The 144,179-nt window shown below is 40.1% G+C and overlaps 4 protein-coding genes across 7 annotated transcripts in view; 3 read left to right on the forward strand and 1 right to left on the reverse strand.

Annotated features, from left to right (window-relative positions):
- The first annotated feature begins 341 nt into the window (after positions 1-341).
- Positions 342-69,682, forward strand: arvcfa (ARVCF delta catenin family member a). Its single transcript, XM_057819204.1, has 15 exons — positions 342-534; positions 17,652-17,837; positions 22,102-22,646; positions 39,249-39,727; positions 41,115-41,298; positions 41,391-41,508; positions 46,476-46,644; positions 51,839-51,856; positions 55,920-56,047; positions 56,123-56,273; positions 56,452-56,644; positions 61,532-61,643; positions 63,418-63,505; positions 67,586-67,665; positions 68,003-69,682. The coding sequence occupies exons 1-15, from the start codon at positions 514-516 to the stop codon at positions 68,093-68,095; spliced, it is 2,565 nt and encodes an 854-aa protein (XP_057675187.1). The 5' UTR covers positions 342-513; the 3' UTR covers positions 68,096-69,682.
- A 7,471-nt stretch (positions 69,683-77,153) lies between these two features.
- Positions 77,154-85,102, forward strand: LOC130905070 (bone morphogenetic protein 10-like). Its single transcript, XM_057818084.1, has 2 exons — positions 77,154-79,055; positions 81,283-85,102. Exons 1-2 carry the CDS (start codon positions 78,752-78,754, stop codon positions 82,173-82,175), a joined length of 1,197 nt encoding a protein of 398 aa, XP_057674067.1. The 5' UTR covers positions 77,154-78,751; the 3' UTR covers positions 82,176-85,102.
- Positions 85,103-92,194: 7,092 nt separating this feature from the next.
- On the forward strand, positions 92,195-100,507 carry smad4a (SMAD family member 4a). The gene is made up of 11 exons (XM_057819544.1): positions 92,195-92,397; positions 92,897-93,386; positions 93,459-93,633; positions 94,183-94,212; positions 95,291-95,494; positions 95,571-95,678; positions 95,770-95,820; positions 95,903-96,086; positions 98,156-98,324; positions 98,402-98,540; positions 99,916-100,507. Exons 2-11 carry the CDS (start codon positions 93,147-93,149, stop codon positions 100,125-100,127), a joined length of 1,512 nt encoding a protein of 503 aa, XP_057675527.1. The 5' UTR covers positions 92,195-92,397; positions 92,897-93,146; the 3' UTR covers positions 100,128-100,507.
- Positions 100,508-110,195: 9,688 nt separating this feature from the next.
- The window catches only part of rfx3 (regulatory factor X, 3 (influences HLA class II expression)), a 35,480-nt gene continuing 1,496 nt past the window's right edge, over positions 110,196-144,179 (reverse strand). Inside the window, exons 2-18 of one of the 4 annotated variants that reach the window (XM_057819779.1) lie at positions 133,900-133,961; positions 126,989-127,101; positions 126,817-126,905; positions 124,839-125,097; positions 121,944-122,018; positions 121,347-121,528; positions 121,150-121,269; positions 119,206-119,330; positions 118,998-119,113; positions 118,133-118,248; positions 117,904-118,058; positions 117,716-117,813; positions 116,452-116,601; positions 116,171-116,379; positions 115,943-116,096; positions 115,815-115,857; positions 110,196-111,813 (exon numbers count right to left, since the gene is read on the reverse strand). In XM_057819779.1, coding sequence (XP_057675762.1) covers positions 111,533-111,813; positions 115,815-115,857; positions 115,943-116,096; positions 116,171-116,379; positions 116,452-116,601; positions 117,716-117,813; positions 117,904-118,058; positions 118,133-118,248; positions 118,998-119,113; positions 119,206-119,330; positions 121,150-121,269; positions 121,347-121,528; positions 121,944-122,018; positions 124,839-125,097; positions 126,817-126,905; positions 126,989-127,096 — 2,280 coding nt within the window. In that variant the 5' untranslated portion in view covers positions 127,097-127,101; positions 133,900-133,961 and the 3' untranslated portion in view covers positions 110,196-111,532. Of the gene's footprint in view, positions 111,814-115,814; positions 115,858-115,942; positions 116,097-116,170; positions 116,380-116,451; positions 116,602-117,715; positions 117,814-117,903; positions 118,059-118,132; positions 118,249-118,997; positions 119,114-119,205; positions 119,331-121,149; positions 121,270-121,346; positions 121,529-121,943; positions 122,019-124,838; positions 125,098-126,816; positions 126,906-126,988; positions 127,102-133,894; positions 133,962-144,179 lie in introns of all 4 variants that reach the window. The other 3 variants (XM_057819780.1, XM_057819781.1, XM_057819778.1) reach the window with 3 other exon arrangements.

The raw sequence follows: 144,179 nt of genomic DNA on the forward strand, positions 1-144,179 counted from the left end.
CCTTGCAATCAAACTAGAGCGGGCATCTCTAGGGCGCCAGCTGCATCTGCTTGCGAGCCCTTCAGGGCCCTTGTACTTGTATTTGTGTGTGTGTGTTTGTGCAGATTGCTGGGCATTTTTTTTTTGACGGTGTGGATTCAGCACCTTGCTAATAGTGCAAACATTAACTGCAGCTCACATCAAGAGGGCGGGGGTAGTGTTGGTGTGTGTGTGTTGGGGGCTCCCGTAATGGGGAGAGGGACCTCCAACAACTACCTACCGCCCCCTCCACGTCTGTGTTGGACAAAATGCGTGCATGCCTCTGCGCCTGCCTGCAAAGTGTGTGTGCTGCTGAGGGTGAGGAAGGGTGCAGCAGAGAGGGAGGGTATGCGTGTATGTGTGCGCTGGATGGCTGGATGATGTCTGAACTGCCTCACATGCTCACAGGCAGGAATTAAGCAGAGGAGCGAGGGAGGAAGAGGAGAGGACGCACCTCGTGCATCAATCTAGGGGAGAGCTGAAGGAGCTTCCACCATGCCTGCACAAGTCAAGGAGGTAAGTACACATGTGTGTGGGGGGGTTCTCCTCTTCCTCTCCTTGCAGAGATTATGCCGCTGTCATGCAGAAGGCGCCAACTGCCTACTGTTTAGTGCGGTCTCCTTGCGTTGCATGAGGAGAAGGAGCGCATGATGCTCACATCATCAAGTGTGTGCGCTCGTGCATGCGTGCGCGTGCGTGTACGTGTGAAGGTATAAAGACTATAGGCTGGTAAGGGTGCTGATTTTTGATTGTGTAATGATGAGATGTTGCCCCAATGGGAAGGGATGGAAAGGAGAAATCAAATAGTGCATACACACGCGTGCACGCGTATTTCACTGTGTGGTGAGTGTGCTGCCATCATGTATCATGGTAAAGCTGACCATGCAGCATTTAACTATTTGAGGGGGAGTACAAAGTGGCTGCAATTGGAACTCATAAAGAAGTAAAGATTTAATTTTGCTCATGGGAGGGCAGAAAAAGAATTAATAGTAAGCATAGAGCGGGCTCATCCCCAACTTTCACTGTGATAGCAGTTAGTAAGACATTCAGGAAATTTCAACTATTAGGTGCATTTTTTCCGAAAATTTTGATTCAATTGAAGGGATGTGATTTTCTTTTTCAATTGGAGTAAAAAATGGCCATGGTTTTCAAAATGGCAGATTTTGTGCATTAACATTGTACTGAATTCGTTTAGTTCATTTTATCAGACTTTTAAATTCAATTCTATAGATTTATGACTCTCCATTTTCATCATTCTTTTTTAATTTAAATTTTTAGTTTTCCTTAACCCTCTGGTGCATAGTGGTCAATAGACACTGGACAGCTGCTGAAACATATCTTTCTCTATAAAGCCTTGGTTTCTATGGTTTAACTGCATGGAGTCCACTGGATTGGACATGTCTGTAACTTCATGAAAAAAATCCTATTTTGTAAAAATAAGAATAAAAACACATCAGATAAAAATCTTGACCAAGGATTTCATAATTCATGCATCAGACAGTTAAATTAATATTTTTCCAGTGTTTTGTAATTAATTTTATTTTTACTTTAACATTCACTGCCAGATCTTCCCAGTTAAAATGGATTGGACATCTATCACTGTCAATGGCAGACAGTGACTTAATAATAAGTGTAATAATTGTTCAGACACTTACATGCAAATCAACTGAGAGGTAGAAAAAGAATAAACAAACACATCTACTTACCTACTGTACATACTAACCTACCTCTCCCATCCATCAATCCATGGGAACAGGAATTCAAACATTTAAAGCCAATATTTATTTTATTTAATATTCTCATATTTTTTTCATATTTCTCCTTTAATTCTTTGAATGTGAATTATGTTTACTGCCCCGTGAGGCCTTCAGGGTCAGAGGGTTTTTGTCTCCGAATTGATTGCATAATTGTGTCCGAGGCCCATGTCGGTTGGTCAACGAAAATGAATGGACATAGAGCAGAGCAGGGAACAACTTGTCACGCTTGAGTGAGATGAAGAATGACACGACGAGTGCCTCTTAAAGCTAATATTCAGAATTTTTCTTCAGGATTTATTTTGACTTCTGACTTTTAATGAGTTTGCAGTGCGCTTCACTTGGACAGTAAAAATCTATCTAATAGACTCTGCTGCTTTTCTGAACAAGAATCCTCTCACGGGAGGATCACATACTGTATACCAGGGGTCTCAAACATGCGGCCCAGTGGACAATATTTTGCGGACCCCTATTCAGACTTCAGTCTAGTCTGTGTATTAAAAAAATTTTTTTTTTTGCTGAGCTGATGTTTTGGGAGTTTTCTTTTATTCATTGAATCCCTCCAGGAACAGTGGTCACTACAGTGGACAGCTATTTAAAAATTTGACACTTAACAAATTTAACCCTTTATAGGGCAATTGACTATTTTTTTGTAATAAAAAAATATGAAAAAAATTTATGTATCGTTCTAATTATTAAAAATTTTGTTTTTAAATTATCATTGTAAAATAAATACATTTATAAATTAATGCAATGTTAATAGAAGCAAAATTAATGAAACTGAATAAATTAAATAATACAAAAAAAAAACACTCTGGTTACATCCCCAAGCAGTGTTGTTAATCTTACTTTCAAAAAGTAATTAGTTACAGTTTCAAATTACTTCTACTAAGTTACTATATTGTAAAAGTAATTAGTTACTCAGCAGAGTAACTAACATTACTTTTCATGTTCTACACGCCATTACATTATACATTCTATAGCATCTTTCACATCAAAGATGTTCATATTAACTGATTGACTTGAACTGATTTTTTCATTTAAAAAAACTTTGGTCACACTTAAAAAATTTTTTTTCTTCGAATTTTCACCTATATAAGAGTGTAACAGTATACAACTTTAACTTTCAAATGCTGTGAGAAAAAAAAGCCTTTTTGTTTTTTCTGTTTACTGAACTCGCACTGAACCGTGACACCTGTACTGAGGTACGTACTGAACCGTGACTTGTGTGTATCGCCATACCTCTAATATACAGTCTTGGACGAAATTATTGGCATCCCTGGGGTTTTTCCAGACAGTACATACAATACACAGTTTCTCCCAGACATGAACGCAATTAGAAATGTTTTCAGTATGAATGTATTTATTTTTTGGATTTGCATTGGAAAAACACAAAAAAGCTGAAGAGAAAAGCCAAAATGTACACAATTTTACACAGAATGCAAAAAATGGGCTGGGCAAAATTGTTGGCACCCTCAACTCAATATTTGGTTGCGTATCCTTTAGAAGGAATAACAGAAAGCAATCGTTTCCTATCACATCAATAAGTTTCGAGCACCTCTCAGATGGAATTTTGGAACACTCTTCTTTTGCGAACTCCAGGTCTTTGAGATTTGAAAGGTGTCTTCTTGCAACAGCAATTTTGAGATCTCTCTATAGGTGTTCAATGGGATTTACTGTAGATCCGGACACATCGATGGCCACTGCAGAGTTCTCCAGCGCTTTGTCTTCAACGATTTCTTGGTGCTATTTGAGGTATGTTTTGGGTCATTGTCCTGTTGGATCACCCATGACCTCTGACGCAGACCCAGTTTTCTGACACTACAGTGGTATGAAAAAGTATCCGAACCTTTTGGAATTTCTCACATTTCTGCATAAAATCACCATCAAATGCGATCTTTTCTTTGTCAAAATCACACAGATGAAAATACAGTGTCTGCTTTAACGAAAGCAACCCAAACATTTAGAGGTTTTCATATTATTATGAGGATAGCATGCAAACAATGACAGAAGGGGGAAGAAAAAAAAGTAAGTGAACCCTCTGCCTATGGAGACCTAAAGAGCTATTGAAACCAATTTTTACCAAACAATTTAAGTCAGATGTGTGCCCATTTACTGATGAGTGGTTTAAAGTTGCCCTACCCACTATAAAACACACACCTGGTAAGAAATGTCTTGATGAGAAGCATTGCCTGATGTGTGTCGTGGCTCAGTCAAAAGAGCTGTTTGAAGACCTGCGATCAAGGATTGTTGATTTGTATAAAGCTGGGAAATGGAACAAAACCATCTTTAAAAGTTGGGATGTTCATCAATCGACAGTCAGAGAAGTTGTCTACAAGTGGAGAGAGTTAGGCACTGTTGCTTCTCTCCCAAGGAGTGGCTGTCCACCAAAGATGACGCCAAGAGTTCAGCGTAGAATACTCAGAGAGTTAAAAAAGAACCCTAGTGTTTCTGCTAAAGATTTACATATATCACTGGCACAGTCCAATATCTCTGTGCACACATCAACTATATGTAAAACTATGGGCACAAAATATTAAATGTGATGGTTCACTTACTTATTTTTCCCCCTTCCGTCATTGTTTGTATGCTATCCTCATTAAAATATGAAAACCTATTCATGTTTTGGTGGTTTTAGTTAAAGCAGACACTTTTTTCATCTGTGTGATTTTGACAAAGATCAGATTGCATTTGATGGTGACTTTATGCAGAAATGTGAGAAATTCCTAAAGGTTCAGATACTTTTTCATACCACTGTACATCCTACATTGCGGTCCAAAACATTTTAATTGTCTCCAGATTTCACCCAGTGCCAGAGGCAGTAAAAATACCCCAAAACATCATTGGACCTCCATAATGTTTGACTATAGGCACTACGTCCTTTTCTTTGTAGGCCTCATTCTTTTTTCTGCCACTGGGTGCCTTGACAATGTGCAAGAAGTCGTGAAATATGGAGACTATCAAAATGTTTTGGGACAGGTCTGTAGGGTGTAGTGTCAGAAAACTGGGTCTGCGTCAGAGGTCATGGGTGTTCCAACAGGAAACTGACCTGAAACATACCTCAGATAGCACCAAGAAATGGTTGGAGACCAGGTGCACGAAACTTGTTGATGGTTATAGGAAGCGATTGCTTTCTGTTATTTCTTCCAAATGATGTGCAACCAGATATTAGGGTGAGGATGCCAACAATTTTGTCTAGACAATTTTTTTTAGTTTTGTCTAAAATTGTGTCAGTTTGACTTTTTTCCGCAGCTGTTTTGTGTTCTTCCAATGAACATCCATTTAATATACACATTCACACTGAAAACATTTGTAATTGCATTAATTTCTGTGGGAAATGCTGTATTTCCTGGAAAAGTTCCAGAGGTGCCAATAATTTTGTCCATGACTGTATAGATATACTTTTCAATATGCAGGCGAGGCTCTGAATCTCCTGCCTCTTCTGTCTTTGCTCTAGTTGTTTTAATTAAAAAACATCACACAAGGTTCATGAATACATCATTCAAGAAAAGTTTGGGGCAAGCGACTATTTTTAGTAATAAAAAAACAAAACAAATTATGATTATATTGTAGCATCTACAAGGACAGTGCCAACTTGGTGACGATAATGCACACTCAGCAGGAAAACAGTAGATTATTTTAAATTAATTATAACCACTTGGATGCCACAAACTACATGTGAAAAAAAGTTGCCCGAGAGTTTGAGATGACGCTCACCACGCTAAGTGCTAATGCTAAACAGAACGCGAATGCTATGCTTAATGCTCTGAGCCACCTAGCCAAACATTATTGCATTTGCAACGGTGTCACCTCCTCCTTTCCTGCTCTGCCCTCCCGCTTTGCTCACTCCCAGACAGCAGTGACAAAATCAGACAACTTGCACTTCATTCAACCAAATTGTGGTAACACGCCCCTTCACATCCTCAGTAACGGTAACGGCGTTGCAAAGATGGGAAAAAGTAATTTATTAGATTACTCACTACTGAAAAAAATAACACCATTCAAAATGCTATTACAGTGCTGGCTAAAAGTATTGGCACCCCTGCAATTTTGTCAGCTGAAGCTCAATTGACTGGAAGGGGCGAATAAACGTTTGTCATGTCATGTCCTAGCCACTCCTTCCAGTTTAAATGAATTGGACATCTACAGTATATCTGTCAATAGCAAGCAATGAGTTAAATACTATGTAAAAAGTGTTACTTTGGGACAGTGTTTTACACAAAACTCCAAAAATGGGCCGGACAAAAGTATTGGCACCCTTTGAAAAATCTTGTGCAATGTTTGTGTAATTAACAGCACCTGTTACTTACCTGTGGCACATAACAGGTGGTGGTAATAACTAAATCACACTTGCAGTCAGTTAAAATGGATTAAAGTTGACTCAACCTCTGTCTTGTGTCCTTGTGTGTACCACATTGAGCATGGAGAAAAGAAAGACGACCAAAGAACTGTATGAGGACTTGAGAAGCAAAATTGTGAGGAAGCATGGGCAATCTCAAGGCTACAAGTCCATCTCCAAAGACATAAATGTTTCTGTGTCTACCGTGCGCGGTGTCATCAAGAAGTGTAAAGCCCATGGCACTGTGGCTAACCACTCTAGGTGTGTCAGAAAAGAAGTATTGACGAGAGATTTCAATGAAAGATTGTGCAGATGGTGGATAAAGAACCTCGACTAACATCCAAGCAAGTTCAAGCTGTCCTGCAGTCCGAGGGTACAACATTGTCAACCCATACTATCTGATGCCGTCTGAATGAAAAGGGACTCTATGGTAGGATACCCAGGAGGACCCCGCTTCTGATCCAGAGACATAAAAAAGCCAGGCTGGAGTTTGCCAAAACTTACCTGAGGAAGCCCCAAATTTTTTGGAAGAATGTTCTCGGGTCAGATGATGAGCTTTTTGGGAAAAGGCATGGAAGAGGCCTTCAAAGAAAAGAACACGGTCCCCACAGTCAAACATGGCGGTGGCCCCTGATGTTTTGGGGTTGCTTTGCTGCCTCTGGCACTGGACGGCTTGACTGTGTGCATGGCACTATGAAGTCTGAGGACTACCAACAATTTTTGCAACATAATGTAGGGTAATGTAGTGTGAGAAATCTGGGTCTCCCTCAGAGGTCATGGGTCTTCCAGCAGGACAATGAACCAAAACACACTACAAAAAGCACTGGAAAATGGTTTGAGAGAAAGCACTGAAGACTTCTAAAGTGGCCAGCAATGAGTCCAGACCTGAATCGCATAGAACACCTGTGGAGAGATCTAAAAAAGGCACTTTGGAGAAGGCACCATTCAAATCTCAGAGACCTGGAGCAGTTGGCCAAAGAAGAACGGTCAAAAATTCCAGCAGAGCATTGTAAGAAACTCATTGATGGATACCGGAAGTGATTGTTGGCTGTTATTAAGTTATCTAAAGGTTGCGCTACCAAGTGTTAGGCTGTGGGTGCCAATACTTTTATCTGGCCTATTTTTGGAGTTTTGTGTAAAATAATAATGATTTAATTTTTCCCCCCATTCTCTTTTGTGTTTTTTTTTTCATTGCAAGCAAAATGAATGAAGATATTACTACCAAAGCATTTGTAATTACAATCATTTTCTGGGAGAAATTGAGCATCATCTGACAAAATTTCAGCGGTGCCAATACTTTTGGCCAGCACTGTATACTCTAATGCCGTTAATAAGAACACTGTCCCAAAGTAGCCCTTTTTACATAGTATTTACCGTACTTTTCGGACTATAAGTCGCACCTGAGTATAAGTCCCACCAGCCCAAAAAATGCGCAATAAAGAAAAAAACAAACAAACATATAAGTCGCACTGGAGTATAAGTCACATTTTTGGGGGAAAAATTATCTTGATGAACTCCAACACACAGAACAGATATGTCATCTTGAAAGGCAATTAAAAAAAATACAGTGCAGGTACAACATGCTGAATAAGTGTGCTGAATAAGCTGTGTAAGTGTATGATAATGTTTAGGGTTGGGCATCGTTTGAAATTGAATGATTCCTGTTCCGATTCCGATTCCACATTTCGATTCCCAATGATTCTCAATTCCGATTCTTTTAAGAGACAGGGTAAAAAAAAAAAAAAAGGCAGGGAAAAAAAACATTGCATGGTTCATTTTAAAGTCTTAACTGATTTTAACATGATTTAAAAAAAATATATGGACTTCTCACAGGGCTAATTTTAACTTGTATATAAATAGCAGTCTTGGAACTCGAGCAATTTTTTCCTGTTCGGCGGTCAGGGCATCGAAACATAGAATCAAAATTTCAAAATTTGAACGATTCCGGGAGCATCGGAGTGTTAGAATCGCTTCCCATCGATGCTCGATGCCCAACCCTAATAATGTAACATAATGCATGAACAACGAAATGCGAACATGGCCGGTATGTTAACGTAACATAGCTCTTAAGAGTTATTCAGCTAATTATAGCATAAAGAACTTGCTAACAAGTTTAACAAACCATCAGTGTCATTCCAAAACACCAAAATACCATGTGAAATGATATAATAATGCGTCAATAATTTCACACATAAGTCACTCCAGTGTATAAGTCGCACCCCCAGCCAAACTATGAAAAAAAAACTGCGACTTATATTCCAAAAAATACAGTAACTCATTGCTTGCCAGTGACAGAGATAGATGGTTTTTTAATTTTAATTTTTAACCTGTCCGGTTTAGCTGGTTATACACGGAGAGTATGTGTGTCCTCAGTGTCCTCATGGTCTCAACAGTTTTAATGTATCACGTGGGAGTTCCATATACATACTCCTATTTTGGTTGTTTATTATGTTTTATTCATGAGGACAAAGCAGCGAAGGGCTTATTGGGTGACAGAAAGGAAGGAAGCAGATAGAAGAGGGGAAAAACAAACAACAAGGCAAGGCAAGGCAAGGCAAATTTATTTATATAGCACAATTCAACACAAGGCAATTCAAAGTGCTTTACATCACATGAAGATCATAAAAATCACATTTAAATCAACACAACGTAAAAACCAAGACAAAAGATCGCATTTAATCACAGAATAAAAATAAATAAATAAAAATAAAACAAAAATAAAAATAAAACAAAAACTACTACTACTACTAATAATTGAAATCAGCAATGGTGATAAGCACAAGAGGAATAGAATGGGGTAGATTGAAATACATACTGTATTTACATGCCTATGCTACCTATGAACATAATGATGCAATCTTTAGCTTATTATATTCACCAGTAAACACCATGTACAGAGTTGTTTGTTGACGAGTGAACCAAAGTGAATTGGCAAGACGAGTCAACTGATTGCCGAAAATAAAAAGGTTGCCGACCTTCACAGGCAATTTCAGGAAAACTAAGACCGGAAGTTTATTTTTTTTAAAGCACAGGGGTTTTCTGATGTTTTTTTTAATGTATAAAGCACAGTACTTACTGTCACTAGACATTCTGAAGAGTGTGCAAAATACCAGGTTGGTTAGAGAGAACCCGGTCACTTATCTTATTCCTTTTCTGAACAGCTGTTAATTTTCTGAACTGGATTCGGTATGCTTTTTTTGAATACTTGAAAAACCTTTTGGGGCCCAGAATCTCCAGCGGCCCCGTAAGATAAGATGAGTTTGAGCCCTCCCTGATAATTGGGTCAATTTAAGAAATTTTCACTTCCTTGAGATCAAAGTTAGCACAAGGCTGAGCAATTATTCCGTGGTCCGAGCGACTTTTACGTTACGAGTAAAAAGATACAGAAATATGGGAGGGAAAATGTCTCTTTGGAGAATAATCGCTCGGAACAATCTTTTAGATACAGTGAAGAAAAAAAGTATTTGAATACCCTGCTATTTTGCTAGTTCTCCCACTTAGAAATCCTGGAGAGGTCTCAAATTTTCATCGTAGGTGCATGTCCACTGTGAGAGAGGTAATCTAAAAAGAAAATTTCAGAAATCTCAATGCATGATTTTTAACAATTTATTTGTGTAATACAAATAGCAAATAAGTATCTGAACACCTGTCTATCAGCTAGAATTCTGACCCTGAAAGACCTGTTAGTCCGCCTATTGAAGGTCTATCTCCAGATATGTGCTTGTTTGAGGTTGATAGCAGCATTGAGACACCTGTCCACCACATACAATCAGTAAGACTCAAACTTGTAACATGGTCAAAACCAAAGAGCTGTCCAAAAACACCAGAAGAAAAATTGTTCGCCTCCACAAGGCTGGAAACGGCTACGGAGCAATTTTTAAGCAGCTTGGTGAAAGAAGGTCCATTGTTGGAGAAATCATTCGAAAATGGAAGAAGCGAAACATGACGGTCCATCTCAATCGGAGTGAAGCTCCATGTAGGTTATCACCTTGTGGGTGAGAAAGGTGAGGAATCAGCCGAGAACTACACGACAGGAGTTGGTCAATGACATGAAAAGAGCTGGGACCACCATTTCCAAGGTTACTAATGGTAATACACCAAGACGTCATGGTTTGAAATCGTGAATGTTCCCCTGCTTAAACCAGCACATGTCAAGGCCCGTCTTAAGTTTTCCTACGACCATTTGGATGATGCAGAGAAGTCATGGGAGCAGGTTTTGTGGTGAGATAAGACTAAAATAGAACTTTTTGTTCATAATTCCACGAACCGAGTTTGGAGGAAAAATAATGACTATCTCAAGAACACCATCCCTACTGTGAAACATTGGGGTGGTAGCATCATGCTTTGGAGGTGTTTTTCTGCGCATGGAACAGGATGAGTGCACTGTATTAAAGAGAGGATGACTGGGGCCCTGTATTGTGAGATTTTGGGGAACAACCTCCTTCGTTCAATCAGAATATTGAAGATGGGTCATACCTGGGTCTTCCAACATGACAATGACCCGAAGCACAAAGCCAGGAAAACCCAGCAGTGGCTCCGTAAGAAGCATAACAAGGTTCTAGCATGGCCTAGCTGATCTCCAGACCTAAACCCAATTGAAAACCTTTGGAAGGAGCTCAACTCTGTGTTTCTCAGCGACAGCCCAGAAACCTGACTGATGGGTGGGCCAAGATCCCTCCTCCATTGTGTGCAAACCTTGTAAAAAACTACAGGAAACGTTTGACCTCTATAATTACAAACAAAGGTTACTGTACCAAATATTAACATTTGTTTTCTCAGGTGTTGAAATACTTATTTGCAGCTGTATTACACAAATAAATGGTTAAAAAAAATCATGCTTTGTGATTTCTGGATATTTCTTTTTAGATTATCCCTCTCACCTACGATGAAAATTTCAGCCCCCTCCATGATTTCTAAGGGGGACAACTTGCAAAAAGCAGTGTGTTCAAATACTTATTTTCTTCACTGGGTATCTGACATTCGGGATTTTGCTGAAATACAGTTTTTAGAGGGCTAAAGACATTGCTCTCATAATACATGCAGTATGGTTAATGCAAGCAAAATCAAGAAAATTTGCATATTGTAGACATTTACAACTTATTCATTCATTCAGTCAATCATTCATCTTTCGTTCCGCTTATCCTCAAGAAGGTCACGGGGTTACTGGAGCGTATCCAAGCGAACTATAGGTCAGGTGTGTCCAACCTGTGGCCCGCGGCCCAATTGCAGCCCGCTCGCTGAAATGATGAAAATACAGAGTGATCCCCAAAAAACAGGGAACTTTTTAACAAACCAATAAAACCTAGAGTGATGTGAGAAAAAATATTTTATTTATAGTAACTGAAAACGATGGCATGGATGATGGAATTTTAATTCTTAAAAATGACCTTCTTTAATTGCCATCCTGCTGTACGAATGCGTTCTTGAAATCTGCTTTAAAATGAAAATTCCATCATTGTTTCTTAAATGACATCTTTTAAGGTTTCAATTATTATAATTTTTTTTTTTTTCAATCACTCTTGGTTTTATTGGATTGTTAAAAAGTTCCCGTTTTTTGGGTATGGCCCACATGAAAAGCTTAAATTCTGCCTACATTCTGTTGCACTTCTCAGCTTTGACACTAGATACAGCTAGTCACTTAAACAGTGCCTCTCCATTAGTTTAGGAGTAAAAAACTGACATCTGGAAATCAATGTAGGAAACTATGTAGAGTATATTCAGTACAGTATTTTGTTTTTACATTATATAATGTATACAGTGGCACCGGAAGTGAGGTGCTGAGGGTGCTGCAGCACCCCCTGGTGTTGGGGAGGAAAAAAGTGTTTTTGGTAGAATATATATATTTTTTGTTAAGAATAAATTAATAATGAAAACATATTGAAACAATAGTGTATTTAACTTTGGGGATTAAATAACATGGCACCTAACTTGCTACCAGGTCAAGTTGGATAAGGCGCTATTGGAACAGAAAAGTCAACTGCTGACAGAGGAGGCGTTAATGTGGCGCAAAACAGCAAAATTTTCTAAAATTGAATTAAAGGTTGAAAATGAAGATGATTATGATAGTTTATAATTGTGCCCATCGAGGAAATGTTTGCTGCAGATTTAGACTGTGGAGAACTTGTGAAAAGTGGGCGTTGAACTGAAGCTAATTGGACCTTTTAGTTTTCAAATGTGTTTGTGTGTCTAGCTGCGGGGATTTGCATTACAATACAAGGGCGCTTTTATTTCCAATACAAAAACTCCAACACACACAGTAGGTGAAATAGCACGCTGTCTTTGCAGTAGCCTAGTAGTTAGATGTAAACTATCCAGCATGTGTGCGTACTGACATGGTGCACGTCTTGTATGGAGAAAAAGCACGAGCATGACAAATTTTGACTGAAGCGGCTGTTTTTGGATAGGAAGAACAAAATAAGATCCTCAAAACCCCCTGCTGTGAGTGACTTCCAGCGTCTGTGCTATATCCTTGTACCTCTAGATTATTTTGTTGCCCGGAGCCCATAACTCATTCCCTGCTATTGACAGTTATAGACATGAAATCCATTTCAACTGGGAAGGCTAGCATTGAGTGATCATGTTGAGCCAAACAACCAATCACACTCATACCTTAGGACAATGTGAAGGGGTCAGTCAGCCAATCCTTGCTTGTTTTTTGGGATGTGGGAGGAAACTGTAGAACCCCGGAGAAAACCCACGCAGGCACAGGGAGAACAAGCAAACTCCACACAGAAATGGCTGGTATTGAACTCTTGAGCTCCGAACAGCGAGGCAGACATGCTAACCACTCAACACTGTGCTGCCCACACATTTACCAATCCCTAGAGATTGTGGAAAATGTGTACTTCCGTTTAATATGATATGTAAGACATGTGAGAAAATGAATGGGTGGTAATTTGGTCGTCCCCTGACCTGCTGATGGCCACTATGTCCTGGTTTCTTGTCCGTGGATCAGCTCCCTAGTGTTCTCCTGGCTGTCGCTGACAATCTTGTGAATGATATTGAGGGGTGACTTCACTGTGTCCCCTTCCAGATTCTTGGCCGCATAGGAGCTCGTCCATCAGGTCCCTCAGAGCGTAGCTGCCTGGAATGAAATCCAAAAACGGTGACCAGTGTTCTCCGAGATTTTTGCAGACACATTCTCACGCTCACTTTAACCATTGAAAATATCATGACGAAAATGTTTCATTTGTCCTAGCCATGTATGTTCTCCATTTGTTGTTTTTTCCGAGTCAGATTGCGAGCGATCATTTCGACCTATTTGGCGAGCGGGCGCGTGTGCTTTTTAGTGACGCTGCAGTGACTTCTTTGAATAAGCTTTGACTCAGAGCTGGCCTGGCGTCCCCTCTGGAGCTTGACTCATCAGACTGAGGGGACAACAAGCGGGGCCCTTGTCTGTCCCGACGCTATCGGCCTCCCAATCCTTCATCAAGCTGTCTGCAGAAGATGCAGCTAAGTCCCCTCACTACCCCAATCAAACACACCCGGAAGTTATTTTGCAATCATTGTTATGTGACCCTTCCATCTCCACATTTGGGATGAGTAGATGAAAGCCTATTGTGTAAGAAGAAGCCAGAGCTCCCGTATCCAATTTTTGTCATGCAGCAGAGTCGAGTCGACCACTTGAGAGCTGCAGAGCGATGGCGAGAGAAAGAGATGCTGCAGGATTGCTGGAGTTGATTAGTGTTTTCATTTTATCTGAACGCTAGTGCACACTTTATCGTGCCTCCATCCATATAAGTGATGCATAAAACCGCATGTGTCCGATGGCTTTTTAAAATTTGTTTATTTCTATGACCAGCTCCTGGCTGGTTGGTTTCCCCTGCAGCTGCCTAACTCACATACATTATGACCGTTATCAGGCTTCCACATCCACACTGAAAATAGTAAAACACAGCAGTTACTGTCATTTTAATTCAAATTTAAGACAGGGGTGCCCATTGCATCTAACACGATCGACCAGTTGATTGCAACACTAGTGTGGGTAGCTCACGGCATCAAAAAAATAATGTTTTTTTTTAAAAAAAATGTACATGCCGTAATTTTCGGACTATCAGACACACCTGACTATAAGCCGCCAGCCACCAAATTTGACTCAAAGACTGTCATAAGACCAAATGAAACGCCATGAAGCTTTGAACCAATTGGTTGCAAAGCTATCATTGCTTCAAGAAGCTTCATTTGGCCATCACTGCTCCCTTCAAGGAGACAGTAAACCTCTGCTGCCACCTGCTGTAAACATTTGTTGTCCAACATGCCTCCAAGCATGCATTGCAGCGATACAGATATACTGTAAATAACAATTAAAATTCAGGTTCCGTGCAAATTATTTCTTCAGTTACTGTTCCAGTTGTTTCATTAATTGCTAGTGATTGTATTTGGTAACACTTTATTTGACAGCGGCGTCATAAGACTGTCATATACGGTGGTCGAGAGGTGTCAGGCGAAATGCAAAGTCCAAACACTTTGCAAATAGAAAAAGCACGAACCCCAATTGCAAACGTTTTGCAAAAGAAAAAAAGGCACGAATGCAAACTGCCAGAACACGATCTCCAATTCCTAAAGCGGGATCGCAAATTGGCAAAAGCACGAACCCCAATTGCCACAACACGGCAGCAAATGGCTCGCAGCAGGAATGCAAATTGCCACAACACAATCCCCAATTCCTAAAGCGCGATTGCAAATTGGCAAAAGCACGAACGCCAATTGCCACAACACGACAGCAAATGGCTCGCAGCACGACCGCAAAAGGCTCGCAAGACAATTGCAAAGAAGATGACCCAGAAGTTAAAAAAAAAAAAAAAAAAAAGAATAAAAAAGGCGACACTTTGTAAATTGCTATATGTGCTTTGTGACTATCTCTACGGGCCTCCGTAAAGTTGCCTCCCCCCCATCAGACGCAAATTTATATAAAAATGATGTTAATCGTTTGTGCAGCAACGGTTTTGTAGATAAAGTATTATGCTTTTATTGAGATATTAATTTCCAGTGGGGACGTCACGCGTAGCTTTTTCTTCGTTTAGCTCCCGCAGCTAATGGAGCGTACCAACTCTCTCAATAACAGAGGGGTGTCCTAACAACTAGCACTAACAGAGCACAAAAAAAATTCGGGTCCATTTTGCGGTAAATCGGGGGGCTTGAGATATTAATTTCAAGTGATAACGTCCCTCTAAGCCCCTCATGTACTGCAAAATGTTTCCGAATTTGTGCCATTCGTTTGTGCTACTTGTTAGGACACCCCTCTGTTATGTTATGTTAATGGATTGTACCAACTCTCTCCCTCTGTTATTTTAATGAAGCGTACCAACTCTCTCAATAACAGAGGGATGTCCTAACAAGTAGCACAAACGAATGGCACCAATTTGGAACCATTTTGCAGTAAATGAGGGGCTAAGAGGGACGTCATCACTCGAAATTAATATCTCAAGCCCCTCAATTTACCGCAAAATGGACCCGAATTTTTTTGTGCTCTGTTCCTGCTAGTTGTTAGGACACCCCTATGTTATTGAGAGAGCTGGTACGCTCCATTTGCGGCAGGAGCTAAGTTAAGAAAAAGCTACGAGTGACGTCCCCACTCGAAAATGATATCTCAATAAAAGCATAATCATGTATCTACAAAACTGTTGCAGCACAAACGAATAACATCATTTTTATATAAATTTGCGTCTGATGGGGGGGGGGGGGGCAACTTTACGGAGGCCCGTCGAGATGGTCACAAAGCACATATAGCAATATACAAAGTGACGTCTTTTTTATTGTTATTATTATTATTTTTTTTTTCAACTTCTGGGTCATCGTCTTTGCAATTGTCTTGCGAGCCTTTTGCGGTCGTGCTGCGAGCCATTTGCTGTCGTGTTGTGGCAATTGTCGTTCGTGCTTTTGCCAATTTGCAATCGCGCTTTAGAAATTGGGGATTGTGTTGTGGCAATTTGCATTCCTGCTGTGAACCATTTGCTGTCGTGTTGTGGCAACTGGGGTTCGTGCTTTTGCCAAATTGCGATCGCGCTTTAGGAATTGGGGATTGTGTCGTGGCAGTATGCATTCGTGCTTTTTTTTCTTTTGCAAAGCGTTTGCAATTGGGGTTCGTGCTTTTTCTATTTGCAAAGTGTTTGGACTTTGCATTTCGCCAGACACCTCTCGGCCACCGTAGTCATAAGAGTCTCATAATTATGACGTGATTATGAGCTTTAATGAATGCTCATGGCAGATTTCATTTTGTGTCATCCGGCAAATGATCTTAATTTTGAATGGATGTAAAAGATCCGAGTTGGACATAAATGGAGTTAGTGGCATAATTTGGCAGATGACACTAAATGACATCGGTCATAAGCATTCATTAATGTCCATGATAGTGTCATATCATAATTATGAAAGTCTTATGGCATTCTTATGATGCCGCTGTCAAATAAAGTGTTACCTATTAACCCAATAAACCAACAAATGAGCCGCACTGGACTATACGTTGCAGGATTCAAAATGAGGGAAAAAAGTACCGGCTTATAGTCGGAAAATTACGGTAGGTTATTATAATTTTATATTACAACCCGTTGTGTTGGCATCTGCCGGAATCCTTGCCCTTGACCACGTCATTGGTTTCAGCGATGCAGAGACAAACTGCTACAAACTGCTTTTTATTGCACAATTTCAATAGTTATGGATCGGTGTATCTCTTGATAATTGATTTTTGAATACTCTTAGACAATTAGTGTGTAAAAATCTGTGAAGGGGGACTTTAAGTACAACCAACAGAGGAGTCCTTTTGCTTTTATGTCACATGTGTGCTTCTATGATTGGTCCTCTTAGATTCAGTTTTTTGAAATCCAGCCCAAACCAAAGAAGACCAGACTGGCTTGCCAGATACCGTATCTCGTACATGGCGATAGTCAGGCTGACTTGCCAGGCTACTACATTTACTCAGACCCCATAATGGTGTGATGGACGGCCCTTTCATCATGAATTACCAATGAATGCAATCAAAAGACTGACAAGATTGGGAATAAGTGTAATAGATAAATAGATAGTGATTGAGTGGAAATTTATGAACATTAGTATTAGTGTAATTTTCAACATTACATTATACTAGCACATCTTAATTGGCATAAAAACTGAAAATTATTTTACTTTATGTATGTGTCTTAAAAAACAAAAACGTACTGAACCCCCTAAAATGAGGACAATTCAAGACAAACGGCACGAATTGTTTTCCAGTTGTTTGCCAAGTTTTTTATTTTATTTTATTATATTATTATTGTTGCTTTTGCACAGCCCTGCAAGACATTGCCTGTCATTTTGAGTTGCTATCAAAAGAACTGTGCGTAGTCAAATAACCGCACAAAGTTTGACAAAGTGCAGAGAAAGGACACAGTATACGCCTCGGTATGAAAGTTCAGCAAATGCACGTTATGCTTCTAAAAGGAAGAACACCACTTTCCCAATGTTTATCGGTCCAATTGCAAAATGTGTTTGTGCTGACAGGGAATGTTTCAAATGCTGCTGAGCTGTCATCACTGAACTGTCCGTGCGTGCATGTTGTGTTTTAGGAGCAGAGCTCCGAGGGGCCTCCTGCATTGTCGCACTCACAGGAGGTGAAACAAGCAAAGGTGGATCCACTGCCATCAACCAACACCACCAACAACAACAACGACGAAGTAGACACGTCCATCGCCTCTGCCATGACCAACGACAGTTCCACTGAGGCTGACACGCCCCTACAAACTGACACAGAGGTGTGACACTCACTCACTCACTCACTCACTCACTCACTCACTCACTCACTCACTCACTCACTCACTCACTCACTCACTCACTCACTCACTCACTCACTCACTCACTCACTCACTCACTCACTCACTGTCAGCTGCTGTTAAACAACCAAATCTGGTTTAGTTCAATTCAATTCATTCTCGTTGTATTCACTCTTCATTATATTTTCCACTCGAGCCACTTTAGTAACAAATCAACGTACAGTGTATCACAAAAGTGAGTACACCCCTCGCATTTCTGCACATATTTAAGTATATCTTTTCACGGGACAACACTGACAAAATGACACTTTGACACAAGTAAAAATAGTCTGTGTGCAGCTTATATACGTAATAGAGTTAATTTATTTTTCCCTCAAAATTACTCAAAATATAGCCATTAATAGCTAAACCCCTGGCAACAAAAGTGAGTACACCCCTATGCAAAAACGTACGTCCCTAAATGTCCAAATTGAGTACTGCTTGTCATTTTTTATATCATTTTATATCATCATTTGCCCGTCTCATCAGACCATAGGACATGGTTCCAGTAACCCATGTGCTTTGCTGACATGTCTTCAACAAACTGTTTGCGGGCTTTCTTGTGTACCGTCTTCAGAAGAGGCTTCCTCCTGGCATGACAGCCATGCACACCAATTTGATGTACAGTGCGGCGTATGGTCTGAGCACTAACAGGCTGACCCCCCACCTCTTCAATCTTTGCAGCAATGCTGACAGCACTCCTGTAATGAATCACATGACATTTTGGAGAGAAAATGACAAGCAGTACCCAATTTGCGTGTTTAGGGATGCATATGTTTTCATACGGGTGTATTTACTTTTGTTGCCAGGAATTTAGATATTAATGGCTATATTTTGAGTTATTTTGAGGGGAAAATAAATGAACTCTACAGTCCCTGACAAAAGTCTTGTCGCTTATCCATTTTGTAGAAACAATTGCTAATAACCTGAATTTTTATTCAATTGGTTTCATAAATGGCTCATATGAAAGCTAAGACCCTCCCCAATGATGTTGAATGTACAAAAATATATTTGTTTCACTGAAAAAAGATTTATAATTTAATGAAGTCAAATTTTGGCCACAACAAAAGTTTTGTCGACTACAGGAAGTAGTGTGAAAATTCAACAAAAAATGTACTTCAAATACAAAAATTTGTTATATAACATAAGCGAATTAAGTAGTGGTGCTGTGAGATCCAAATTTCATATTTTTTATGACTTCCATGGGCTTGAAGAACTGCATCCATGCAGTTCGGCAAGCAATTTATTGATGAAGTCATCAGGAGCATCAAAGAAAGCAGTCTTGCATGCCTCCCAGAGTTCATCAACATTCTTGGGTTTCGTCATCCATGCTTCCTCTTTCATCCTACCCCAGACATGCTCAATGATGTTCATGTCTGGTGACTGGGCTGGCCAGTCCTGGAGGATGTTAATCTTCTTTGCGTTGAGGAACTTTGAGGTAGAGATTGAAGTATTCCATGGAGCACCATCCGGCTGCAGAATTTGTCCCTTTTTATGGTTAGGAATGTAAGAGGCAGCTAAGATTTGTTGATTTTTCAGACTATTTATGTTGCCTTCCACTCTGCAGATTTCTGGCACACCCCCATACTGGATGTAACTCAGACCATGATTTTGCCCCCACCAAAATTCACTGTTTTCTGAGTGAATCTCAGATCGATGCGGGCTCCAGTAGGTCTCCTGCAATATTTGTGGCGACTGTGGTGTAATTCAATGGAGGATTCATCTGAAAAATCCACCTTTTGCCACTTTTCCAGCGTCCATCCTTTTGACAGGCTGTCAAAAGGCCGTCCGTTCGTCTATCCATCCGTTTGTTCGTTTGTTCATTGATTGATTGATTGATTCATTCTCTGCACTACTTCATCGTGATGAGGGTCTCAGGAGATCTAGAGCACCTTGAACTGGTTCCCAGCCAATCACAGGGCACAAGGAGACTAACAACCATTCACGTTCACATACATACCCAGAGACAATTTGGTGTGTTCAATTGTCCCTGCATGCATGTTTTGGAAATTTGGAATGAAACCGTGGTACCCAGAGAAAACCCTCACAGGCAAGGAAGAAATGCAAACTGCACACAGGAAGGTCAGTGCTGGTTTCAAACCCTTCATCTTCAAATTGAGAGGCATGATGTTAACCAGCCACCTCCCAATTCAATTAATTCAATCAAAATAAAAACAGGCATCTGTCCATTTTCATCCTCTTTGGAACGTCGTCTGGACTATGACATTTTCGCGACTCAAACAAAATCTTCTTTCCAATTACGACGGGGTCGTAACTTGTTGGCAAAGACATTCTCATTGATTAACGGTAGCACACGTGAAAGGGAAGATGATCAGGTGTGATTGTCTCCATGGAAAATAAATAGGGGCTCAGTGTACAGTTCACATGTAACATTGTAAGTTCCCATGTTGCCTCTAAAGTTGATTTTGGGGGTGACTTCAGGAGTGATTTTAGAGAAGTCAGATGTGCCAGATCAGTCTTAAATCAATCAAATGTGAATGAAAACACTAGAGGTGGGTAGTAACGTACAAGGGCGTAGGTTTGGACTTAACATTGGTAGGGACGATATAACAGAATAACCTGCATGTAGACATTTTCTGGGGATGGACATGAATAAGACCAAACAGAAGAAATAATGCTTCCTTTCTGTAGATTTTTTTGTCTCTTGCCAATATTCAATGATTTTTTTGGGGGGGTATTTCTTTGACTTAATGTGGCTATGCAACAGGTTATAGTATCGATCGGGTCCGATCACGTCATTTTCAAAGTATCGGAATCGGCAAAAAAATATCGGCTATGCCTTTTTTTAATATATATATATATATATATATATATATATATATATATATATATATATATATATATATATATATATTTTAATTAAATTGTTTTCTAATTGTATTTAACGTTACAAACATAATATGTTACACTCATCCAGAGTCTTTAGTTTAGGCTTAAGGTAGGGTTATCAAATTTATTCCGACAACGGCGGTAATTAATTATTTTAAAAATGTATAACGTTAAAATATTTGACGCAATTAATGCATGCGCTGCACGACCCACTCACGCATTGTCGCGCTCAATCGGTAATGGCGCCGTTTTACCTATATAGAGAGATAAAAGGCAGCGTTAAATGAGTAGAGTGAATTTTGGCAGCCTTTGAGGCATTTTTTTAATTGGCTAAAGCCTTACAATCCCTCTCCCTACGATTAGAAATATCATGGGAAGCAATGTGGGGAAGCAAGGTAGCAATTGATCTTTTTCTTAACGCCTTATTTTATTTCCCAACGCAGAGAAGATATATCAATTCGTAGCACTACGCACAGTCATGGGTCCACTTCCCATCATGCATTTGGGCATGGCTACAGTATCATTTACTGAAAGCTCAACAAATACACAAGATGGCAATATTTAGTCACAATATACAAAGTCACAAGTCTTTCTATCCGTGGATCCCTCTCACAGAAAGAATGTTAATAATGTAAATGCCGTCTTGAGGATTTATTGTCCTAATAAACAAATACAGTATTTATGTACTGTATGTTGAATGTATATATTCGTCCGACTTTTATTCATTTTTTTCTTAATGCATTGCCAAAATGTATATGATCGGGAAAAATTATTGGGAATGATTGGAATTGAATCGGGAGCAAAAAAAAGCAATCGGATCCGGAAATATCGGGATCGGCAGATACTCAAACTAAAACGATCGGGATCGGATCGGGAGCAAAAAAACATGATCGGAACAACTCTAGTACAGTATAATAATAACAGTTCATATAGATGACTTGCTGAGGAAAAAAACATCGTTTGACAAATAAAAATAAAGCAGATGTAGGCAGTTACTCACAATGTTACTAATTACTTGAGTATTCTTCTGACCAAATATATTTTTTAAACTTGTACTTGAGTACATATTTTGGATGACTACTTTTACTTTAGTAATATTATGTTGAAGTAACGCTACTCTTACTTGAGTACAATTTTTGGCTACTCTACCCATCTCTGGAAAAAAAACAAGACTCTTGAAAATTGGATTAATTGACTGCCAACACTCTCAGGTAAATATATTTGATGCCTATCACTGTCAATGGCAGCGTGTGAGTTAAGAAACGGAGAGGGCCGAATGTACTAAAGTGTGCCCATCATTCCTGTAAACACACACGTAATATGATAATATTCAGTGATGACATTTGTGTATTTCAAGGAGTTAAAGGTTGTGGATCAGGATGTGGACCCAACACCAGTTGAGTTGCAGCAAGAGAACCTTCAGCCGCCAGATGCTTCAGCAGAAGATCAAGCTACTGCAGAGGAACCAATTCCTGAAACTGAAAGTTCTCACACACCCACAGCTACAACAGCTCAGCTGGTTCATCAGCCTAGTGATCCTCAGACAGTCAACCCGGACAATCACAGCCGGGTTTACACCCTCCCTGAAAATTACAGAGCCCTTGGCGGAGATTTACGTGCTGGATACGGCAGCCTGTCTCGTGGAAGTACAGCCCTGCACGGCTACTGGCCAAGCAAAAACTTCCAGCCTGGGGCACACTTCACGTTGCCCTTCCTGAGGGACAGCTACACTTCGGCAGGATTCAGCAGCCCGGCAGGTGACGAAGGCCTTGGGGACCGGACGGAAAACGCAGTGGATGTGAGAAACGATCATCCGGCAGCGACTTATGCCACTTTGGGTGGGATTCACAACTTCAGGCCCATTACGACCATGGAGCTCCTTAGGGAGCCTTCCAGAACCAGGTAAGGAAAGATTGAGTATTCTAGGAGACAGATATAAAAACTGCAGCAGAATGTGAATGCTATCTGACTAAATCACAATGATAAGTAAAAAAATACACCTTTCCTCTATTTATTGTTAGACAAAGATTTTTTTAACAAAATAAGTTTTTGGTTTTTAGGCTTGCATAGAGCACATTGCATTAGCCCTGAATCCTTCATAAGCTCAACAGGCCCAAAAAGTTCTCTTTACTGAAGCCATGGATGAGTTGGAGTATCTGCTGCATCAACTACGTAATTGTTGACATAAAGAAGTGCCTTTACTTATGAATGACTTACGAGATTTTCATGATACTCAGATATTAGGGCAATTTTTTGCTATGATTTACAAGAATAACTTCAATTTGAATGACAATTAGCCTTATTTTTGTAATGTGGGGCTTAGACTTCACTATCAGTTGACGGAACACAGGGCTGGGGGCCTATTTTCAAAAACTTAAAATTCAAATAGTTTCAAAACCAAAGCCGCTAGCGACCTAAAACCAAAACAGGCACCTCCCTTAGGCATATATGAGTTTCCATGAGCAGCGACATCATAAAATGCAAAGTCATTCCCTAATAGAATCCTGATTCATTATTTTTATATACAACTGTAACAAAACTTAAAATGGCTATAAAATTCTCAAATTTTAAGATAAGTGCACAAAAATAACCAAATGCAGAGATAATCACCTATATTTCCATATTTTCAGGATCAATATTAACATATCATATAAGTGTGTAAGTAAAATATTATCCTGAAATGCAAACAAGACAGATCCTATTTCATTTCATTCAGAAAAAAAAGAATCACTTATAATTTAATGTAGATGGAAATGGGTTGACAAAAGTCAGGTCATAGACTTCACTATCAGTTGACGAGACACGGTGCTTGGGCCGATCTGTAGGGGGCCTATTTTCAAAAACTTAAAATTCAAATATTTTCGAACCCAAAGCCGCTAGCGACCTAAAACTAAAACAGGCACCTCCCTCAGGCATATATGAGTCACCATGAGCAGGGACATAAAAAAAATTCAAAGTCGTTCCCTAATAAAATTCCAATCATTTCTCTATATAGTATAACAAAACTTAAAATGGCTATAAAATTCTCAAATTTTACGTTAGATGCACAAAAACCACCAAAGGCAGAGAGAATCCCCAATATTTTCAGGATCAATAGCAATATTTAACATATCATATATGTTTTTGCCCAAAATAGCAACCTAATTTTTTTTGTTTGTTTAGTGCGTAAGTTTTCAACAGCTAATAAATCACTCAATTTTATATAAGAAACTTTATACTTGAGGAAAACATGCAGAATCACCTTAACTAAACTCACCAAAAGCAAAATTTGCATTTTTCTATCTACAGTCACAACTTATTTAGGTTTATTTCCGATGTTACTATTGCCTCTGCACGTCTTGCAGGCTATCTGGCCATCCTCATTTTTATATTGAAATGTTACATAAAAAAAAAAAAAAAAAAAAAAAAAAAAACACGTATAAGGCGATTTAATTTTTTTTTTTTTTTAATATGGACGCAGAAATGTCTAAGTTACCACTTTTTTGCCCCCCCCCAAAAAAAAAAAAAAAAAAAACGGGCAGTTGGCCGAAAATTACCCGGTCGTTTGGAATGTAAACTTACGCTACTGTGTATGGACACAACATGGCGGCCATCACAAAACCAAGAGCTTTTGAAGTTGATAATTCTTGTAAATAAATGCATAATTTCTATACATATGAGCACAGAACAGTATAGATTCTTGGTTAAAAGCAAAAAAAAAAAACGGGCAGTTATCATTCATTTTACACAAATATTTCAAGCTAAAATTACGCTATTGTGTAAACCTAACGTGGCGGCCATCACAAAACAAAAAGCTTTTTAAATTGAAAATTCTTGCAAATGAATGCGTACATCCTGGAATTTCTATAGATGTGAACATAGAACAGTCTAGATCAGGGGTGCCCAACTTTTATTGCACCACGGACCTGTGTGATTTGAGTCTTTTTTTTCATGGACCGGTGTTCTGTCAAATTTTGCACCCTTATAAAATTTGAAAAATATAAAACTCCCAAAGCTTTTGTGGCGGTGAAAAAGCCCTCTTTTATATTCAATTGGACTCTCAATGTTATCCAACAGTGCTAAAAAACTACTTACATCATAAACATACATGTGCAACACGAAAATTGCATGTGTTAAGCGCAGGGAAAATATAACTCACCCGCTAAGTCAGGGGGAGGCCTGAGCTTGTTTCATTGAAACGAGATGGTCCCATCAATGTGTGATGGGAGATTGAGAGAAGCCCGCTTCACAAAGATAAGATGTTGGAAATTGTAGCACGGTTTTCAATGCTCTCCTAGCGATGTCAGGATATTCCGGAATTACTTTAATCCAGAACCTCGGTACAGTTGTTGTCTCAAATGTACGTTTAAGGTCGGCGTCATTTGTGATCTTTACAAATTGATCCTCCTGTTGCACAGACATGCTCGAAACACTCGGTTTATTCACAAACTGGTCACGAATCCATCGCAGTTCGTCTATCTTTAGTGATTGGGAAGTAGCGTAGATTTTGTTTTCCTTGAGGTTCTAGGCTCATCTTCTCGCTCGTCAGGTGCCCGTTTCCCCGTAAAAAATCTGTCCAAAGACGTCTGTTTTTCACTCATTCTAGTGTGAGGCCAGGGCCGGCCCAGCCTATACGCAGACTATGCAGCTGCTTAGGGCCCCTGACCACTAGGGGGCCCCCAATCTGGCAATTGTTTAATTTATATTCTATTTTGTTTACTACAGTTTGCTTTATTTGACTTTTGTGAGTTTTGATACTTGTTTACAAGCTTAAAAAAATATGAGTTCCTTAATTTCTTTCTTTCCTCTTTTAGAAAAAGGTTTGGCGCTATCTACTGTAAGTATTGACAATCATTTGGGGTGAGAAGTTTGAAGTATGCAGTGCAACAAAATCTGATTAATATACAAAATATGGACGTATGGATTGGATTGCATGTACGGGTTTCACAGTACACTGTGACGAAATGGTGGGCCAAAAATATGGGCCCCTTTGCATTATTTTGCTTAGGGCCCCCAAATGGCCTGGGTCGGCCCTGTGTGGGGTTAATTATTTCCGGGAGCACATTATTATCGAGGACAAGCGCACATATATATACAAAACAAGATGTACTGCTAGCAGTCCAATCAATGGATATCTATGATGACCTTCCATCCTGTAGTATTATATCTAGAGTAGACAGGGATACTGGTGTGTTAAGGGGCATAGGAAAGTTAATTTGGCCATTATGCAGTCGTTAATAAATTATTATTACTTTTGTGGCCCGGTACCAAATGCGCCACAGACCGGTACCGGTCCACGGCCCGGCGGTTGGGGAGCTCTGGTCTAGATTCTTGGTTAAGAGCAAAAACAAACAAACAAACAAACAAACAAACAAAAAAAACAGGCAGTTATCATTGATTTTACGTAAATATTTCGACTGAAATAATAATAATAATAAGTTTTTTCCATGCATTTTTTTCCACAAAGTGCATGCATGGGGCTTTTTTATATAATAATTACCTTATATTCTCGACCAAATATCTCTTGAGACACTCCTGCCTGCATGTATGCAGTAAAACTTCCATCCTTTTTCAACCTTAATCCAGCGTTTGAACGCAGCGTGTGTTTGAGTTTATCACAGTGAATGCCAAATGTTCTGCCTGGGTCGGCCCCCAACTGGAAGGCGTGATGCAATGTTTGTGGGAGCTGCCTTGTCAACTGATGGTGAAGTCTATGTGTGGGGACATGCACAGTGGTGCAAAATGCAATGCAGGTGTAAGGTATTTTTGTGCCAGCACAGGCCACTCTGCACATGCTTTAGAATTTAGAAGACTGCTCTGCGTCAATGTAGATGTAGTGGTGCAGCGAGGGTGTCCTTGCAGCTACGTCAGGAGCAAGTGACGGGTTCGTTTACAAAAGACGCACTTTTCACATTGTCACATTGTCACATTGCAAGTTAGACTGCTTAGACACACGAAACAAAGATAAGCAGCTCATCTCGACATCAGTGTGTTGCATTCAAAACTATGTGAAAGGTGTGCGTGGAACCTTCTGAATTAGAAGGGTTAAAAATGAAACTAAGGCTCTTTGAATCCTAAGTGACATGCCAGATAGCAGTGCTGAAAGCACTGACTTATTCCCTTTGCACATGCGGTTTATGTATGGATTTCCCAAAAGTCTCTTGTGACCCCTGGCTTGACTCCGGGACAAGTACAGGTAGTCCCCGGTTTACGAACTAGTTCCGCTCCTGCGCTGGTGAAGTAACCCAGATTTTTGCGTAAATTGGAAGTAACTCTTTAAATACCTCCTACACCCTCTAAATTAAAAATCCTAAAACATGTATTATACGTCATTGTACTGTCCTCGCCAAGACGTTGGAGCTAAATCCTAGCTAGACAGCGAGCTAAGCCCAGAAATGATGAAGTCAGACGTCCGTGTGGTTTGCTGACTTCATTCAGCTGCTCATGACATCAACACTTGCAGAATGAAACTAAAATAAAATGAGATTAAATCAGTCTCATCTTCAATAAAAGCAATTCAAATTTGCGTTTACAAGTAGCTGCTGATACAACAATAACAAACGATTTGTATGTATCGGTTAGCATCCGCACATCATCAAAAACAATCACATAAACTCGCCCCAAGTATTCGACCACAATTAAAAACGCACAATAATCAAAAACAAGCACATAAACTCGTCCCAAGTATTCGACCACAATTAAAAACGCACAATAAACAGTACAACAGGGGTTACAGTATATACAGCCGTCGCCTCTGGATGCTTCACTTAGCTGCTTCCTCATGTGTGCGTGTGCAGTGTGTGCGGTGGGCGGGTGTGTACATGCTCTCGCGTGCGGAATTACAACCTGCTCTACGCTTCCTGAGCCAAAATAAAAGCATGGGCCTACACCACAACACAAAAGTCAACATTAAAAAAAAAAAAAAAAAAAAGACGACGAGACTCAGACGTCATAAAGTCAAAGTCATCTAAGTACGTGTACGTGTACATCGTAACCCGAGACGACCTGTATAGTTTAGTCCGATTTGAGTTTCGACAGTGAGACAAAAAAATTATGTGCATGTTTTTGTACAGTGTATGTATGCAAATCTCCATGCACAACTGTATATTTTAATGAGGCTTTGTATCACCATTCCCTCTGTTCTTCCTTTTTATCTCAATCCCTTTCCTGTCTAGTTGCATTCTTTGAATAAACAACACAGGATAAAAAAAAATACAATAGGAGTACACCAAACTCCCGTGTGCATATTAAGACTGTTACAGTCTTTAACACTCATATTTACCATTCTCCATGTCTACATAGCTGAACAGAACAGGTTAAAAATATACAGTGGTACCTCGACATACGATCCCTTTGACACACGTTCTTTTCGACATCCGACGTTAAGTTAACGATTTATGACAGCGCCGCAGTTTCTTTTGTTTTTCCGCAAGACGGACGCGCGATGTATTTTCTTGGGAGAGAAATCAGCATTGGTCCCAAGGTTAGTGCATGTAGTGAAAAAAGGAAAAAAGTGACGATTACCATTGAAATGAAGATGAAAATGATAGAAAAATATGAGCAAGGTGTGCGCGTCCTTCAACTGGCTCGACAATACTATGGTCTCGATGGTCCTCCTCCGACCTCCGTTTGCCAGTCTTTATACAGTGGGGCAAATATGAATTTAGTCAACCACTAATTGTGCAAGTTCTCCACTTGAAAATATTCGAGAAGCCTGTAATTGTCAACATTGGTAAACCTAAACCATGAGAGACAGAATGTGGAAAAAAAACAGAAAATCACATTGTTTGATTTTTAAAGAATTTATTTGCAAATAATGGTGGAAAATATGTATTGGGTCAATACCAAAAGTTCATCTCAATACTTTGTTATGTACCTTTTGTTGGCAATAACGGAGGCCAAACGTTTTTGGTAACTCTTCACAAGCTTTTCACACACTGTTGCTGCTATTTTGGCCCATTCCTCCATGCAGATCTAGAGCAGTGATGTTTTGGGGCTGTCGTTGGGCAACACGGACTTTCAACTCCCTCCACAGATTTTCTATGGGGTTGAGATCTGGAGACTGGCTAGGTCACTCCAGAACCATGAAATGCTTCTTACGAAGCCACTCCTTTGTTGCCCTGGCTGTGTGTTTGGGATCATTGTCATGCTGAAAGACCCAGCCACGTCTCATCTTCAATGCCCTTGCTGATGGAAGATTTTCACTCAAAATCTCTCGATACATGGCCCCGTTCATTCTTTCCTTTACACAGATCAGTTATCCTGGTCCCTTTGCAGAAAAACAGCCCCAAAGCATGATGTTTCCACCCCCATGCTTCACAGTGGGTATGGTGCAATTCAGTATTCTTTTTCATCCAAACACGAGAACCTGTGTTTCTACCAAAAAGTTCTATTTTGGTTTCACCTGACCACAACACATTCTCCCAGTCTCTTCTGGATCATCCAAATGCTCTCTAGTGAACCACAGACGGGCCTGGATGTGTACTTTCTTCAGCAGGGGGACACGTCTGGCAGTGCAGGATTTGAGTCCCTGGCAGCGCATTGTTTTAATGATAATAGCCTTTGTTACTGTGGTCCCAGCTCTCTGTAGGTCATTCACTAGCTCCCTTGTGTGGTTCTGGGATTTTTGCTCACCGCTCTTGTTATCATTTTGATGCCACGGGGTGAGATCTTGCATGAAGCCCCAGATCGAGGGAGATTATCAGTGGTCTTGTATGTCTTCCATTTTCCAATAATTGCTCCCACAGTTGATTTCTTTACACCAAGCGTTTACATATTGCAGATTCAGTCTTCCCAGCCAGGTGCAGGTCTACAATTTTGTCTCTGGTGTCCTTCGACAGCTCTTTAGTCTTGGCCATAGTGGAGTTTGGAGTGTGACTGTCTGAGGTTGTGGACAGGTGTCTTTTATACCAATAATGAGTTAAAACAGATGCCATTAATACAGGTAACGAATGGAGCCTTGTTAGACCTCGTTACAAGAAGTTAGACCTCTTTGACAGCCAGAAATCTTGCTTGTTTGTAGGTGACCAAATACTTATTTTCCACTCTAATTTGGAAATAAATTCTTTAAAAATCAAACAATGTGATTTTCTGTTTTTTTCCCCAATTGTGTCTCTCATGGTTGAGGTTTACCCATGTTGACAATTACAGGCCTCTCTAATCTTTTCAGGTAGGAGAACTTTTGGTGGTTGAATAAATACTTATTTGCCCCACTGTAAGTTAAGGTGACAATTTTTATTGTGGTAACATCGTCAAAGAAATCGCCAGCTTCGTCAGGTCTTTAACACTAGAATTACCATAGGTGTCCCATTTTGGGACAACCTAGGATCATCCCCAAGGGTGTCCCATTTTGGGACAGCCTTATAAGGAGATCCTCCACCAAGCCCATCTCATTTCTACCCCTTGGCCCACCTCCTGGCCCACCCCTTGGCCCGCCCCTTGGCCCACCCCTTGGCCCACCCCTCGGCCCACCCACCCCTCGGCCCACCCCTCTGCCCACCCCTTGGCCCTTCAAACGAAGCAATAAGGAGGGCTTGAAACCATCAGCCCTAAGAATTGGGACTAGAGCCTAGTTCGGGCCTAAAAAATCCAGCCCGACCCGACCCGACCCGACCCGACACGGCCCGCTGGTATTGAGGCCCGACCCGGCCCGAGCTCGATCACTTAAACTAGATTTGCAGGCCCGAGCCCGAAAAACCCGACTTTTTTTTTTTTTTTTTTTTTTTTTTGAGTGACGCGGAAAAAACGCAGCAGCAGCAATTTATTTTCATTTCTTCGAGTTGGCAGAAAAAAACGCAAGTTTTCTTAATGTTTAAATAATCTACATATCTTTTTTAGAATTATCAAAGCATTCACACAACGAAATAACGCTGGGAAAGTTTGTTAAACATATTTCTCAGTGTGTGGGATATTGTTTTCACATGGACGCGCCTCTCTGACAAGGAAATGAAAATGAGGGCGGCGGCTCGGCCATGCGCAAACGGCCGCGGGAGGACAAGAATAAAGAGCGGCCGGCGCCACGGCGTTCATGCACACGCACAAGCAGAAGCGCAATACAGAGATCCTGCTCTCCATTTTTTTTTTTTTTTTTTTTTTTAATAATTTATTAGTCCGGCATGGCGGCCCGACCCGAACTGACCCGAACGTGAATGCTTAAAATGTGGGCCCGACCCGACCCGACATTCGGGTCGGGTTCGGGTTCGGGCACAAAATCTAACCTCTAGTTTGAAAGTAGCATGGCGCCCATCCCCCATTCACTGATAATGGCCGAACATTTCCCTCCCACCCCCTTCCACAGCGAACGGCTGAATTGCTAGTAAAGAAAAAGTAGCCTGACTTGGGAAGGTTTTGCCCTTACTTTTGCATTCAAACACATTTTGCTTTGTTTTCAAGTGACTTTTTCTCGATTGAAAATATATATTTTGATTGAAGGAATTTTTGGGGGGGGCGCTTGACCAAGAAATAAACAAATCTAGCTACTAATTTATCAACCTCAAAGCTGTGAGTGATTCTAAAAAAATATAAAAACATATCAAAAGCAAAATAAAGATTCCAACACAAGAATATTTTTGTCTGTCTTTATTTTGGGGCAACGTTTGCATTCAAACCAATTTTGCTTTAACTACTGTTAAAAAATCCTCAGAAGTTTAGCAGTTTATTGTCAAGTAAGAAGTAACAGTGTCTGAAAGTAGCATGACGCCCATCCCCAATTCACTGACAATGGCTGAACATTTCCCCCCAACCCCCATCCACAGCGAACGGCTGAATTGCAAGGTAAAGAAAAAGCAGCCTGACTTGCAAAGGTTTCGCTCTTACTTTTGCATTCCAAAAACATTTTGCTTTGCTTTCAAGTGATTTTTTTTTCTCGATTGAAAATATATATTTTGATTGAAGGAACTTTTTTTTTGGCTTGACCAAGAAATAAACAAATCTAGCTACAAATGTATCAACCTCAAAGCTGTGAGTGATTCTAATAAAATATAAAAACATATCAAAAACAAAATAAAGATACCCACACAAGAATTTTTTTGTCTGTCTTTATTTTGAGGCAACGTTTGCATTCAAACCAATTTTGCTTTAACTACTGTTAAAAAATCCTCAGAAGTTTAGCAGTTTATTGTCAAGTAAGAAGTAACAGTGTTTGAAAGTAGCATGGCGCCCATCCCCCATTCACTGACAATGGCTGGACATTTCCCACCAACCCCCATCCACAGCGAACGGCTGAATTGCAAGTAAAGAAACAGCAGCCTGACTTGCAAAGGTTTCGCTCTTACTTTTGCATTCCAAAAACATTTTGCTTTGCTTTCAAGTGATTTTTTTTTTTCTCGATTGAAAATATATATTTTGATTGAAGGAACTTTTTTTTTTGGATTGACCAAGAAATAAACAAATCTAGCTACAAATGTATCAACCTCAAAGCTGTGAGTGATTCTAATAAAATATAAAAACATATCAAAAGCAAAATAAAGATACCCACACAAGAATTTTTTTGTCTGTCTTTATTTTGAGGCAACGTTTGCATTCAAACCAATTTTGCTTTAACTACTGTTAAAAAATCCTCAGAAGTTTAGCAGTTTATTGTCAAGTAAGAAGTAACAGTGTTTGAAAGTAGCATGGCGCCCATCCCCCATTCACTGACAATGGCTGGACATTTCCCACCAACCCCCATCCACAGCGAACGGCTGAATTGCAAGTAAAGAAACAGCAGCCTGACTTGCAAAGGTTTCGCTCTTACTTTTGCATTCCAAAAACATTTTGCTTTGCTTTCAAGTGATTTTTTTTTTTCTCGATTGAAAATATATATTTTGATTGAAGGAACTTTTTTTTTTGGATTGACCAAGAAATAAACAAATCTAGCTACAAATGTATCAACCTCAAAGCTGTGAGTGATTCTAATAAAATATAAAAACATATCAAAAGCAAAACAAAGATACCCACACGAGAATTTTTTTGTCTGTATTTTGAGGCAACGTTTGCATTCAAACCAATTTTGTTTTCATTCAAGTGACTTTTGTTGTTTCATTATAGTCATCGTGCAAAATACATGTCTCAGCGGTGGTGGTGGCGTATTCTGTCTGGGCTGTCATAACAGGGTTGGCACTCCGTTGCTGTCTCCTTCTTGCATTTGCCACAGGTGTACCTGTAGCAGTGAACACATCTGCTTGGTTGCAGAGTTCCGTGAGCATTCAGCTCTAACTTGACACTTGGCTCTTTTGCTGGGACTGGGCGTGAGGGGCTCCCGGCGCTTCTCATGATTCTCATGAAAGACTTATCAAAAGCAAAAGAAATGTAGCAAACACAACAATTTAGTTTTTGGTCTATCTCTATTTTGAGGCAACTCTAGCATTCAAACTCATTTTGCTTACATTCCAGTGACTTTTTTATTTCAATTGAAAACATTTATTTTGCTTGAAGCAATTTGTTTCTGGATTGAACAAAAAAGACTGAAAACCTCATACAACTTTATCAAACTAAAGTAAGCTCTGAAAGCTGGGAATGATTCTCATGAAAGACTTATCAAAAGCAAAAGAAATGTAGCAAACACAACAATTTAGTTTTGTCCATCCCTATTTTGAAGCAACTCTAGCATTCAAACTCATTTTGCTTACATTCCAGTGACTTTTTTTATTTCAATTGAAAATATTTATTTTGCTTGAAGCAATTTGTTTCTGGATTGAACAAAAAAGAATGAAAACCTCATACAACTTTATCAAACTAAAGTAAGCTCTAGAGAGCTGAGATTGATTCTCATGAAAGACTTATCAAAAGCAAAAAAATGTAGCAAACACAACAATTTAGTTTTATCCATCCCTATTTTGAAGCAACTCTAGCATTCAAACTCATTTTGCTTACATTCCAGTGACTTTTTTATTTCAATTGAAAATATTTATTTTGCTTGAAGCAATTTGTTTCTGGATTGAACAAAAAAGACTGAAAACCTCATACAACTTTATCAAACTAAAGCAAGCTCTGAAAGCTGGGAATGATTCTCATGAAAGACTTATCAAAAGCAAAAGAAATGTAGCAAACACAACAATTTAGTTTTGTCCATCCCTATTTTGAAGCAACTCTAGCATTCAAACTCATTTTGCTTACATTCCAGTGACTTTTTTATTTCAATTGAAAATATTTATTTTGCTTGAAGCAATTTGTTTCTGGATTGAACAAAAAAGAATGAAAACCTCATACAACTTTATCAAACTAAAGTAAGCTCTGAAAGCTGGGAATGATTCTCATGAAAGACTTATCAAAAGCAAAAGAAATGTAGCAAACACAACAATTTAGTTTTTGGTCTATCTCTATTTTGAGGCAACTCTAGCATTCAAACTCATTTTGCTTACATTCCAGTGATTTTTTTATTTCTTTGAGGTTGATACATTTGTAGCTAGATTTGTTTATTTCTTGGTCAATCAAAAAAAAAAAAGTTCCTTCAATGAAAATATATATTTTCAATCGAGAAAAAAAAAAATCACTTGAAAGCAAAGCAAAATGTTTTTGGAATGCAAAAGTAAGAGCGAAACCTTTGCAAGTCAGGCTGCTGTTTCTTTACTTGCAATTCAGCCGTTCGCTGTGGATGGGGGTTGGTGGGAAATGTTCAGCCATTGTCAGTGAATGGGGGATGGGCACCATGCTACTTTCAAACACTGTTACTTCTTACTTGACAATAAACTGCTAAACTTCTGAGGATTTTTTAACAGTAGTTAAAGCAAAATTGGTTTGAATGCAAACGTTGCCTCAAAATAAAGACAGACAAAAAAATTCTTGTGTGGGTATCTTTATTTTGTTTTTGATATGTTTTTATATTTTATTAGAATCACTCACAGCTTTGAGGTTGATACATTTGTAGCTAGATTTGTTTATTTCTTGGTCAAGCCAAAAAAAAAAGTTCCTTCAATCAAAATATATATTTTCAATCGAGAAAAAAAAATCACTTGAAAGCAAAGCAAAATGTTTTTGGAATGCAAAAGTAAGAGCGAAACCTTTGCAAGTCAGGCTGCTTTTTCTTTACCTTGCAATTCAGCCGTTCGCTGTGGATGGGGGTTGGGGGGAAATGTTCAGCCATTGTCAGTGAATTGGGGATGGGCGTCATGCTACTTTCAGACACTGTTACTTCTTACTTGACAATAAACTGCTAAACTTCTGAGGATTTTTTAACAGTAGTTAAAGCAAAATTGGTTTGAATGCAAACGTTGCCCCAAAATAAAGACAGACAAAAATATTCTTGTGTTGGAATCTTTATTTTGCTTTTGATATGTTTTTATATTTTTTTAGAATCACTCACAGCTTTGAGGTTGATAAATTAGTAGCTAGATTTGTTTATTTCTTGGTCAAGCGCCCCCCCAAAAATTCCTTCAATCAAAATATATATTTTCAATCGAGAAAAAGTCACTTGAAAACAAAGCAAAATGTGTTTGAATGCAAAAGTAAGGGCAAAACCTTCCCAAGTCAGGCTACTTTTTCTTTACTAGCAATTCAGCCGTTCGCTGTGGAAGGGGGTGGGAGGGAAATGTTCGGCCATTATCAGTGAATGGGGGATGGGCGCCATGCTACTTTCAAACTAGAGGTTAGATTTTGTGCCCGAACCCGAACCCGACCCGAATGTCGGGTCGGGTCGGGCCCACATTTTAAGCATTCACGTTCGGGTCAGTTCGGGTCGGGCCGCCATGCCGGACTAATAAATTATTAAAAAAAAAAAAAAAAAAAAAAAAAATGGAGAGCAGGATCTCTGTATTGCGCTTCTGCTTGTGCGTGTGCATGAACGCCGTGGCGCCGGCCGCTTTTTATTCTTGTCCTCACGCTGTACCGTTTGTGCATGGCCGAGCCGCCGCCCTCATTTTCATTTCCTTGTCAGAGAGGCGCGTCCATGTGAGAACAATATCCCACACACTCACAAACTTTCCCAGCGTTATTTCGTTGTGTGAATGCTTTGATAATTCTAAAAAAAATATGTAGATTATTTAAACATTAAGAAAACTTGCGTTTTTTTCTGCCAACTCGAAGAAATGAAAATAAATTGCTGCTGCTGCGTTTTTTCCGCGTCACTCAAAAAAAAAAAAAAAAAGTCGGGTTTTTCGGGCTCGGGCCTGCAAATCTAGTTAAGTGATCGAGCTCGGGCCGGGTCGGGCCTCAATACCAGCGGGCCGTGTCGGGTCGGGTCGGGCTGGATTTTTTAGGCCCGAACTAGGCTCTATTTCAAACACTGTTACTTCTTACTTGACAATAAACTGCTAAAGTTCTGAGGATTTTTTAACAGTAGTATAATAATTCTAATTCATTCGGATGTATTTGTTTGAATACCCTCTACATGTTAAAAAACATTTTTGAAAAGATCAGTTACCAATTTGCTGTGGATATACATTTATATCCATAGATATTCAGAAATACTACAACAAAGCACACTAAGCAACAGTGGTAACAAGAAAAGCACATCACATGAAATGGCTGGATAAAATATGCAGGACTAGTAAATACCACTCTTGGTTCAGAAACTAACTATCATTCAGGTTTCATACAATGGTGTAAATATTACATTGAATTTGAAACCAAACTAAATTAAACTGAACTAGTGCTCCACATCTATGTGCATGTGTTGTGGACCCTTACGTTTGTTACAAGTGTTTGTTTTGTTTGCTTTGCCTTGCTTTGCTTAATATAATATAATATAATATAATATAATATAATATAATATAATATAATATAATATAATATAATATAATATAATAGATAATAACCAAATAACCCTCTCTGGGTTCTTCACAGAAAAAAAGCCAGGAAATAAATAATACTATTGGGAAAAAAAAAATATATATATATATATATATACATATATATACTTTATATATATATATATATATATATATATATATATATATATATATATATATATATATATATATTTTTTTTTACAAATTTTTTTATTTATTTATTTATTTATTTATTTTTGTTCAGGGGGCTGGACCAAATGTGGCCCGTGGGCCGTAGTTTGGGGGACCCCTGAGTTAGTGCTTTGAATGACACCAGGGCTTTCTCTTTTTTTTTTTTACACACAATAGCAGCCTTTCACACAGTGCAACATTTGCGTGACAAAAGTCACTTGAAGGAAAGCAAAATGTTTGAATGCAAAAGTTGCCTCAAAATAAAAACTGCCAAAGAAATTGTTGTATTTGTTTGGCTTTTGATATGTTTTTATATTTTGTTAAAATCAATCACAGCTTTCAAAGCCTACTGTTGAATGATACATTTGTTGGTAGATTTGTTTATTTCTTAGTCAGTCCCCCCCAAAAAGTTCCTTCAATCAAAATATATATTTTCAATCAAAAATAAAAGTCACTTGAGCGAAAGCAAAATCTGTTTGAATGCAAAAGTAAGGGCAAATCCTTCCAGAGTGAGGCTGCTTTGTATGGAGTTTTATTTGCTGCTTTGCTGCCTTGTCTTTGCTCGTAAATTGAGCCATTAGCAGAGGAGGTGGTTGGGGGAAAACTTTCTTGAGTAGGCTGCTTTCTCTTTACTTGCAAAAGAGGTGTCCCAATTCTTAGGGCTGATGGTTTCAAGCCCTCCTTATTGCTTCGTTTGAAGGGCCAAGGGGTGGGCCGAGGGGTGGGCAGAGGGGTGGGCCGAGGGGTGGGTGGGCCGAGGGGTGGGCCAAGGGGTGGGCCAAGGGGTGGGCCAAGGGGTGGGCCAGGAGGTGGGCCAAGGGGTAGAAATGAGATGGGCTCGGCTTGGGGGCGGATCCCAGGGTGTCCCAAAATGGGACACCCTTGGTAATTTTAGGAAGTTCCAAAACCCCTGGTAGTTTTTAATCATTCATTTCAGAACTTGTGCAACACAATACGCCTACTGTCTGTCGCGGTTGACGCCACCATCAACAGGACATTAAAAGAGAAAGTAAAATCTCTACTGCACTCTCTATCTCACTTGTCACGTCAGCCATGTGGTGTGTTCAGGTACAGCACGAAAAACACAGCCGCCACATTAGAACCTGATTCGTAACATTATTACAAGAATTATTACCGTATCAGCCCGAATATAAGATGGTGTTTTTTGCATTGAAATAAGATTGAAAAGAGGGGGTCGTCTTATATTCGCGGTCTAGACATTACACCCAGTCACGACGCTAGGTGACACAGTGTATCATTGAAGCGATGTTCTGTTATGACAGATCTCGGCTACTCTCCCCAATCACGACGCTAGATGGCGCCAGATATCATTGAAGCGATGTTCTGTCATGACAGATCTCAGCTACTCTCAAGTTTAACCAGTTTGCATTATTTTATCGCAGTTTTTTTCCTTATTCAGATATGTTTCAAGACTACAGTTACAGTTAGACTTCACTTTGATGGTTAATGCAGTGATTGCAATTTTGTTGTTTTATCACAATAGATTGGTTTATTTACATTTCAAAATCCAGAAGCCATTCATTTACGATTGTGATTGCACTTTAGTTTACATATTTAAATGTTCAGATATTAAGATTTGAATGAGGCAAAATAACAAGCTTTTTCTCTCAAATATATTGTTATAATCATTTGTTTCAGATGTACTGCAATTATTTTCTGTATAAAAATTAATTTGGTGTTCAAAAAGTCTTTTTTCAAACTTGAGTCTTGAAAAAGAGGGGGTCGTCTTATAATCGGGCCAATACGGTATTGTATTATTATTCCAATTTTTATTTATAATTTATTTGTTTTGGTATGTGTATTTGCCATTTGTAATGGTACCAGCAGTATTTATTAAATATTTAGTGTAGGTTTTCGATCTGTGGAACGAATTAACGGAATTATAATGTATTCTTAAGGGAAAATCCTGCTCGACATACAACCAGTTCGACTTACAAACAAGGTCCTGGAATGAATTAACTTCATATGTAGAGGTACTACTGTATATATACTGTATACAATGAAAATTGTGCACCGCTACCTTAATGCTAAAATATGATGGAAAAAGCCATTGCTATGCAATGGTTGTCAAAGTTTACGAGCTTTTTAAGAAATGCATATTTGAAGGTTAACAGCTGACCATCACATGCTGATGACCTAGCAAAATACTCACACTCCTTTAGTCTTTATCCTCTATGACTAATGAAACATCTTCAGTCAGTTGCAGTAATAGTCGTAATAGTAGTAGCAATAGTATTGTTATTCTTCTTTTTTCAAGTTTGCGTGACTGTATTATACTACAGGCACTGCAGAGGGAGCAGCACAATATTTTACAGTACAATATTATGGATGGATATTTCCTCTTAAAAGAAATATATATTTTTTTTGGGGGGGGGTCTGGAACAGGTTAATTGCATTTCCATTCTGAAGTAGGATTTTTTATTATGAGCATTTTGAGTCACAAATGTGATCACAGAGCAAACTAAACTCATATCTCAAGGCACCATTGTATCTATTCTCAAACCTAAATCTACATTAGTATTTGTACTTTATTTCGCATCACTGGTTAAAAAGACAACAACCCATCGCTCTGCCAATGGATACTGCTATCAACTTGTTGTTTTCTGCATATATTGTTCTGTTTCTGAAGAAGTGGCTACGACGATGCCTTCATGGCACAGCTGGAGGGCAGCCTGAACCCTTTCTTCCAGGCCATGTGCCGAGCACAGACCTTGCAGTTCCCTCACAAGCGCAGCAGCATGGTGAGCCTGGACAGCATTCGCAGAGACCCCCGCTGGAGGGACCCCAATCTGCAAGAAGTCATCTCAATGCTGGGCCACCCAATGGACCCGGTCAAGTCCAACGCCGCCGCCTACCTGCAACACCTGTGCTACGAGAATGACCGGATCAAACAGGAAGTGCGACAACTGAACGGCGTGCCCATGCTGGTGGACCTGCTGGACCACCCAAAACCTGAAGTCCACCGCAAGGCCTGCGGAGCCTTACGGAACATATCCTATGGGAAGGACCACAACAACAAAATGGCTATCAAGAACTGCGACGGCATCCAGGCTTTGGTCCGACTGCTGAGGAAGACGAGTAGCATGGAGGTCAAAGAGTTAGTCACAGGTACAGTACTCCATCGTAAACTAGTGTGTTTTCTCTGCTCTTATACTGTATATTGTACTCCAGATTAGATCAATACACACCACACGCATAGAACATCTCCACAATAAATCGTGTCTCCTCCCTTGAAACGATGTCAGTCATAATGTCACCAAAGCCCTTTTCACACGCATATCCAGGGAAATTCCAGTGTACTGAGATGCGGGATTTACTCGCATCCTTGCTTTCACGCATGGAGAGATGTCCGGAGAATGACGAGGGTTGGACACTTTCACAGACTGGTCCTGTGTTACCCACTGCTGCTCTCTGTGCGGGGAGGGCTGCTGGCACGATTTTATAACCCGGACATTACATCATTTTTGGTCGGCATTGGCTGTCACAGTGTTGGTCAAATCGTGTTTTGTTCCAGAGGGAGCGTTCCCGACGTTGTAACTGCAGCCAATTCAAGATCATGAAGCCTTATTTAAACCCAGTCGATCCAAGAGAAGGGTGTTGTGATATTACCTGGCTGGGCGCCATTCGACACCTCTGCTGCACTTGTTTTGAAATCCCCTACGTTGTGCTGGTATTTCATACAGTGGCTTCTAACCGCTGGAGAGCCAGCCCGAAAACCGCACCCTTTTCCGCGATCGCGTGTATTTTTGTTTGTATTTAATAACCCTTGAACGTATCCCTCCATTGTTTTCTGCTTTGAAGTACAACATTTTTCCGCAGTAGCGGACCCTAACATCGGCAACAAAATAAACCACACATTTCCAAAGATGGACGATGGACTTACTTCCTCGGCTCTACGATCCCATAGTAATTTAATTTAGTTATGTTTTCAGTTTAATTGAGCTATTTCCAGCTTGCATTGTTGATAACTGCGATGTTTGTTTACTGCTTTTCATCTTACTGCAAAGAAAGAGGAAGTGACGATCTGTCCACTATGATATTTAGGTCATCAGCCATCGTGTTGAGACCCTGAATCCCGGGAAAGTCCCGGACATTATACTAAGACGCGACCTGGGAAATGTCCTCGTAATCTTCGTGTCAGTCGACCCTGGAAATTAGTTTCACACATAAGGGCTACCTGTTTAAATTCCGCTATTTTCACGGTATTTCGGTGTGTGTGAAAGGGGCTCAAGACTGACCTGTGAAAGGCAGTGTGGTTCCACAGGGCATCCAGACTGCTGGGAAAATCCAAACAAGAAGACAGACACATCAATGGTGTTTTGCTGACTTTAATTTATACGCTGCAATTAACGAACATCAGTTCAATGAGTTGCTGTAATAATAGTCATTTTCCCAAGAGACTATAACAAAACAATGACCAAATGGCAATCAGATCACTCATATCTCAAGGTACCACCGTACTCCGTCACATTGTCTCCTTGGTTGGCCCCTCCAGGCACCATGTGGAACCTCTCATCACACGAGCCCTTGAAGATGACGGTCATCAACCACGGCCTTCAAACGCTCAACGAAGAAATCATCATCCCACACTCAGGCTGGAGGAGAGAGCCGTGCGACCCTTCGAAGCTGCACAGCGCCCAGTGGACCACTGTCTTTAAGAACACATCGGGATGTCTGCGGTAACCTTGGTCGCCTTCTGCCGATAAATGATAGGCGGCTTTCTGTGGGTTTGGGGTGTTTTTTTTAATAGAAGACGATGTCGTTACCGTAGGAATGTCAGCTCAGACGGAGCCGAGGCCCGACAGCGACTGAGGGAGTGCGAAGGGCTTGTGGATGCCCTCCTGCATGCCCTTCACTCGGCCGTGGTCAACAAGGACACGGACAATAAGGTTGGTTGTCAAAATCCAGTGGTGGACAGTGGATTTCGTACCTGGGCATGACTTTAAACCAAATTCCAATATACATTAATACCACATCATGATTGTAGAAAGTGTACAAGTGATACAATAGCTTGCAGCTTTGCTATGTGCTGAATATTTTCCAAAAAGGTCCATGATTAATATCTTTCTAATATGACCAACGACATTTTTTTATTTATTCAACAGGGATATTGCAGAACAAATGTGTTACACAGACCAGAAATACCTACAAGCTAAATGTCATATGTAGTCCCCAGGGAGAAGCAGTGACAGCAGGTTTATAGCGTAAAGTGATCAAAATCCCTATGCAAAAATGAAGATAAAACATCCCAAAAGCACTCGTGAAAACAACCCGTCAATAATAGTCTAAAAACAGTGGGGCAAATAAGTATTTAGTCAACCACCAATTGTGCAAGTTCTCCTACTTGAAAAGATTAGAGAGGCCTGTAATTGTCAACATTGGTAAACCTCAACCATGAGAGACAGAATGTGGAAAAAAAACAGAAAATCACATTGTTTGATTTTTAAAGAATTTATTTCCAAATTAGAGTGGAAAATAAGTATTTGGTCACCTACAAACAAGCAAGATTTCTGGCTGTCAAAGAGGTCTAACTTCTTCTAACGAGGGCTAATGAGGTCTAACGAGGCTCCACTCGTTACCTGTATTAAAGGCACCTGTTTTAACTCATTATCGGTATAAAAGACACCTGTCCACAAATTCAGTCAGTCACACTCCAAACTCCACTATGGCCAAGACCAAAGAGCTGTCGAAGGACACCAGAGAAAAAATTGGAGACCTGCACCAGGCTGGGAAGACTGAATCTGCAATAAGTAAAATACTTAGTGTAAAGAAATCAACTGTGGGAGCAATTATTAGAAAATGGAAGACATACAAGACCACTGATAATCTCCCTCCATCTGGGGCTCCATTCAAGATCTCGTCCCGTGGCGTCAAAATGATAACAAGAACGTTGAGCAAAAATCCCAGAACCACACGGGGGGACCTAGTGAATGACCTACAGAAAGCTGGGACCCCAGTAACAAAGGCTACTATCAGTAACACTGAAGAAAGTACACTCCCAGGCCTGTCTGCAGTTCGCTAGAGAGTATTTGGATGATCAAGAAGAGGACTGGGGGAATGTGTTATGGTCAGATGAGACCAAAACAGAACTTTTTGGTAGAAACACAGGTTCTCGTGTTTGGAGGAAAAAGAATACTGAATTACACCATACCCACTGTGAAGCATGGGGGGCATTTTTCTGCAAAGGGACCAGGACGACTGATCTGTGTAAAGGAAAGAATGAATGGGGCCATGTACCAAGAGATTTTGAGTGAAAATCTCCTTCCATCAGCAAGGGCATTGAAGATGAGACATGGCTGGGTCTTTCAGCATGACAATGATCCCAAACACACAGCCAGGGCAACAAAGGAGTGGCTTCGTAAGAAGCATTTCAAGGTCCTGGAATGGCCTAGCCAGTCTCCAGATCTCAACCCCATAGAAAATCTGTGGAGGGAGTTGAAAGTCTGTGTTGCCCAACGACAGCCCCAAAATATCACTGCTCTAGAGGAGATCTGCATGGAGGAATGGGCCAAAATGCCAGCAACAGTGTGTGAAAAGCTTGTGAAGAGTTACAGAAAACGTTTGGCCTCCGTTACTGCCAACAAAGGGTACATAACAAAGTATTGAGATGAACTTTTGGTATTGACCAAAAACCTATTTTCCACCATGATTTGCAAATAAATTCTTTAAAAATCAAACAATGTGATTTTCAGTTTTTTTCCCCCCACATTCTGTCTCTCATGGTTGAGGTTTACCCATGTTGACAATTACAGGCCTCTAATATTTCCAAGTGGGAGAACTTGCACAATTAGTGGTTGACTAAATACTTATTTGTCCCACTGTACATCCACAGAGATACACATAATTATTTTTATATTTGAAAACATTCACCATCAGTCCTTTATCTTTAGTGTATACAGGTCTGACCATCTTCCAACCAGAGGTGATTACCTAACACTGCAAGGGAAGCTCAGCTAAAATGTAAAAAAAAATAAGTGACCATACGTATACTCTTGTTTGTACATGTCATTGATTAAATATGCGCTACAACACGCTCAACTTTTGTTCAGAACCAGCTGGTTACGACGCGGCTTGCTTTTCATTCATTCGCGTAGCTTCACTGTCCTTTTAACAATGTGGATGCCGTGCATCTCCAGAGTTGAGAGTGTGTTGTTCCACTACGGCAAAATGAGAAAAGTCATTGACTAAAAGCTAGGTTTGTCCCGCCCATCGAACGTTGTGCGTCTCTGTGGCCTATTGTTAGTGGGCAGGCCTCGGCTCTCCCGGATGCTCTACTTCTCTGCGTGATGATTGGATGATCTGTCTGAGGCTGAATCCCTTTTTGATTGAACGCGAAATGAAAGAATCAGCGATTCTGTCGTGTTAACATCCGCGGGAGGCATTTTTCAGTTGTTCCAAGTTACAAACTTGCAACCTGGAGACTTTCCTAATCATCCTAGCGACACTTTCTTTGTTGAAACGACGAGTGAAAAATCAAGCTGCTTCTTCTGTTGTTTTTTTTCTTTTGTAGCTGCTTGTGTTTTGGGACTGACTTCTGTCACTCTAGTTTCTTTCCCTACCAAGCAGCGGGTGCAGCCACTGAGCCCCTCCACTGTCACAAAGCACTCGCAGGCGGACATACTTTGAGTCTCCTTAATAGGCTAGCATCCGCCACTGCTTCCAACCATTGCTTAATGTTCAGTTCAAACTGTTGGAGACTGTTACATTTTCGAACACTTCATGGTTAGTAATTCCACACCAGAGCGGATTAGTTGGGAAGCGGTTCTGTCCAAATGTGGAAGACCTGAAGTTCACACAACAGTGTCCTCTCGAAAAAGACTTTAGTTGTTCAGACTCCTACTTGTTCACATGATTTTACAAACACTTATCGGGTCTGTGGTGCCACATTACACAATATTTCATATGGTAACGTAAGATTCGAGAGGAAGAATACATTTTTAAAAGTAACATTTTTTTGAATATTGTTACAGTGGTGATATGTAGCGGTTTTTTTTTTTTATTGCACAAATGACCTTGTGGAACTAACTAGACACGGCCTTACTGAAGGCCACTGACCCATTGAATATTCTCTGGCTCAGCCACTGCTGAAAACTGACAGTAATTGTAGGAATTCTTCATGTGCAATCACACTGACTGGCTGATGACTAGTCCAGGGTGTTCTTCTTTCACCAGATGCCATCTTAGGTTCATTGGAGACTAAGGGTGAATCCCATTTCATCCCTTGGCCCTCCCCCTTACCCCTTCCCCCTACCACTTGGCCCTTCAAACGGAGCAATAAGGGGTAGGGGCTTGAAACGTTAGCCCTACGAATTGGGACACCCCTTCACACTCACGTACGTCATAAGTCCATTCCGCCAGTTGTGACGTCATCAAAAAGCGACAGAACCAAACAGACACGCCTACATCAGTTATCACAACTTAAAACTGTTAAAATAGTTAAATTAGGGATAAACAGAGCTACTTACATTTGTGTACTTCTTTCCTTGGCTCCGCCATTTTGGAAATGATTCTCGGGGTAATCGCTTTGCACCCTGGGAAATTTCGCGTAACCCTCCGTTTGGAGTGAGGGTAGTCATGGCCCTCCGTTTGGAGGGGTGGAAAGCCCTCCCCCTTACCCCTACCCCTGCACATTAGCGTGAATTGGGACAGCCCTACCCCTACACGTGAACGCGCAAAACGGAGGGGAAGGGGTAAGGGGTAGGGCCAAGGGGTGAAATGGGATTCACCCTAAATTGTTCTGAGGTGTGAATGTGAGTGTGTGAAGAGTTGTATTCCTATACGTGAACCATTCCATAGAGACATGGATGAAAAAAAAAAAATGAAAAAGGAGATTTTCAGATGTCTTTCATGTACTTTTCATGAACTTTCTAGAACAGAAAAGACATTTGCATTCGCAAAGTAACCAAAAATTTTCTCCTTAAAGTTTGAGGAAATTGAAGATTTAAAAATGTGAGACAACAGCAAAAAAAGATTGGTGTTCGCCTTTCAAAAGAGAAAATTAATCCCACTATCCTGCTGTCTGGCTATATTGTATTTGGTGGTTTTAAATATGGTAAATGCCACTTGAAAACTAGCAACTTCTACAGCCAAATTCTACAACTTTAGGATGCAAAAAAATACAAGGCGTTCACAATGGCAGTAGACACGCATGCCGGATAGTTTAAGTACTACTACTAGGCTACTACAAAGACAGCGTTCTATTTCACCCACAGTATGTGTTGGAGTTTTTGTATTGGAAATAAAAGTACCCGTGTATTGTAATGCAAATCCCCACAACTAAACTGCGCAATGACACACGAACACATTGGAAAAATTGAAGGGCTCCAGCTCAACTGTGACCTGAACGACGACATCCGCAATAAAAAACTGATTGATAAAGTGGATGGCAAAAACGACAATTTACGAGATCTATCGGGGCACTGTCCCACTTGGCCTTAAGTGCCGGGTTATTCTTATTTAAGCATGGAGCTCTCCATGTCGACATTAACTGATTAAAGAGTTTTCAGGCAAATGATGGAAGTTAATGTCAGAGCATGTAAGGAGAGGCTCGGAGAGGGCAGGAAATGTCACATCTCATTGCAGTAATGTTGTTTTGGATGCAGCCACTGGAGGGGGTGGGGGGTGCAAATGTTAAAATCCTATTGGCTCCAAGTCAGGAAGCATTACTTTTATGTGTCATTAAAGCGTCACACTCCATCAAGTTAATTGAGACTATGCACCAAAGCTGCCAAGTGCAATACGCTCCGCACACACGCACGCACTATATCGCCATACCGCAGGAATGCAAATTAACGAGTCATTTAATTGACAGCGGTTAACGAACTGGAGCATTTCTTGTCCGTTGTCTTCCATTTAGTCTGTGGAAAACTGCGTATGCATCCTGCGAAACCTTTCCTACCACGTGCACAAGGAGGTGGCGGGCGTTGAGCGCCTGCAGGAACCTCATGTCACGCAGCTCATGAGGTCAGTGGCGCCACACCGGAAGAAGAACGAGCCCGACTGCTTCGGAGGAAAAAGACCCAAAGGTGGGTGTCAACCATGCTCTCAAAAGTTACATATCAATTCAAGGACTGCACACTCCTAGTGTGCATTGTAAGCCCAATTGCGTCACAAGAATGCGCGAAGGCCTTGTCGCGATCCATTAAAACAAAAAGGATGCTCACCTCACGGACTCAGAATGGGCCCTCCTTGTTTTGAGCCAATTTTGGAGGACGCAACGCTATTGCACTAAGCTAACAGCATACCTGTCAATTTATACGGTTTCGGCGTAATTTGTACAAGTGAGCACTGATTTTTTTATGTGTATGGCGTACGCTCAAAATATGTACGTTTTTAATGCATTACGTTTTTTTTCTCCGGATTTTGTCACCGTTTCGGCAATGAGACAATGTGCGTTACGATGCGTTACTACGTTGGTTAAATGACGCGAGAAAAGTCAGAGACACGGAGAAAGAAGAGTGGTAGTGGGAAAGGGGGAGTTTTGATGCCGTTGCAAACGCGATGCTAGGCTAGGTGGCTCCAATAATACCTGACTGTAGCCGACAGCCTACAAACTACGCCCACATGATGCTACGCTAGATATCACATGTATATGAACTAGATGCGAAATGATACACTTGCCGGCGTTGGTAAACAGCCGCCATCCTAAAGCAGTAGACTTCTCAGAAAGGCTCTGTTGTAGTGAACCTTCCTTGCGAAGCTAAGTAATCTTTTATCCAAAATACTCCTAAATTGGCAAAATCTTGACTTGAATCTATCTTTAAATGATGAAACAGTTTTAAAACTTTCACATGTCGAAAGTAGACAGAAGGGAACTAATGCAAAAATGGGAGCAATTTTAACACCTTTAACGGTTGAGTCACAACATTAAATGACTTCCAAACCTACAGTGGAGTAAATAAGTATTTAGTCAACCACTAATTGTGCAAGTTCGCCCACTTGAAAATATTAGAGAGGCCTGTAATGGTCAACATGGGTAAACCTCAACCATGAGAGACAGAATGTGGAAAAAACTCAGAAAATCACTTGGTTTGATTTTTAAAGAATTTATTTGCAAATCATGGTGGAAATTTTGGTCAATACCAAAAGTTCATCACAATGCGCCGCCAGGGACTCAAATCCTGCACTACCAGACGTGTCCCTCTGCTGAAGAAAGTACACGTCCAGGCCCATCTGCGGTTCGCTAGAGAGCATTTGGATGATCCAAAAGAGGGCTGGGAGAATGTGTTATCGTCAGATGAAACCAAAATAGAACTTTTTGTTAGAAACACAGGTTCTCGTGTTTGGAGGAAAAAGAATACTGAATTGCACCATACCCACTGTGAAGCATGGGGGTGGAAACATCATACTTTGGGGCTGTTTTTCTGCAAAGGGACTAGGACGACTGATCTGTGTAAAGGAAAGAATGAATGGGGCCACATATCGAGAGATTTTGAGTGAAAATCTCCTTCCCTCAGCAAGGGCATTGAAGATGAGACATGGCTGGGTCTTTCAGCATGACAGTGATCCCAAACACACAGCCAGGGCAACAAAGGAGTGGCTTCGTAGGATGCATTTCAAGGTCCTGGAGTGGCCTAGCCAGTCTCCAGATCTCAACCCCATAGAAAATCTGTGGAGGGAGTTGAAATTCCGTGTTGGCCAACGACACTGCTCTAGAGGAGATCTGCATGGAGGAATGGGCCAAAATACCAGCAACAGTGTGTGAAAAGCTTGTGAAGAGTTACAGAAAACGTTTGGCCTCCGTTATTGCCAACAAAGGGTACATAACAAAGTATTGAGATTTCCACCATGATTTGCAAATAAATTCTTTAAAAATCAAACAGTGTGATTTTCTTGTTTTTTTTCCCACATTCTGTCTCTCATGGTTGAGGTTTACCCATGTTGACAATTACAGCCCTCTCTAATATTTTCAAGTGGGAGAACTTGCACAATTATTATTAAAATTATTATTTGCCCCACTGTAGCAAAGGTTACTATGTTTTTTCTTTTTCTTTTTTTTTGAAAAAAATGAAGAAAAAAAAAACATGAAAGGTAACACCAGTCACTTTGCCAACTAACTAATTACTCTTACATTCAGGTAACTGAGTTGCTAACTCAATTACTTTTTGGGAGAAGTAATTTGTAACTGTAATCAATTACTTTTTCAAAGTAAGATTAACAACTCTGGTCATAAAGATGCAGTCTGCAGAATGAAAAGTGACAAAAGCGGAGATTTTATTCTGCCAATTTGTTGCCGAACACAATTTGCCTGCAACTATTGCTGATCACTTCTCAGAATTACCAAAAGAAATGTTCCCTGACTCAAAGATTGCATCGGTAAGTTAATTTTATCAATTGACCTTTTTCATTTATAATTGGACACACTAACAAACTACCTTCAAGTCAAACTGAATTGCGAGCTAAAGTGCCATGAAGTGCAGCCATCAAAAGACATGATACAAATTGCCAAAAAGGCTACATACAATTATAAGAAAAGTCACTGTTAAATTTTAGTAATCATGATGTAGCTGAAGATACTGATTGTTCTTTGATTGCACCAGGTTATATGTGACAAAATTACCAATAAAGTCATATTATTTTAAAAACTGAGTTTTATTTTTGTTTCATATTGCACGCGATATAAAACGTAAGATTAGTCACCAATTTGTAAGGGCATACGCCACTGTTAGTAAGATTGTCAATGGTCTCAGGTTGACAGGTATGTAACAGCATCCCAGAATGGTTTTTCGTGGAGCTGAAAAAAAATAATCTAAAATAGCGGCGTCTACTGGTCTAATGGTTATCTTGACATTATAAAAATGTTGGCAGTTCAGAGGTTGTTTTGTTCCGCTCTATAAGCCGCCCCCTAAAAGTCTTCAATTTTCTCAAAAGCAGACAGTGCGCCTCATAATCCAGTTTGCCTTATATATGGATCAATATTGGTTAATCATGGCATGACATTCCCTTTAGCACAACTATATCTAGTGCAGGGGTGTTCATTGTTTTTGCTCGAAGATCTACTTTCAAGGAGACAACCTCCTGCAATCTAACATAACAGCAGGGGGTTTGCATAACTACATACGTTGTTCACACAACATAATTAACTATGTACATTAAAAAAAAAATTTTTTTTTGATGCCAAGAGCTACAGGTAACTGCTTATATTTTTGTTGGATTGTTTTTTTTTTTAAACAATGTTATTTTTTTTTCTGAGCACAACGTTATCTATATGGACTGTTGTCATTATGATATTGTATAATAACCCATTACATAACGACATTAAGCCAAAGGGAAAAAAAAAACATTCAATTCCGACGAGAGAAAAGAAATTACTGGACTGTCTCAGAAAATTAGAATACACAATATTCTAATTTTCTGAGACAGTCCTGTACATTAATCCACCATTTAAAGCAGGGGTGTCCAAACTTTTTGCAAAGGGGACCAGATTTGGCGTGGTAAAAATGTGGGGGGCCGACCTTGGCTGACGTCCTTTACATAGAACAATATACAGGACTGTCTCAGAAAATTAGAATATTGTGTATTCTAATTTTCTGAGACAGTCCAGTACATGAATGAAGCATTATTCGTCCAAAGAGTATGAGTGCCCTCTGATGGAAAAAATAGTTCCTAGTTTGAATAGTCTTCATAATTACTATTTTGAAATTAAAAGGATCATATCTCCGGTTTTTCCAAATAAAAACAGGGAGAGAGGTTAAAATCCGCGCTTTTGAGTCATGTTGAGGGCCGCGCTCTATCAAATACTTCATTTTCTATGGTGCCTTAAAGACACCACATGATTGAACAGGCTGGCGGGAAGCAAGAATGGCAAGCTTACGTCTGATTGGTGTAGTGGAGTCATGTGATTATTGTTGTGACGTCTCATTGGTGTAATCAGTAGAGTTAGCCTGGTAACACACAAGGCACGTCTCTACTCTTGGCATCGCTGGCAAAAAAAAAAAAAAAAAGGCCAAAAGTCGCGGCGTAAGAGTAGCGTTTTTTCTTCAGAAATCTACTCAAGTAAAAGTTAAAAGTATAGCTTTGTAAAACTACTCTACTCTGTAAAGCAGATTTTTCTCAAAAAGTTACTCAAGTAAGTGTAATGGAGTACATGTAACGTGTTACTATCCACCTCTGGATCTATTAGATGCATAACGCAAACCCCAACCACCTCTACTTCTACTACTACCACTGTGCCTTATAATGCCCTGTACAGGTAGTCCCTGGGTTACGAACGAGTCCCGTTCCTACGCTGGCGATATAACTCGAATTGCTATGGAAGTAGGAATTAACCCTTTAAGTACCCCTAAATACCACTTAAATCTCAAAATAACTTTCCCAAAACATGTATTGTATGTCATATTAATAAAATAAAGTAAAACATAAGTGGAAAATGGCAGACGAGACACTATTACTTTACAAAAAAAAAAAAAAACCCTAAAAAAACGACTGGAGACAAAATGGCAGATGAGAGCTGGCATCGTAAAGTTGAATTCCAGTAAGTCAGGTACGTTGCAACCCAGTAAAAATGTGTTATTAGAACAATTTAAAATAATGATAATAACATTTATTATTATTATTGTTGTTGTTTTTGCTCGAAGATCTACTTTCAAGGAGACAATCTCTTTACAAGTAAATGTAACGAAGTACATGTAACGTGTTACTATCCTTGTTTTTTTTTTTTTTTGATGCCAAGATCTACCCACAGTAGCGTTGCGATCGACTGGTAGATCACGATCGATGTAATGAGCACCCCTGATGTAGTCAGAGGTAGGTAGAGTAGCCAAAAATTTTACTCAAGTAACAGTAGCGTTATTTTAAAGTAAGATTACTCAAGTAAAAGTAAAAGTGCTTGTCCAAAAAATGTACTCAAGTACAGGTAAAAAAGTATTTTGTGAAAAGAATACTCAAGTAATGAGTAACATTGTGAGTAACTGCATGTATTTTTGTTGGATTTTTTTTTAAAAATCCATGGTATTTTTTTCTTTCTGAACACAAAGTTCATGTGCGCCGTGTGGTGTAGTAATTTTCTTAATGTGCACCTGTCCCCTCTTTAGATGGAGGTCAAACCAAATTAAAACTGCGAAATGATGGATGAAATTGTTATGAAATATATACGTATTTTAATTAGGACACATAAATACCAAGAGTGGCTAGATATATCACACTTGTCTGTTTTTATGTGTAATCTCTCTAACAGCAGTCTTTTCTTTCTTTTTTATCCTCTGACATCATGATCTCCAGAGGAGTTGTTCAGTCATGGTCAGTAAATCCTTCTTACATATTTTTGTTTCATTTTTTTCCCCCTCTGAAAAATCCTAACACGCACAAATTAGATGATCATATCCATACAGTATGACTATCAAGCACGGATGCACCGGCTACAGGCTTGCTTGATTGCTTTGTATGCATGACGCTGCGGTGGGCTGCGAAGGGGAACTCATTGAAATGCAAGACCACACATCAGCACCTGCCCCGCTCGAGGACACTTGCATTACTGCAACAGAATGACCCGGCAGCTGAAAGAGGGCCACAATCCCTGTCAATTTTTCACCCACGCCTTATGATTGCGGGTATCCAAATACTATCTTTGTTGTGTGGGGCATATTAGACGTCTAAACCGTGGCTGTAAAGATAGGAGTGCATATGTCATCCCGTGTGGCACCCCGCCAATGCAAATAGAGCATGTTACACTTTTGCAGCAATAAACCTCTTTGGCAAACAACCAGAAGCTTCTACTCGTGGATGGTGGACTCTGTTTGAGTTAATGATACAGCCACTAACTTCCTGATGAGCAGATTATTAATCTAATCAAAATGTGCATTGATAAGTAGGAGGGTGTTTTTTTAGTTGATTTTGGACAACAAATGGACAGATTGAAGTATTGTTGTAAAACACATTAAGTATACTTGATAATATATGAATATATGATAGTATATTTGTATCTTAATTCAAAAGTGGATATACAGGTTATTGGTCCCATCAAAAAATTAAAAAGTAGCCAAAAAGTAAGAACAACTGAGATTATGTAGTGACTCAAGTGAAACACACCGTTTTATGAAATGTTTGTTACGATTGTGTATTGATTTCTGAACCGCAAAGTGGTTAACACAAAACTCAGTGAATAAACATTTATTTAACAAAAATGAGCAAAGGGAAATCTCAGTAAAATGTAATATATTCCAATCAAATAGCTTGAAAATACATAGTAAACATATTACACTCATACTTTCATCAAGCGGGCTTGTATATGAGCATGATGACATACAGTTGTGGTCAAAAGTTTACATACACTTGTGAAGAACATAATGTCATGGCTCTCTTGAGTTTCCAGTTATTTCTACAACTCTGATTTTTCTCTGATAGAGTGATTGGAACAGATACTTCTTTGTCACAAAAAACATTCATGAAGTTTGGTTCTTTTATGACTTTATTATGGGTGAACAGAAAAAAGTGATCAAATCTGCTGGGTCAAAAATATACATACAGCAGCGCTAATATTTGGTTACATGTCCCTTTGCCATTTTCACTTCAATTAGGCGCTTTTGGTAGCCATCCACAAGCTTCTGGCAAGCTTCTGGTTGAATCTTTGACCACTCCTCTTGACAGAATTGGTGCAGTTCTGTTAAATTTGATGGCTTTCTGACATGGACTTGTTTCTTCAGCATTGTCCGCAAGTTCTCAATGGGGTTTTGGGAAGGCCATTCGAAAACCTTAATTCTAGCCTGATTTAGCCATTCCATTACCACTTTTGATGTGTGTTTGGGGTCATTGTCCTGTTGGAACACCCAACTGCGCCCAAGACCCAATCTTCGGGCTGATGACGTTAGGTTATCTTGAAGACATTGAAGGTAATCCTCCTTCTTCATTATCCCATTTACTCTCTGTAAAGCACCAGTTCCATTGGCAGCAAAACAGCCCCACAGCATAATACTACCACCATCGTGCTTGACGGTAGGCATGATGTACTTGGGGTTAAAGGCCTCACCTTTTCTCCTCCAAACATATTGCTGGGCATTGTGGCCAAACAGCTCGATTTTTGTTTCGTCTGACTGCAGAACTTTCCTCCAGAAGGTCTTATCTTTGTCCATGTGATCAGCAGCAAACTTCAGTCGAGCCTTAAGGTGCCGCTTTTGGAGCAAGGGCTTCTTCTTGCACGGCAGCCTCTTAGTCCATGGAGATGCAAAACACGCTTGACTGTGGACACTGACACCTGTGTTCCAGCAGCTTCTAATTCTTGGCAGATCTGCTTTTTGGTGATTCTCGGTTTAATCTTCACCTTCCTGACCAATTTTCTCTCAGCAGCAGGTGATAGCTTGCGTTTTCTTCCTGATCGTGGCAGTGACAAAACAGTGCCATGCACTTTATACTTACAAACAATTGTTTGCACTGTTGCTCTTGGGACCTGCAGCAGCTTTGAAATGGCTCCAAGTGACTTTCCTGACTTGTTCAAGTCAATGATTCGCTTTTTCAGATCCATGTATGTATATTTTTTACCCAGCAGATTTGATCACTTTTTCTGTTAACCCATAATAAAGTCATAAAAGAACCAAACTTCATGAATGTTTTTTGTGACAAAGAAGTATCTGTTCCAATCACTCTATCGGAGAAAAATCAGAGTTGTAGAAATAACTGGAAACTCAAGAGAGCCATGACATTATGTTCTTCACAAGTGTATGTAAACTTTTGACCACAACTGTACATGTTGAGTGTAAGCACAAAATTGGAAAAATATTACGGTACGTAAGAGGAACGTAGTTCTACATCTTAAAAATCTTCTTAAATGTCCAGCTCAGATGACATGATTTCAGCCCAGTTTTGACCTGACAGTCGACAGACACGTTGTGGAGAAACATGGACTGTCATGTCCAACGTTTTAAGGTGGTGGTGGTGGAGGGGTCCCGACAGCTTGTGTAGTGTGACATATTCTGAAAGCATAGACTCCACCATCAGTTGACAAGACAGCTCCCATGGACATCGCACGACGCCTTTCCGTAGGGGACCGACCCAGGTAGAATTTCGAGTTAGCTTTCACTGTGATCAACTCAAACGCATTCTGCGTTCTAACGCCGGATTTAGGTGGAAATAGGACAAATGTTTTAATGTATACAAGGAGGCAGGAGTGTCTCAAAAGTGATTCAAGGTAATTATTCTATTAAATAGCACCATGCATGCACTTTAATACGTTGTTAAAAAAAATAATCAATAAAATTTGTGTAACTTTGGCTTTAAATATTTACGTAAAATGAATGATAACTGCCCGTTTTTTGTTTTTGTTTTTTTTTTAAACCAAGAATCTAGAATGTTTTATGTTCATATCTATAGAAATTCTGCGATTTAAGCATTTATTTACAAAAATTTTCACTTAAAAAGCTCTTTGTTTCGTGACGGTCGCCATGGTGGATTACACAATACCTTAACCTTTGCTTGAAATATTTACGTAAAATGAATGATAACTGGCTGTTTATTGCCTTCAACCAAGAATCTAGACTGTTTTACGTTCATATTTATATAAATTTTGCGATTTGAGCATTTATTTGCAAGAATTTTCAACTTAAAAAGCTCTTTGTTTTGTGACGGCCGCCATGTTGGATTACACAATACTGTCCCTCTTTGTTTTGTAACAGCCACCATGTTGGATTTTGTATCTCTACACAATAGCAAAATTCAACCTAAATAAGTTGTGATTGTATTTAGAAAAATGCAAATTTTGCTTTTGTTGAGTAAAATTACGTTTTCCTCAAGTATTAAGTTTTTGATGTGAAAATTGAGTGATTTATTAGCTGTTGAAAACTTGCACAAAAAAAAAAAAAGTTGCTATTTTGGGCAAAAACTGATATGTTAAATATTGCAATTGATCCTGAAAATATAGGTGATTATTTCTACATTTGGTGATTTTTGTGCATCTAGCGTAATTTTATAGCCATTTTAAGTTGTTTTTATACTTGTATAAGCTAGTGGCTTTGGTTTTCAAAATATTTGAATTTTAAGTTTTTGAAAATAGGGCCCGTACTGATCGGCCACGATCCCCGTGTCCCATCAACTGATAGTGAAGTCTATGCTTAAAGTTTAAGGATTATTCTAGGCTTTTCCTGATTTTTTTTAAAAATTGGGTTTTACCAGTTATACGTCACATTTTGTTGCTTGGAAAATGTTTTGAGATGATTTATCGTGCTCAAATCTTTAAAACATTCCATTTAATGAGGGGTGCGTACACTTTTAAAAACTACTGCATGCAGGACATCAAGGTCTCAGATTTGATGCTGATCCAAACTAGAATGCTTAAGTTATTTTCAGCCCTCACGTGTTTGTTTCGGTGTCGCAGGTTTGAAGATGCTGTACCAGCCCGAGGTGGTGAGGCTCTACTTGTCTCTGCTCGGCTGCAGTCACAATGCCAACACCTTGGAAGCGGCAGCCGGAGCCCTACAGAATCTCGCTGCCGGACACTGGACCGTGAGTGGTTGCTCGCCTTCTCACTGCAAAGATGAGCTGATTGTCTTGACGCTGGCCGGGTGTTTGTCCCTGTAGTGGTCGAGCTACATTCGGGCCACGGTGCGAAAAGAGAAGGGTCTGCCTATCCTGGTGGGGCTGCTGCGCTCTGATGTGGACAAAGTGGTGCGGGCGGTGGCCATCGCTCTCCGTAATCTGGCCATGGACAGACGGAATAAAGACCTGATAGGTATTTGCCCAGAAGTCCTCTCCATTCCTTGTTTTTCACTGCAGACCCCGACCTCAACTAGAACTCAACATTAGTACAACCCTCTTACTACGCCCCTCAGTGATAGCAACGAAACAAATTATTGTTCAGTACACTAATAATGTATTTGCACAAAGTAATTTCCACTGATTTTCTGCAGGCAGCTACGCTCTGAGGGACCTGGTGGCCAATCTGCCGTGTGGACAGCAGCGGCCGGCCAAAAACCTGGAAGGGGACACGGTAGTGTCGCTTCTTAATACCATTCACGAGATTGTCAGCGACAGCCAGGAGAACGCAAGGACGCTGTTGCATGGACATGCCGTCCAGAAACTGGTGACCATCAGCAGGTCTAGGTAACCAACAAAGTACCACATACCCATCATCAATTTAAAGTGTTGAAAGTAACTTAGAACATATCGCTGAATTCTCGAGAACTCAGATGTCTGAGAAGTGTCTTAAAACCCAGACTGTTTCCTCATAGGATCCACGGAACCAAAGACATGAAGTTCTTAAAAGATAAACGTTATTATGAGTTTAAAAAAAATGATATTGAAACCCCTCTTGATGTTTTTGTTTTTATACAATTTGTAAACTGAGTTTAACGAGTAGGTCGCCAACAGTTTTGTTAATAATGGCGTTGAGTATAACGGCGTTATTTTTGTCAGTAGTGAGTATTCTAATTAATTACTTTTCTCATCTTGGCTACGCCGTTACAGTTACTGAGGATGTAAAGGCGTTCGTTACCATGCGTACTACGTTGGTTGAATGATGCGAGAAAAGTCTGTGAGAGACACGGACTCACGGAGACGAGAGAGCAGAGCTGGAGTGGAGACGAGGGAAGGGAGTTGTGACGCTGTTGCAAACGCGATGCTAGGTGGCTCCAATAATACCTGACTGTAGCCGATAGCCTTCAAACTACGCCCACATGATGCTATGGTAGACATCACATGTATAAAGAACTAAATGTGAAATGACAGGCACGGCGGTATCAGCACATGTATTGAGAACTAGATGCGAAATGATCGACTCGCCGGCATTAGTAAACAGCCGCCATCTTAAAGCAGTAGACTTCTCAGGAAGGCTCTGTTGTAGAGAACCTTCCTAGCGAACCTAAGTAATTTTTCATCTTAAATACTCCTAAATCAGCAACATCTTGACTTGAATCTATCTTTGAATTTTGAAACAGTTTTAAACTTTCACATGTCGAAGTAGACAGAAGGGAACTAATGCAATAACGGGAGCAATCTTAACAAATTTAACAGTTGATTCCCAGCATTAAATGACTTCCAAACATAGCAAAGGTTAGTACTGTATTGACCCGAATATAAAACGGCCCTGATTATAAGACGACCCCCTCTTTTTCAAGACTCAAGTTTGAAAAAAAGACTTTTTGAACACCAAATTAATTTTTATACAGAAAATAATTACAGTACTTCCAAAACAAATGATTATAACAATATATTTGAGAGAAAAAGCATGTTATTTTGCCTCATTTAAATCTTAATATCTGAACATTTAAATATGTAATCTAAAGTGCAATCACATTCGTATATGAATGGCTTCTGTTTTTTTGAAATGTAGATAAACCAATCTATTGTGATAAAACAACAAAATTGCAATAACTGCATTAATCATCAAAGTGAAGTCTAACTGTAACTGTAGTCTTGAAACAAATCTGAATAAGGAAAAACATTGCAATAAAATAATGCAAATTGGTTAAACTTGAGAGTAGCTGAGATCTGTCATGACAGAGCATCACTTCAAGGATATCTGGCGCCCTCTAGCGTCGTGAATGGGTGTAATGTCTTGACCGCGAATATAAGACGACCCCCTCTTTTTCAGTCTTATTTCAATGCAAAAAAACACCGTCTTATATTCGCGCCAATATGGTATGTTTTTTTTTTTGGAATGGAAAAAAAACAAAACATGAAAGGTAACACTGGTTACTTTGCCAAGTGACTAATTACTCTTACATTCAGGTAACCAAGTTACTAACTCAATTAGTTTTTGGGAGAAGTAATTTGTAACTATAATTAATTACTTTTTAAAGTAAGATTAACAACACTGGTCACCATTGTTGTTGACGTCGCAGCGCGGTGACGTCACATGGTTACGCTGCCGGGCTTCCAAAGTATCGTCATAAAGATGTCATCTGTTCAACCCTTTCAATTTGTACCCGAAAGAAACATTAATGAGCATGACAGCACTGTCGATATTTTACGAAACGAGCAGCAAAAGCAAACTGAACAGGAAAGACGAGATGAGACAATAAGAGAGTAGAAAAAAACCCTCAGTTTTCTGCCAAAATGTGCTACACCGGCGAAACGTCCTACAAGAGTTGGATTAAAGACCCAAAATACTACCGTGCGCTTTCAGCATGTTTTGTTTAGATGCATACAGACAGAACATACTAAAGATGCCTTAAGAAAATGTTTAAATGTGGTAATATCAAATAAGGGTGGTTTAAATATGCTACGTGACTATTGTGGTCAACAGATCAACAATCTGCTTTAAAGCTACCACCAGAAAACACAATGCTTAAAATTAAGCGAGGGAAACGCATGCAAAAAGTATTGTGAGGCAAGGAAAAAGGACTCATTAAAAACACATATAGTAATTACTAACCGATGAGCGCATGTGTTGGATGTCTCGCTGCGTAGAAGGAATTGCAGTAACCCGGTTGTATTCGTCGAGTAACAGTGACAATCTATGTCATCACCCCGAGCGTCCATAAAACATGGCGCCCTCCTTAGGTCAAAACATGTACTATATACTGTATTATAGAATTTTTAAATCAATGGCAGTATTATATGTGTTTCTAATAACATTTACTGCTTTGTGTGAGCAGTATTTACTGCACTGCTTTGTTCCTTTAATTTATGTGAGCAGTGTATATTAGTAAAAGAGAACAATTGTGGCTGATTAGAGCCTACAAGTCTTTAAGTCCGAGGTTTCCTTTAAAAATAGATAGCTGTATTGCTTTGATGCAGGATACGCGTCTCCCACGAAATGAAGCAATAAGCAATGCATTTTGATTAACCCTCTGGTGCATAGTGGTCACTACAGTGGACAGCTACTGAAACGTACCTTTCTCTTTCATGCACTGGTTTCTGTGGTTTAACTGCATAACAAACTCAAGAGTGCTCTCTTCTGCCATACTCTGTTGAGGTCAATTCAGTGGTCAATTGGTGTAACAAGTAAATATCCTCTGAATCCAAGATACCTGACAACCTGCCACCTGTGTCGACTACAATTGGCATATCTTGTCAATACTTCTATGCCAAAAGAGCTACAGTGGTAAAAGAAATAATGTAGTAGCCTATACAGTAACATCTAGGGAAAGATAATATCTGTTTTGAATGTATTGAAGTATTTGTGTAAAGTACATAGACATTTATGATTAACCATTTGTCCAATGAAGTGGACATCATGCACCCCCAAGTATATTTTTGAACACATGTCACAAATTGTGTCACTATTTTAATGACTGTTTTGGTTATAAGTTAGTATGTACTGTAGGGCTATAGCTCTCGATTATTTTAGTAGTCGATTAATCGAAGAACTAGTTATTTTGAGTAATCGTTTAATCGGATAAGGAACATAAAGAATTAAAATACCTAAGCTGAGCCGTAAACGTTATAAAAAAAAAAAAAAATACATGAACGAAAATCTATGTACAGCAAAAGAGCAATTGGCTAACATGCGCAGCAAAAGTCCGCTAGCTAAAATTCTATAAAATGCTAACTTAAAAAAAAATATATTTTTTTAATGCTCTTAACAAATTGTGCGGACACATTTTCCCACAATAAAATGTTAAACTAAACTAAACTAAACTAAACTAAACTAAACTAAACTAAACTAAACTAAACTAAACTAAACTAAACTAAACTAAACTAAACTAAACTACGAATGCATTAAAAAAAATGAGGTCAAACAAAAACATATCTTATATTGGTCTTAACAGGGAGCAGCTGGATTCAGACATGTGAAATGAGGCAGACTAGAGGCAGTGTATCCACCCAAATCAAATAAACTAAATGCAAACACTTTCAAAACAAACCATAACAACGCCAATTTAATTAAACGAATACTCGAAGCAGCAAAATTTAATTCGATTTCCAAATCGAATACTCGGGTTAATCGATTAATCGTTGCACCACTAATGTACTGTAATTGTTACGCTTATAGGAATTTAAAAATATGCATTGTGTTGAAATTTCCCCTAAATTGTTGAAATTTTTATCAAAGCATAAAAGGGATCAAGGGTTTCTAATTTCACAATTGGACATAAGGTAATTCATTTTTGATGGCAAATTTACATTGTTTTATGTTGCGTGTGCAGGTGCATGGATTGCACTGGATTGGACATGTCTGTAACTTCATGAAAAAAAAAAAAAAAATGAAATTGAATATTATTTTCATGTCCTAAGAAGAAAAAAAAACAGTTCAGAAAAAATCTTGACCAAAGATTTCATAATTCATGCGTCAGAAGGTTAAAGGATTCCTTCGGTTGTTATTTGAAATTGTAGACAGCGTTACCTCTACTTACGAAATGAATTGGTTCTGGAGGTAGTCTCGGAAAGAGAAAATTACGTAAATTCGTGTTTTCCATGTAAATGTCCTAATCTGTCCCAAGCCCCCCAAATTTAGACATAATTTTTTTTATAAAGCATAAAAATGCATCAGAATCTAAAAGAAATACATGCTACAATTAGATTATTGCACAATAAACATGAAGATTGTGCATAATGTGAAAAAACAAAGAATAACGAATAAAACACACTCACGTAAAGCTGTCCAAACACCTCATGGCCCAAGAGGCGAACGAATAGGATGCACATACACTTACAGTAGAAGTTCCTCTTAAACAATTGGATGCCAGGAAGATGCTAGTCAATAGCCAATATCAAAGCAGCTACAGTATAAGTATTTTACATTCAGTAAATCTGGGAACTGTGACTATCAGCCCATACTGTATTTTTGCCTCTGCTAAGCAATATTTTGATTCCGGAAAATATAAGAATATCAACGATTAATTGAATCACTCAATAGCAACTGGTCAGTGCAAGGGATTATTATAAAGATTATTGCTATAAATCAGCAATTCAACATTAAATTTTGCTCAGTCTTTACACAAGTTAACACTTACCTTCAAACATATTTCATGTATTTAGAAACAAATATTAAAAATGACTTTCAGGACTTCTAATGTTTTTTTGTTCTGTTGGGTTTAAATTTAGCCAATCAGTACGCGAAACCAGGGCTGCCTCGCATGTGCTTCAGACCATCTGGGCCTTCAAGGACCTCAGGAATGCTCTCAATAAGGCGGGCTGGAACAAAAGCCACTTTAAGGTAATGAGATATATTATGGAGACATTTTTTCCATAAATCAAAACAGTTGTGAGATGTCTCATCAGCACGTCTGTGGCAATTGGCGAGTGCGGGAAGTCAATTTTTCGTAATAAGTCCGCTTTAAGATGAATGAAGCTCCATTTCAATTTACGGTAATTTATTTCACACCACCAAGAAGGCGAAAAAACAGAATGTGTTGGAGTGTTCAACCCAGGAATAAGATAAATCTTCTGTTTTGTATGCATAGACTTCATAACGATATTGACGGGACATGGGGGGTGGGGCTGATTAATAGGGGGCCTGCATTGTTGAAAATTCTTATGAATAAATGCTTAAATCCCTGAATTCTATATACTGTAGATATGGACGTAAAACAGTCTCGATACTTGGTTAAAAAACAAAAAAAAAAAAACCCAAACAAACCATGCAGTTAGCATTTATTTTACGTAAATATGCTGAAGTACGATGCTAGTCTGTCAGTCAATGTTGCGGCCGCCATTTGTAAACAGAGCATTTCCGGTGAAAATTCTTGTGAATAAATGCTTAAATCCCTGAATTCTTTATGGATATAGACGTATACCAGTTTCGATTCTTGGTTAAAAAGAAAAAAAACTGTTCAGGTAGCATTTATTTTACGTAAATATGTCGAAGTACGATGCTAGTCTGTCAGTCAATCTGGTGGCCTCCACATGTAAACAGAGTTTTTCCGGTGAAAATTTCTTGTGAATAAATGCTTAAATCGCTGAATTGTTTATAGATATGGATGAAAAAAAGTCTCGATTCTTAGTTAAAACGTGCAGGTAGCATTTATTTTACGTAAATATTGCGAACTATGAGACTATTCAGTATGGAAATTAGCGGCCGCCATTTGTAGACAAAGAGCTTTTTCCGTTGAAAATTCATGTGAATAAATGCTTAAATCCCTGAATTCTTCATAGATAAGGATGTAAAATTCTTCGTAAAAAAAAACAACAAACAAAAAAAAACTTGCAGGTAGCATTTTTTTAACGTAAATATTGCGAAATATAATGCCAATGCTGTAGCGGCTAGTTTCCCCCATGATTTTTTTCACGTTTCAAAATGCATGCATGGTACGAAAAATATTAATAATTACCTTGAATCCTCGAACAAATCACTCCTGAGACAATCCTTCCTGTTTGTATGCGGTACAGCTTTCGTACTTTTTCAACATAAATCCGACGTTGGATCGCTGCACGTGTCGCTTCAACCGACTGCGAATAACTGAAGCAGACTGTGGGATGGCCCCCTACTTGAAGGCGTGGCGTACTAAAGATCGAATCTGATCCGTCAATATCATTATGACGTCTATGTTGTATGATTTTGAGTCTCTTTAGGTTGCTTGGGCAAGAGTTTCTTGGATTTGTTTAAAGCTAACAAACTACGGCCTGTGTGTTGACTCTGGCGCACCACAACACTTTGACCTGCCCCCCACCCCTCTACCTCCACCACTTGAACTGTCCCGTTATTCATCAGTCGTCATTTTGATTTCCTTTGGAAGAAGAAGAAAAAAATTAATTTAAAAAAAGTCCAGCAGGTCATCAATGAGGGATTTGGAATCAAGCAACTCATCGAAGTGAACCCATCAAATTTTTATGGACCTGACTTTTGTCAGCTCATTTCCATCCATCTTAAGTGATCATTTTTGTCTGCATTTAAGGATGATAATTTACATACTCACTTACACGAGTAGGTAAAAAAAAAAAAAAAAAAAAAATTGTATTTTTGTCACATTTCTCTCAAATGTCTTCCAAAGCCGACAGCAACCGGAGGGACCAAAAAATCTAAGACGATGAAACAAAGCGGCGACGACATCACTTTGCCTCTGATGGACAAATCCCAAGGTCAGAAAATATTTGTGCAAGGTTCTCCATGAATTTTAAATAGTATTTGACAATTGTCTACCAAAGTAAGACGGTAATGAGAAAGGTGTGTTCAAACAGACAGCAACGATGTGCCGTCAGGTGTTCATTCACATCATAGTCACACATTCGCAAGACTCTAAATTGTCCGTAGTTGCCATTCATGTGGCAATTGTTTAATATTTTTTTTCTATCGGTTTAAAACGTGTCAGTGTTTATTAACTAGAACAGTGTCTCAATTAAGAAACATTTGTTTACAAAAATGTTGCGAAAATGTAATATTGCTTTATTGGCAGAAATTTTCCACTGAAATATTTTCATAATCTGTGGGGAAGACAATATTTTTTGAGAGGTCAGTAAAAGTGCAAAAATTAAACATTGTTTATTTTATTTTTGAAGTACCGGTATGTATTTTTTCCCCTCTTAAATAGCTGTATAATACAAGTAGAATACTGCAATTTATAGAGTTCATGACCCATGTATGAATAATCATAGTATTGCCATATCTTGAGATAACCATTATCATCAGGGGCGGAGCCACCAGGGTGGAGTGGGGTGGCAACTACCACCCTAAAAGACAGGCTTGCAACCCCAGTTGCTATGTCAGTGGGCGGTGATGGAATACGTTTAAAAGGGGAAATAATGCTTCTTGTTAAGAAAGAAATTTCAGGTTACGAGAGGCAAAACTACTATAGTACAATACTGTAAAAGATATGTTTGTACTTCCTGCTTTTAAATGGTCATAGTATTTCCCATCATGGTTAGTAATGGAATTCCGCTCTCTTACTGGCCTATTGTTGATGACGTTTCAATTTGGGTGTCGCCGTATGATGACGTGCATTGGCGTGACGGTGTTATTGTTGATATTGCAGGGTCGTCTGAGCCAAACGAACACAAGGCTCCTCGTGTTTTTGACTTACGAAGTTTTTTTTTTTTTCTAAACACGCAGACGGTAATTACATTAGTAATATGAGAGCATAGGTTGCCTCGCGATTTTGTGTCACGAAAAGTGAGATAGGCGATAGGCACCATCGATTTCATGAAAGACGACATTGCCTCACTCAAAAAGAAAGATATATGTTTTTCTTGGCATTTTGTTCTATTACCTACTTCATTACAGATATTCACGGTTAGGATAGGTATATGGAATAAATTCAAATATGTTTATTGGTTGTATTACCCCAATTATAACATTTAATGTGGTGTGTAAGTCATGCTTGGAACGGATTAGGGCATTTACATGTAAAACGCGTCTCAATTTACGAAATTTTCGTTCTACAACACTACTTCCAGAACCAATTAATGATGTAAGTAGCGGTACCACTGTAATAATAATAATATAAAAAAGATTGTATTAACTCAGTTTCTCTATATCAATTTGTAAATATCACTTGGGCCTTCTTTGTAGTGTCTATATATGATTTCTTAGCAAACTCTGATTCAATATGCGTACACTGCCATATATTGATACTAGGGGTGTAACAATTAATCGATGTGGATAAATATATCAATTTCTCTAGTATAATGGAATGTGATTCGATCAAAATGCAATATGATTATAATTTCGATATGCAGTTTTGTAAAAGAAAAAAAAAAGTTTATAAAAAATAACAAAATTGTCATACATAAGGACACCAATTTGTATTTTTTATTGCTTTAGGTAAATTGGAACTGGTTGTCTTAAATGTCTTCATAATTTTGTATTAATCGCTCGAAGGCCCTTGAATTGAATCGTAGCTAAATATCGTATAATTGTCCAAAGAATCGATAATGTATTATACCATCATTAAATCTTTGGCACCCTCAAAAACTTCTGGCCACCCCACTCGCCACCCCATAAATATTTTTCTAGATCCGCCCCTGATTATCACGAGACTCGCCTGAAAAATCGTAAAGTGTGTACAAACCAGCGGTTACCACCCCTATTTGTATGTAGCGGGTGAAGTTGCACATATACAGTGCCCTCCATAATTATTGGCACCCCTGGTTAAGATGTGTTTTTTAGCTTCTAATATATTTTTTTAATTCAAATAATATGGGACCTTAATGGAAAAAAAGAGAAAAATCCAACCTTCAATACAAGTGCATTTATTCAGTGGGGAAAAAAATCCCACATAAAGAAATAATTATTTGACATCAAATAATGTGTGTCACAATTATTAGCACCCCTGGTGTTAATACTTTGTACAACCCCCTTTTGCCAACAAAACAAGGTCTGGGGACTGAGATGGCCATGGGAGGAGCTTGATTTTGTTACTGGTGAACCATTTCTGTGTAGATTTGGCCATATGTTTAGGGTCATTGTCTTGCTGAAAGACCCAGTGACGACCCATCTTCAGCTTTCGGGCAACAGATTTTGATTTAAAATGTCCTGGTATTTCAAAGCATTCATGATGCCATGCACCCTAACAAGGTTCCCAGGGCCTTTGGAAACGAAACAGGCCCACAGCATCACTGATCCACCCCCATACTTCACAGTGGGTATGAGGTGCTTTTCAGCATGCACATCTTTCGTGGCACGCCAGACCCACTTAGAGTGTTTGTTGCCAAAAAGCTCAATCTTGGTCTCATCTGACCAAAGCAAACGGTCCCAGTTGAAGCCCTAATACTGCTTGGCGAACTCCGGACGTTTGCGTTTATGATTGTGAGTGAGGAAAGGTTTTCTCCGTGCATGCCTCCCAAACAGCTTGTTGGCTTGTAGACAGCACCTCATACCCACTGTGAGGTATGGGGGCGGGGTCAGTGATGCTGTGGGGCTGTTTCGCTTCCAAAGACCCTGGGAACCTTGTTAGGGTGCATGGCATCATGAATGCTTGAAATACCAGGCCATTTTAAATCAAAATCTGTTGCCCTCTGCCCGAAAGCTGAAGATGGGTCGTCACTGGGTCTTTCAGCAAGACAATGACCCTAAACAAATGGTTCACTTTATGTGGGATTTTTTTCCCCACTGAATAAATGCACTTGTATTGAAGGTTGGATTTTTCTCTTTTTTTTCCGTTAAGGTCCCATATTATTTGAATAAAAGAAATTATTAGAAGCTAAAAAACACATCTTAACCATGGGTGCCAATAATTATGGAGGGCACTGTACACATACATACATGCACACATACATACATACAGTTGTGGTCAAAAGTTTACATACACTTGTGAAGAACATGATGTCATGGCTCTCTTGAGTTTCCAGTTATTTCTACAACTCTGATTTTTCTCCGATAGAGTGATTGGAACATATACTTCTTTATCCCAAAAAACATTCATGAAGTTTGGTTCTTTTATGACTTTATTATGGGTTAACAGAAAAAGTGATCAAATCTGCTGGATCAAAAATATACATACATGGATCTGATAAAGCGAATCATTGACTTGAACAAGTCAGGAAAGTCACTTGGAGCCATTTCAAAGCAGCTGCAGGTCCCAAGAGCAACAGTGCAAACAATTGTTTGTAAGTATAAAGTGCATGGCACTGTTTTGTCACTGCCACGATCAGGTTACGAAACGCAAGTTATCACCTGCTGCTGAGAGAAAATTGGTCAGGAGGGTGAAGATTCAACTGAGAATCACCAAAAAGCAGATCTGCCAAGAATTAGAAGCTGCTGGAACACAAGTGTCAGTGTCCACAGTCAAGCGTGTTTTGCATCTCCATGGACTGAGAGGCTGCCGTGCAAGAAGGAAGCCCTTGCTCCAAAAGCGGCACCTTAAGGCTCGACTGAAGTTTGCTGCTGATCACATGGACAAAGATAAGACCTTCTGGAGGAAAGTTCTGTGGTCAGACGAAACAAAAATTGACCCAGCAGATTTGATCACTTTTTTCTGCTCACCCATAATAAAGTTATAAAAGAACCAAACTTCATGAATGCTTTTTGTGACAAAGAAGTATCTGTTCCAATCACTCTATCAGAGAAAAATCAGAGTTGTAGAAATAACTGGAAACTCAAGAGAGCCATGACATTATGTTCTTCACAAGTGTATGTAAACTTTTGACCACAACTGTACATATACACATACGTGCCTACCAAAAACTGACACTGCCTGCCTGTAATCCACCATATTTGTTTTTCAGATATGTTTTCCAGCAGTTTAGAGCCAAATGACAGAGTGGAAGAAGGAATTACACCTGTTGTTGAAAGAGACGCTGTCCAGGTAAAACCATATCATACAGTAAAAGGAACACAGAATTCTTTTAGAATTCAGACAATTTTTGGGAGTTTACTGTCATATTAAACATAAAATAAGGAGAATTATTTAAATTATTGTTATTTTTAGAGGGAGCCTGGAACTGTTTAACAGCATATCCTTTCATTTCAGTCAAAAAACTTTATTTGGCATAGCAGTATTTTGATTTACGTATATTTCCTGTTTTGCATGCCTTTCCTTATTGGCTGACATTCAATAACAACTGCAGTATTGCGACGGCAAGCCTGTTTGTTTATGCCACGTCCAATAATGTTTTCATATCTGTGCTTCTGACCCCGTGCAGGCGATAAGCGAGAGGAAACACTTCATCCGAGCTGGCAGGCCCGCCGTGGGCCTCATGGATAACAAACCTCCGCCGCTGGACTCGTGGGTGTGAACGCCACAACGCGGCCATCTAACAGTTTTCTGACTCCCAGAAAACTCGGTAGAGAGATTCTCTAGTGGCCTACATGCACATTTATGCAAATGGTCCAATGTGTAGGAACAACAATTCCAGTAACTCTAGTTTTTGTTTTGATCCTAGGGAATGACGTGCCAAATATTTACCTATAGATGCTTATTTGTTCATAGATGTTCATAGATTTAACAGGATTTCTCATATATATATACATATATCTGTATGTGTATGTATATATATATATACCACCATAGACATGCAGTGTGAAGAATTCTTACAGTTACAGTAATATACAGTATGCAGTATATGTACTACAAAGACAATTTGGTTCCACTGCACACAGAAATACTTCAATCATTGTTCAGTCTTTGAAAGAGTTGAAAGATTCAGGAGAGAAATTGTAGTGAAAGTGAACATATTTTGGATCAACTATAGGAGGTTTAGATTATATCATATTTTAAAAATAATAACAATACATCACCCAGATTTATTAATTACCAGTATTCACAATCTCTATGTGCCATTCGAGAAGCTGCCTCACGTTTTCCTTAGATTCCTGAGATGAGATGTGTAAATGTGTAAACAAAAGGACTGTTAATAAGCTAAATGGATGCATTTATATTGTGATATTTATTATATCTAATAGCCATGTTAACAATCTGAGGTCTTAGATGCGGAAGAATCGCACAACCGGTCAGTCAGTGGTCCTATTCGTTCAATACAAGTCTGGTTTGTCGCTCGCCCCCTTTTTGCATTGCGATGTTGAATGAAAATAAACTCTGTGCAGAATTTTTAATTTTTATCCATCTTATCTTTTCCAACCATATGGAGAAATGTGTCCAAAGAGACTTTTAGCGGGGTAATCATAATTAATCTCAGATAACTTTTTTTCTAAAAAGTAGCAACTCATTCCCAGCAAAATGGCATCTATTGACCTTTTTGAAAATCACTATGCTAAGTCTTATTTTCTGTTACAAAAAAACAAAACAGACTTAATTAGTTTTTCCTTGTTTTTTGCAGCTCTAATACTCATAATACAGTCAAACATGCTCTGGTTATTTAAGTCGTGTCTAATAATTTATTGTGTCCCACTAATGCCATAACTACTGAAACTGAAAAAAAGTTATTTAATTAAATTTCAAAATAGGACATGGTTAATCGCTTTTGACAGTTACAGATGAAGATTAAATTTTATTATGATTAAAAAAGTTTTCTCCTTCTCCTCTGACTGTTTGCAAAACACATAATTGAGCTCATGGATTTTTTCCTGAATTAAGATGCTGAACAACAGCAGTCTTCCTGAATCCCTCCAAATAATAAAATAACACACCAGTGATCTATATCACACAATAAAAAGGAAGATACTAGATATCAGTATATGTAATGCAAAAGCCCGGTCCTGAACTTTTGTTGTTTGCCCAAGAATGAATTATTATTCTTACTCTTTGGATCTCCTAAAGCAGAGTCTTACAAGATTAATTTAGATTAAATTTAACTTTATTGTCATTACACATATACATACTGTGATATACATACATACAGTGGTATGAAAAAGTATCGAACCTTTTGGAATTTCTCACAATTCTGCATAAAATCACAATCAAATGTGATCAGATCTTTGTCAGAATCACACTGATGAAAATACAGTGTCTGCTTTAACAAAAAACACCCAAACATTTATAGGTTTTCAGATTTTAATGGGGATAGTATAGAAACAATGACAGAAGGGGGGAAAAATAAGTCAGTTAACCATCACATTTAATATTTTTTGCCCCCCCTTTGGCAGCAATAACTTTCTACTAACGCTTCCTGTATCTGCAGATCAGTCTGGCAAATCTAGCAGGACTAATCTTGGCCCACTCTTCTCTACATAACTGCTGTAGTTCAGTCAGATTCCTGGGATGTCTGGCATGAATCGCTGTCTTTAGGTCATGCCACAGCATCTCAATGGGGTTGAAGTCTGGACATTGACTTGGCCACTCCAGAACGTGTATTTTGTTCTCCTGAAACCATTCTGAAGTTGATTTACTTCTTTTGGATCATTGTCTAGTTGCAGCATACATCCTCTTTTTAGCTTCAACTGTCTGACAGACGGCCTCAGTTTTTTCCAGCAAAACATCCTGATAAACTTTTGAGTTCATTCTTCCATTAATGATTGCAAGTTGTCCAGGCTCTGAGGTAGCAAAACAGCCCCAAACCATGATGCTCCCTCCACAATGCTTCATGGTGGGGATCAATGTCCCTCTAATTTTTCATGTGTCTGAGCAAACAGACAATCTCCCTGAGCACACTGCGGCCCACGGTGAGCAACATCAGATGTGTACCGTTTTTTTTTTACTATAAGTCGCACCAGCCAAAAAATGCTCAATGAAAAGGTAAAAACATACATGTCGCACCGGCGTATAAGTTGCATTTTTGGGGGACATTTATTTGGTATAATCCACCACCAAGAACAGACATGTAATTTTGAAAGGCAATTTAGACTAAAAATACAATAGAGAACAACAGGCTGAATAAGTGTACAGTATGATAACATTACATGACTCGTAAACAACGAACTGAGAACATGCCTGGCATGTCAATGTAACATAGCTATTTAGAGTTATTCAGATAACTATAGCATAAAGAACTTGCTAACTTGCAACAATGATATAATAATGTGTGAATAAGTTCACATATAAGTCGCTCCAGAAAATAAGACGCGCCCTCTGCCAAACTAAGAAAAAAAACTGCGATTTATAGTCTGAAAATACGGTACATAGCGTCCACACACCAGTATCACGCCTTTTCACGCCTATTAGCATTTCTACTGCCCGTAAATTACCTAGTAGTAAGAGCATTTAATGATTAATATCCATAATTAAAATATCTTAATAAATGTCACTAGAATACACACCAATCTGACTTAAATTGTACCTTATTTTTCACGTCTTAATATATAGGACTTGCATGTGGTGTACTGATATGCCAGTGCTCTCATCTACTGTCAGTGTATGCCAGGGTGCATTTTTAACACTGCACATAGTCTCGTTCTCCACTATCTCATTGATTGAGTTTACAAATTCAAAGGCATAGTTTTTACTTCGCCAGCTTTCTGGTATACTCACATACTTTGCCATGTGATTGCGGATTTGTTGAAGTGACACCATTGACGCATTCATTTCGATGGCAAGTAAAATATTGTCAATGAGAACTTCAACTTGCTCTGGGTCAGATTTTGTTTTGTGGGACAGCTCGTTTCTCTTCTGTCGGTCTTTTGCATTCTCCCGCAATAATGTACCAATCCCCTGTCGCATCTTGAGTCTTTGTAATTTTCAACAGCTTTCAAATGACTTTTCTGCTGAATATGACACTTGATGTAGTCCAACTTCCATTCAGTCCACATTTTTCCCTCTGAAAACTCACTTGGTACTTAGGCTTCAGTTTCACCGCTTGTTCGTCTATTTGCACATTCTCCGACAGCTACTCAATCTTATATGAACCGCATTTCTTTTTTACTTTGGCTTGGTGAGTGGATGTGTCGCTGCCCGTTCGTTTCGCCATGATAAGGGGTTGGCCTTTGCGTCTCTGAACTCCGCCGCACTCACGCACTGTTGTCAGTTGCTAACCTACACCGCGCGTGTAGGCTGGGCAATACACAAGCAATGTCAATGCTATGATTGGCTGCGTAGCGGAAGTGAACCTTATCGTATCATTTGCTGGACACCTGTCATTCCCGAGTTGCAACGCAATTAATACGTTTCTCTTTTTTCTATTCTTTTTTTTTTGTGCGCAGCATTGAATTTCTTGTGCGCAGAGTAGGTGCCAGCAGTGCCCGATTGCGCATACGCGCAGCTTAGAGGGAACATTGGTGGGGATGAGGTGTTGATGTTGGTGAGCTGTTCCATTTTTCCTGCACGCATGACATTGTGTGTTACTCCCAAACCATTTAACTTTGGTTAATCAGTCCACAAAATATTTTGCCAAAACTTCTTTGGAGTATCCAAGTGCCTTTTTGCGAACATTAAATGGGCAACAATGTTTTTTTAGACAGCAGTGGCTTCCTCCGTGGAGTCCTCCCATGGACACCATTCTTGGCCATAGTTTTACATATAGTTGATGTGTGCATAGAGATATTGGACTGTACCAGTGATTTCTGTAAGTCTATAGCAGACATTCTAGCGTTCTTTTTTTACCTCTCTGAGTATTCTGCTCTGAAATCTTCAATCCTTGGGAGAGAAGCAACAGTGCCAAACTCTGTCCATTTGTAGACAACTTCTCTGACTGTCGATTGATGAAAATCCAGAATTTTAGAGAGGGTTTTGTATCCTTCAGACAGCTCTTTTGACTAAGCCATGATGCACATTATACAATGCTTCTCATCAAGACAATTCTTACCAGGTGTGTGTTCTGTACTGGGCAGGGCAGCTTTGAACCACTCATCAGTGATTGGGCACACACCTGACCTAAAATATTTGGTAAAAATTGGTTTCAATTGCTCCTTAAGTCTCCTTAGGCAGTGGGTTCACTTACTTATTTTTCACCGTTCTATCATTTTTTTTGCTTGTTATCCTCATTAAAATATGAAAACCTATAAATGTTTGGGTGGTTGTAGTTAAAGCAGACACTGTATTTTCATCTGTGTGATTTTGACAAAGATCAGATCACATTTGATGGTGATTTTATGCAGAAATGTGAGAAATTCCAAATGGTTCAGATACTTTTTCACACCACTGTATACAGTCTATAAAATATGAAGAGAATGCGTAGCAGAATGCAGTAAAATGTTTTACATTACAGTGATCTATAGAATTATAAAAATGGACTATTAACAGCATAGCAAATGAGTTCGAATAAACAGTAGTATTCTGAAATAATATGATATCCTATTAAATATATACTACATATAGGTGGATTAACAATGCTGTACAAAATGTATACAGATGTGCCAGGAACAATATACAGTAGTAATCAATTAATTAGTTACTAAAATTATTTAATGAATGAATTAAATTACTTAATTAAATAATTAATTAACTGTAGTGTACAGAATTGAAAGTAAAAGCGATATACAACAGAATAGACAAACTTGTAACTCAATAAAGTAAATAATAATAATAATATAATAATATAATATAATAATAATAAGTAAATACAATGCAGTGGACTCAGAAGGGAGGGGCAGGAGTTTCATATGTAGAGCTGTGGGTACAACATCTTCAGTGCTTGTACAACATAGGTACATTTGTATGGGTCCAATGTAGCGGGCAATCAGGTCTTGAATTAAGCCAGGACAGGCAACTCGAAGCAAGCCATCACAATGGACAAACTAAACCCTCAAGTCATTAATCTCCAAATAGTGTATGAGGAGGATTTATTTGTAACGAGACAAAGGGAAGTCTATTGTAAGCAGCAACATTTTCCTTGGGGAAGATTAATGACTTTGCTACTAAAGGCATCTACAGTGTGGTGATTCAGCAATGACTCAGCAGCAGATTATGTCGGAATTATCATTGGCGAAGCTGCTCACAGTAAAAATGCTGTACATTTAAAGATTTCATGGACAGTACATTACCTTTTTTTTTTTTTTTTTTTTTACTGATGCCACCTAAAGGCTAGAAAAATCAACATAATTCAACTCATTGGGTGCCATTCACGACAATAGATGTCAAATGACTGTGATAGCTGTTCAATCCTTTTCATCTGCCGGGGGCACTGCCAGCTGTCATATTTCAAATGGATTGGATGTCTATCACCTTGAATAGCACAGAGATGTCATTCAGTGCCAACCAACCCAGTTCACATGGACTGGACGTCTATTGTCGCCATTGGCAGTGAATCAATTAATCAAATGTCTACCCCACAAAGTTAATAATGATAGTTTTCAATGGAGTTCCTTTCCTACGGCGTTATTGATCACTAATTTGTATGTAAATCGCTACCCACGAACCTATGTTATCACGGGCTCAATTCCGGGCTCCGGCCTTGCTGTGTGGAGTTTGCATGCACTCCCCGTGCCTGCGTGGGTTTTCTCCAGGTACTCTGGTTTCCCCTAACTTCCTAAAAACATGCATGGTAGGCTGATGGAGCACTCTGAATTGTCCTTAGGTATAACTGTGTGCGCGAATGGTTGTTCATTTCCTTGTGTCCTGTGATTGGCTGGCAACTGATTCAGAGTGTACCCAGCATACTGCCCATAGTTAGCTGGGATTAGCTCCAGCGCCCCCGTAACCCTGGTGAGGATAAGTGGCTCGGAAATTGAATGAATGAATGAATGAATGAATGAATGAACGAATGAAAGGTTTTACACCTGCTGTAGGCTACTCCCTTACACTGGAACAAGGCATGCAGTAAATGATAACTGATTTCCATTCAAAATTATATTTTATTTTTTCACTGACCTACAAAATTCCATCTAAAACTAACATCTACATTTTTATTTTCCCTCATTTCCTCAAATATAAAAGCAAAACCCCAATTTTAACTATTCAAGAACATAGGATATACTTTAAAATTTAAGATAATGTAAATATAGACTTTTTTTTAAAGTAATAAAGATATAAGTGACGTACATTAACAAAAAATTAGGGCTGTCAAAATTATTGCGTTAACGGGCGGTAATTAATTAAAAAAAATTAATCATGTTAAAATATTTGACGCAATTAACGCACATGCCCCGCTCAAACAGATTAAAATGACAGCACAGGGTCATGTGCACTGGTTACTTGTGTTTGTGGAGTTTTGTCACCCTCTGCTGGCGCTTGGGTGCGACTGATTTTATGATTATTGACATCAACAATAGCAACCTACTAGTTTATCTTTTTTATCGAAAATTTTATTAAAACGAAAACATTAAGAGGGGTCTTAATATAAAATTTCTATAACTTGTACTAACATTTATCTTTTAAGAACTACAAGTTTTTCTATCCATGGATCGCTTTAACAGAATGTTCAATTCAATTCAATTTTATTTGTATAGCCCTAGATCACAAAAATGTTGTCTCAAAGGGCTTTGCAGAGGCAATATGATACACAATCAGAAACAGCAAACGAAGCAACGAAGATGAATAAATAAATTCAAGTCCTGGGTATCCCCCATCCTTAGACCCTCCATGTCGGCAAGGAAAAACTCCCAAAACTCCAGAGTCTTCGGGAGAAAACGAGAAACCTTGGGGAGTGCCACAGTCAGGAGAGATCCACTCCCAGGACGGATAGACAGGAAGCCCCAGGACTGCTAATGGGAATTAGCAGGCGAAGTTACAGTCCGTAAAAAATGCGGTGGAGTAAAGGAACAAGAAGAGGTCCATCTAGCCAGATGAGACGGGGGTAGCAACGAGGACGTCCATCCAGCTTGGGGTCCGGACAGTCAGGAGGCTGCAGCTGAAAAATAGGGGACACCGGGTGACTAGTGATGAAGAGACTAGACAACTAGATATTAACATTAGAAAATAGAAATAAAGTAAGATAAGTGGTAGGTGGAGTGAGAAAAAAGGAGATAGAACTCAGTGGCTGTACTTCCCCCAGCTTTATAGCTTCTAGTGCAGCTTAGACTAAACTTTGAGTCTAGTCCGACTTCAACTAGCCTGACCATAAGCTTTGCTGAATAGGAACGTTTTTAATCTAATCTTAAATGTGCAGACTGTCTCGGCTTCTTTAATATTAGCTGGAAGCTGATTCCATAAAACAGGGGCTTGGTGGCTAAAGGCTCTAGCTCCGACAGTACTCTTAGAAACCCTGGGAACTACCAGTAGACCTGCCTTCTGAGAGCGGAGTGTTCTGTTGGGGCGGTATGGAACCAGAGCATCGGAGAGATAAGATGGCCCCAACCCATTAATGGTCTTAAATGTAAGAAGGCGGTTTTTAAATTTAATTCTAAACTCGACTGGAAGCCAGTGAAGGGCCTGGAGCACAGGGGTGATGTGCTCTCTTCTATTGGTTCCTGTTAAAAGTCTTGCTGCTGCGTTTTGGACAAGCTGAAGACCTTTTAGGGAACTTTTAGGACAAGCTGCAAGTAGGGAGTTACAGTAATCCAATCTCGATGTAACGAACGCGTGAATTAATTTTTCTGCATCGCTTTTAGATAAAATATTTCTAATTTTGGCTATGTTGCGCAGGTGAAAGAAGGCCGTTCTGCAGGTTTGTTTAATGTGAGCTTTAAACGATAAGTCAGGGTCGAATAAAACTCCTAGGTTTTTAACTGTGGTGCTGGAGGCTACACTTACATTGTCCAGAGTGAATATCTGGGCAGTTAAAGAGTCTCTCACACTTTTCGGGCCTATTATAAGGACTTCTGTCTTTTCAGGATTAAGTAGAAGATAGTTAGTGCTCATCCAGGTATTTATATCTCGGACGCAGGTGCTTAGTTTGTCCACTTGCCTGATCTGCTCAGGTTTAATTGATAAATACAGTTGTGTGTCGTCAGCGTAACAATGAAAGTTAATGCAATGTTTTCTGATGATATTACCTAGAGGAAGCATATACAGCGTAAACAAGATGGGCCCGAGGACCGATCCTTGCGGCACACCATAACTAACCCTAGAGTACGGTGATGATTGCTGGTTTACATTGACAAACTGGTACCTATTAGATAAATATGATTTAAACCAGCAGAGGGCTGCTCCTCTAATGCCTACGTTGTCTATGTTAATGCCATTTTGTTGATTTATTGTTATGATAAACAAACACAGTACTTATGTACAGTATGTTGAACGTATATATCCGTCGTTTGTCTTATCTTTCCATTCCAACAATAATTTACAGAAAAATATGGCATATTTTATAGATGGTTTGAATTGCGATTAATTACGATTAATTAATTTTTAAGCTGTGATTAACTCGATTAAAAATTTTAATTGTTTGACAGCCCTAAAAAAAGAATACGTACAAATGACATAATTATGCACAGTGAAATGGAATATATTTTGAAAACAAAACAAACACTTCACACATGACTTTTTTTTTTTAATTATAAGAAAATATAGTAAGAAAATAAATAAGTAGCTTTACATAAATGAACAAAAATAAATCCAAAGTGCACATTAACATGGAAGATATTCGTAACCTCCCAAAAAATAAATAAATAAATAAATAAATAAAATAAAATAAAATAAAATAAAATAAATCTCATGAACTCTTTCCTTTCTCTTAAAGATCTGATCAATTTTATGTTGCATTGCCCCTTTAACCCAGGGTTAATTCAACAAGCTTGTTTTTTTACCCTGTATTTGTTGCCCCCCCAAAATGTGCATTTGAACCAATCCGAGCTAACTATCCATGCTGATCACATGTCAGTATGTCAGCCAACTGAACGGACAGCAGGTCCAGGTTTTTTTTTTTTTTTTTTTGCTGCCTGCATGTGCTTTGTGCTCAGCGACGCGACTTGTCAGATACAGGGGGACACTAGGAAAAACTCAGTGGAATAAATACATGAATGATAAATATCGTTGGAAACGGATGAGTTAAAACTTGTGTAAGTAAATCTGATGTTAGTAGATTGTTCTTATTGGAGATGCCTGTGTGAGAGCGTGGCAGGGTTTTTTTTAAACATGGGGTTTTGACAGTTGCTGTCATATTTTCAGGATCAAAGCACCAAATGCCGGAACAGCGTTCCGGCCCCAAAAGTCATGCCAGAACGCCATTCCGGCCCACTTTCACCCCTGCACCGAAGGTGTACTGTTACAATGATAGTAGAGCAAATGATGTCATGAGTCGTCATCGAGATGAGTGTACAATAGCGTGGTACAGCTGATCATCAATGTGATGCAAATGTGAAGCCCGGTCGGGGGGGGCACGGGTGGCCCGGGGGAACACCCTGGATCCCTGGGAGGTGACAATGGCCCCATTGCTGGGCTGCGGGAGGAGGGATGGGCTGCGCAGATAATGAAGAGCGATAAAGCCACAGCAATGAAAGTGCTGATATATCATTGCAAAGTGAAAACGCGACAACAACAAACAGTAATATTGTCAGAGATATGCATAACTGGCAAAACGTCACCACAAAATTGTGTGTCAACTGAATGAGTTTCATGGCATTGGAGAGGACACTATTGGTAGGTTTGCTGGTTTGACCGCGTACATGTAGTTATTTATCAAATTATGCACACCCTTTATGCAGAGCTAAAATCCTCAGTAGTGTATGCACAGTATTTGTATAACTGCATATAAATGCATAGGCATGCCAGTTTGGACTGTTTCACCACGTATTATCATGCCACCACACAAACTATCATTGCGTGTTCTTCGTAATAACCAAATGCCATATTTTATTCATAGGTACAGTGAATAAAAGGTGTACAGATATCTGTTTTTAATATCAAGTAGAAATGTTCACATATAAATGTTCAATTTCGGAAAGAAAAACCTACTACAGTACCCCAGCAGCAGTGCGAGAAGGTACGTAAGAGTTAGAATAGGCATGAGTGCCATGTAGTGGGTGGGTTGGGTGTTTTAGAGGAGGGCCAAGGACCCTTATGACATCTCCAAACATGTCAGCAGCACACATTGTACAACGCAACCCTGCCCTCAGAACCACAGCACGCCTTCAACAAGGGCAAAGCAGGTTTGGCTTGGCCCCGACGCCAGTCCATTGTGCGTTGACCACTGTTTAATCTTTTCACTGCTATTTGTTATCTGCTACTTTTTGGATAAGCTTACACCATGGCCCTCAAGTTCGAAATCCTCTTGAGTGTCCTGCTCGTCACATTGACTGCCTTGAGCTCGAGCGGACCTGTCGGGCCTTTACTTGTTGGAGATGCTCTTGATAGCACGTTGCTTGACACTCAAGAATTTCTCAGTCACTTTCTGTCTAAACTGAACCAAACGGGTGGGAGGCAGCCAGAACAAAGGCCCCTGGCCTTCCCGAAGGAGCCATCAGAGTACATGCTGGAACTCTTCGAGCGATTTGCAAACGACCGCACGGCCATGACCTCGGCCAACATTGTGCGCAGTTTCAAGAACGAAGGTAAGAATTCACTTAGAAAAGTTAACAATACTGAACAACTGCGCTTTTTGGAAATAAGGTTAGTGATATAATTGAATGTTATATGCTTTGTACTATCAGAAGTTGAAGTACCTCAGGGTACGTCTCTGATAATGTACCCTTCATGACTTATTCATTGCATTTTGGCGGATGATTTCTAACCATTCTCTCAAAAAAAAGAGTATGTTTCCAAATTTCTAAAAGGCAATAGTTAAGGGCATTAGCTGATAACAGAATTTTTGTTACCAAACGGCGATTGTCAAGGGTTTACAAAATCTGCTCTAGCTTTTAAGTTTGGTTTGATTTTGAATATACCAATCAATATAATCCTATTTTGAATTTGGAATAAAAAACGGGATATCAGAGATTAATTTAAAAATTTTAAGTCCATTTCTGTCGAAGTCATAATATTCCATCAGGCTAATTATTGGGTGTTATCTTTTTTGAAGTCATCCAATTTCTAAAATGTTTCTCAAACCAGGTGTCACAGAAATAAAATCAGCTCCTTTAACGGTAATGTCGTGTCCGCAAGATATATATAGACGGTTTAATACCGTGGGATTGTGTGATATGAGGGTGGAGTTAGTGTGTTGTTAGCATGTGTGGCACACGGAAGTAAAGGAATTGTCAGAAAGCCAAGCTTGTGTCATTTGTGCTCTTACCGTAACACAACAGGTAACACTTTAGGAAAAAAAGTCATTGCAACCAGAAAAGTATCCTGAACCGTCAGTAATAGAGGTAGAGTATCTAAAGGCAGAATTTATACAAACATACTATACAGTATATCCATGTGTCCCACAAGACTAATTATTGGGTTCTAGAGTGTGTCCCCAATATAAAAGTCAAAGAGTCAAGAACACAAACTCAGTTCCTGTGTGAATAACACCCCATGGATGTCTGTTGTACTCCCAAAGGCATGCTAATATCAATCCCTAGAAAGCTATTTTATTCTTTTCCAAACATTGGAGTGTGTTCCCAAGTTTTTCAAGTTATAGATTTTAAGTACAACAGTATTGAGGTGAAGACTCCACTGACAAGACTAAACTAAAAACAAGACTAAACCCCTGAAGGGATTAGTGCTGTCAAATTTATCGCGTTAACGGGCGGTAATTAATTTTTAAAATTAATCACGTCAAAATATTTGATGCAATTAACGTATGCACGGAATGACCCGTGCATGCGTTGCCTCAAACAGTTTACGATGACGCCGTTTTAGCACATTAAGAGCAAAACGGCAGAGAAATGCGAGTGGACACAGGCGTTCATTGCACCTTTTATTGGCATAGGCTTTGGCAACTCTTTCACATAACAAACATAACTATTATGGCGAACGACGTGGGGAAGAATGTCAGGAGACAATCTTTTTCTTAACACGCTTAATTGAACACAATGCACAATGCATACTGTATACCATTTGAAGCCACCACTGACAGTCTAGGTTGCCCATCGTCCCTTCATGCATTTGGGCGGAACAGTTAAGTCGCTACAGTATCATTTAGTGAAAGCACAACAAAAATAATATTCCTATCTCTCAAAAAAAATTATGTTCACAAATAGAAAAGCGCTCAATGCAAAGAGAACTGGCATTCCCAATCAAAATAGCAATGCAAAATACACATAAAACTTACTCAGACTTTGCCTTGGCTAGATCTCTAATTAATTTAAAACTCGCCATTGACACCTTGTAGTGTATTTCAATCACTACCTTACGTAATTAAAGACACTGTGGAAGAACGGCAGGGAGCCCATGTGACGTCCCGCTCGGCGACGTCAACAATGGCGAGCTATTAGTTTATTTTTGATTGAAAATTTTACAAATGTTATTAAAACGAAAACATTAAGAGGGGTTCTAATATAAAATCACTATAACTTGTATTCAAATAATCTTTTAAGAACTACAAGTCTTTCTATCCGTGGATCCCTTTAACAGAAAGAATGTTAATAATGTTAATGCCATCTTGTGGGTTTATTGTTATAATAGACAAATACAGTACTTATGAACACTATGTTGAATGTTTATGTCTGTCTTGTGTCTTATCTTTCCATTCCAACAATAATTTACAGAAAAATATGGCATATTTTAAAGATGGTTTGAATTGCGATAAATTATGATTAATTTTTAAACTGTGATTAACTCGATTAAATTTTTTTAATCGTTTGACAGCTCCAGAAGGGATACATAATGAGAGATTCATATCAATATTTTCAGATTCTTCATCCTACAGTGAGACTGCCATTGGTGTAAGGACACATCCATTGCTCTTCAACATCTCCGTGCCTAGCCACGAACACATCACTGTAGCTGAGCTTCGTCTTTTTACCTTGATCCAGAGGGCCCAAAGACCTTTTGCCGGCCGACAGTGCAAAGTGACCATTTACAAAGTGAATGATGGCGGAGTTTGGACCAGTACAGTCAGTAAAGAGGTGGGAAGGAGGGATCAAGATGAGTCCAGTAACCTGGAGGAAGTGGTGACCAAGCACATCTACGCCAAAGACAAAAGCTGGGTGTCTTTGGACATGACTCGTGCGGTCGTGCGCTGGCGGAAGTATGGCCATTCAACGCTCAAGCTTGAGGTCCGCGTTACCATCTTGGGGCCGGAGGAGTCGGTCACGTGGGGGGAGAATGAGGACGTAATTGACATCGAGCGTAACGTGGAAGGGAAACACAACGCGGTGATGATTGTTTTTTCAGATGATCCGAACAAACGTGACAGCGTTCATGAGAAGGATCACGCCAAGAACAGCATCTTTGAAACCCCTGCTCGTATCCGCCGCGGTGTCAAGAGTGAACCCTGCAAGAGAACTCCGCTCTTTGTGGATTTTAAAGACATTGGCTGGGATTCGTGGATCATCCAGCCAGTGGGTTACGAAGCCTACAAGTGCATTGGAGTCTGCAGTCAGCCGATGACGTCCGAGGTCTCACCCACCAAACATGCCATCGTGCAGACACTACTGAGTGTTAAGAGTCCAGAGAGGGCATCGCGTGCCTGCTGTGTACCCACTAAGCTGGAGCCAATTTCGCTCCTTTATTACGATAACGGGGTGATCACCTTCAACCACAAATATGAGGGCATGGTAGTGACAGAGTGTGGCTGCAGATAGTGACACACACACACATACTGTACACTTACGCACAGAAATAGAGACTTTTGCACTGATGGATTCTAACGTATGCTTGTTGTATCCACATATACTGTAGTCACACTATAACATCGATACTACATTGTGTAAATTGTATAAATACAAATCTCTGGTTGTTATAATTATTTAATGTAATGTAAATGTCTTGGTAGAGTATATAGCTTTGTTTGTTGTATTTAATAACCATAACTTTTAGAAAAAATGATTCCCAATGGCAACGCCAGAGACTATTAATTCTGCTGTAACGTACAATTGCATACAGTAGCCTACATATGTGTGTACATACCAATGTTTGTTTTTTTTCCCTCCTTATGCACTTGCTTAGTTTTTTTGGGCAACAGTTTTCAACCTTTTCGCCGTACAGTGATCCCTCGCTATGTTATGCTTTAAACTTCGCGCCCTCAGTCCATGGCGGATTTTTTTTCAATTAAAAAATAAATAAATAGCCAATGAGCCGATCGCGTAGTCTCGCTCTCCCTCCCTCCCTCTCTCTACTCTTTGTTCGTCAGGCAGCGCATGTGCACTGGAGTTGCTTATTAAAGTTAACGATGATTGACAGACGGTTAAGGTTTGATCTGGCCAGAGACTCGAACTTCAAAGCAGGCCCGGATCTATGTTCACCCACCAGAGTGGGCACTAAGAAATCTTGAGGGGGCACCCCCAATGCAGGCTTTTTTTACCCTCTCCATTTCTCCGGGCTTGGGACCGGCGCAAGTAGGACACTGGTTTGTGTCCCGTTGAGGCTGCATTAATTTTTGGTTTTTTGTTGTTGTTGTTTTTTTTTTTTTTGTTTTTTTTTTTCATTCATCTATATTCTCGCAGTCGGCGTGATGTCACGATGACATCATCTCGCATAGCAACGAGTCGCCATTTTGAGATGGGGGCACGCACAGGTAAACATCCGTAGAAAAACGGTGTCTGAAATTCATATATTTCAGCTGTGTTTTGTCTTTTTTTTCATAAAAATGTCTTAAACATGACATTATTATCACGAGTCACTGCCGACAGATGCGAGGAGGCGATACGACTTAAAATTAGCGTGTATTGGCCTGCTAATCTGCCCATACAAAGTCGCAGCTGATAGCTGGATAAACAATCCAAAGGAATTGCCTGCAGTGGAGTTCGGAAACATCTACAACTACCTCATAAAGTCACCCAGTAAGTTGACCTTTATTAATTACATGGAATATGTACTGTGTGGAACTAAGAAAACTGGTAGTATATACGGAGTGATTATTTCTGCCGTAACCGGTAATTCGCCTCCAAGCGTTATTTAGCCGTGAACACGTCACGGCAAAATAACCAATTCCCACCAGGCCAATAATATACGGATTGACCGATCAGAGCAGTTCACGGCAAAAGAAAAATAACGCTTTGCGAGTTTTCGGTTACAGTGATAATAACCACTGCCTAGTCTATTGAATCCTAGCAGCTAATTGGGGCAACAAAAAAAAATCGATTACAGTTTACTCACCGGTAATAAAATGTCGGCTGCAAACGTAAATGTGCCTGGATTTAGGTTCCCACTGGCGAGAATGGTCCACGGAACAGTCTTCTTTTACTGTTCCTCGATTGATTGCTTTCAGCCATTTGTTTGTCCTTTTCTTCTCACGAGGAAGAATGAAGAACTTCAAACGCGGCTCCGAACTCTTTCTTGTGTTACAACTCGCAACACGGCAACTTTTAGTCGTTCCGACGGAAAAAAAGACCGAAAATGAGAAAAAAGTTCAACGTGTTTGTACTACAATTCATGACAGAGCAACTGCTTGTGACCCGTGTTTTGCCCCCATTTCAATATGGTGACGCTTTGTCGTGGCTGGTTATGTCATTAATGCCCGGATGTCCGACTGCGAGAATGTGTCTGGAGGAGAGAGAGGAAGTGTGCGGATAACAAGCGAGGTTGGAAAAACAGCTTGTTTTGGTGTTTGCTTGTTCGGCATGGTTGCGGCCAACAGTACCGTTAATCCTGCAACAAAAAAGTACGTGAGACCAACTCTCCATGCGTTCTCTATATCCAGTGCGACGCTACAATAGATATTCCCGACATTTTGATTGGGTTGGGCACGACTCATGTCTGCGTGAGACGTGACCCCCCCCCCCCCCCAATACATCCGGCCCCGCTTCAAAGCGCCACATGGGTCAATCATCGTTTAACTTGTTAAACAGTTTCTGTGGCAACTCATTGTGTGTAAATGAGCAGCTTGAGCGGATTTGAGTGGACTCACTCAATGAAGCATTTAATAAAGCCAAGCATTTTTGTACTTTATTGTTGTTTAAAAATAATTCAGTGGGACAGTAACATATTTAAAACTTATCATAATTATTACATTTAAATTGATTAAAAATCATTTATTAATAAACTAGTATCTATATGTATATATAATAAATGTTTTTTTTTTTATTACCGGTATACTACATAAAAATATTAAATATCTATATAAAAAAGTGTACGTATGTATTTATCTATCTCTTTCCAATGTTATATCTGAATAAATACATTGAACACACACACACACACACACACAAAACAGTTTTTCACTTATCGCGGTGGGTTCTGGTCCCCGTTAACCGCGAAAAACGAGGGATTACTGTATTATCAAAGTTATTTTGTGTTTTTCCTTCTCTGGAATGGAACAGGGGTCTTAATCAAGGCTGAGCGAACTATAAACAGTTACAAAAAAGTGTTAGAAAAGCAAAAAGAAAAAGGCCTACTTGAACAACATTTTTATTTGTTAAACAGAGGCACTTTATATGGCGTTGTGGTGATTGGTTATTTCTAATCCTTCCAGTAATAGTATAAAATTTACAGATAATTAAGGTTTGGTAGCTTTCATGTCAAAGGGCAAAATTTAGAATTTAGTTTCATTATTGGATTCTCATTACTGTGCCTGTGCAATATGTATGTATGTTTATGTATGTGTACATATATATATATATATATATATATATATATATATATATATATATATATACAGTATATATGTACAGTATATACTGTTTATATGGAAAATAAATGCACACTGTGAATATATTTGATAGAATTTATCGCCTGACAACCCTAATCCCACTCTTCCCCTCCTGCATCACATGCCGAGCGGGCCTCTTTGCCCGCTGCCATGCAGCAACGATAACAAGGTGTCAGAGCCTGGAGTCTTGTGGGCCGTCACTCAGGCCGGGACGCCGTTCCAAGTGGCAACGTTTGTGAGAGGGTGGTGTCAGATTCCTTGTCCTAAATGCCAGCGTTCTTCTGGCGACTCCATCGTCACGTTGACCTCGGAGCCCTCCCACTTCCTTTTTCTGACTTGGCATCGCACGTCACCCCAATCTTATCGAGGCCGCCGGCAACTGTAAAAATGGAAAAAAAAAATATGTGGCACATCATCACTTAACTGGAGCTGTTAACAGTCGGAAGAAGATAACAACAATTGTGGAATAGCACTTTAGAACAGTATTCTACTTCTAATAAGGTAAGTGGATGTCAACTATATCCCATTTAAATCTGACACACATTCCAAGTGATCCTGATCTTTTACAGTGGGGAGAAAAAGTATTTGATACACTGCCGATTTTGCTGGTTTTCCCACTTGCAAAGCATGTAGAGGTCTGTAATTTGTATCATAAGTTCTCTTCAACTGTGAGGGACAGAATCTAATACAAAAAAACAGAAAATCACGTTGTATGATTTTTAAATAATAAATCTGCATTTAATTGCATGAAATAAGTATTTGATACATCACAAAAATCAAACTTAATAGTTGGTACAGAAACCTTTGTTTGCTATTACAGATACCAAATGTTTCCTGTAGTCCTTGACAAGGTTTGCACACACTGCAGCAGGGATTTTGGCCCACTCCTCCATGCAGATCTTCTCCAGAGCCTTCAGGTTTCGGGGCTGCTGCCGGGCAACACGGACTTTCAGCTCCCTCCATAGATTTTCTATCGAGTTCAGATCTGGTGACTGGCTAGGCCACTCCAGGACCTTAAGATGCTTCTTACGGAGCCACTCTTTAGTTGCCTTGGCTGTGTGCTTTGGGTCGTTGTCATGCTGGAAGACCCAGCCATGACCCATCTTCTGGGCTCTCACTGAAGGAAGGAGGTTGTCAGCCAAGATCTGGCGATAGATAGCCCCATCCATCCTCCCCTCAATACGGTGCAGCCGTCCTGTACCCTTGGCAGAGAAGCAGCCCCAAAAAATGATGTTTCCTCCTCCATGTTTCACGATTGGGATGGTGTTCTTGGGGTTGTACTCATCCTTCTTTTTCCTCCAAACACGACGAGCCGAGTTTAGACCAAAAAAGTTCAATTTTGGACTCATCCGACCACATGACCTTCTCCCATTGCTCCTCTGGATCATCCAGATGGTCAATGGTAAACTTCAGACGTGTCTGGACATGCACTGGCTTCAGCAGCGGGACCATGCGTGTGCTGTAGGATTTTAATCCATGACGGCGTAATGTGTTTCCTATGGTTTTCTTCGAGACTGTGGTTCCAGCTCTCTTCAGGTCATTGACCAGGTCCTGCCGTGTAGTTCTGGGCTGATCCCTCACCTTCCTCATGATCAGTGATGCATCACGAGGTGAGAGCTTGCATGGAGCCCCAGAACGAGGCAGATTGACCGTCAACTTGAACTTCTTCCATTTTCTAATAATCGCTCCAACAGTTGTTACCGTCTCACCAAGCTGCTTGCTTATTTTCCTATTGCCCATCCCAGCCTTGTGCAGGTCTATTATTTTATCCCTGATGTCCTTACACAGCTCTTTGGTCTTGGCCATTGTGGAGAGGTTGGAGTTTGTTTGTTTGAGAGTGTGAACAGGTGTCTTTTATACAGGTAACAAGTTCAAACAGGTGCAGTTACTTCTGGTAATGAGTGGAGAACAGGAGGGGTTCTTAAAAAAGAACTAAGAGCCGAAATATGTACTAGTTGGTAATGTATCAAATACTTATTTCATGCAGTTAAATACAAATTTACTATTTAAAAATTATACAATGTGATTTTCTGGATTTTTAAATTAGATTCCGTCCCTCACAGTTGAAGAGAATTTATGATACAAATTACAGACCTCTACATGGCTTGCAATTGGGAAAAAAAACAAAATCGGCAGTGTATCAAATACTTGTTCTCCCCACTGTATATATATAGAGGAATATATATATAATATATAGAGGTAAGTACGCGATAATATCTTGTTAAAATCATGGCGTCTTTAATTATGCTCTCGCGAGCTCTCGCGTCCAGTTAGGGTTTTGCTGTTTAAAAAAAAAAAAAAAAATTAAATGCCCTCCTGTTCAAAATTTTTCTTCCCCCAGAGAATTGAGATTTTAAGATTTACAATGATGTATCACACATGCATAACGGACAATTTGAAATTTGGCGAAATTGGGGGTCTCAGATCGGAACTTCAAGTCACCTGAGTGTTTTCCGCTATATATATATTTCCAATGCTACTGTAAATCTGAATAAATGCAACACACATACACACATTTAAAAAAAAAAAAAAATTTTTAAATTATGGGGCGGGGGCTCTACTTCGCGGTTTTTCACTTATCGCGGCGGGTTCTGGTCCCCATTAACCGCGAAAAACTGTATTGCCTTTTGTATCCTGAAATTTATTTTGTAACAAGAGGCAATATTTTGAGGCGTCTTCACCTGAAAATTCTGTATGTAGAGACGTTCGTAAGTAAAGGTACCACTGTATCCCATTGTCCATTGTTAGTCATTGTGAGTGTGTTCATGAAGGGCTGGTAAGAATTCTTCCAAACCAATGGGTGTATATTTACCCCTCCATATTCGGACTGCAAATTAGTGGCCATGACAAAGCCAAGTCGTCTTCACCTACAGGCAGGAGTGAAAGTGGCTAGAATTTCTTGCCGGAACACCCTGACTCCATTTTTTTTCAATGGTGGGGGGGTGTCAAACCTCCTAAGACCACCGAAATGCAAAAAATCAAGGGTTCAATCCCGGGCTCCAGCCTTCCTGTGTGGCGTTTCCATGTTCTCCCTGTGCCTGCGTTGGTTTTCTCCGGGTACTCCGGTTTCCCCCCACATCACAAAAGCATGCATGGTAGGCTGATCAAACGCTCTAAATTGTCCCTAATTATGACTGTGTGCGCGAGTGGTTGTTCGTCTCCTTGTGCCCTGCGATTGGCTGGCAACTGATTCAGGGTGAACCCCGCATATTGCCCATAATTAGCTGGGATTAGCCCCAGCGCCCCCGTGACCCTCGTGAGAATTAGTGGCTCAGGAAAATGAATGAATGAAAGGATTAACACGTGCATTAGGCTACTGCATTACACTTGAAGAAGGCATAAATGAGAAACTGATTTCCATCCAAAATTGTATTTTTCACTGATTTACAAAATTCCATCCAAAACTCCATTTAATTTTTATTTTGCCCTCATTTCTTCGAATCTAAAAGCAAAACCTCAATTTTAACTATTCAATAACAAAGGATGCACTTTAAAATGGAAGATAATGTAAACGTTGACTTTTTTAAAATAATAGAGATATAGGTAACATACATTAACTAAAAATAAGTACAAATGATATACATTATGCACAGTGAAACGGAATATATTTTGAAGACAAAGCAAACACTTTTTTATTTTTTTATTTATTTTTTATTTTTTAAGTATAAGGAAATAAATAAGTAGCCTTACATAAATCAACTAAAATAAGTCCAAAGTGCACATTAAAATGGAAGATTAAAATAAAATAAACCGAATCAATTCCTTCTTTTCTCTAAAAGATCTGATCAATTTTCCGTTGCATTGCTCCTTTAATTCAACAACCTTGTTTTTTTCCCCTCTATTTGTTGTTCCAAAAAACGGAGGGGGCTCTGTCTGCAAACCGCCCCTCTCAGGCTCCTCCTCCACTCATCTCAGTCCCCTCTTTTGCACCCAACTCGAAATGGGGAGAAAGAATGTGCATTTGAGCCAATCAGAGATAACTATCCTTGCTCATCACGTGTCATTATGTCAGCCATTGGCGTACCGCAAGCAACACGTCATGTATGGAATGGAAATCGTGTACGAAGGAGATGTTTACAAAGCTAAACCTACCGATTAATTCTCTCCGAAAATGATGTCCCTGGTGCCAAATTCACTTGCAAAGATGTGGAAGTACATAAAAATGTTCAGTTAAAGAGGTGGCTTTAGTGTCGAGGGCTGAAAAAGACGAAAAAAAAAACCAAAAAAAACCCGAACCGACCTTAGCATAGCCTTACCTTTTTTATCGACATCTTTTTCTTACGCGACTGACAATGAGATTCTCCTGTTTCAACAAGCTATCCTTTACCACCAGCCCTGTCTTTCCTATATATTATATCCTCTGGTTGTCCTACGTCTCTGACCGTTCTTGGGGGTAATTTATATTTTGTGTAGCGGTCTCAAATGCTACTCAGTGACAGTCAATGAACACTTTTAATATTTTCATTGATAACAAATCTTAATTCTATAATTTATTTACAATTCCCCTTACTAAAGTTTTTTTGTTTTTCAACAGAAAAGGTAACAGTGGCAGTCAGATACTATTTTAATTCTTTTCAGGTCATTCATGGTCAGACAGAAGCAGCACGGCACAACATCACACTAAAAAATAAGCTAAAAATATCAAACTGGCTTATCTCTTTGTTCTCTGAAAGACCATGCCAACCCAACAAAATGTTTACTGCATATGAAATGTGAATGGATTCACCGAGCCGGTGTTAAAAGTCCGCGCAAGTTGATTCATTCTTCACATTTTTTCCTCCCGATATATATATTTATATACCGTATATCAGACATGTCCAAAGTCCGGCCCAGGGGCCAAATGCGGCCCGTGGTCAAGTTTCATCCGGCCCCCAGCCTCTGTCATAAAATCAATAACCTCTGGCCCGCACACAGACCTAATAAATTGGTCAGCAGTACTGCTACCAGCATATCAAGTAGCTTACACACTAAATGCTGCTCCTCATTTACCCACTAAAAGGCAGCAGCACTCTAAGCAACATTACCCCATGTTACCCTTTATTCCCCATTTCTAAAATGGCGACAATCAACAAAAAAAAGAAAGTTGACTGTGACGGCCGACGCTTAAAGGATAGGTGGAATTTGGACTATTCTCTAAAATACGCAACAACTGTGTCTGCGTCATTTGCAAAGAGACAGTCGCTGTTTTCAAAGAGTTCAATGTGAGGGGATATTACCAAACAAGACACGCTGACATGTACGACAAGATTATAGGGAAGATACGTAGCGAGAAATTGAAGCAACTTGAAACTAGTTTAATTTTACAGCAGCAGTATTTCACAAGAGCCCGAGAGTCGAAAGAGAACGCCACAAAGGCTAGTTGCGAGATTGTTGAAATAATTAATTTAGGGCTGTCAAACGATTAAAATTTTTAATCGAGTTAATCACAGTTTAAAAATTAATTAATCGTAATTAATCGCAATTCAAACCATCTATAAAATATGCCATATTTTTCTGTAAATTATTGTTGGAATGGAAAGATAAGACACAAGATGGATATTTACATTTAACATACTGTACATAAGTACTGTATTTGTTTATTATAACAATAAATCAATTAGATGGCATTAACATTAACATTCTGTTAAAGCGATCCACGGATAGAAAGACTTGTAGTTCTTAAAAGAGTTTTAGGAATTTTATATTAAAACCCCTCTTAATGTTTTCGTTTTAAATAAAATTTGTAAAATTTTCAATCAAAAAATAAACTAGTAGGTCGCCATTGTTGTTGTCAATAATTACACAATGCTACTGGTGCTGAAACCCATAAAATCAGTTTCACCCCAGCGCCAGCAGAGGGCGACAAACCACCAAAAAAACACAAGTAACAAGTGGACATGACACTGTACTGTCATTTTAATCTGTTTGAGCGGGGCATGTGCGTTAATTGCGTTAAATATTTTAACATGATAAATTTAAAAAAATTAATTACCACTATTAACGCGATAATTTTGATAGCCCTAAATTAACTAAAAAGACTAATAATAAAGCAAATGTGACACACAGAATGGCTTGCTAAAATTTGCTTAAATATATTGCTCTACGTAATGGACGTCAGCCAAGGTCTGCCCTCCGCATTTTTACCACAACAAATCTGGCCCCCTTTGCAAAAAGTTTGGACACCCCTGCCGTATATGCATGCACCTGTCTTGACCTGCCTGCCCATTTTGGTGCATTTTGAAGCATTCTAAGGGGGTCAAATTGAGCTCAGAGGGGCTGCGGAACAAAGAATAACTATGATAATAATAATAATAATAATAAAACAGAGGAACCACAATAGGTTACCTAAAAAAAACATTGTCACCTGCATGTCCATGCTGTTCAGTTATGATTGTGTTCTAAGTCAAATATAGGTATGTATAGAGATATATGTAACGTGTATGTCTGTATTATATGTGCATTTATATGTAGGGGTGTGTGTTTGAGTGTATGGATAGGGAGGGAGGGGAGGGGGTGGGTGTGGGTTTTATTTATTGTTATTTTTTTCATTTTGGTTGTTGAGGCAAGCACTGGTGTAAATGTTTGAACGGAGCAGGCTGAATTGACTCCAGGAAGAGTAGATGTACCTGTTACAACTAATGGAGATCAAAATAAATACAAATAAATACAAATACAAATCAAATCAAATCAACTTTTATTTGTTTAGACTAAATCACAACAACAGTTATCTCAAGGAGAAAACAAAACATGTTTTAAGGTGCAGTAGCCCTACGCTGGATTTCGACCAACTTGAGCATTGTCGCTTTATTTATTTTTTTGCCCCCCCAGGTAAGACAAATGCCCACCCACACCTGGCATCCTGGTAACATAACTGGGGTAAATACACCAGAATCACTTAATTTATACTGATATTATTGATTATAGTATGAATTTGTTCCTCTATTTTTTGTTAACGTCTAGTAGTGACAGGCAAACATTTTAAGTAAGGCTGCGTTTCCACCTGTTGCCATTCTTTCTCCAGTACGCTTTCTGGATTCTGCGCATGCGCAATACTAACATTTGTGGGGCGGTGAGGAATTTGTTTATTTTCATGGCTGCTGCATGGCTAGCTGCGCAGCAAATGTGCTGCTGTTAGTCTCGCCGATCGCTGGTATATGTCCCGAAATACACTCTCTCAGGACACTCGAAACAACCGCTTAGTAGCAACAGGACAGCTAAGGATCGTTACAGAAAGAAAGGTTTGTATGCTCCAACTTGGTTTTAATGTTGCTAATCGCTACGCTACGAGCCCTCTCACATAATTTACAAAACTACGCGTCTGTATTCTCCTTCTTCAACTAAGTGTTTAATATGTGATGGCTAAGTGGACAATACCATTTGTATCTACTGTGGATTTTGATCCGCATTTCAAGCGTTGTTCCTTTAAATTACGCCGGGCCTTGCTAAAACATTTGGTAGTACAGTATTGGTTTTAACTTGAAGTGTCACCGATCCGATCACGTCAATTTCAGAGTAAAGGAGGAAGATTGTTTTTTAAAAATGTATTTATTTATTTATTTATTTAAAAAAAAAAAAAAAAGTATTAACTAATTGGCTGCCATTGACTGTGATAGACGTCCAATCCATTTAGAGTGGGTGGGTTGGCCGCGATCGTTCATTGATGAGAGTGGAATTTAGTGAGAGTGGAATTTAGTGTGGTGTGTTTACTATGTAGACTCTTTGAATTGTGTCTTGCAGTGAGTCTGTGAACTGTGAATCTCAACTTTTAGACTACCCGGAGGAAGGTCTCAAAAACTCTCAGAAAACACCTAGACCCTAGAAGGGGGTCGCAAAGTTGCAGATGAAATGGGCAATCATTTTTTCTCATCCATCCAAATTTGACTCGTATTTCAGCTTTCCAGACCTGCTCTGTATCGACTGTAACGCCTCTCTGGCGAGGAAGAGTGAGTGATAGAGCCTCCCTGAAGGCTGAAACCCAAGGAGCAGGATGTCTATCGCCAGCACCCCCACAAGCAATGACGCCTGCTTAAGCATTGTGCATAGCCTGATGTGCCACAGACAGGGCGGGGAGAGCGAGAGCTTTGCCAAACGAGCCATTGAGAGCCTGGTCAAAAAGCTCAAGGAGAAGAAGGATGAATTAGACTCCCTCATCACGGCCATCACGACCAACGGAGCGCATCCCAGCAAGTGTGTGACCATACAGCGAACTTTAGACGGACGTCTACAGGTTACCGTCGTAGCCAATCAACAGTTCCACTCATAGCCTTGCTGGAATTATAATAACACAATTTTGTTTTAGGTCGCGGGACGTAAAGGTTTCCCCCACGTGGTCTATGCACGACTATGGAGATGGCCCGATCTGCACAAGAATGAGTTAAAACACGTCAAATACTGCCAGTATGCCTTTGACCTCAAATGTGACAATGTTTGCGTCAATCCGTACCATTATGAGAGAGTGGTGTCTCCAGGCATTGGTAGGTGCACACACTAAACAATTTATGTTTTGTTTTTACTATTTTAAAAGGGGACTCATAAGGGAAAATTTTTAGCGTGTCTGCCCAAACACCGAATGTTTTGTGATCTACCTGTTTCTGAAAATGTGGCTTTGTGACAACAAATTGTTTTTTTTTTGGAGTTAGTCAATATTGCCTGATTATGGCACAAAAAGTCAGGCTAATTTACATGAAACTGTATCCACACCGAGGTTTCACCAGGTGATGAGGTCAGAGGTCAGAAAAGGAATTTCACAATAACCTGTTTCATACTCATGAATTGTGGCGATGCTTTGAATTTGACTTCTTCGGTGGAGTTCTCTGTTGTGTCTGAGTGCTCCTCTAGTTTTTGTTGGATAGTTTATTGCATGTGTCACATTGCTGATTTCTCACATCAGCTCATGCATATTATGTCTAGAAATGTTTCAAATGTACAGTACATAGTTACAATTGCTAATATGTTGACCTAGTATAAATTCCATCAGCTTTTTCAATGAAAAAAATATGACGCAATTTTTCATTTCTTCACAGACTTATCAGGGCTGACACTTTCAACCTCAGGTATGTTGTTTTAGATGTTATTTTGTCTAATGGTAGTTATGTTGATCTAGGCCAGTGCTTCTCAATTATTTTGTGATTTACCCCCCCCCAAAGAGACATAAATGTTTAGCGCCCCCCCAAATTCTCCGTTATTATAAGTACATCTCATCATAACATTGTGTACTTTTTAAAATAAAAAAGAAAGTAGTATAGATAAATTTACAATAGAATATAATGTTATTAACATTTTTTTCTTGGTAACAGAAAAGACTTAAAGCGCATTACTTTGCCTGAATTTAAAAAAAAAAAAAAAAGTCACATCCAAACTGTAAAGATACACTCAAGGTATATTTTTTGACTATTTAATACTGAAAAATAAAATTTAATAAAATCAATAAATAATAATAAATTCAAATTGATTAGCAACATTAACTCATGATAACAATATGCCAATTCATTTGACCGAAAAAACAAAATTTAACAACAAAAACAACAGTGTCATTGGACAGAGGGACAGTTTTTATTTTTGTTATTTTGCAATAAGCAACTTGGTATGCCACCTTATATGATGCTGACAGTGCTTGCTGGTTTACTGATGTCACACTGACAAAGCAGGATGATTGTTGGCAATATTCGGCCCTTCTTTGCTGAAAAAAATCAAGCAGCTCATCAATGTGATTGGGGTCTAATGTTTTTAAGTGACGTCTTAATTGATTTAGCTTCTTGCTGTGCATTGCAAACATATTTAGACACAGACTGGTCTTTCCTCGTCTCCCACTGTATTAAAAGTCAAAGCCAAAAGGCAAACGCTGCAAGCGCTTTGTCATATTCCCTCGTCTTAGCTCCTCATATCTCCAGCGCTCTTTGCCGTGTGCTCGTTTGGTTAAAAAATACTGTGCACACTCTGAAAATGATAGCGCCACTGCCGCCCACTGAGTGGATGTGGAATTGCACTTTATTCTAGTACGGCAAGAGGTACCCCGAGGTCACATGTGCCACCCCTGGTATCGCTCTGCGCCCCCCTAGGGGGGCCTGCTCCACTATTTGAGAAGTACTGATATAGACAATCTACAGTATGCTTGTTGTTTATGCTCACCAGGTCCACTCATGGTAAAAGATGAATACGACTACGACAACCAGCAATCTCACCCTGGTGCCGAAAGCCACCTGCAGACCATCCAGCATCCTCCGTCTAGGCCCGGCCCGCCAGAGACATTCAGCAGCCCCTCACTTCTCCCTCCACCAGAGGGAAATGGCTCGGCTTCAACCTCTGCCTTCTCCTCTATCAGCGTGGGGCCCTCAAGTGAGGCCTAAGTGCTCTCAAGCATTCTACTGGTAGGATTGTTTGAAGTGAGTAAGACAACATTTATATTTTACAGATTCCACTCCAAACTGGAGCAGAAACAGCAGCTTCAACCCTGCAGGTCCACCGCATCAAAATGGCCACTTGCAGCACCATACGCCCATGCCTCACACTGGACATTACTGTACGTGTATAGATATGTTGCCTATTTTTATAACTGTTATTTGTCCCTTTTAAAGGGGACCAATATAATGACTACATTTTTACTCCCACAGGGTCTGTTAGCAATGAAATAGCATTCCAGCCACCAATATCCAACCACCCAGGTGAGTTAGAAACCCATTTTCCCCCTTAATACTTTTTATGTTATCAACCAATTTTACCCACTTGCTTTTTTATAAATGGCAGCTCCAGAGTACTGGTGCTCCATCGCGTACTTTGAGATGGATATTCAGGTCGGAGAGACGTTCAAGGTGCCCTCCACATGCCCGATAGTGACTGTGGATGGCTACGTGGATCCCTCCGGAGGTGACCGCTTCTGTCTCGGCCAGCTCAGCAATGTCCACAGGACGGAAAACATTGAGAGGGCCAGGTACTTGACCACATTCATGTGATATTTAACCCTTTCATGCATGAATTATGATATTTTCTCTAAATGTTTTATTAAATTCATATTGGACAGGGGTCTCAAACGTACGGCCTAGGGACCAATTACGGCCTACAGTACAATGTTTAGCGGCCCCTATTATACATCTAACTGTAGTATTAGTGTTTTTCGCTTGTTTTGCGATGAGCAATAATCTTAGATAAAATGAAAGATGTGAAGGATCAATTTTAGGAAAAAAATAGATAATAAAAATAACACATTTAAAAAGCCTTGAGTAATAAAACATTAACCGTAAATCTAAATAAATACAAAATAAAACTTCAAAAACTTAATTTAAACAAATAGCGTACCACACGTAACACATCACCTTTGCTCATTATTATTCATGATGTTAGCAACTGTTGCTAGGGGGGGGTCAAACTAGCGTTTGTCCCTTATGCTAGATGCATGTAAATAGTCTACGAACGAGTTGTTTACTGACCTAACCGACCAATTCTGTCTGAAAATGTCGTCCCTGGTGTCAAATCTTCTGGTAAAGATGTGGAAGAACATACAAATGTTCAGTTAAAGAATGGCTTCAGTGTTGAGGGCTGAAAAATACGGGAAAAATAGCTGATGTGATCCAGAGCTTTTTGATCGACACCTTTTTCTTGTGTGCATTGTGTTACGCCACTGACAATGAGATTCTCCTGTTTCAACAAACTATTCTTTACCACCATATGCCCTGTCTTTCTTATATATTATATCCTCTGGTTGTCTTACGTCTCTGACCTTTCTTGGGGGTAATTTAAATTGCTATCTTTGTGTAGCGATCGCAAATGCTACTCGGTGACAGTTAATTTTTTTCACTGATAAGAAATCTTAATTCTATTAATCTATTTACACTTCCCTTTTACTAAGGTTATTTCTTTACAACAGAAAAGGTAAAGCTGTTAAATCTAGATCCTACCTGTTGGCATGAACAGGCTTACTACAAAAAGACCAAGGCCAAACACGGCTAATTTATTTAAATATCCGTATTTTACAAAACATTAATGTTGTGATATATAAATAAAATTTTAATTTTTTCAGGTCATTCATTGTCAGACAAAAGCAGCACGGCAAAATGCCATGCTAAAAAAAAGGAAAAATATCAAAATGGCTTACCTCTTCGGGGTAGGCTGTGGCAGGCAATGGATCAGGATTTTGATCTGTAGGACCATGGCCCCCAACAAAATGTTTACGCCATGTGAAGGTGAAAGGCTTCACCTTGCTGGCGATAAACTGGTCTTTTGAACGTCCGCACAGGTTGATCTATTGTTCACATTTTTTCCCTCTGAGTTTTTAGTCTACAAGTTCTATAGCAGCAGTGTTTACTCGGCATGTTCTCTTTTTTGTTGAAAGATTACCGGCAGAAAGCAAGCAGTACTAGCATTGGTTGTATGTGCATGTGTTGACCCCCTTCTGGTTTACAATGGTGGCGTCATGCAGCCTTGCAGTTTAAAAATATTATTTTTGTGGTACGCTATTGTAATAAATTGAAAAGAAAAAGATACAGTGATCCCTCGTTTTTTCCCCAATGTATAATAATAAAAAAAAAACAAAACAACAAAAAAAACCTTATATTTATATTTGAATAATTGTTTTTTAAGCACGGCAAATGTAATAATTATGATATGAGTTATTTACAAAAAGGAAAGCAATCTGTACATGTATACATGCATATATCGTAACATTTTAAATGAAGTACTGTATTTTTTTAATTAAAAAAAAAATCCGCTATGGACTGAGGGCGCGACGTTTGAAGCGATCACTGTACACTCAAATAATAATTTTATTGATCTTTTGATTTGTATTTATAAATCTCTTGTGACCACACACAGCTTAACTCATTGGCTGTGCTATTGACGACAATAGACATCCGATCCATTTTAACTGAGAATTCCCAATTGAAATGGATTGGAAAACAGTTCCAGGATGAACATACTGTATAAACCCTACAAAATTCAAATTAAAAGAAGCAAAGGGAAGATTCTTTGTCATGCACTCAGCCTATTTTTCGCTGTCATCCTCAGACTCCATATCGGCAAAGGTGTGCAGCTAGAATGCAAAGGAGAAGGAGACGTTTGGGTCCGCTGCTTAAGCGACCACGCCGTGTTTGTGCAGAGCTACTACCTGGACCGAGAGGCGGGACGTGCGCCCGGGGATGCTGTTCACAAGATCTACCCCAGTGCTTACATTAAAGTGAGACAAAAGCTTTCGATCGCTTCTCGATGTTCTGCTCGAGTTTTGCCTCAACCTCCCCGCGTTTGTCACTGCAGGTGTTTGACCTGCGTCAGTGCCACAGGCAGATGCAGCAGCAGGCAGCCACAGCACAGGCTGCGGCAGCGGCTCAGGCTGCAGCAGTGGCTGGGAATATACCTGGTCCAGGTTCCGTGGGCGGCATTGCTCCCGCTATCAGTGAGTGTGTTACTCTAAAGGGGTTACCTCCCCTTTGTGAAAACAAAGCCCGCAAGTGTTTTAAAACCCAGCAGTACCACAGATTGCCACTGTGGGCTGACTTTAAAACAGAGCAACTTTACACTGCAAATGTAATTATGTCTTACCAAGATTAATTTTCTTAAAACAAGATGGAGAAAATGATTTCACTAGATTTGAGTGTTAAAGACTAGTTAACAGATTAATGCGTCAGATTAGTCCATTTACATTAAGTAAATATTATTCTTATTAAGCCCATACATCTAAAAGTTGGTCATTGGTCACACTTAAATCAAGAAAAAATGCTTTCCAATAACGTTTTAACAATATCTATTCTTGAATTAAGAACATTTGACATTTCAAAGCTTTTAAAATAATTTGCTTAAAATAAGTCTGTTAAGCCTATTTTCAACTAGCTATTTTTCTTATTTCAAGAAATCAGAGTAAAATTTACTTTTAAAAAATTTCTTGCACTGACAGATAATTTGCACCAAAAACAAGGAGGTGTGTTTATGCAGTGTACATAGTCCTATTCGCTTTGATTGATAGAGTTCTGTTGGTCATTAAAAAGCCTCAAAAAGTATTGAATTAAAATTTGTGTAATTAAGGTCTTAAATTTTCTTAAGTTGGCTGTGAAATAGTTATTAAATTTCTGCACAGTACGTTAAACCCTTTCAGGGGAAGTGGTCATTACTGTGGCCATCTATTATAAAATTGACCTATAACCTTTTATAGAGCAACAGACAAACCGTCTAGTTTTTGCTTAAAAAAATTGCTATTATTTACATTATTATAATGGTAAATAGACGTACTTGTATAGTGCCTTTCCACCATAAAGGCACTCAAAGTGCTTTGACACTACTGGTATATGCTCTTTTACCTTCTGGTGACATAGCATCAGGAGCAATGTGGGGTTCAGTATCTTGCTCAAGGATACTTAGATGAGCCACCAGGGTAGGCAATTGAACCCACAACCTCTTGGTTGGGCAACAACTACTCTACCACTGAACCATACCAACCCTAATTAGTTATAATAATAAATTAATTTACAAATGAATACATCTTAAACTAAATACAAATTAAATAAAAACAGAAATATACACTGGTTACCCCAAGTGATGCTAAAGTATTTTTTTCCCCTATTGTTGCATGACTTTGATGGCAATAGAAGTCCAATTTATTAAATTTGGGAAGATGGGCTGTGATTACTCATGTTTCAGTGCCATTGATGGCGCTAGACATCCAATCCATTTTGACTAGGAGTGGCGACTGAAAAAAAACAAAAAAACAAAAAAACCCCTTATGTACCATTTTACCATTTATGGAACTGACTGAGCGCCGATGTCCTCCCACGCAGGTTTGTCGGCCGCAGCAGGCATCGGGGTGGATGATCTGCGGCGGCTGTGTATCCTGCGCATGAGCTTCGTCAAGGGCTGGGGGCCCGACTACCCCCGGCAAAGCATAAAGGAGACCCCCTGCTGGATCGAGATCCACCTCCACCGTGCTCTGCAGTTGCTGGACGAGGTGCTTCACACCATGCCCATCGCAGACCCACAGCCTCTTGACTAAACAAATCATTTGAAGACTGCCCTATGAGTAGTGCGGAAGGCAACGGGTCAGGCGCATGGAATAGAAGCAAGGACAAACATGGCAGTCACAATAGCACAGTGACGCAATTAGTACTGTGATGCACAATGGATGTTTTTAAAGGTACTGACAAGCGCTCAAAAATGAGTGAATGAAACATCCAGTGTTCATACCAAAAGTACACGCCATCTCAATAAATTTGAACATGGTGGAAAGGAAAGATTTATTGAACAATTTTTTTTCAATTTGTACCTCATCTCCATCCATTTCCTAGAATATTCTATGAAAATACAGCAATGACCAAAGGTATTTTACTTTCACTTCTTTATGAATATGAATTAAAAATATTTTTAACAAAATAAGTGTTCAGTTATGATTGACACCACATTAAGAGTAAACCCAAAAATATCCATATGAAGGTAACATTTTTGATTTACCACTATACAGTTTTCTATAGACAAACAACTTATTTCATGATACATAAACTTTTTCCTCATCTGGACTGCTGTCAAATCATGTCTTCTGATTTATTGTTCTTTAAAATCAAATGTAATACTTTTTGTAATAGTTCTTTTGAACTGGTGCCCATAGTATTTAATGTATTAGGTATGTCATGCTGATCACAGCAAACCGAAGAAAACCCACCCAACTATAGTAACTAATTACCATATTATTAACAAAAACCTTTAGAAAAATGTTAGTAGTAGTAGTAGTAGTAGTAGTAGTGTATTTCTTTAATTCTGCATTAGCACAGCCTAATGATATGAGTACAGTGCATTCCCGTTGATTTCCAGATTTGGGTAATCAATGTCCATTATCTACGAAGGACGCCTTTGTACTTTCTGCTGAGAAAACTAATGGCACTAAAATTGGTGGGGAAAAACAATTAAGGTACTATAATAACTAACCTTGCATGTGGGCAAGGAGAACTATTATAAATGGATTACTGCTTGTGAGAAAAATGTTTGTATTTATTCTTGAGTGTGATACCATTCCAATGTATTGGTCTGAATTCCATCCATCCATCCATTATCTTCTGCTTAGTCCGGGGTCGGGTCGCAGGGGCAGCAGCTTTAGCAGGGAAGCCCAGACTTCCCTCTCCCCAGCCACTTCAGCCAGCTCCTCCGGCGGGATTCCAAGGCGTTCCCAGGCCAGCCGAGCGACATAGTCTCTCCAGCGTGTCCTGGGTCGACCCCGGGGCCTACCGCCGGTGGGACATGCCCGGAACACCTCTCCCAGGAGGCGTCCAGGAGGCATCCGAACCAGATGCCCGAGCCACCTCAACTGGCTCCTCTCAACGCGGAGAAGTAGCGGCTCGACACCAAGCCCCTCCCGGATGACCGAGCTTCTCACCCTATCTCTAAGGGAGAGCCCGGACACCCTGCGGAGGAAACTCATTTCGGCCGCTTGTATCCGGGATCTTGTTCTTTTGGTCACGACCCACAGCTCGTGACCATAGGTGAGGGTAGGAACGTAGATCGACCGGTAAATCAAGAGCTTCGCCTTTTGGCTCAGCTCCTTCACCACCACAACGGACCGGTGCAGAGTCGGCATCACTGCAGACGCTGCACCGATCCGCCTGTCAATCTCCCGCTCCCTCCCACCCTCACTCGTGAACAAGACACCAAGATACTTGAACTCCTCCACTTGGGGCAGGATCTCATCCCTGACCCGGAGAGGGCATGCCACCCTTTTCCGGCTGAGGACCATGGTCTCGGATTTGGAGGTGCTGATCTTCATCCTAACCGCTTCACACTCAGCTGCGAACCGCCCCAGTGAGAGTTGGAGGTCACGACTTGATGAAGCCAACAGCACCACATCACCTGCAAAAAGCAGAGATGCAATGCTGAGGCCACCTAACTGGACACCCTCAACGCTTCGGCTGCGCCTAGAAATTCTGTCCATAAAAATTATGAACAGAATCGGTGACAAAGGGCAGCCTTGGCGGAGTCCAATCCTCACTGGGAACGAATTCGACTTACTGCCGGCAATGCGGACCAGACTCTGACACCGGTCGTACAGGGACCCAACAGCCCTTACCAAGGGGCTCGGTACCCCGTACTCCCGGAGCACCCTCCACAGGACTCCCCTAGGCACACGGTCGAACGCCTTCTCCAAATCCACAAAACACAGGTAGACTGGTTGGGCGAACTCCAATGCACCCTCGAGGACCCTGCCGAGGGTGTAAAGCTGGTCCACTGTTCCACGGCCGGGACGAAAACCACACTGCTCCTCCTGAATCCGAGATTCGACTTCCCGAAGGACCCTCCTCTCCAGCACCCCTGAATAGACTTTACCGGGGAGGCTGAGGAGTGTGATCCCTCTATAATTGGAACACACCCTCCGGTCCCCCTTTTTAAAAAGGGGGACCACCACCCCGGTCTGCCAATCCAGAGGCACTGTCCCCGATGTCCACGTGATGTTGTAGAGGCGTGTCAGCCACGACAGCCCTACAACATCCAGAGCCTTTAGGAACTCCGGGCGGATCTCATCTACCCCCGGGGCCTTGCCACCGAGGAGCTTACCAACCGCCTCAGTGACTTCAACCCCAGAGATGGAAGAGCCCACCTCAGAGTCCCCAGACTCTGCTTCCTCAAAGGAAGGCGTGTCGGTGGAATTGAGGAGGGCTTCGAAGTATTCTCCCCACCGACTCACGACGTCCCGAGTCGAGGTCAGCAGTACACCATCTTCACTATACACAGTGTTAATGGTGCACTGCTTTCCTCTCCTCAGACGCCGGAGGGTGGACCAGAATTTCCTCGAAGCCGTCCGGAAGTCGTTTTCCATGGCCTCGCCGAACTCCTCCCATGTCCGAGTTTTTGCCTCGGCGACCGCCGAAGCCGCAGTCCGCTTGGCCAGCCGGTACCTGTCAGCTGCCTCCAGAGTCCCACAGGCCAAAAAGGCCCGATAGGCCTCCTTCTTCAGCTTGACGGCATCCCTTACCGCTGGTGTCCACCAGTGGGTTCAGGGATTGCCGCCACGACAGGCACCAACCACCTTACGGCCACAGCTCCGATCGGCCGCCTCAACAATGGAGGTGCGGAACATGGCCCACTCGGACTCAATGTCCCCCACCTCCCCCGGGACAAGGGAGAAGTTCTGCCGGAGGTGGGTGTTGAAACTCTTTCTGACAGGGGATTCCGCCAGACGTTCCCAGCAGACCCTCACAATACGTTTGGGCCTGCCGGGTCTGGCCAGCAACTTCCCCCGCCATCGGAGCCAACACACCACCAGGTGGTGATCAGTTGACAGCTCCGCCCCTCTCTTCACCCGAGTGTCCAAAACGTGGCCGCAAGTCCGATGACACGATTACAAAGTCGATCATTGAACTGCGGCCTAGGGCGTCCTGGTGCCAAGTGCACATATGGACACCCCTATGTTTGAACATGGTGTTCGTTATGGACAAACCGTGACGAGCACAGAAGTCCAGTAACAGAACACCACTCGGGTTCTGATCAGGGGGGCCGTTCCTCCCAATCACGCCCCTCCAGGTCTCACTGTCATTGCCCACGTGAGCGTTGAAGTCCCCCAGTAGAACGAGGGAGTCCGCAGAGGGGGCGCTCTCCAGCACACCCTCCAAGGATTCCAAAAAGGGTGGGTATTCTGAGCTGCTGTTCGGTGCATAAGCGCAAACAACAGTCAGAACCCGTCCCCCCAACCGAAGGCGGAGGAAGGCTACCCTCTCGTCCACCAGGGTAAACCCCAACGTACAGGCACCAAGCTGTGGAGCAATAAGTATGCCCACACCTGCTCGGCGCCTCTCACCGTGGGCAACTCCAGAGTGGAAGAGAATCCAACCCCTCTCGAGAGGATTGGTACCAGAACCCAAGCTGTGTGTGGAGGAGAGTCCGACTATATCTAGTTGGAACTTCTCTGCCTCACACACCAGCTCAGGCTCCTTCCCTGCCAGAGAGGTGACATTCCATGTCCCAAGAGTTAGCTTCTGCAGCTGGGGGTTGGACCGCCAAGGCCCCCGCCTTTGGCTGCCGCCCAACTCTCTGCGCACCTGACCCCTTTGGCCCCTCCCACAGGTGGTGAGCCCATGGGAAGGGGAACTCATGTTACCTTTTCGGGCTGTGCCCGGCCGGGCCCCATGGAGACAGGTCCGGCCACCAGATGCTTGCCTTCGAGCCCCACCTCCAGGCCTGGCTCCAGAGGGGGGCCCCGGTAACCCGCGTCCGGGCAAGGGAAACTGGAGTTCATTTATTTTTCTCATCATAAGGGGTCATTTTGAGCCGTGCTTAGTCTGGCCCCTCACCTAGGACCTGTTTGCCCAATTCCCCAATCCTAAAGTCTCCAAATTGGATTTTATTTTATTTTTTTAAATGAAAAACACTTCTAGGCCACAAATATAGGACAATCAAGTGTAAAAAGCGCTGTCAAAACAGGGTGAACATCTATTACTGCAATGCAAAATCAGTTTTGTCCCAAAGCAAACTGAGTGGAAATAAAAGCCATATACATGTCAAACAGTCATTTAAGTGTTATTCTGAGTGCCACATAGATTTTTAATGGCTTTTGAATCTACCAGTAGTTGGATGAAATGGCTGTCTTTAACTGACAGGTATCGCAGTATTTTCTAGGAATGTCCAGATTACATTTTTTTTTTGCACCATAGTCCGTGTCACCTGATTTTGAGGACCTGTCAATAATGAGTCCTGATTCGATACATCCAAAATGTATTGAGGAGGATAAAAAGCACAACCAAATGTCTTTTTTCCCCCAATTTGAACAAAGCAATCACAATATTATAGCCACATTTAAGTGTCTTTAGTAAGCAGTGTTGTCTACGAATTACAAATCTGCCCCCTTTTTTTTTTTTTTTCAAATCAGTTGTGCATCACTAAATAAGACTCTTAGTCAAACTGGATTGGATGCCCGTTACACTCAATGGCAGCCACTGAGTTACAATTTACAAATAAAAATACATTTTAAAAACCCCATTTTTTTTTTTTTTTTTTTTTTACCCGATTCAAATTCACTGAAAATGATGTGATTTGGCCCAATTGATTACCAAATATCTGTATCCCCGTGGAAGTCTTAAATAATTTAAATAATTTGACTTCTAAAATCTCATAAAAGGTCTTAAATACAAATGGGAAAGGTCTTAAAATCTTTTGACTTTACTTTTGGTTAGGACATGAATAAACTTAAGTGTCGCTTTTGGACGCTGTAATGTAACTACAAAGCGGAACTACCTGTGCTGCCCGGTAAGAATTTATCGAACACAACCAGCTATTGCTGTGCACGCGCAGTTGTGTGTTGACAGCTTAGTTAGCATAGCAATGGAGAAAACTTTAAACAGAACTGAATTACAATACCTGCATCCATGGGAAAGTGCCCAATGGCCATTGGCTGTAGAGTTTACAAGTCTTTTTACAACAGAGAAATTCCTGGTCATAGACTTCATAATTGTATTGACAGGTCACACCCGTTAGCCACTGCGCAATGCCTTCAAGTAGGGGACCGTCTTACAGTCCGCTTCAGTTATTTGCAGTCGGTCACAGTTAGTCATGCAGGGATCCAACGCCGGATTTAGGTTGAAAAAGTACGAAAGCTGTACTGCATACAAACAGGAAGGATTGTCTCAGGAGTGATTTGTTTGAGGATTCAAGGTAATTTTTATATTTTTCGTAACATGCATGCGTTTTGAAACAAAATAATCAATGGGAGAAATTAGCCGCTACAGCATTGGCAATATTTACATAATATAAAAGCTAACTGCCCGTTTTTTTCCCCTTTTAACCAAGAATCGAGACCGTTTTTACGTCCATATCCATAAAGAATTCAGGGATTTAAACATTTATTCACAAGAACTTTCAACGGAAAAAACTGCTCGGTCAGCTTTGACGGCGATAGGTTTACATATGGTGGCTGCTAATTTCCTTACTGACTAGCCTCATAGTTCGCAATTTTTACTTAAAATAAATGCTACCTGCATGTTTTTTTGCTCTTTTAACCAAGATTTGAGACTGTTTTTACATCCATATCTATAAAGAATTCAGGGATTTAAACATTTATTCAAAATAATTTTTAACGGGGAAAGCTCTTTGTTTACATATGGCGGCTGCTAATTTTCTTACTGATTATCCTCATAGTTTGCAATATTTACGTAAAATAAATGCTACCTGCAACTTTTTGGCTTTTAACCAAGAATCAAGACTGTTTTACGTCCATATCTATAAAGAATTCAGAGATTTAAGCATTTATTCACAAGAATTTTCACCAGAAAAGCTCTGTTTACATATGGCTGCTGCCACATTGACTGACAGACTAGCATCGTACTTCGACATTTACGTAAAAAAAATGCTAACTGCACGTTTTTTTTTTTTTTTTTTTGCTTTTAACCAAGAATCGAGACTGTTTCACGCCCATAGCTATAGTAAAGAATTCAGGGATTTAAGCTTTTATTCACAATAATTTTCAACGGAAAAAGCTCTTTGTGTTTACACTCTGTCAGCTTTGACGGCGATAGGCCCCCTATGAATCGGCCCCACGCCCTTTCAGTACATTATGAAGTCTATGTCCTGGTGTTTTAGGTTAAGCATTTTGTATTGCAATGTAAAAGAGCTGTGAATAAATTAATATACTTGGCAAGTAATTCCGGGCCTCCAATTTTCCTTAGTCTTTTTTTTCTGGTATTGATGTGAAATGCGTCTCAAATTGTATTCATTACGGTCTTAAAAAAAAGTCTTAAATTTGGCTTGTTGAAACCTGCAGAGACCCTTAAATAACTCTGTTCAGATACCACAGTACACGTTTTGGACAAGAAAACGTTTATTACCGCAAAGACAAAAGTCACAAAATTGTAGGAGAGGAGCAACACTAAGAAGCTAGCCTGAGCTGAGATCTGAAATATTCAGAAAAAACAAACTACATGTGTCTTTTTGATAGTTTCTATAGTCAGCAATACGACACACTAAATCTTTATAAATATAAAAGTCCCCCGGTCGTCCTTGTTTTTATGCAAAATACAACAATACAAATCACCCTACACGCTCGTCAAATTGAAAAGATATATAAAGAAAACAACAGCACAGAGAAAAAACATGGAAATTGTGTGGCTATAATAGATATACATGATTAAACAAAGGCTGGATAGGGTGTATACATTGTAGCCCCAAAAATGCTAATCAAGACGAATAAATATACCTTCACTTGGGGATATTTACATTTTGTTTTAAATCTTGGATGAAATTAGGAAAAAAAAGCAAACAGAAAAAGCCTCCTGCCAAAATGCTTGTGCTTGCATTTTAAACGTGCTACAGATAAACTCACTACTAAGACAGTCCGATGGCACTTAAACATTCAAATACAAATCACAGCACCCCCCCGCCCCCCCCCCCAATAAAAGTCACCATCATTAGGAATTAAGGAAACAAAACAAAATGTTACTTACGGTGACTGATGTTCATAGTTCTGTACAATTAATTAAAAAGAGGCTTTGTCCACCACAACCATTAACTACCGTTTTGAATAATAAATAATAATCCCATGCTGCCTCGGGTTCCCATCGGCACAACAAAATGTCTATCGAGCGTGTCCATCTGTCGAGCTCGGGATGGGGCCGAGTTAAAGGCACTGGAGTCTTGCTGAGGGTCAAGTGAAGCTGCCTGTTGTCTATTTTCCTTTTTTTGTTTCAAAGTTTTTGTCGTCTTTCAAATATTAGATTTAAGCATTTTTTGCTTGTGAATTCTCAGCTCCTACAAAAACATTTTTTAGCGGCATCACAAGGAAATTAATTGCATTGGCAGCAATAACAACAAAAATCACCACCTGGCACTAAAGTGTATTGGGGAAAAAAATGAACTAAAGTTTCTAGCAGCACAGACCAAAAAGCACTTGATGATCCCCAAAGCACATCCATACGATTTGAAGAAAGCAAAGCCTTACTTTTTCTCTTCATGTCAGGCACAATTACAAGTTTACCATCGACGTGTTGTGGATTTATACAAGGGAGTTAAGATTTACATTGAAACAACTTAAAATCTCCCCTAAAATTTTGAGTAAGGCAATGATCTAGTGCGGTCCTATTTGACTTACTGTATATCTCGACCCCTTTCGACCAATTACAACAAAACAAATCAACAAAAGTCATACAGCGGCTCTTTCTGTAGTCGTTTTGCGGGGTCGTCGCTGATCTTAACTACACCACGGACTGTGTGGCACTGAGTCACACATAATAAATATCAATAAATACATATTAATTCAAAGAACTGTTTTCCTGTTAGGAGGATTATAATCTCAGTAGTGTCCGCAACATAGAAGGCTTTTAACAGTTCAAGTATAGATGGTACAGTCCACTTGCCTTTTTCCCTTTTCAGTCTACTTCACACAGCTACCTCGCAGAACAGCCACAATCAGAACAGAGCACATACAGTGTATGTACTGTAGTGTAGAAGCATTCTATATACTATACATATAGATCTAGATTCATATATCTCTTTGAATATCAGAAAATATCTACTTTTGGTCTGTTCTGTACAAAGATGACCAAAGACTGGTTTGATGGGTGTAAAAACAAAAACGAACGTATGAGAGTATGAGGTGCACGAAAACCAAAAGTGGATTTTCCTCTGTGCAGTACAGTGGTAACACTTTTGTGTGCGTGTGAAATAAGGTTTGGACAGACTGTGCGGCACAGGGGGCTGGCACCACTGGCTTGAGGTAGGGTGACTGATGGATGTGTTCCAACAACGCACAAAACAACCACACGCACATTAAAAAAGAGCAGAGCACAGCAGTCACGCGTTCCTGTTCTCTCACATGCTTCGCTTGAAATGGCCAAAGTGAGAATGCGACGATGAGCATCGACAAGGCAAGCGCGGGGGCAGGAAATAAAGCTGGAGTTAAGATGAATGTAGGGAAGGTGAATGCAGATATCGTACAGTCGAAAGTGAGGAGTGGGCAGAGGGAGGAAGGAGTGGGAGCAGGGGTGGTAAGGAGATAATGCGGGAGGTGGAGGGAAAAAAAAACCAGGAGTGAAGGGCTAACCACTGAGATGTGATTGAGAGAATTAAAGAGCTTAGTGGTGCTAATCTGGGCCAAAGCAACAGGCCACGTCTGAGGCGGCTTTTCGTCGGTCCAAACAGCCCAAATCCAAGCTCAAGTCACCAGAAAGCCGTCTCTGTGGATGGGACGCAGCCAAAGAAAATAAACCAAAGGAAGCGAGCCAGAAAGAGAGGGTGATGAGGGGGGACAAAAAAGTGGCGCCTTGGGGTATGTGGACTCTGATGAGAGCTGCATGTAAGGATAAGGCACTGTGATAAAGCCGAGGTACATTAAATCCCTGACATTCCTTCTGCTCCGTAACATGGCACAACATCTATTGGCTCGCCTTCAGCCACCCTTTTATCTATTTGTATTTTCAAATTGTTTTAGTCCTCCATGAGAGATTTGATTCAGACATAGAACAACAACAAAAAAAGGGGTGGGTGGTAGACGCGTCCAGGTTGATTTTATGATTACATGGACAAAGGCAAAGGTTACATACCGAGTGCATAATAGGCTAGCGGCAAGGATAGGGGCCTATTTTGTACAGCCTGGTCGTCCCAACGGTATCGCTTCTATTTACAAGAGTAGCAGCAGCAGCACACATATTCCTTAAGGTGGGGATTGGGGTCCGTCTCATATAGAGGGGATGAAAAAGCTTTATGATTCAGCTTGTGGTTCGAAGGCTACAGCTGGTCATACTCATAATGTACTGTGTGTCTACATACAATCCTTTTATAATAGTTGACGTAACTGAGTGATCCCCTAATAAAGCGACCGGAGGGAAATGATAGTTCCATAATTGACCTGTATGTCGAATTTTTGGCAACAATTTTGTCTGGTGGTGTGCAGTGACATTTTTCCCAAGTACATTACTCAGAATAAGTTAGGAATATGGCAAAGCCCTGCTATCGACATAGGACAGCGAAAGAGTCGAACCTGAAGAATGGACACTCCCTTTTAACCAAAGAATACAAATTTGATTTCCTTAAATAAATACTATTGTGTAAAAAAAAAAAAAAAAAAAAAAAAAAAAAAAAAAAAAAAAAAAGCCAACAAACTGGGATTTCCAAATATAATGGAAATACTGAATCGGAAAAGAACTGATACTTCTTTATAATGACCAAGATTTTTTTTTTCACAAAAAAGTGGGTCCAAAATGCAAATAAGCAGAGATTTTTAAGTAGAAGTGGGGGATCGTATATAAAAAAATGAAAAGGTGCAATTTCTGCATATCACCGTAATTGCAAAAATACACAAAATAATTGATGCTTAGAAACTTCACGAATAAGAGAATATTTTTCCCACTACATTTTCATATATATTACTCCGAAAAAATACGAATATGCTGGGCTTGGTGCAAAAAAACAACCCCCCCCCCAGAAAACAACAGATTGAGATAAATCACAAATTGGGTTCTAAGAAAAAAAAACACTATGCAGAGTGTTACGCAATATAAAATTAGGTTCTAAGGAAAAAAAAACCACTATGCAGAGTGTTACGCAATATAAAAAAATAAAATAAAATAAAAAAAGATTTCAAACAAAAATGGGCAAAATATGGAGGCTTCAGCAAATAAGGGGAACGTTTAAAAAAAAAAAAACAGCTAATAAGTGAAATTGTGAATGCAGAACTGGAAATATGTGGGGGCCTGTGGTATTGTGATTTTAGGTGAAATTTCAGGATCAACCCAAAATGCGCCACAGGTGTTCATTTGGTCTCTAAACTTTTGAATGCACTCAATTTTTCTTTTTGTGCAACAGTCACAAGTGTTCGATCAATAAATGGCCAATCCATTTTCTAGTTCAATTACAATTAGTATTTCAACAGTCTTTTTCAGTCATCATGCTATTTACATTTTGATCCCTCACAATGTGATCAAATGGCATCGAACCGGATGTTCTTAGAACACGTGGCTGTTATTTTAACATGTCATCAACAGGCTTCTCCTTGTTTAAAGAACAGATATAGTATACTTCATGTTTATCCTGAAATTTCACCTGCAAACCAAATATTCCAAACTCTCTGAGAAAATTGTATATGCCCTGCCTCAATAGAGGTTGGGAAAACACAGCGCTGTTATTTTAGCTCAACAACACAAAGATAGCACCATGAGTTTTTGGGTTCTACTAATCATGAGTACATCTACAGTATATACAGCGGGTCACATTTGCGCTCACAGACATCAGTAGTAGAAAGTTGATTTTTGTTAGACCCTGTGTTTAGTGTTACTCTACCTTCTGGCAAATTCTGCAATGACTTAATGCAGGATGCAAGGTTTGGAATAGAAAACAGCATCCCCCTCATCCAGTGTTGGACCCAAGTGCAGACGGACAGACGTAAACATGACAGCCGGTGGATATGTTGGGAAAGCAAGACAGGCTCGGGCACCGGCGTCAAACTGGGGCATAGTTGTTGCCTGTGGCGCCGCAGTGGCGGATGGTCGGAGTGCTGGGCGAGGGGGTAGGGATGTGCTCGCTGTGGTCCCGGGGGGGCTGCGGCAGTGACTGTAGTACGCTTGGCTGAACCACACCGACTACTGGGTGGGATCCGTCTTCCACAGAACCCACCTGGATCACCTGGATTACTTCGTTCTCTGACTTTTCACGTTTAGCCAAAGGCTCCCCCGACTCCTCGGGCTCTTCGTCTAAATCGCTGTCCATGCCACTTGTTTCATCTACAGAGGGGGTAAACAATGTTTTTTGTCTTCTCCTGGACTCCTGCCAGTTTAAAAACCAAACAACTAACAACAACCGAGACTAGAAAATGTGAAAAGAGTCACACAACCAGACTGGGTAAGACTGCAGTTGCCAATTTTAGTACTTGACTTTTGACGTTCAATAAAATAATTTTGCACAATTTGATCAGCTCACACAGAGTCCTGTACTGCATCTATTGCCAAGCTCAAACTACACGATTTATCACTCCCGACAATCACTGTCACAACTCAAAAGACATGGTGTCATGAATAGTCTTGGAATGGATCAGTGTAGAGACGAAAAGACCAGAGCCTGTCTGATCATCATGTAAGCTGCGAGCGCAGTTTGACAGCAAACGTCGTCAGGAGGCGAGACAAGACGCTATCTTCGTTAAAGTTAAATACATATACAGTGGTACCTCGACATACGATCACTTTGACACACGATCTTTTTGACATCTGAGGTAAAATTTGACTTGCCGTTTGTTTCTACATCCGAAGACATGCTTGAAACAAGACGACATGACAGCACCGCAGACGAACGCACGGCAGATTTTCTTGTGTGAGAAATCAACACAGGTTTCAAAAAGGTTGGTATAGGTGGTGAAACAAAGAAAAAGGTGACGCTTACCTTTTAAAAGAAGATGCAAATTATAGAAAATAACTGGGCGTGGGGTGTGCATCCGTGAACTGGCTCAACAACACATCTCCACGGTCCTCCTCTGACCACCGTTCGCCAGTCTTTACAAGTTAAGCCGACAATTATTATTGTGGTAACATCGCCAAAGAAATCGCTAGCTTCGCCACGTTTTTATCATTTATTTCACAACTTATTCAACACAAAACGCCTACTGTCTGCCGCAGGGGTCGTGTTAACCGAATATTTTCCGTCGTTGACCGTTTTTTTAAAACGGTGACGGAAAAAACTGAAGTCCATCCGTCATTTTGACAGGTTGCAATTCACACCCCAGACCACAGGATGGCGAGTGAGCATATTAATTAGCGATTGTCTCTCTTGATGAAGGTCGTTGGCCTTACTCGGAAAAATGTCCGAACTAGCATTCAGGTGTAGCAAACACGGAAACGTTAGGAAGCTTTGGAGAGCATTGTCTAAGGCTACGTTCATTCTACAGGTCTTAATGCACGAATCCAATTTTTTCGTGTTTTTCCGACTCGAGTCAGGCATTAACTTGATGGTCTGAACGGGACAAGTCGCATAGAAGTGGACCATTTCAAATCCGATGTGGGTCATTTTTGTATGTGGTTCAAATCCGATCTGGGCCACATTTTTCCAGACTGTCGCGGCGGTCTGTACCGTCCAGTGTCCCAAATCCGATTTCAGCTGTGCGTTATTAGCGCCTAGCTTGCAGTGAACACGGCTTTTGGGGAAGGGCCGGGCTTGACAACAGTCATAAAAAAATAAAAATGGGTTGAGGATAAGCATGAGAATGATCGGTTTTCTCTCTGCTCTATGTGAGCTATATTTCAACATTTCCTACACGGCCGAGAGTCGGGAGAGGGGTCTGGCTGCAGCCCGTCTTGGAGAGTCGGGGCAAACTGCCCATATGTGTGTGTGACATGCACGGACAGTGCATGCATGCTTTCGATCCATATAAACTGTGAATATAAGCCTAAACAGGGATTATTTATGTCTGTTATTTGTCTCCTCCTTTTGAAAAGCAAAATATGATATCCCTGGAATGACGGATGACTTGTCATTTGTTTTGATGCTTCTGCGCACCGGCGCGTGTCGGACTGCGAATTAGAGCGCATGCGTAATACTTGAATGGTCTCAATGGACAAAAGCAGTCTGAACGGGCCAGCCAAAAAAACGGATATGACCCAAAAATCGGATTTGTGCATTGAGACCTGTAGTATGAACGTAGCCTAATTGAATGAGCAGGGACAAACAGCTTGGAGTCAGAAGTACGTGCGCTATTCTCAAACCTGAATGCACCCCGAGTCTTGGATGACAAATCAACAGAGCAGAGAGTAGACACAACATGGCTGGTAGTTTCTTCAATTTATTCAGAGTTGAGTAAGTAACGCATCGCTTTTGACCAACACTGCTATTGAATATGTCATTATTATCATTTAAAAAATTTAAGTGACGGGTAAAAATAGATTATGACCGGATTTTTATGACCCTGTCAGTCAAAATGACAGACAACGAAAAAGTCTAGCGCAACCTCTGGTCTGCCGCAATTGACAGTGTTCTCAAGAAAACATTGAAAGTGAAACTCTCAAGCTCACCGTTCTTTGTCTCTGACAAGTCAGCCACGCGTTGCGTTCAGGAACAGCAAAAAAATGTGCCATATTAGAACCCGATTCGTTACATAATTACAGGAATTATTATTATATTATTATGATTTTTATTTATAATTTATTTGTTTTGCTATGTGTAATTGCCATTTGTAATAGTACCAGCAGTATCTATTAAGGATTTAGTGTAGGTTTTTGGGCTGTGGAACGAATTATTTGAATTATAATGTATTCCTATGGGAAAATCCGGCTCGACATGTGACCATTTCGACTTACAAACAAGGTCCTGGAACGAATTAACTTCGTATGTAGAGGTACCACTGTATGTATAAATGTAATACACCATATAAATTGTGTATCGACTATATGTAGGATACTACTATCAGTGTTGTTTTTGGCGGCCCTTTTAATTTTCGTCTTTGTCTTTTGGACGATAATACTTATTAGTCTTAGTCATTTTAAAATGTGCTTGTCTTTGTCTAGTTTTAATTGACGTTTACTCAGTATTTTCGTCTGTAAAATTCAAAGTTTCACTCCAAAAATACATTGAAAATAGGTTTCCAATTATTTCGAATGAACATTGACAGACGGGCATATATTGTAGCATCTACAAATATATCACATGATAATACACACTCAGCAGGAAAACAGTAGATTAATTTCAATTAACTATACCCACCAGGACGCCATGAACTGTATGTAAAAAACAAAAAAGGGAGACTTTGAGAGGACGCTCGCCATTAACATTTGCCATTAGCCTACGTGAATGCGATGCTAAAACTGCAAGTTACATTTAGTGTATGATGATCGCTCATAACAGACCTTTAAGGCTAAAGCAACTTTGCATATTTTGTCTTGCCAAGATATGTAGACAAATCTTACCATGCGTCTCAAAACAAGCAATGGTGAGACTGGCGAGGACACAACCAGACATTGCCACGAGGCAGGCAAGCTAAACTTAAAATGTCACACATTGTGAACATGTGACAGAAACTATGGCGCATTTTCCTCCCGTCAGACAAAAACTTGCATTCGTGTCATTATGTTTTAGTCTTCCAAGACAAGTTATTAGCTCGTTATCGTCTCGTCATGAAAAAAGTTGTTCATTCAGGAAATATTTTAGTTATAATCATCGTTGACGAAAACAACACTGACTACTATACTATTATATATACATTGTGTATCGAATTGTGGGTCAAGAATCGTGGTGTGACTCAAATTGTGAATTTTTGTACCTTTGCAACCCTATTGTCCATCCTCTAAACATGTATTGAGAAGGGACAATGTTTTTTGTTGTCACTTTGTCTTCACCAAAGCCTAGCGAGTTGGAGTGGGGTGCAGTGTGTGGGCCTGCAAAATTGTGGGATACAACTACAGATCCCTGTCAACAGGCACAATGGGCATCCATAAGTAAAGTAAAAAAAAAGTGCACGTCGGTCATCAAGTTATACTACTGGTCAACATTAAGCAACTACTGTGGGAGCATGCATATGGTCATGAGGCGTCGTAAGTGCCAGGTCAACAGTTCAGGAAAATGTCACACTACAAGAGGTGTTAATCACTCTTGAGACGCCGGCCATGACAGTCAACATTTCTGTTCGGGCTACAATCGTGTAGTCGGAGCTTGGCATAAACTTAATCCATTACTCTAAAACACACAAACACAAGCAAGATACGCCGACTTCATACCTTAGCTTTAGGATGGCGGAACTACGTACCTTTATCGATGTTTGTTAGCGAAAGGCTATTCAGGCTGTCAAACTGAAAATGGAAAACCACCAAAATTTGAATTGTTGGCTTCAAACATGTGGTGTAGACCTGTCTTGCCTCATGCTGAGTGGCATACCTCGCCCATGACGCCAATCGGCGTCTCTCCGGTAGCTTGGGCCACCCGGTGCTCTACTAGGTAGAACATGTATTCATCGTAGAGCAGGCGGATCAGGTGAAAAGAACCAAAGCTGGCAGCACTGCGCAGGGTCAGGTCCCTGATGACCATCGAACTAATGTGGGGAAAATAGAGTAACCAAAGTTTTTCTTGTGATTTACAAAAGCAGTTGTTTGTAAGCGCGCCCACCTGTAAAAGGACCATTTGAGTAGAAACTGCCGGGCAGCCTTTGGGAAGCTGGACCGCTGCTCGTAGGGCTTCAGCACTTGCGTGACCACGTTGTCTAACCAGGCCGCCCACTGCTCTAGAGAGCTTTGCTGCTGTAGGGTAGCTTTGAAATCCTGCTCCAAATGCTGAACCATGCCCTCCTCGCACTGGCACACCCACGACGCTTGCTCCTATTCAGATCAAGACTTAAATTACTACATGCTGGAGATGAATGTAAAAGCACCATGTGACATGATACCTACTTGTACGTTGGCAAAGTCGACACGGTTGAGGTCGCTAAGCATCTGGTTGATTTGAGACGTGTTCTGCAATACGGCGCGTGCCGCCTGAGCCAGGTGGTTCAGTGATGTGTATCTGCGTAGTGTTTGCGCAAAGGCACTAACAGCAGCAACCTGATTTGAAAAAAAAAGAGAGCACATACAGACCTGTGTTGGGATTAACCATGCTCTACTCTTTAGTTTCTTTTCACCTCAGTTGACATTGTCAACAACTACAAAATTTTATACCTTTACATGATTTGGTGGACTAAGACTTGCGAATTTGGGTTAGTTGAGGATATAATTTTTGGTCTCTGGCATTCAAGTCATTTGCGGGTCCGAGGTACCACTTTGCGGCCCAGGTGGGTGCACTAGATACATAGTGTAATATAAAACTAATAGTGGCAGGATTAGCTATCACATAGAAAAAAGTAGGATGTCAACTTATAAATAGTCACACGTGATTTGCCCTAACACTAAGTTCCCCACTAACCTACCTTGCACACTCACCTGACTCGATCACACACCTATCTGACCTATCTTCCCCCTTCTTACTCATCGTTTACTAGGTGCATCCCCTCCCCACATACTGTCCCCTCTGTAAGAGTAGTCGTATCATATAACAACACTATTTACCTTAGGTAGCATAGCCTATATATATTTATTGTTGTTTTTGTATCACAACTCCATGCACTTTCTCTCTTTTCCCCAAAAACCTGCGTCTGTCCAGTTGCATCCTCTGAATAAACAACACAATATAAACAACCACAATGGAGCAGAACTGTTAAACAAGATTCTTTCTTTCTGGAATGCACTTGATCGAAAGCTCTCCTACTCCTTTAAAAGGATGTCAAAGATGTACAAATGTGTCGGTTTCTCTCTGTAAATTGGGAGTTGTAGGGACAACTGGTAAAGAAAACGGCCACTTGACTACACTGCAGCCTAATGTGCTTGGTGAGTTACTATTTTCATTTTGCAAATAAAATTCGGAAAGCTGAATAAACTTGTATTTGGCTATTGGACACAGGAAAAATGATCAACCCTAGTGGGCCTTTCTCGAGTGAGACTGCCTATTGTTAATGGCAGACACACTACTGATGATGCCTCCAAAACTTCTGATATAGAATTGTTTGAATGCTCACTGCCAGCAATTCAAATGGATTGGAAGTTATGGCCGTCAATGGCAATGATGAATGAGTTAACATGTGATGACAGAGATGGAGTTCGTAGTGGGAGAACAGAAGGCTACCTTGGTCTGGATCATTCTCTGTGGAATCGCATTCATGGCATTATTGAGCCAACTTTCCAGGCTTTTGGCAAAATTGCGAATGGCTTGAGTCAAGGCACCTGTAAAGTCAATGGGAAATCAAAAATTTTGATGGCCATATTCTCAGAGACAGGAGGTACAATGTTAGGGTTCAGTGATTTCGGGCTTACTGGGAATGGGTCTCAGGACATCAGGGATGAGGATCTCCACGAGAGCCTGGTACATCAGATGGTCGCAGGTGCTCATCCACTTGAGCACAGCTTCGTGTCTGCACAGCGCCAGCAGCCGCAACTGCGGTAGTCTGGCTTCAATCTCACTTACACTGCTGTCAAATTGAATAAACACACTGCAACTTTCAGCAAACTTGTGAAAGTGGCAACCCTAGCAGTTTTTCCTCACCTGTTTTCTGTTACGGGGGCGCCCCCTACAGAGTTGAGAGGAGTATATCGCCAGAATGTTTGCCAAAGCTTCTCGATGAGACTAAACTGCAGGTTGATGACTACGTCTAGGATGGCCTGGGAACAAAATCAGGGGAATAGGCTTGCAGTGAAAAATGCTTACTTTAGTCTATTTTTTGCTGGATTTTGATAATTATGAGTGCAAGACAAAAAAAAAAAAAAAAAAAAACACATAGAAAAACTTTGATGGCTTGTTTGTGATTTCTCCAAACTGGGAGCAACAACATTATGATGAGAAAATTCTAAATTAAGTTGAAGCATTTTATAAAAAGATCCTACTGTAAAAACACACAACGTTTTAAAAGTGTGTATCGTGATAACATTCTATCATGTGTTCCTTGACTTCAGTCAGAAGACATTTGGAACGCGATGCAAGTGTTCCTGATAGAGAAACAATCTCAGATGTTACCATTGCAACAACTGAATATGCTCAGTTAAAAAATGGATTTCCTTTTTTCAGTCCTAAGTCTTTTTTTTCTGCTGCTAAAGAACTCCTGCTCCACTCTTAGTCATACTCCAGTTGTTGGTGATAATGCACAAATAAGCTGTTGAAGTATTTATTAGAGACTCATTGGCTGCCACTTGACATCGAAAGTAGTCCAATCCATTTAAATAGAGAGGGGCTGGCTGTCCACCCAATTCAAATGGATTAAACGGCCATAGCTGTCAATAGAATTATGAATATTTACCACATTGTGTGTCCCTAAATTGTTTTTATTTGCACCCCTAAAATCCTATGTCAAGGCCAGTGAAAGTCTGGATCCTGAATAAAGTATGTTAAAATATATACAGTACAACCATTGTACCTCACAATGCTCCCTGTAAAGTGACTGGAGGGCCTTGATGTCCTCTGGGCTGATGTTCTCTGGATTGTTCTGCCCCAGGTCCAGCTCAGCAAAGTTGGGGAGTGCCCGTGATGCGTCTATTGCCATAGTGACAGTTACATCGGTTAGTATGGCCATGAAAAGGATAGTTTTAAAGAGTTATGCCCTTTGATTTGATAATGTGACTGACCTAAGAACTGCTGATGGTGCTGACTCTGTGCGATGACAGTCTGCTCTGCTGCCCCCGGTTGGTTGTGGCCGCCACCTGAGTAGTTCTCTGTGGGGCTGGTGTCAAACTTCTGTACCGGTTTGAACCTTTAAAGATCAGAACTAAAGCTGAAACAATTACTCGAATAGTCCAAGTAACTCGATTTTAAAAATTGATCGAGGCATTTTCTCCGCTTCGAGGAATCGTTCAATTTTGCCAGCTCTAAGAATAACGTTTTGCCTGGACTACTTTTAATGCGGCACAATGCTCTGACGTCACGTGTGTAGAGGAAGAAGGGAGAGGCGGTGGATATATTGGATTCCAGCCACGCATGAATATAGAGGTAACGACGAAGAAGCTGACGAAAGCGAAGAGAAAGGCACCAAGAAAACGCAGAAAAGGTCAAAAGTGTGAGAGCATTTCAAGCTGGAGACCAAGGCAAACACAGTGTCATGCATTCACTGTAAGACAGCGCTTGCATAACACTACCCTTGCCCCGGGTACCCGCGGCCCTGCCGACGCTTCCGCACCCCCAGCCGGACCCCAGGACCGATGACCGCCCCCAAAACCCATGCCGGGCGCCACAGCGCAACCCGTAAGTCTAGCCCCCCGCTCCACCGAAGGCACCACATTTACTCCGAGAGCAGAGGAGCGATACTCGGTACAAGGTAAAATTTTGTTAACATAGTGCTAATAAATAAGATCAACATTATTGTACCTTGCTAACATAACGTTAACCCTGCGGAGGGCTAGGTTTCTATTATTTATGACTACTGTGTATGACTACTTCATACAGGCTTTATTTCATCTGTAAAAACACAGCGCTGCAGAGTGATGAGGGTGTAAAAAGAGAACATAATTAAGCTACCGGTAACTGTCAATTTTAGCTCAGTAGTCATTGATGATAAAACACCAAGTAGCACTGGTGCCTAATGTACAGCAGGCAACATACATTTATTTTAAACACTGCAAAAACTCAAAATCCTATCAGGACTAGACTAACTTAAAACTTAACTAGAACTTAAAAATAGCTTGACAAAAATGGGAATTCAATTGAAACACATGGGAAAAACACGTAACTTTTAGGTGATGTGTATTATCAAGCGTAATGACACTTATTTATTTATTTTTTTATAAGATCTTAAGTTTCTTGAGTGAAAGCAGTGAATTTGTTATTTTTTTTCCTAGTCACATCTGAGATGCAAATGTTAGCTGTTTTCAACAATGTACCGGAACATCTAAAAGACAATGATTGTCTAAAGATGGTTCAAGATTAGGTGAAATGTCATGTTTTCTCATGCATATTTATAATTGCTCTTTACCTAAAATATGTTTTATCCGATTACTCGATTAATTAATGGAATTTTCAGTAGAATACTCGATTACTAAAATATTCGATAGCTGCTGCCCTAATCAGAACACACATGACCGTTTTGAAAAACTGTGTGTATCTGAAAACCAGTCAAACTTGAGCATGTTCTTTTCTTTGCAATTAAAAATCAGACAAAGTGCGATTGTCAGACATCCAAAGGAACTGTCCTGGTGTGTGTAAAAGCGGATTTTTTTCCCCCTACCCGATTTGCTTAGAAAATGAAATGTTAAAGCTGTACAATATTTATGATAATGAAACCTTGTGCGTTTACCAGTTCCTCCAATAGCTACAGGTATGAATATCTTAAGACTAGTGGCGATCGGAACACCCAAAGATATGTGCTCTATTAGTATGATATAATTTTTGTGTATTCAGAACAGCGGATATGTGATGTATGAAGAAGTCAGTAGACTGCCTGGTTGTCAGTTATCTGTAAATTGGCCGATTGGAAGACCGGATGCGTGCCAATAGCATATGATTTGCAATATGCCGGCTTTGAGCTTTGAACATAATGTGGAACAGAAAAGCTGTGTGATCAATTAATCCAGCTTTACCTCTGTTTCTGTTGAACGGGCTGCTGTCTGAGGGCCATGTACTGCATGTCCTCTTGGAGTCTGTTGAGCGGGGAGTCAGGCTTTACACGTATACCATAGTAATGATATTTGGAGTTCCCCCTGTTAGCCAGAATCAGAATGTCACATGACAAGAATAGCCAGTAGGGAAAAGACGCAAAGGGCCTGCAAGAGGCGACCTTGTTCCGAGGCGCCTCGTGCGGAGTCCCATGAAGATGGAGCGGATGAGTTTGCCAAAGGAGGCTGCATTTACAGGGTCTAGCTTCTGCTCCTGGCAGTGGCGCAGGTAGTGATTGTAAAGGGTGGATCGTGGTAGACTCACACCCTCTGCCGTTTCATAGTTGTCCAGCAGCCACTGTAGCTATGGACAGCGATAGACACACAATGATTTCCAGTGAACAAAAATCTCAGTCTCTCAGTTTAGTGTCAACAATTATTCCTTAGCACTAGTTATTCCTTTTCTGTTTGCCAGGACTTTTGTGCCAACTTGAGAGCACAAAATTATGAGTAGGTTCCCAAGTAAAACAAAAAACAAAAATGTAAATTTCAGAATCGCGAACCCTGAATAGTGAGGGGTTCTGTGCCCTTAGGAAGGTTAATAACACAAAAAAAATCATCAGTGTGTGATCAAAAAGAACCTGAAAGCAAATGAGCAAAAAAGGCAAGCAGCCTATCAACCTTGGAATGCATGGAGATGACAGAGGCAGAGAGGCAAAAGAGAGCACGAGTTCAGCGAAGGACAAGGTTCAAGCGGAAGGCACAGCATTGCAACTTACATGGCTGTTGAGCAGCGAGCTTCTCTGACTGGATAAACCCTCAGATTTTTGGAGCGTCTCAATCGCCATTTCAATCTGACAAAACCACCAAGCACAGGACAACAAAATGTAAGAAGAGGGAAACAAAAAAATGACAGGAAGGTAAAATAAACAAATTAACAGTTAGAAGCCGGTGGCTTAGCTCAAGAGACTCTAGGAAAGACATCAGAGCAAGCACTAGTAAACCCAAGCAGAGCAGAACTAAAAAATAAAAAGGTGCAAGTCCAAAACCAAGAATACTTAATTTGTTTGTGGTAGTTTGATTCTAAAAGAGATGCTTGTGGCATTTCATTTTTCATTCTAGTGAATGAAGTGAGTGAACCTCCAAAAATAATAATACTACATAACATTTAACATTCCAATATATAAAATAGTTCAACTTTTGAACCATTAAAATGCGTGAACCTTTGATAATGTTCTTACTTATTAGGACGTACTCATTTCTAAATTTGCTTAGATAAGACAGGGAATGAAACTGAGGATGTCAAAGTGTTAACCTAACAACAGACCACTTGCAAAGGACCAAACCTTCCAGATTTCATTGTAACAAGTATGACTATGACATGACTCCCCAGGTGTTTAATAAAAAAGAATGATGTAAAAATTGCATGTCATTTTGTAGAGGCTGTTTGCATAAACATTACTGGTAGTGGCACAACCTATATCACCAATTTTGCGTGAAGATTTTCCAAAACAAATTACAGTGGTATGAAAACGTCTAGCTGCTCTTCACAGAGAGTAAAGAATCATTGATTTATTCACCTTTCAGTTCCATACCACTTATTCTCACGAGGGTCGTGCTGGCAGAGGTGGGTAGTAACGCATTACACGTGCTACGCTTTATTTACTTGAGTAACTTTTTGAGAAAAATTTACTTCTAAGAGTAGTTTTACTAAGCCATACGTTTTAATTTTACTTAAATAGATTTGTGAAGAAAAAACGCTTCTCTTACTCAGCTACTTCTGGCTACACATGTCATTACATTTTTCCTCTTTATTGTACACATTAGATTTATTCATTTATTTAATTTTTTTGTGCCAGCAATGCCAAGTAGCTGTAGCAGCTGTAGTAGTAGCAAGTACCTCTACCGATTTCACCAATGAGACGTTGCAGCAATAATGACATGACTCCATTTTACAAATCAGACGCCAGCTTGCCGCTCTATCTTCACACCAGCCTGTTCAATCATGTGGTGTCTTTAACGCACCGTAAAAAATGAAGTATTTGATATAAGGCACTGCCCTCAACAGGACTCGAAAGCGCGGATTTCAATCTTCCTCTCAGTTTTTTTTTGGCACCGACTGACCACGGACAACCGGAAATATGACACTTTTAATTTCAAAATGGAAATTGTGAAGGAACTCTTCACTATTCAAACTCGGAGCTATTTCCTCCACCAGGCAGTCATGCTCTTTAGCTGAATAATGCTTCATTTATGTCATTTTTTCTCTCTCATTGGATACTTTTTTACTTGTACTTGAGTACCTTTCTGGAAGGCTACTTTTACTTGAGTAATATTATTTTGAAGTAACGCTTCTCTTACTGGCGTAAAAATTTTGGCTACTCTAACCACCTGGTGCTGGAGCCTATCCCAGCTCACTATGGGCACTAGGCAGGCAACACCCTGAATTTGTTGCCAGCCAATCGCAGGCCAAAACGAGACAAACAACCGGTAAAGAATCAATTCCAGTTCTTATTGTTACGACCTACGTGCGTTTTCAAACTTTTATTTTCAGATGTATGTTGCTTAAAGTGTTATCACAGTACAATGTGAATTGAGTGCACTGCCACTATACAGCACTGTATGAGGAATTTTTGCTTGCAATTCAATGTGAAAAAAATAACAAAACAGCTCAATATACATTAAAATAAAAACTCATATCTCAAAGCACCACCATTGAAGTACAGTGGTACCTCTAAATACGAAGTTAATTCATTCCAGGACCTTGTTTGTTAAGTAGAAATGGTCGTACGTATGTCAAGCGTGATTTTAGAATATATTATAATTCCTTTAATTCGTTCCACAGCCCTAAAACCTACACTAAATCCTTGATAAATACTGCTGGTAATATTACAAATGGCATTTTATACATAGCAAAACAAATTACAAATAAAAATTGGATTAATATTATAACAATTTCTGTCTTAATGTGATGAATCGATTTCTAATGTGGCGGACGTTTTTTGCGTGCTGTACCTGGACGCAGCACGTTGCTGACGTGCTAGTGAGATAGTAAAATCTCTACCGTACTCCCTCTCTCTTTTAATTTTTTGTTGCTGACGTCAACTGTGGCGGACAGTAGGCGTGTTGTGTTGCACAAGTTGATGGAATAAATGATTAGAAACCTGACGAAGCTGGCGATTTCTTCGGTGATGTTACCACAATAATAATTGTCACATTAACTTACAAAGACTGGCAAACGGATGTCGGAGGAGGACCGTCGTGATCGACATTCTACGGCCGTACAGTCGAGCCAGTTCACGGATGTGTACACCACGCTCATATTTTTCAATCACTTCCATAATACTTTTGTCACCTTTATCCTTTTTCACCACCTGCATTAACCTTGGAACCAGTGTTTTCTCTCACAACAAAATCTGCTGTGCGTCCGTCTTCCAGAAAAACAAAGAAGCTGCGGCACTGTCATAAATAGTCGTATTTCGAGCATGTCGTCAAATGTAGAAACAAATGGAGAAGCAAATTTTACGCTGGATGTCGAAAAGATCGCGTATCGAAGCGATCGTATGTCAAGGTACCACTGTATATAATAATTGTACCTATCAGACAAGAACACTTTAGAGGTGACTTTAAAGAGAAGTGAGGAAGCCAAAGGTCGTGATCATTAGACTACTTACAGTTGCTGGGGAGGCCCTTGCAGTCTGGGCAGTAGGGTGGGCGCTGGCGTTGTCCATGAGGTAGGCCGTAGAACCACTGCCGATTACCTGACCTCCTGCCAGGCCCATACTCATGCCCCCGCTAGCCCCACCACCGTTATTGCCCATACCATGGGAAGTGACCACCGTGGACACTTGGGATGAGCTCCCCTGCGTGTCGAAGTAACTCCCGCCGCTGTTCTGGCTGTACAGCTGTGGCTCAGAGTAAGAGTAGCTTCTTCTGTTTTGGGAGACAGTAAAATGGAGGGATATTTTTACTTGAGGGCTACAAGAGCCAGGTGACTGGCAGGGGTGGAAAGTAATAAGTCCATTTAGTCCGTGTTAAAATCGAATACCGACTAACTAACCAAAAACTGCCAATTACGGTGCGCTTCATGATAAGTGGGGCCGGAAAGCAAAAAATGTAGGTGACATCTCCCAATTCAATTTTAGACCCATCCAAAAACATCTAGGCAAAAATCCAGAATAAATAGAGTTCCTGGCTATAACTCAGATTCAGCACAGAATTGCTCTCAGCTTGTGAACATGTTTTCAGCACTTATATTCAAACACATTCAAATATTTTTCATTTATTTAGTGGTAAATCATCAAAATAACTGGACAGTCTCTTTAATAGGTTATAGTCGGCGGAGAGTCAGATATGCTCATCAAAAGAGCCAGATATGGCTTGTGAGCCTTATGTTCCCTACCCCTACCCCTTAGAAAGAAACAGTTACCATCATTTAATATCAAATGATTGAAAAAATAAACAAATATTGACATCTTCTCATTTTAAGGAAAAAAATTACAGCAATTGAGCCAGAATAATGAATGGAGCAGGCCATACCATGCCTACCACTGTCCAAAATAAAGTTTATTTTTTCTTCTTCTTCTTCTTCTTTTTTTTTTTTTTAACTCAATACAGCTGTCCTGCAGCGGATTGTGAACACACCTGGGAGGATCATTGGGGTACCACTCCCCTCCCTACAGGACAAACACTAGGCGCCTCGCCCCTCAGAGCCATCACAATTGTTAAAGATGTAAGCCACCCAAAACACGATCCGTTCAGCCTCTTGCCCTCTGCAAGGAGGTACATGAGCCTCTGGTCCTGAACCACCAGACTCACCAAAAGCTTCTTCCATCAAGCTGTGAGAATGCTGAACTCTCCTCACCCTCAGCTACAGTCTGTAGTAGCAGTAGGTTAGGAACACCTCTACCTGGCCACACCTCTACATTTATTTCTCAACTTTGGACTTATTGTTATTTATACAAATAAACTACCCTTACAAGTCTTACTGCTTTGATGCACACTGCAGCACAGTTTTGAGATTTTATTCATCATCGTAGATTTGACGTTTCTGTTTTTAATGTCTGGCCTGCCTTTGTTTTGTCTGAGAATGGGAGGAACACAATTTCGATTCTATTATATGGCATCGTACATGTGGGGAATTGACAAATAAAATTTTAAATCTTGAGTCTTGTATGAGCTTGTGAATGATTTAGTTATTTTAGTGTTATGGGGCAAGTGTTTGCAAGTGACACCAGAACAGTCACTCTGTGCGTGCGTGATTGTGATCCAGTTTGTACATGCGTGTCCATGCAATTGGTGGTTAGTGTGAGAGAGGGGGTATGTGGGGCTGTGTGTGTGGGTGTGTGAGAGAAAGAGAGCGACAGAAAGAGAGAGTCAGTGAAAGAGACAGAGAGAGAGAGAGAGTTGGCGACTCGTTAGCGTGTCCGCCTTAGCAAGCATTAACCATAGCTCTTGAAGAAGGAAAAAAAACAGGAGGTCTACTTCTGGTCATGTTCAGGTGACTGCACGCTATGGAGCACAAACGCACTCTGACTGCCACCACCATGTGCTTGTGACATGAATGGAAGGGCGAGGCGAGCCGATAGGCTGCCAAGACACTCTCTCCCTGCGCGTGTGTGCGAGTACGTAAGAAGTAGAGGCCTGACTCACATGTTGCCGTTGGTATAAACGCCACTGTTTTCCTCTACGTACTGCACCTGCGGTGGGTAAACATGCTGGACCTGTTGAACAGTCTGTGTCTGGAATGTAATTGCCAAAAAAACATTAAAGATCCTGACGTCGATGAATGCGGCCGTTGGTGTTCACATAGTGGTGGCGGTACCTGTTGCTGGACAGGCAGCTGCTGGGTGGAGCTGGCAGGCTGGACAGGCACGTTGGTCTGAATAGGGACGGTGGAGGTGGAGTCTGCGCCAGCTTCAGGGGTCTGCATGGCGCCTGAGGACACAAAAAATGTGTGCTGTAATGCTCATAGTATGTATTTGCAACCATTCTACAAGTAGGATTCACATTTGCCTAGTTGGGTGCTGAGTAGGAGTGGGAACCTCTTGGTACCTCACGATACGTTACGATTTGCGATACAAAGCTCACGATAACGATGATCTGACGATACGATTATCGATACATTGGTCAGGAAGTCACTCTAGGATATTCTACAAACAACTAATCAACAGAAAAACAAGTTTCTGCTGTGAATTAGAATGAGTTTATCACTAGTATGCGTCCAATCCATTTGAAGCAGGAGGGTCGCAGCGAATGAACGATCATTTGCTGCCATCCCTCCCACTTCGTCTATGGCCGTCAGTGGCAGCCAATGCCAATGTTGGGCCATTTAAAGTCATTTACCTGTTGATTTTCAGTTACTTCTTGTTGGTTTTGGGGAATTTTATGGGTCACTTTCTGTTTATTTTGAGTTACAGAACAGGAAGTGACCTGGGAATCACCCAAATGAATAGGCAGTGACTCAAACTCAACAGGAAATTACGTGTAAATGCCCCAAAATGAACAGCAAGTGACCTGTAAATGCCCCGAAAATCAGACCGAATGAATGTGAATGCTCTGGTTTTGAATGAACGAACGTTCCCAGTCTAAATGGATTGGGAGTCGAGCACAGACAATGGCAGCCTTAGAGTTTACTGAGACACTATTATGGTGGAAGATTTTTTTTTTTAAAAACATTGAAGCATTTTAAAACGATATCTCAATTCTTGACAGGAGCATATCGATAACCTTTTGGGATACAAAGTATCACGATATATCACCATTTCGATATTTTGTCACACCCTAGTGCTGAGAGGGATGGGCTGAGGATTGCTTGAAAGCAGGTGCCTCGCCGATCTAGTCTGCACACATGGAATCTGGCGTTCGGCATATGAAATATCTGCTGGAGGGTAAGGAGCCTGAGCTTGTTGGCTTTGTTGGCCTTTATTGACGTTTTTATCCAGTGTGTAACAGCATAAAGATAAAATTAAACAAGATTCTTTCTGCTGGGATACACTTCGACAAAAAGATTACAATTAAGTTATGGGTACCGTCATTTTTGTCCAAGCCTACTTTATTAGTTTTTTAAAAATACAATTCCTTTGAACAAAAAAAAAAAAAAATCTAATGATGGCTGATTTTGGTTGTTCGATTTTGAAGAATTAAAAAATATTATTGTTACTTCTGTATGTTTCAGATATTTTTCAGTGACCATTGTGCTTTTTTTCCCCTATTAACACAGGGGTAGCAACAATCTTGTCCATGTATTTAAATACCCATTTGAGGAGTAAGTTGACGTTTTTGTGCTACTCTCACCCTTTGAAATTGTTGTGTATAAGGTGAACATAGAAGGATTGCGGTCACATCTGCCATAACATCTGACATCATATTACTGCATCATAACTGCCACAAAGAATAACATTTTATATTACCACCAAAAATACACTAGTAATATTGGTGACTGTATGATATGGCTCAGCCTTAGCTGAGGCACATTAAGAAGCTCGTTCATCTTTGCCAAATCGATGGCACCAGTTCTTTGCCGAGTGGTACTCAATGTACTGAGCAGCTCATGCATCAGTGGCACATGGTCCTGTTTCCAGGTCAGCAGCCATAAAAGCCAGTTAATATGTAACAAACTCCAAATAGACGTGGCTCTTCATTGCTTTGTCAACCGCCACGTGGACGAGTTGGCTGATGAAAGTTGTAATCGTAGAGGCAGTTCTGGCGTGGATGCTGCTTCCAGCATGTAAGAATACAGCTTGGTGAGAAGGTGTGATTGCGGATTAATAATAGAGTAGTATTTAGTAGTAAGAATGATGTAGCTGTTGTCTCCAGGGGGTGGGATGGGGGCAAGGGGGGGGTTTGCCTACCTCCCATCGCAGTTTCCATGAACAAACGCAAACCTCTCTTGGTTAATTAAGTTGGGTTTCCTTACAGCTTCCACTCTCTCAAGGGAAGGCCCGCTTCTTGCCTTCTTTATATTCCATATTACCTTGGGCCTTTTTATGTGGGTGCCCTTTTTAGATTTCCCTCACATAGGCAGAGAGGGCAGTTGACCACCTAGTTGGAATACACTGATGAGTCAATTACTGCACTAAGATGGAGAAAAGTAAAAAAAAAAAAAAAAAAAAAAAAAACCTTTTTCCTTGATCCAATCATGTATCCTTATCTAAAGTGACTTGGCGTGGAACTCAAACCTTTCATACCGCTTATCATCTTCCCCTATCCTAATTAATTTGAAATGCCGTTATCTGTTTAAGCCTTCTGAGAAAAAAACAAACAAAATGACTTGTGTTGTTATCTTGAGTCAACGGTCTACATGTGTTGCTCCACAGATTATGTAAAAATCTTTGTCGTTTAAAAGATTGCTGCTTGTTGTGATGTGAGTTGAGATCAGTGCTTAGGCAGTCAAGTCACACTTTGCTTGCAAGTCAGAGATAATCACACGTATCACAAGGCACCACTGGGAGGGTAAAATAAACCTTTACTATGACTTTATATTGTATAAGAGACCAAACCATCTGAAACCAAACCTTGACCGAGATCAGAACTAATCGAGACAAAGACCAAGACTTTTGGGAGCTAAGACCGAGATAACATGATGCTGTAACAAACAGTAATTTTAATTTATTCATCTTCTTTGCCGCTTGTCATCATTAAGAATGAAAAAAAAAAAAAAACCCCGAGATCAGACGATATGGAAAAAAAAAATCGTAAATTTTTTGAGGGCAGTTTTCTAATTCTACTTTAAGTTGTAAATTCTCTTTTAAAAAAAAAGGAAAAAAAAAAAAAAAAAAAGTCAAAATACTGTATATGACTTTACCATGGAAATCCCACTATTTGTGGTAAATGAGCCATCTCTGGGTCACTTTTTTTTTATATTAAAAGTTAAAAAAACAGTTGAATCTTGATCACAGTAGACTTGGGAAAATATATCGTTTGATGATATATCGCGATCAGTGTCAGTAACGCGTTTCTAAAACCTGATTACTTTCTTTCAGTAAGGAGTAATGTTCAGTTTTCAACACCAGTAATCTGATTAAAGTTAGTTTCCTTAGTGTCTGTGCGTTACTATTTTGTCATTGCCTCATGATGTATGTAGAATGAAGAATATTGTAGTCATGCACGATGAGCATTTTGAATAGAAAAAAATGCTAAAATAAAAGGTTCCCGGTACGTTTTTCAATGACAACCGCTCAGCTACTTCCTGTTTTGGTCTCGAGTCACACCTGTTGTGGGACTGAGAAAGGCGTGGGCCAGGCAGGTGAACATTAGAGCCGAGTGTTGAGACGTGCATTGGAATGTTGATCTGTGGATATCCATGAATGAAGGGTATTATTTTTCCTTCATTCTGGAGGGTATCAGCAAAAGGTTGGACCCCCTACATGCACGGCCGTTTCGTAGCTTTGCCGTTGCAACGACGGGCAGTGATCGCTCCAAGTTCATATGTGTGTACATCATATGTGTGTTGCCCATTTATGTTGTGAGGTGAGGCATTCGTTTAGCATCTTTGGGATGTATTGTAAGTCCGATTAAGTCTAAAGTACTTAGATGCCGCCGCGTTTTGTGGTCAAATTGACAACGTGTGTGTATGGCGTGCTTCCGCGTTGTGCGCGTGCACCTGCGCCTGCCCTCACCTTTGTGTTTATTGCACTGTACAATTCATTTGCGCGTTGTTGATTATTGTTTGATTATTGTGTAGTCAGTTTGCATTGTTTTACATTGACACTGATATGCTGTTAACCATAAGCTGTGATTACAAAAAAATTCCATGCAGTTTGTCATTTATTTGTTAGTTTCAGGGCTCGGAGTGGCTAAGCTAGCGCGAGTAAATGGCGCTTATGTGAAAAATTCTGATATTCCCCTTTAAAATTATCGGAAAGTCATTTACATCTGATGACATTTTTCCGTTGTCATTCTTATGTTGAGGCGGCAAAGGGAGAAAAAATGGTAAAAAGTAACTGATTTCTTTTGAAGTAACTTAGTTACTTTGAGAATGAAGTAATCAGTAAAGTAACTAGATTACTTTTTTGAGGCGTAATCAGCATTTAAATTACTTTTTTAAGTAATCTGTGACAACACTGATCGCGATAGAAAACATCACAATACGCATTGGGTTTGAATAAAATGGATCATTATATATCATCTAGATGCACTGCCACGATTTGAACATCCACAATTACTTTAGTCAAATCACATTACTGACACAGCAACCATACCGCAAGTAGCCACCTGCCATTTTCTTGCACTTATGAAAACAGATTATTAAAAACTGGCTCCCACCTACTTTCAAAGGAAAGACAAGTAATAGCAAGTAATGAAATCAAACGTCATTCAAACTCACAGTTTCAAAACAAAACAACTAACTAAATAGCATAACTAGCAATTGATGAAACAATTGGAACAGTAACTGAAGAAATAATTAGTACAGAACATGAACTTTGAAAGTTATTTCTATTCTCAGCGCTGCATTGCATGCTGGAGGCATGAGGCGCCAGTTCCAATTTTATGGGACAACAACAGTGTTGACTAGAGGTGTGCGAAATTTACAATTCTTAGATTATTCGCGATTCGGCCGTGGAAGATTCGAGAACGATTCACAAACATCCAAATTCCGATTATTGAAATATGCCAAGTAAAGCGGAACTAAAACACAGTCAGCGCGGGATTCAGGATACAATGAGGAACGGACCGAGAGTAAAAATCATGCTCAACTCATGATAACAAAACAATAATACCTGTCTACGGCCGACAGCCGCTACAAACTACGCCCACATAATTTATCACAGATAAATCTGAAATCGCCTTTATATAGAACTAGATGCGAAATGAGAGACTCGGTGGCGTTAGCACATGTATAGAAAACTAGATGCAGACTCGCTGGCATTAGTAAACAACCGCCATCTTAAAGCAGTAGACTTCTCTGACTGTTGTAATGAACCTTCCGAGCAAACCTAATTAACTCCTAAATCGGCAAAATCTTGACTTTAATCTATCTTTAAATGCTGAAACAGTTTTAAAACTTTCACATGTCGAAAGTAGACAAGGGAAATTATGGAATAACGGGAGCAATTTTAACAACTTTAACCGCTGATTCCCAACATTAAATTAATTTTTAAAAGTATTTTACAGTAGTATTTTATTTACTGTTTTTTAACTTGATACTGAAATAGTAGTTTATTTATGCCTGAGAGGATTTTTTGTACAATTTTTGTAACTAATGTGCGAAACATTGAAAGCATATTAATAGCTGGGGGGGGGGGGGGGCATCAATAATTGATTTATAATCGAATCGTTGCCTCTGAATCGTAATGGAATCAAATCGTTAGGTGCCCCAAGATTCCCACCTCTAGTTGTGATGTCTCATTGGTGAAATAAGTAGCACTACTCTTGGCAATAAAAATATAACGAATCTTGTGTAGCCCAAAGTAGCGGACTCAAAAAGTATGGCTTAGTAAAACTACTCTTAGAGGTACATTTTTCTCAAAAAGTTACTCAAGTAAATGTAACGGAGTGCATGTAAAGCGTTACTACCAGTGTTGTTAATAACGGCGTTACAATATAACGGCGTTACTAACGGCGTTATTTTTTTCAGTAGTGGGTAATCTAATTAATTACTTTTCTCATCTTGGCAACGCCGTTACCGTTACTGAGGACGGAAAGGCATGCGTTACTATGCGTTACTAAGTTGGTCGAAAAGTCTGAGGGAGACGGACTCACCGAGACGACAGAGCAGAGCAGGAGTAGGGAGGAGGCAAGAAAGTTGTGACGCCGAGCAAACGCGATGCTAGGTAGCTCCAATAATACACGTTGTAGCAGATAGCCTACAAACTACGCCCGCATGTTATGGTAGATATGGTAGACATGGTAGATATCACAAGTACTGTACATAGATATAACTAGATGCAAATTGACAGACATGGCACTAAATGAGTTAGTTGACAGCCGCCATCTTAAAGCAGTAGACTTTTTAGGACGGCTCTGTTGTAGAGAACCTTCCTAGCGAACCTAAGTAACTTTTAATCTAAAATACTTCTAAATCGGCAAAATCTTGACTTGAATCTATCTTTAAATGATGAAACAGTTTTAAAACTTTCATATGTCGAAAGTAGAGAGAATTGAACTAATGCAATAATGGGAGCAATTTTAACAACTTTTAACAGTTGATTCAGGGTAAAGGGTAAATTAGGGTAAAGAATTGGGCTCGGGCCAACTGTACCAAAAACCTTCACAAAAAACTTCCCATCGTGTGGCCAATGTTTTGTTTTTGTTTTTTTGTTTTTTTTTGAGGGGGAAAAAAAAAACAAAACTAATTATCACCAATTACTTTGCCAAGTAACTAATTACTCTTACATTCAGGTAATTGAGTTAGTAACGCAATTACTTTTTGGGAGAAGTAATTTGTAACTATAATTAATTACTTTTTTTCAGTAAGATTAACAACACTGGTTACTACCTACCCCTGGATGTATCTGGCCAAATACCCCATTTATTGGCTTGAGCAACGCAAATGGGATACATGGCGGCTGTCATGGCGGTGCAAGTGGAAAGCAAATGGAGGCTGGCTAGCGCTATGGGTCACATCACCAAGGGTTTGCTCAGTTTTTGTTTTTACAGTTGATGATTTAATCCAACAAATCATGGATGGGACAGAGAAGCCCCGCGTCATGCAACCCTATTCCCAGGTTGCCTCAAACCCAATGGCACCTCCAGTACACAAAGACACTAAACGCACAATCTACAGTACCTCACCATTCAGGCACACTCCCTTGTGGCCCACTTAAACGCTGTGCACCACCGAGCAAGTGAAAGCCCTACAAAGACACACAGGAACAAAAGAGATCAACCAGTGTGCATTGTACTCTGAACCTGCATGTCCAATTCAGTTCCTCTTGCTAAAGTAATTTCGACAAGCTCGAGGTTTCACTGTTTGAGAAAATGTACTTATTTAGCAGGTCAGCAGAGGCCATGTCATGAGTTTTTAGAGCAGTTGTACAAGCTTAGCCCAAAACGAGGCAGGAATCTGCTGATAGCATTGCAGGGAAATAGGGAGAAGGTATTTTAAGAGCATTTACATTTTTTTTTTTCTTGTGACATCAAAATTAGAATTTGCAAAAATGTTATTGTATCATGACATTTTTATTATAGTCAAAAACCTTTACAGTTTTTTTGGGGGTTTTCAATAAAGTCGTAATGTCATGAGAATCTTTAAAACTGTTTAGATCAGACATGTCCAAAGTCCGGCCCGGGGGCCAAATGAGGCCCGTGGTCAAATTTCATCCGGCCCCCAGCCTCTGTCATAAAATCAATAACGTCTGGCCCGCACACAGTCTTAATAAATTGGTCAGCAGTACTGCTACCAGCATATGAAGTAGCTTACACAATAAATGCTGCTCCTCATATACCCACTAAAAGGTAGCAGCACTCTGAGCAAAATTACCCTGTGTGACCCTTTACTCCCAATTTTCTAAAATGGCGACAATCAACAAAAAAATAGTTGACTGCGACGCCGACGCTTCAAGGATAGGTGGAAATTGGACTATTTCTTGACTAAAATACGCAACAACTGTGTCAGCCTCATTTGCAAAGAGACAGTCGCTCCTTTTACAGAGTTCAATGTGAGGTGACATTACCATACAAGACACACTGACATGTACGACAAGATTACAGGGAAGATACGTAGCGAGAAACTGAAGCAATTTGAAGCTAGTTTAATTTTACAGCATTAGTATTTCGCAATAGGGCGAGAGTGGAAAGAGAACGCCACAAAGGCTAGTTGCAAGATTGTTGAAATTATTTAATAAAAAAAAAAATAGAGCAAAGGTGACACACAGAATGGCTTGCTAAAATTTGCTTAAATATATTGTTCTACGTTAAAAGATGTCAGCCAAGGTCGGCCCCCCACATTTTTACCACACCAAATCTGGCCCCCTTTGCAAAACGTTTGGACACCCCTGGTTTAGATCCTTTATTTTGTTTTTGAATGCATACCCAACAATTTTTTCTCAGTAAAAAGGAAAAAAAAAAAAAAAACACAGAAATAGGACAAGCGTTGTCTCAACTTTCACCATCAAAATAAGATGTCAGTGTGCTTGGGTTGGAGCATGAGGCAAACAGAATACAAGCAGGATTTTGATGAGCCATGGATGGCCGCATTATTGAATTAATCAGCACCCTCTTTTAGTGATTGGAAATGTAACTGTATCCGGGCAGCAGGTGGCACGGTGGAACTCCTGCCCCTACGAACGACAGGTAAGAGGTAACATGAGCTGATAACTAGCAGTCCTACAAAATTAAGTGTGTGTGTTTCGGTAAATAGAAAGGAGAGGGTGGGTTGGTCTTTGCTGGACCCAAATTTGTTATCAAATGCAAACAGATCAATGTTTGCGTTATTTTCATCTGTACTACGGTAGTTTAAACTAATTGGACTTCACACAGTGTTACGATGTGCATTTCTAGCAGGTCTTCAAGATGCGTACAATAAGGTAGAACTACCCGTCTCCCCAACCCCCATATCTGATCCTCCTTCCCCTGGTAGGAACGAGGCAGCAGCTGGCAAAATACATCCTAAATAACGAATTAATAATGTGTATGCTAATAAGGATTTATCACATTCAAGGGATGTGAATACAATACTTTGTTGTGGCTGTTTCTGTATACTTAAAAGAATCCAAGTTGTGATGAGTAACCTAGGATGTCTAGGGAGAGATGCGAAGTAAGATAAGTACAGGAGGTTAGTCAAATTTTTTTTTTAATCTCAGACAATAGTAGGTGGTTAAATTACCTTACAAGTTTCGGCGAACACCTCCGCCTTCGTCTGAGGGTCACTGGTGATGGTGTGACGCGTCTTTATCAACTGATGGATGAAGGCGTGACTCACATGTCAGATTGACAGGCGAGTCACGCCCTCTGCTCACCATTCACTCTTCCAGGATGCTGGTCCAGCTAGAAGAGAGCATGTCCGCCCCCTCGTCCCTGTTGGTGGTCCTCAGGCCCCGCTTGCGGATCTCAATTGCCTCCCTGATCCAGCGCAAATGTTTATTTTCTTCGGTGCGGATGGCCTTTTCCCAGTCCATGATGTGGTTTTCCCTTTTGCATTGATCGGTGATGGCTGATTTGTGATGATCTCGTTGTGCTTGTTCTTTTATTGCCCTTGTTTGTCTCATTCATCCATCAGCTGATAAAGACGCATCACACCAGTGACGTGCGGTCAGGGGAGGCAGGTGAGGCAGAGCCTCACCTGTCATCATGACAAAAAAATAATTATAGCATCAAATTTATATTAATATTTGTCCATTGCTCTTTATGTATGACTCATTTCAAACATTTTTTATAGTCAAAATAGCTGAATTTGCCTATTTCCTGTTCAAATAAAGAAATGAAACGAGAGGTGCGGCAGCAACGAGTAAAGCCTCACCTCTGAATGCGCAATCCATAACAAACTGGGTTGACACATGGAAGTGGAGCGTGCTGGTTTCCGTACATCTGCATGTCGCCATTATAATGTTTCCAGATATGTTTATTTGACCTGATTTTCCACAGTCTGGCTAATGTCTTTAACCCTTAAAGTTTAATGTTTGTTAGCGACATATTTAGTTTTGCTGATGGGAAATAAAACCGCAGTGAAAAGGCACAGGTTGTGGCAGATAGTACTCTGCCGCACTGAAAGGGGGCGTACGTGACACTGGACTTTCCGTCAAAAGTGGACGCGATTAACACAACACCGGAGCTAAAAGGTTTGCTTCAAACTACGAGACAGAAGATAACTCGCGGTTTTCAAACGGACTGATACACCAGAAAAGACTGGCTATGTGTCTGTCCTTCGAAAAATCGCCTTTGCTGCTTTCCCTGCCTTTTCTTCTCAACTTGTCTGGACTAACACAAGATATTGTGACATTAAAAAACTACCACGAAGCCTCAGCAAACATGAGAGCTCGACCACTCACATTCAAAGCCTGATTGCTTTAAAAACTTTTGGAAGCTCAAGGATCGATTTGGCTTTGACGAACAGCGGAAGCTCAACGGTAGCATCCACAATGCTAAGGTAAAGGAAAACCGAAAGAATTTGAAAGACCTCATTAATGCAACCTGCATCCTAGCTAAACAGGAGTTAACATTTCGTGGTAACGATGAGCGTGTAAGCTCTTCTAAACGTGGCATATGTGTAGAACGATTATATGGTTTTGCTGAGAAAGATGAAAGGTTAGCTAGACATTTGGACACATCCACTGTGTTTTCTGGCTTGTCAAATAGAACACAGAACGATCTAATTGAAGCAATCCTCTCCATTGAGGCGGAGAGATTTTTTAAAGTAAAGGAAAATAAGGAGGACTTTTACAAAAAGGGCGTAGGTTTGCATAAGGACGATAGGGACATAACACTACCAACTTTTCAGGATGCTAAAATTGTCCCCACCAACTTTTAAGCACCCTTACCTTTTTTGCATGATAAAATGTTCAGTTATATAGAGAATTTAGATCTTTCAATAGTTCCATATGTTGTAAGGATAGAATTGACCCTACCATTATTAAGTGAATTATTTTCATTATGTTTATGTTTGCTAATAAAAAACAGACATCTATTCAGGAAGTTTTCAAAATGTTTCTTTAGTATTTTTTGAAAACAAAGGTTTGAATCGAACAGTGTATCATCTGAACCAATGCACGTAAAAGTTATTATCAGTAGATAAGGATTTATTTTGCATTGATCATTTTGCCTATTAATTAATTAGGTTCATATACATGACAAATGTGGCCCTTTGCCCCCTTCATCCAATCTGTTTGGTCTTATTAATGTCCCGTCCCCAGCAAAAAGTGTACTTACATGCAGGTTATGCTGTTATATCGTCCCTACGAATGTTGAGACCAAACCTATGCCCTTCCAAAGTAACGGCGGTTTTTGTGGTGAAGGACAGGCGCAAGACCACAGTTTTCATTTTAATCTTATATATATATATATATATATATATAAAAAAAAAAAAAAAAAAAAAAAGAGCTTAGACTAAGAAAAATACAATCGAATATTTAAAAACTAAATTTTGGCCTTAAATAAAATATTCTTTGTTTTTCTTTTCATACTTTTTGTTTAGCAATCTGTAATAAATTGATTAAAGTGTCAGAATTAAAAGTTTAAAAAAAACCTGAATATTTCACTAAAGGTCAGAATTGAATTCTGTGGTTTTGTACACCACTCTTTACTCTCATTTATGTTGCATGAATTATAGAATTGCGACGGCCAACACATTGAGGGTGTAGAGCAAATGCATGTTATTTTCTTACTTTTACGTATCGATAATATGTACCGTGTGTGCGTGTTTTGTGAAGAATGCTGATGAGATATGAAATAACCAGTAGCCAATTGAATAAGCTACCCTTTTTGGTTTATATATTTGGAAATCTGACACTAAAGGAGTCAGTGCCTCACCAACCATGAACCTCACCGCACGTCACTGCGTCACACCAACACCAGTGACCCTCTGACAAAGGCGGAAATGTTCGCCGAAACATGTCAGTTAACTAAACCACCTACTATTGTCTGGGATAAAAGAAAAATTCGACTAGTCTATAAGTGTAGGCAAAATGAACTCTACACAACAACTAAGTACAGGAGGTGCCTTGAGATATGAGTTACACAACATGCAAGGTTTTCTAGATACGAGCTGACGTTCGGACGATTTTTTTGTTTTTGCTCTGACTTGCAAGTGCAAATGAGACAAACGCATTATGGGACAATGTCAGAATTAGAAAATATTCTCAAAAAAGGGTCTACGAGCTGTTTATCACTATACTTCTTTGATTTGTTAGAGTAATTAAAATGATTGTATATTGTGCATTTAATATGACCACATACAGCAACTTTTTAGTGCACTATCTTAAATGGAAAGACATCTTTGTCATGTGCACACCAGTGGAAATTATCTTGTTTAATAAATAAATTGGACAAAAAACAATGTTATTATTCTGATGCGTAATAGTGGATAAAAAAAGGTAAATACCTTAATTTTCCAAATATAAAGCTGCTTTTTTCACCCCGCTTGTACCATGTGGCCTAGATATAGATTTTATCCGGCTAATGAGCTGAATGTCTTTTTTTTGCAAATATAAGGGAAGTCCCAAACGCATATTTTTGCAGTCGTGTCCAAGTCACCTGATTTTGAGTATCTGCCGATATAGAGTCCTGATTCGATAGTGAAAAAAATGTTTTTGTTTTTTCAATTTTTAAAATTTGAACAAAGGAACCAAACATAATGCTTCCTCTTTTTCTGGGAGTGTTGCAGAGTACAAAACGTATATATTTTTGTTTCTTTTGTTAATGCCATTGTATTCCTGGATTATTTTGTTACTTTTCACCACTCAAATTAATAAATAAATGACCCGATCCATTTCACCTGATTTCGATCCTCTGAAAAATGCCGTTATGAGCCCGATTTCCGATCACGTGATCGGACCGGGGATATGCCAAGTAAATATCCCACATCATAATGTGAACACTATCTGCTTGAAGTGTGAGAAGAATTTGCTTTTTATTTTTTTAATTTTTTGTAGCACTCCATCAATATGCCTTCCCAAACCAGAAAGTGTGACATCATTTTCAGAAGGCAACAGAAGACATGGCGGACTTTATCCATAGCAGAACCAGCAAAAATTATATTTCCAGGGAAAGTACCCGTTCAAGATCGCTTTTTCGTGACGTTCGTGATGACGAGGGCTCCTAGGAAAAATGATCTTCAATCAATCCTTACATGTTTCAACCTGAGGTGTCAGATGACAACGATTTACTCGGCATGTCAGATGGTGGTGATGACGCAGATTGTTGGCTTGACACTTCACGAAAGGAAGAGTGGTAAGCCTATGTCTAGCATCGTGATTTCTCCCTGAACCGTTCTTTTCCCAGTCATTTTGCGATATGATTATCAGCAATTTCAAAAACAGATGAGTAGTTATATAGATCAAGTAATATATGTATCACATTTGCATGAATAGACAACCTGTCAGCTGTCCTATCTACTTATGACAGGCCAGCAACAACAACAACAACAACAAAAAACAGGTCGCACTTCGATGAACAGGCAATAGGATTTGCCCTCTTATATCAACAGAATTGTATCAAATTTTAAAATTAGAAAAGCCAGTAAGGGTCTACATAGCGTCTTAGAAAAAGCAAGGTTGTATTCTCCTAGGCTTTGAGCTGTCGTCGCTGAAGTGTTAAAAACAAAGAAGCGATCGAGGAGCCAGGGAGAAATATTTGCATTTGACTCCCACAAATGATGTCCAAATCCTTGCTGAAGTTTTTTTGGGCCACTGATAGAGTTGCGAGCCTTTGTGTGAGCATTTCTTCGCTACACATCGAGATGTCATGATGAATCTCACTGGTAAAACCCAGCAAATCTTTGAAATATATAGTAAGGATAGTGTAGTGCTATACCTCCATATTGGAGTGCTGGCAAGGTCTTCTGTAAATTATGTAGTCAGGTAACGGCCAGCAGTGAGGCGCGTCCCTCGTTGCTAAAGCAGTAACTCAAAAACTAAGCTGTCAATTCTTTTTTTTTTTTTTTTGTAATATGAGTTTTGACACAGCAAATGATGCATTCAATACAATTTAACCGAGTAAAACGCTCGAGAATTGAACTCTTCATCTGCCCTCTATTCCCAGTCGTTCCGCGCCAATCGTTGATGACGTTACGCTATACCAATCAAGGACAACCTTATAGTCTATGCAGCCAGCCGTTGCTCTCCTTGGGGCGTAAACACACCTCGCTTGCTCCCGCGTGAATGCGCGCAACTTGATTACTGCTGCTGATTGATTGTGTGTATCTCAGGACCCACCTAACGTTATACTACAAGACAAGTTTCTGAAACCCCCAGCACCCAGCCAAGCACCGGGGAAAAAAAAAAAAAAGACCACTCAATAAAGAGAATGTCACTGGAGGAGTTAAGGGAAAGCGAAATCCAATATGAATACAAAAGGTAGGAATAGTTTCAGCCCCAGCGGCAAGATTGCTGGAATTGGATCGGCTACGATGAGACAAAAAACAAGGTTTACTGCTGGTGTGCAGATCAATGCCCAAATATGCAGACAAGTAAGTTAGAGAAAAGTTAACGAGTACGAAACCTATGGCATGAACACAACATCTGATAATTCATACTCATGACGACGGAGAAAATAATATCGTATTAACGACGGTCTAGCTTGAAAATCGTTAGCTATAATTGCCTTAGTCATCTCTTTGACTTCTAAATTGTTGCCACAAGAACCGAGCAGGGGAAGACTTCCTGAGGGCGGTAAAGGGAAGACAGGAAAGCTTCGCCCAGGCACGGGGGTCTCCCACAGGCCCGCCTCCATCTGGAGCTCCCAAGAAAAAAATGTTTTGTGTGTGTGTTCGTTTCTTGAAAACATTAAAATATGTGAAAGTGGTCAGTGGAGTCGATTTGCGTTTATTTATGTATACTGGAGTGATTATTGTTCTTTTTTGTGATTGAAATATTTCAACTATCCATTCAAATATGATTAACATACAGTATACGTAAGTAATTGAAATATAGTGGTACCTCGACATAGGATCGCTTCGACACATGATCTTTTCGACATTCAACGTAAAATTTGACTCCCCATGTTTCTACATCCGAGAGCATGCTCAAAATACGACGATTTATGAAAGCGCCACAGTTTCTTTCTTTTCCCGCAAGACGGACAGACGCTGGATTTTCTTGTAAAAGAAATCAACATGGTTTCCAAGAATGTTAGTGGAGGCGGTGAAAAAAGGACAAAGGTGAGGCTTTTCGTTGAAATGAAAATGGAAACGATAGAAAAATATGAGTGTGGTGTGCACATCCGTGAACTGCGTCGACAATACGGCCATAGAATGTCTACGATCTTGACAGTCTTCCGTTTGCCAGTCTTTATAAGTTAAGGTGATAATTATTATTGTGGTAACATCGCCCAAAAAATCGCCAGCTTCGTCAGGTTTTTAATCATTTATTTCAGAACTTGTGCAACACAACATGCCTACTGTCCACCCCAGTTGAATAAAGTAAAAGTAAAAAGTCCCTCTCTCACTCTGTCAAGTCAGCCACGCGGTTTTGGCGTTAGATTGCTGCCTCTATTCTGAGCGAGCAATAATGGATTTTGAGCACAGAAAACACCCCTCCTTCTCTTGCTCATTTTCCGCACACCTTTGCTGCCTCTATTCTGCTGAGTGAGCAATTATGGATTTTGAGCACACATCCTGCTCTCGCTCAATTTCTCTACTCCTGCGCTCGCCTTTTTTTTTTTCTCTCTCTGCGCGCTCAATTCAGCACACGCTACTAACGTGTCACGAAGCCAATCAATAAGAAAGCTAGTGGAAGCAAATGTGTCACGAAGCCAACCAATAAGAGAGCTAGCGGAGGGCAAACAGCCAAGTAGTGTACTTTCGCTAGCTGCTAGCTCTCTGATTGGTTGGCTTCGTGACACGCTAGTAGTGTGTGCTCAAATGTGCGTGCAGAGAGAAAAACTGAGAAATTGATCGAGAGCAGGAGGCGTGCTCAAAATCAAGTATTGCTCGCTTAAGCCTGAGTTATGGCCTCGCGTTGCTGTGACGGCGCAGCGACTACGACGTCATTCGACGGTTCTACGGCCAGGTGACAAGTTGCCCTGTAATTCACCGCCAAGCCACTAGAGGGGTGTTATGTTTGACCGGTTTTGGGGGATGCTTGTTGACTTCCTCTTGACTAGTTTAACGGAGAAAAGATAAAACAATGCAAGATGGAACGCTCGAATGTGGATCTTCAGCTCATCAACATTGAATAAATGTTGATCATACAAATGTTGGGGCGCAGGCGACGCAGAAGACGGTTTCGAGATGGTCTGTCCAACTTTTGATGCTGCATAGAGAGTTCTAGCCTCGGGTGAAAACCAGCTAGCTGTGGCGGCTAGCTTCAAACTGGCGTCGAGCACTGCGTCCAGCGTTTTGTCCGAGGTCTGCAAAGCCCTCTAGCCCGATTTGTTTGACGTGTTCTACAACCAGCCAGTGGAAAGCCATAGCAGATTTCTGGCGTTTATGGAACTTCCCAAACTGCGTTGGAAGCCTTAATGTTAACGTTATGATAAAAGCACCCAGGCACTCTCAATCAGTGAATGTATCGTGTGAACTGTTTTGACACCAAACCTGTGCTTTATTCTTCATATACTTGAAGTGTGACACGTAAATAAGTCACAGACTCACAGCAAAAATATGTACACAATAAATGATGACGTGTACCAACCAAAAATACGACATAAAGTGATAAAAAGTTTGCAGTTTTTGGCCGACTGGGTGCCCGCTTCGTGTAGCCACTCGATTCCGAACACACACATCTCGGTGGTTCTTCCATTTTTTTTTTAATTCAATCACTGACCTTGCCATTTGGCAAACTTTATTATGTCTTGACGAGACTTGCTCTTTGGTGATACTCCTGTCGGCCTGGTCCATTTTTGCTCCCAAAAAAAATAAAGTTTTACAATGGCGGTGATTTCGCGCTGAACCGGAAACAACAGTCTGAGCGAACCAATCACAGTCCATTTCCGCCACGTCATATGCGTTGACTAGGTTAGGTTCTAGGGTTTGAAAAATCAATAGGACCGCGGCGCAGGTCTGACGCGGAAGTATAACTCGGCCTTTAGAATAGAGGCAGCACAGGTGTGCAGCAATTGAGTGAGAGCAGGAGTGGTGTTTTTGGTGCTCAAAATCCATTAATGCTCGCTCAGAATAGAGGCAACAATACAACGCCATATGCGGTGTGGTCAGGTACACCACGCAAAACACATCTGCTGCATTAGAACCCGATTCTTTACATCATTATAGGTATTATTAGTATTATTATAATATTATTACGATTTTTCTTCATAATTTATGTGTTTTTCTCTGTGTAATTGTGTTTTGCAATAGTAACAGCAGCATTTATTGAGGATTTAGTGTAGGTTTTCGGGCTGTGGAACGAAATAATGGAATTACAATGTATTGTTATGGGAAAATCCTGCTCAACGACCACTTCTACTTACAAACAAGGTCCGGG

This window comes from Corythoichthys intestinalis, chromosome 17 (assembly GCF_030265065.1).
Source record: "Corythoichthys intestinalis isolate RoL2023-P3 chromosome 17, ASM3026506v1, whole genome shotgun sequence".
NCBI classification, from domain to species: Eukaryota; Metazoa; Chordata; class Actinopteri; order Syngnathiformes; family Syngnathidae; genus Corythoichthys; species Corythoichthys intestinalis.

What these genes read in the sequence shown, in the direction of transcription:
- smad4a (XM_057819544.1), top strand. Translation starts at nt 93,147, where the DNA reads ATGTCTATCGCCAGCACCCCCACAAGCAATGACGCCTGCTTAAGCATT. An exon ending in TATCAGCGTGGGGCCCTCAA is followed by an intron (nt 95,495 to 95,570) that starts GTGAGGCCTAAG and finishes TATATTTTACAG; the next exon opens with ATTCCACTCCAAACTGGAGC. An exon ending in CGGCATTGCTCCCGCTATCA is followed by an intron (nt 98,541 to 99,915) that starts GTGAGTGTGTTA and finishes CCTCCCACGCAG; the next exon opens with GTTTGTCGGCCGCAGCAGGC.
- LOC130905070 (XM_057818084.1), top strand. Translation starts at nt 78,752, where the DNA reads ATGGCCCTCAAGTTCGAAATCCTCTTGAGTGTCCTGCTCGTCACATTG. An exon ending in GCGCAGTTTCAAGAACGAAG is followed by an intron (nt 79,056 to 81,282) that starts GTAAGAATTCAC and finishes CAATATTTTCAG; the next exon opens with ATTCTTCATCCTACAGTGAG.
- arvcfa (XM_057819204.1), top strand. Translation starts at nt 514, where the DNA reads ATGCCTGCACAAGTCAAGGAG. An exon ending in CCCTACAAACTGACACAGAG is followed by an intron (nt 17,838 to 22,101) that starts GTGTGACACTCA and finishes GTGTATTTCAAG; the next exon opens with GAGTTAAAGGTTGTGGATCA. An exon ending in TTGAAAGAGACGCTGTCCAG is followed by an intron (nt 67,666 to 68,002) that starts GTAAAACCATAT and finishes GACCCCGTGCAG; the next exon opens with GCGATAAGCGAGAGGAAACA.